At 33.0% G+C, this 144,179-nt stretch overlaps 1 protein-coding gene and 3 pseudogenes across 6 annotated transcripts; 2 read left to right on the plus strand and 2 right to left on the minus strand.

The window, feature by feature from the left end:
* The first annotated feature begins 2,876 nt into the window (after positions 1–2,876).
* LOC120614346 (uncharacterized) lies at positions 2,877–2,995 on the plus strand (annotated as a pseudogene).
* A 13,060-nt stretch (positions 2,996–16,055) lies between these two features.
* Positions 16,056–118,365, minus strand: TRIQK (triple QxxK/R motif containing). Of its 6 annotated transcripts, none has more exons than XM_039877106.1 (6): positions 118,235–118,365; positions 91,503–91,661; positions 89,821–90,039; positions 52,044–52,125; positions 22,150–22,235; positions 16,056–17,158 (listed from the first exon to the last, which is right to left on the minus strand). In XM_039877106.1, the coding sequence occupies exons 4-6, from the start codon at positions 52,102–52,104 to the stop codon at positions 17,045–17,047; spliced, it is 261 nt and encodes an 86-aa protein (XP_039733040.1). In that variant the 5' UTR covers positions 52,105–52,125; positions 89,821–90,039; positions 91,503–91,661; positions 118,235–118,365; the 3' UTR covers positions 16,056–17,044. The 6 variants fall into 6 exon arrangements, with proteins under 6 accessions (XP_039733040.1, XP_039733039.1, XP_039733038.1 ...); XM_039877105.1 differs by lacking the exon at positions 89,821–90,039 and adding an exon at positions 93,913–93,973; XM_039877104.1 differs by lacking the exon at positions 89,821–90,039.
* On the plus strand, positions 36,470–36,588 carry LOC120614350 (uncharacterized; annotated as a pseudogene).
* Positions 42,453–42,571, minus strand: LOC120614330 (uncharacterized; annotated as a pseudogene).
* Positions 118,366–144,179: the final 25,814 nt, after the last annotated feature.

A 144,179-nucleotide genomic window follows, 5' to 3' on the forward strand; every position in this document is an offset into this window, starting at 1 on the left:
CTGGCAGAATGTGAGAGAGAACACAAAGATGAAGTAGGCAGGATGTGAAGCCAATACAGCTAGTCCCTTGGCTAAAAGGGGAAAAAGAGAAATTATGTAAGGCATCTAGGCTTCTACAGAAAGATGTGCCATTGATGGGAGTAGAAAACACTGAAGGACAAAGATATTTGAGAAAGCAGGAGATGATTTCTTCTTTGGACAGTCTCAATCTGAGGTCCCTTTAAGTCTCATTTTGTAGACCAATGATCTCCAAATTGGAATTTATGCATCTTAATTTTCAAGATATTTGTTTTTCATTTACTGAGATGTGCTGCAGTTTATGTGCATGTATTGCATATGGCTAATTTTATAAAAATTAGAATCTTTATGACTTTATAATGAGATTGAAATAAAAATAAAAATTGTTTTTATTACTCAGAAATACAGAGGTTATCTTGCAGTATAGTACTAAAAAAATGATAGACATAAAAAGACAAATGTTCCAAATTTGTTAACTTTTTTTTTATTGAAACACTTTCTTCACTTGGATCATAAGAGGCCATACTCAGTTGATTTTCCTCCTGTTTTTACTATTAACTTTTTTCAGCCTTCTTCCCTGAATCTTCCTCATCTTGCTGATTTCATAACATTGACATGCCTAAGGATTGTTTTGAAGACCTCTACCCCTTTTTTACTCATTCCCTAGATCTCTTCCAATTTTATGACTAAAAATGTCACCCTATCTGACTCTCAAATTTGTTTTTCTAGCCTGGATTTCTTCCCTAAAATTCAAGTCTTAGGTATTCAATGGCCTATTCAACATCTTTGCTTTAATTACGCAACAAATATTATATTTTCAACGCTTACGTCAGGCACTAGGTTTAGCACTTGGAATACATTAGTAACTAGGCAAAAATCTCTGCTCTTTTAAACTTTAAGTTCTAGTGGAGAGAGACTGAAAATATACTTTACATAATAATAAATATGCATAATAATACATATGTAGAATGTTCAAAAGTAATAAGCATTAAGTAGTGAACAAGGAATGGCAAGCAGCTTGGGAGTGCTAGGGCAGGACAGGTAGTTAGGATAGGCCTCATTGAGATGATGACATTTGAGCAAAAATTAGAAAGGTGAAAGAGTGAGTCAAACAGAAGGAACAATCATGACAAATGCCCTCAATTTGAGCATGTCTGGCGAAATCAAGACTAGTCTGAATTGTGGCTATGATGCAGGAAGTAGAGTGAATAGAGGCACTCGTTCTCTGCCTTCCTTCCTCCTTTTTCTCCCTAACTCTTCTCATTACCTGGCATATTATGTTTATATATTTGTATTTCTTTTTTCATTTGTTTATTTCATCTCTGCTATTTACTCGTCCAGAACCTTGAGCTCTGTGTGGATAGAGATTCTATTAGTTTTAGTTCACTGCTGTATTTTCAGCTGCTAAAAAGTACCTCACATGTAGTAGAAATGCAATAAATATTTGTTGAGTAAATGAATAAATAAGAAAGAATATGGTATTATAGTAGGCCTATATCTGCCTACATTTAGCATCTTTTGATTAAAGACAGAAGAAATTTAATTATTATTGTAGTCACAGGCTTTTGAGGCCTGAAAATAAACTAAATATTTTTATAAGAATATGAATGTATCATAAAGCTTACAAGGCTAAAAGCAAAATAACAAACAAATTAAAAAAATTAAGAAATATTTCTAATATAATTTGGGTTAAATTTATTATTAGTTTTTGTATTTTTTCTATAATGAACATATAATTTTATATTAAAGAATGATAAACCTATATATACATTCTAAACCTGTGATATTCTCTGGATTTAAACTTTTAAAATAGAGAGAGGAGGTCACTAAATATTAAAGCCTTGTCTTGGGATCTCATTACAATTTTTGGTTCAATAGACTATAATTGTAGTATACCTCCACAAGCCACAATTTAATGAACCTGGAGCGTCATGTAAAGGACCAAAGAGAATCGGGAAACCTGAAGCTCGATAATGCTGTTTTGTTTCATTAAATGTTCTCACTGTCTTGTGGAAACAAATGTGACTTGTCTGTGACAGATGATAAAAGGCAGCAGACATCATTAGTGTCCATCACATGACTCCTGACACCTGCTGGAGAGAGGGCCTCTGTTTGTTCATGATCAGAGGTAAAATCTTTCTACAGATTGATTTGAAATTACTTCTTAACTTCAGTGTTCAGAGCTAGCCATGAAACCAAGAATGGCTTCCTATTCAACCTTAACACTTTCTTGCAAGGTTTTAAATCATTTCAGCTCTGCATTAGAATGTTTCAAGTGGTAACCATTCTCATAAAAGAAGAGGGCTCCATGGAATGCTTTATTAGAATTTCAAAGAAGTGCCATCACTTGAACTGCTCATTACTAGGAACAACCTGATGCCAAGCAATTTATGATTATTAAAACATATGATTTGCATTTAAATTAAATGAATTAATAAATAGCAGAGATAACAATAATGTGTTATATTTTCTTTTTGTTTGTTGCTTTAATTTTTACACATGCTAAAATCAAGAACAAAATTTATGGGTTTCCTTTTTTTTTTTTTTTTTTTTTTTAGAAGATATTGAGAAAAATATGCACTGAAGAAATTAGTCTTTATTATTTTCAGTTTTTTCATAAGTGTGTTTCCCTTAAGTTGGGTGTTCCCCTTAAAATGTGGCTTCTTTTTAAGAAATTTAAAAAATAGAATAAAATTATAATTTAATTGTTTTACAAGATATTTCTCAAAACTAATATATGTAAGAAATTTTTTTAAAAAATATATAAATAGGATGTGGTTCCATAGTGTAGTGGTTAGCACGTCTGCTTTACATGCAGAAGGCCCTGGGTTCACGCCCCAGTGAAGCCATGGTCCATGGTCTATGGTCATGCCACCCTGAGCAAGCCCGATCTCATCTGATCTTGGAAGCTAAGCAGGGTCAGGCCTTGTTAGTGCTTGGATTGGAGACCCACTAAGAAGACCAGGTGCTGTAGGCATAAATAATAATAATAAATAATAAAAAAATAAAATAAAAATATATAAATAACCCAAATGTTTTGCTTACAATTTCTTATATAAAAAGATTTTCTTATATCAATAAATGATAGTTTTAACAACTAAGTAGTGAATATGTATTGAGAAACTATTATGTGTATATTATACCAAGTACCACAGTGAAAATCAAAACTATAAGATCCCTCCCTCAAAAAATAGAGTCCAATTAGGGATATGCAACTTAAAAAAACATGTTTTTGTGTCTTTAAGTTCAAAATATAATAAAATCTACAGACAACAAATCTATACATTTAATGTAGAAAATGGTCAATTTCAAAACTCTATTTCCAAGGAAACTGTGAGACTAGAGATAATAGCATCCTTCTGAACCTGAATGTCTACTCAAGTCCTCCTCAAAATAATAATACCAAAAAAAGAGTGCAAATGAAATCACAAATGACTCAAGCCTTTAGCTTTACTAGGCAGCAGGAAATACCATGATCCAGTTATTTATAAACAGAGAGATAAACAACAGACCTCCTGAGACTAATATAAGCCTTTGGGTGTTGAAATTAGGAAAAGGGAAGCTTAAGAGACACCATTAAAAAGCAGAGCACACAGATAAGGCATAGACTAAGAAAAAGAAAGTACAACACTAAGTGGTAAAATTGGGGGTCTGGTATTTAGTAGTTCACAGTACCAGCTATAGGAAAAAGGTTTGAAAATGAATAGTATTGAAAAAGTCAACAGCTTCAAAAAGTATTGCTTCTTGGAGAGAATCACAAAAGTAGAGAAAAAGTTATGCTCTGGAAGTTGTAACCGAAATGAGAAAGAAAGCACGAGGGGAAAATTGACAATCTTTCAGAAATAAAACAGAAACAGGCATGTCAATCTTTTGTTTGTCCCCTACCACTAAGAGCATTCATTAACAGAAACTGGCCTCACTAGGCTGACACAAGTGGGCACTCCTGGACTAGAGACTCTACCCCAAAAACGACTAAGAGAAAAAAAAAAATCAAGCCAAAGCCTTAGAAAGCTAATGAAAGAAGAAAATAGAAAATGCAAATCAAAATACTTTAGCTGATGAAAAGCTCTTTACCAGAAAAGAAAATAAATAAATCTAAATCACAAACAGAAGAATATTCTAACATGATGTTTAACTGAATTAAAATCCTCTAACAAGTATTTGAAGATTAGAGGTAGATATGCAGATATACATAAAAATGTAGATATAGATATAAACTAGAATTAGAAACCTTAAAACTCAAGACCGAAGTGGGTAAAAAAGGAAGTGATGCAGTATGAATTAATTAATCTCAGTAAAGAAACTACAAAGAAAAAAGTTCATCTCAGAAAGAAAGTATAAATTAAAAGATACTCATAATAGATTATAGTAAAATTTACTAAGACACTTTGAAGAAAAGCAGGATAACAACCAAGAGGATAAAATGAGAACAAGTAAAAGGGTCAAAGAGAAAATAGTTGAAATGGCAGATATGCAAAGAGAGTTCAACATACATATAATTGAAGTCTGAAGAAAGTAAACATGTGTTATAACTAATTTGTAAAACTATAATCCAAGAAAACCTTACAAAACTAAAAAAAAATCTATTTTTACATATTCAAAGGGCCCATTGTGTGTTTCAATAACTCAAAAATAGTAAACTATGAAACATGTCCTAGAAAAACAATTAGAATTTAAAGGAAAACAAATTCGGGGTATTCAGGCAATAAAATTAAATTACTTACCAGGGTTAAAAAAAAAATAGTCTGGTATAAAACATCACAAGGTGTCAGTGTCAGCAGCGAGCTGATCCTGTTGGCTACACTGTCAGCGGTAAACTCATTCCGCATACTACTCCAAGTGTCAGCGGTAAACTCATTTTGCAGGCTACTCCAAGTGTCAGCGCTGAGCTGATCAAGAAGGGAAGGTTCGATGGTGATACGTCCAGTTGGAAGAATGCACAAGAGGCAGACATGAGAATGAAACGGCCGGCACCAACTTTATTGTGCAGAGTGCAGCTCTATTGGGGTAAGTGCAATCTATTGCACGGGGTGCACGGTATTGTGCTCCCCTTTCTGTGCTCCCCTTCTGCTCCCCAGGGGACCGCATGGCTTCACATATAATACAGTACAATTGTGGCATTCAGCCACACATGCGTAATACAATAAACTGAAGTATGTTTACATATTTTAGGTGCAGGCGTCCTACTATACTAAGGTAACATTCTAATCTGGAGTCCTATTCCTAGTCCCAAGCCTGGATTGCAGCCAGACCTTGCACCAGCCAGACCTTGGATTCAGCCGGGCCTGGCGCCCACAGAAGGGCAACATACAAAACAAAGCAACAGTAGAGAAGCATTTTAAAGAAATTCAAGGAAAGGAATTGTGAACCGAGTGTTTTATATCCACCCAACTGTTCTTCAAGTGTCAAGACAATAGAAAAACACTTTTAAAGGTTCACAAATCCAGAGAATGCTTAACAGATGTGCCCTTCCTTGGTTGGATGAGCTTCATTCAACTAGGAAATAACCTAGAATTTTTGGGCAAAAAAGTGATGATAACCATTTTACATATTTAATTTTACAGTTAAATTTGAGTTAAATACCTAAAAAGAGGGTAGTGGCATGGGTGGAAAAATTGCATGTACATGTTATGTGTTACATATGGTATGTTATTCAAAGTAGAAAGAAAACAACTAGAAATGAAAGGAGAGAAAGAAAAAAGAGAGTAGAATAAGATTATTGACTGTTTTATAGATGATGGATCAGAGTCAAGGATATCATGTAAGACTGACAATTCACAGAATAAAACATTTATTAAAAGTATATTAAGTGTGCTAAAAAGGTGTAAATATAAGGGAAACTGCTAAATAAAAATACTAATGTTCAAAAATACCAAAATATTTTTTAAAGCAAAGACACACCAAATAGAGAAACATAGCATATATAACAAAATACATATGGTAACTGTAAAATAAAATTATATACAGAATTGATACCAATAATATCAGCCATATCAAAAAATGTGAATTGGCTTAACTCATCTATTACAAAAAAAAAAATTCAAATTGGCTCAAGGGATTCACTTAACATACCAGTAATTCAAAAGGTTGAAATTGTAGGTATAGGAAAAGACTGATATATCAAAAACATGAAAATATAAGACAGTAGGAATTTTGATATTGACATAAGAAAAGTAGAAGTCAGGCCACAAAGCGGCAAAGATATTCTATAATGTTAAAAGCCAAAACTCACAACAAAGATATAAAAGCTATGAATATCAATACACCAAATAGCAGAGCAATCATGTTCAAAAAGCAAAACTACAGAAAATGCATGGAGAAATAAAAACCTAATAATAAAAGACTTTACCAATCTCAGCACAAGGCAGGTCAAATGGATGGAAAGTAAGAAAGAATATAATGTTAAAGATCTATACAGCATAATAAGGTAGATCTTGTGTAACAATACTGAACATTACACCTTATAAATAGAACACACCGCCTTTTTAAGTGTACGTGAATCAGTCACAAAAGCATAATAAATTAGGTCAAATAGAGAACATCAACAATTTCCATAAAATAGAAATACTGCAAACAACACTGATTACAGTGCAGGAAAACTTAAACTTAATAATTTAAATTTAAATAACAGGGCCTCCTACCTGTAAGCATTATATACATACGTGTATGTATTTCTATTAAATAATACTTGGATTAAAGGGAAAATCCAAATAATAAGGACTGGAAAAGAACAATTTAAATTATCTCTAATTTACAGATGACAGTATACTTGGAAACTTTTAGAGAATCAATGGTAAAATTAAGTAAAATGATAAAGATAATTAGGAATGTGAAAAATTTTAAATGAAATATCTTAATATAATCTTCAAAATGGTAAAAATTAAAATAGCCAGACAATACCAAATGTCAGTATGCTGGGCACTATTACATGGATATTAATTTTATTCTTTCAATGACATGCATGTGTATATATATATATATATATATATATATGCTTTTTTAAAAATTATGAGTCATTTCAGACTAAGAAATACAAAGAGAAATGGAAATCAGATGTAATCACTGAATTCATGAAAAAGAATTTATACATTAAAATTTCAGAAAGTTCTCTAAGAATTAAGTACCTGGTTCTAAGTCTGATGATTTAGTATGTATAAAATTTCTTTGACTTCACTGAATATGTTTTGTTAGTTAAAAAATTAAGTGCAAGAGGGCCATACTATTTAAAGAAAATCCTTCTGCTTTTGTTTTAGTGTCCAAATTTCTTGAAAAAATGCTAGCTTATATGAAAACATCAACATCTTAAAGTCTTACTGTCTTTTGAGAAAAGAACCAAAACAAGATTGCAGTAACAAAACTAGGCTTTGAGCAGCAGATGGGTCAAGTTTGGACATCTCTCTTCTTCACCTGTGGCCTCCCCCATCCCCAGTCACCCCTCCCATCATGCACTATATTTAGTGTAGGCTTTGCATCAACAATTAATATGGGATTAAGAATGCTTGGTCTTAAAAAAAAATAAATGTGTCTAATCAAAGGATTGAAATAACCTGAAAGTCCCATCCCACTCTTCCTAATTTCTACATCATGCTCATTGAAATTGTGATTTTCATGGTATAGGATGGTAGTTCACAAAAATAAAAGTGAAGGTAACTCTGACTTCAGGGGACATCTGGTGATATTTTTGGTTGTAATAACTGTTGGTTCAAAACTTTGAGAGCTTCCCAGGTGAAACCTGAAACTTACATGGAGGGCAATGAGAGACCAAAGAAAAAGGCAGGTCACTCTAGTTTGGTAGGTGGTGGCAGGTTTAATAAGCAAGGGTACTTACCTAGGAGGCTTATCTTGGGCAGTCACATGATTAGATCTCTGCATCTGACTATCAGAATTTTAGACATTTATGTAGAGGCCTTAACTGGGATTAGTCGCATACACCATCTGTATGGTGTCAGCAATACCTAACTCTCTCAAGGTAACATCCTTGAAAACATTTCCCACTGTGGGAATGGTGGGGAGAACATACATTCTAAGGACAGGGGAGGGAGGTCAGGAGCCTCCTGTTGCTTGGGTCCAGCTCTCAGGTCAATCTGAGGTTACATCTTCTCAATGACTTCTTTCAACAATAACTGAGGCAGAAGGAAGTGCTACTGGCATCTAGTTGCACACTAGTAAATAGGAATGATGCTAAACATCCTACAATGCACAGGATAGCTCCCCACAACAAAGAATTATCTGTCCCAAAATGTCAATAATGCCAATGTTGAAAAACTCTGTTTGGGGGAATAAAGTATAGTACTTATTCATTCAAAAATATTTACTACAGTATATACCATGGGTCTAGAGCAGTGCTTGGCATTTGAGATACAACAATGAAACTCAGAGTTCTTTCCCTAAGGACCTCAGATTCCAGGCATCAGAGTCCTTAGAAACCTGTCCAGTCCAGTCCAGAGTCCTGAATCAGACATATAAATGAATACTTATCATGAAATAAATTGTATGAAAGACAGAGAAAAATCACCTAACTTAGCCTTGGGTGAGAGCGGTTGGGAACTTGAGGAGTGGAAGTCTAGGAAAATCTGGGAAAAGACAAATCTTGAAGGATAGATGTGTATGCCTTTTTCAAATTAAATATAAGAAAATGGTTTTAGACAGAGGAAGGAAAGATAGTGACGATGAGCACAAAGAAAAACCAACAGAAAACCTTCCACTCCATTATACCACATATACTCTGTATTCCAGATACCAACTGGACAGGCTAAACACTAATATGTCTTTGTACTCTTTTACTGGACTTTTCTCACTTGGAATATATTTTTATCTTTTCTTGTTGTTGTTGTTTGTTTGATGAAACCATCACTATCTCTCAAGATCACATTATGAGAGCAAAAGTATTATTTTTCTTTTAGTTTATGTTCATGGCATGTAGCAAATTCTCAATAAATATATTTTTTGAATGAGCATGAATAAACTCAACATCAGTTCCTTTCTGAATCATTCTTCAACTTCTCACTGTGAAAAGAGCAGAACCACCTTTTGCATACTACTTACATTATACATAGAGAATTGTGAAAAATGACTTATTAGTACCTGATAGGTGCTAAATGGCTATTAAATGAATGAAAAATAAGAGATAATGAAAAATCAACAAACAAACAAACAGACCTACCAGGAATCTGCACTCATGATGTTGTACTTCTAGTCTCCCGTGAATAGTTGAGACTGAATGTTTCACTCAATATAAAGAAGTAAAAATCACTTACAACCCAATACCTCAAGATGAATACTCTTTACTTGCTAATATTCTTTCAATACATTCATATAGATATACACATATATACAGATGTGTATAGTCAAATAAAATCATATCACATGTAATCTTTTACGACTGCTTTTTTACCTGTCAGTAAGTATATATTATTTTAATATATCCAACAAATTTTATTTTATAGATGTAACACTGTTTGTAAAGACTCATGTTGGACATTTACATTGCTTTTTTTGATGAACAATGTACAATGATGTAGATAACATAGTTTGTGTATTGTTTGCACATTACAGGCATTGCTATTGTGAAATAAATTTCTAAAATATATGAAATTTAAGATATTTTAACGTACATTGCAAAAGTGCTTTCCAGAAAGTGTGTGAAATTACTATTCCCCTAAGCAATATATGAAAGAGACTGTTTCTTCATATTCTTAATTAAAACTGGGTACTAGGCCACATATTCGATTTTGATTTAATGTATTATAATCCAACAGTATTTCATTATGATTTCTGACTCATGAATCAATGCCTGGAAATAATTAACCTACTAAAAGATTCCAACAATGTCTGTCATTTCTTCTAATAGTTTTTATGGTTTCTTTTTTTTTTTTTCATATAGAGACCACAAATACCATCAGAAATTAATCTTGTTTTAAGTCATAGTTTAGGCATCTTTTAATTTCCAAATGGATACTAAGTTGTTTCAATACATTTAATAAATTATCTTTCCATTTTCATGACTTACATGATATATTAAATGAATATATTTGGATCTATTCCTGGACACTGCACTTTTTCTATTGGTTTGTCTATTTTTTCTTGACTATGGTATTAATTATGTAACTTTATAATACACTTTAATTTCTTAAAAATTAAGGCTCTCTTTTCAGATTAGAAGAAAATTTATATTTGTACAATATTGAATTATCTCATCCTGGGAGACATTGGTCTCTTCTTCATTAAAGTTCTGTTATGTTATTCTGTAAAGTTCCTTTTTCCAATGGAGACTTTTCATATTTCTTGATTTTTTTAGACAACTTATAATTTTCAATCTGATTGTAAAGCATTTTTATATTATGATATTTAGCTAATTATTGTAATTATTGTAAAGATAAATAAATAGACAAAGCTATTGATTTTTACATAGTTTTTTCTAATGAAGTACGTTATATAAATCTTAGTGTTTTCTTAGTTCCTCAGTCAATTATATAATCTGTAAATATTAGATGTTTTCCATATTTACCACTTACGTTGTTTTAGGAAAATCTGATTGCACTGGGTATCACTTTGGAAAAATGTAAAATAATGTAAAAGCATAAAAAATTCACAATTTTAATGAGAATACTTCTAATATTAAGCATGATAATAAAATTCTCACTTCATTACTGAAAAGAGTGACAATTGCAATGGGTCGAAACACACATCACATATGTAAAACCTATGACGTATTATGATAGTAAGAGCAACAACAGGAACACCCATGGCAAATCTTCACTGGTCACCATTAGAGAAGGCTAACCCACTACTCTGAAATTTGATAAAGACAAAGATTCAAGTATTTATCCTTCCTTTCCTGCATGAGATGTATTAAGATAACGAAACAGTTTTTTAGTTTCTGATAATTCCATTTGATAAGTGCTGAAAGAATAATAAAAATTGACGTTTTTCAATGCAAATAAAATAATGGACCTAGGAAACAATTATAAATGGTAAAATGTTGACATAAAACCATATTTTTGAGGGAATCAGGTTACTACCACATGAACCCACTGATAAATTTCAGCATCACTATAAGTGAGACAATCAGATATTATGTGTCTCATTAACTATTATGAAATATTCCAGCATTAAAAACAAACAAATAACAACAACACAACTGTCTGGATCTAATCTAACTCCTAGTTTACAGAAAATAGGGAAAGTAGAGGACTAACATGAACAAAATGATGAAAAAGTCCAGATCTAAAATGTTGAACATTCAAAAGAACAAATAACTTAGTTTCTTCAATAAATCGATGGAATGAAAAAAAAGTTTCTTATAAAATAATAGAAATGTGAGAGACATATAACCAAACGTAGTACAGATCTCATACTATAAATAGACATCTTGGAAACAATTAGGGACATTTGAAAATAGCCTTGGTATTAAATTATATCAAGGAATAACTATTTAGTTCTATTAGCTATAATAACAGGTTCTTAGTAATGCAAGGGAAAAAAAACATAACAAACGAACAAACAAAACACCAAAGTTCTTGTCAGAGATGTATACTGTGATATTTATACGTAAAATGTCACCATTTCTTAGGTTCGCTTTAAAATACTTCAGGTTGCAAAAAAAAATGGGGGAAATATACATGAGTGGCAATATATTGGTAATTGTTGAAACTAGATGATGGGTAGACTGAGATTCATTATACTAGTTTCTCTAGTTTTGTGTAATGCAGGTGGTTAGTGATAGGTAAAAATGAAAGCAGGTAAAAAGTAAGAGATAGCGGAAAAATAGGTGAGGATCAATGATAATTCTAACTAAAAAAGTAGAGGCAGTTGATATAGTAAGTACATAATTAAGTATGATAAAATAGAAGTGAAGTTCATAAACACTGAGAAAGGGAATGTTAGAGATTGCCTAGAATTTAGGATTGAGCAGGACAGAAGAGGAGGTGAGGAGTAAGAGAAGAGAGCAAGAGCACTCAAATCAGATGTCTAGAAGGGCACTTGCTATCTGGATTACAAATGTTTGGAAACTAGAGTAATAAATAATTTTTATGTCTAGATTATATCTCTTTGGTTTACCAACTTCTCCCATGCTGTTATTTTATGTAAAGCATAAAATAACATGACCTTCTCATGACCATCACTGCAAGAGTTACATTTCACTATTGTCTAACTATAAAGCCTACTGTTAAAAACCAAATTGCTGGCATTTAAGAGGCTTTTAAATGTTTTAATCTCACTTTATAAATATGAAAACAGAAAAAAAATCTCTGAATTTTGTGTTATTCTAGGATGTACAGAGTACGCGATCCAATGAAGACTTGCCGTGTCGCATTCAAAAGAGCAACTGCAGAAGTAATTTGTTATAAGCAGGTAGATAGCTGAACACTAAAAAGGATGATAAACTAGAATGAAATTAGATATTGAAATCAATTTCTTTTAGTCTTACCATGAAACTTCAGATTTACACAAACAATGATATTTGAAGAAGTCAAGAAAAAAATGCCATACTAATATGGGTGCCCATGAAAACAGAACTTTACACATGCTATAGCCTTTATAGTCACCATTTACTTGGTTGGTCCAAATATTTATAGTTCATTGTTATGACTGCCAAAACTGGCAACCACAGGATTGTTGTCTCAATTAGGACAGTAAACAGATTGTCTCTTTTTTTTAATGAAAAAATCTAAAATGTAATGCTTCACAGTTTAACATGTTTATTCATCCAAACGAGCTAAAAAATAATGGTGTGACATCTGTTCGAGAAGCATTGGTACCTCAAATTTTGGCTGCCTCCCACCAACTTGGTTGTTGTTTTAAAAAATGAAGAATAGGGGGAGGTACTGTCATCAAAAAATCTTCTGGCATTTAAAGTATCTTATTTTTCTAGAAATAGGATCTCATGTCTGGTGCTGTTGATAAAAAAAAAAAATGTTTAACAGGCACAATGCTGAATACTGCAGCAGTTCAATTGTTTTAAACGAATTTACTGACTCATTATAAATATTTCCACACTGGCACAGTTCTTTAAGTGACTCTCTTGGTTCCCCCCATAATTACCTGTATAGCCAAAACCTGTACAAAATCATTAGAATGTTTACATAGATACTGAATTCACCTGCTACAATTTTTTACTGTGGGTTGCACTGATTCTAGATATGGTGTCAATGAAATAAAATCTAGCAAACATCATTCTATCCAGGCTGCACTGGAGCGATTCTAATAAAAGAAGGCAGTGCTGCTAAAGGAGAGGTGGTAGGAATCTCCACAGAGAAGCCTCAGGTAAGTGTAAAGAAACCTAATTTGTTGGTAAGGAGGAAAAAAAAAACTTAATTTCGATAAACAGTCTTGACTCAACAACCTTGTAATGAATGGAATATATAAAATTAAAAATTTAATTTATAGAAGCTGACTTCTGATGTTTATCTAAAGCAAATTTGCTTTACTGAATTATCACTGACTGTAAATTTTAGAATATGGAAAATACAGTGCTTTAGTATTCACATAAACATTATAATAAAAATTTGGTTTTATTTTCATTGGGAATGAAGATGTATACTGTTATATTAAAAATATGGTATTTTTTTAACAATACTAAGATAAAAATAGCATATTTGATTTCCTAAAAAAGAACAATGCATCTGTTCTGCTGTAAATGTAATGCTAGTTGTCTTTATCTTAAAGAGGACCATGATAAAACATATATATGTCTCAATATAACCAAAGACCATGAATGCTAAATGTTGAGTTGATGAATATAGTGATTTTAAGTTTTATTTATTAAGTGCTAATAATTTTTATTTTCTACTATAAGCAAAAATCTGTGCCAGACTCTGAGGATTAAAAAATATTAATTTAAATTTTAACATGCATTTATTAAATATGTGCAGATCACTACATACTTGGAGTTACAGAAATGAATAAGAACATATTCTCAGTATCTTACAGTCATTGGTTGGGTGGGAATATTTCTTCCATATTTATGAAAAATTGAAAAGATAGAAAACCTTCAAGTATTTTGCCACCTTAAAAACGATAAACCTATGCTGGTACTAAGATAGGCTTTTTGTTCATTTGTTCTAAAAGAAATTCTAGATGAGGTTACATTTTTACAACATCTCTCAAATGAATTTTACATTCTTTATTTTGCATGCAAACCCTTCAAACTTCATTCACATAAGCGACTTTAAGTCGGCTGAATTAGTTGAAATTTATTCTGCAGAATATGTTAACAAATAGATTATAATATTCTGAAAAGTCATTATAATTTTTTGGTTTTTGCCTTCTGAATTACTCTGAGTAGTCAATTATTGGAGGGGAAAAACCTTTGCTTAAAATTTGTGTCTGGTGCCAGTCTCAGATTTAGGGCAAACATCACTCACTATTCAAAAGCAGGCTGGATATCACCTCTCTTGTCTTCAAAGTTTGAAACCAGACTTCAGTTTGGGATTTCTCTACAGAGGATTGATTGGCTATTTCCCAGTTAATGTGAGCATGAAAAATTTATGCTTCAAGAAAACAATGTTATATAAACATATATTGTCTCACGTTACCTGCTATTTATTAAAATCAGAGTTTAGGCCTTGGGACTTACAGTTGTCTGGAGCTATCATAAGTTAGTCATAGAAATGGAATAGTCATAAACTCAGGGTATTCATAAAATTAGGTAATGAAACTTGCTTATAATTATACTAAATTTAGAGTAACGTATTACTATCAAAAATAATTTTTAGTTGAATAGCTATGTTGCATACCTGGAACTAATAGTGCATATTAACTATATTTTAAATTTTAAGTAAAAGAAACATTTTTTCCCCCAAAAGAATACCTCAAGAGTAGAACAGAATAGTAGTCTTTTCCAGAGTAATGGACGTTTAAACGTTTCCAAGAGTGTAATCATCTATTTTAAAAACTGTAAATTCATCTTTCACTCAGTATAATTATTTTGAGAATCATCTGTGTAGAAGTGTGTGTGAATTGTTTGTTCCTTTTTACTGCTGAGTGGTATTCAGTTCTGTGGAAATGCCACGAAGTTTATCCATTTATTTGTTGGAGGACATTTGGGCTCTTTCCAGCTTTCGCTTATTACAAATAAAGCTGCTATTGATATTTGTGAACAAAAAAACAAACAAACAAAAAATCTGTAAATTCAGTTATATCTCACTTGAATTGGTAGCTAATAAACAATTATTACATATCATCTTATTTAAATTACCACTGAAATTAGAAATAACTCTATTTAATATGACTGTTTTTAACATCGTATGGGAGGGGAAATAACTAAATGAAAATTGTTCACGTAAATGTGATAAGAGTGGGGAAAGCAGTATTTCTTGACATGTGGCATGTCACTCAGGAAAGTAAAAGACCCATCATATCCAAAACGCCAGCTTGGATATTCCCTCACCACCCACTTCACGAACAGACATAACACATGGCATTAAATGCTGTAACCTTTCCTAAAAATGCCACTTGGATTGGTCCACTGTGGTGAGTGTATAAGAACTCTTGGTCTATCTTTTGAGTTTGTGATTTCAAGGGGAAGCATCCAGTAAACAACGCTGTCTAAATTTTGCCCTCAGCTGGTTGGCATAAATGATTTGTGAGAGTATTGGAACTTTTGGCTGTTTTCATACTGATGAAATAAATTATGCTATTTGAAAAAATTCTGCAGAACGTAATACTACACAATCACATTCAACTATTTTCAAAAGTCTCAAAGAATATGCTGGGTATTTATCAAAGCTTTCTTTTCTTGACATGTATGGAAATAACCTTAACGTTTTATTTACTCTTCATAAATACAATGTATATATTATAAAACACTTGTGCACGTGTTTCAATCTATTCATTTTCTATAAATGTATAAGGTAGTAGCTAATAACTCTGCTGTGAACATATTTTCCCATTTGCTAACCTTTATGTATTCATATATTCTAAAAATATTTTTTAAATTCCATTACTAGTAAAAATATTGAATATATTTGTCATTATGTTACAATAAATGCAAAATACCTTGAAAAATTATATAAACAGAAAACTACATATGCAAGTAATATGAGGCATATATTTTCTTCTATTTATTTTTAATGAAAGAATTCTAATACATTATCTCTCAAGAAACAAAATGTAATTTTGCAAAACAACTTTGTATCGTTTGTCTTTAAGAAACAACCCACAAAAATTACTTGGTAGGTAGGACTTCTGCTATTACTCTTGTGTGAAAAAGACTGCACAATTAAACAACAATTTGTTACATATCTCCCTAACAAGAGGAGCAAACTGATACTATAAGCAGCCAGAACAACATAATTAAAATGGATTTCCAAGTTTATATTAATAGAGCAATAAGTTAATTAAAATCAAGATCAACTAAACTTTCTATTCAGTTTAGACAGCCCAAGAGAAAAGGAACTCTAGTTTAGAGACATATGTGACTCTTTGAGCTTCTGTCATCCAGGTGCCATTTCTGATGGTGCACATGTGCACTGAACAGTTGGCAAAGGAAAAAGATTACTGTAGATATATGTGAAGATAGTTTCTCTAATGATATAAAATACGTCTGGAAAGAGAGCAGGACTTCCCTGTAAAATGAAAAATTTCCTATGACTTTTTGTTCTTCCTTAGGCTCTGAATGTGATTTGAGTATGATTCTGTAAATAAAGGCATATACTTTTACTACTGATACATATGGAACAAAAATTGATTTAGTAATCTGTAAGCAATGGAGTTCACACATAAATTAGCTAAAACATCCAAAGAATTCAGGATCTGATTTCCATTTAATGTAAATGCACCAGGAATAGGTTGCCTGTCAAAGCAGGAAGATTTATAAAAGTATTCAGTAGATACATTATATTACATTGCTAGGTAAGGTTCTTTTCTTGATATTCTATAGAACTATTTAAAAAGATATTTCTGTAAACTGAAAATACCAGCAGAAAGAATTCAAGATGTTGTACTTTCAGTACTTCAGAAAGTATTGGTCCCGAGAGGTGCTTTTATAAAATCATTTCCGTATCATGCATTGACTGCTGCTCAGCTAATCTTCATCTGGCTCCAGATCTGGGTCAACATCTGAGGAGAGTCTGAGATAAAAGAAAGCATAGAAAGCCAGTAGGAGGGCCAATATAGCTGCAAGTACAAGGCCAACTTCCTGAGAGAAAAAAACAAAAGTAGACTTGAAATTAAGGAAATGATATTGGTTAACATTATCAGTTTCATCAGATAAAATGAGCATGTAATTCCACAGCCTAGAATGAATAATTTGAATCTAATATTCACATTCTTTTTAACACGTTTGCCATTAAGAAACTCATTTTGTACTTGATAATATCCAATGCACTGTCAAGTACACCAGTGGGTGAGCATTTCTATTATTATTTTTATTTAATTTGTTTGTGTTTTTCTAATAGTAAAATTAACATTTATACTTTTAATATATTTTCATAGTTTGGATATCAAAATATTGGGGTAAGCAATGTCATTTATGACTACAAAGTTTATCTGCTCTCTATTTGGTTATATTTAACTTTATTTCTTGCTTTAATAAATGTATTATTAGTTATAGCATTTAGACACAGATTTTTAAAAATTATTCCTTTTCTAATGGGAAGAAACTATTATAACCAGTTTCTAGATTATGCCTCTGTAAACATCTTTATTAAATATTATTTTGTTAAATCCTAAATTCCATGAATTTTAATGTGGTGGAACAAAACTGAGTACTTTAGCTCATGAAGCATGTTACAGTGTAATTTATCACAATGGTGAAGGATGGTCTTGGATATTTCTATTGGTAATTTAATATGAATATGTTAATCAATTATGTTGAAATAATAGCCAAGAATTTACTACTTAAGGAATGACATAATTCATATTATACCTCAAAAAGTCTATAAACTTTTAAAATATATACATATCATCAAGGAACTTCCTCAATATTAACATATCATTTGGTTAAAGAGCAAAAAGAACAAATAGTGCCAGTTAAGTATCCTAAAGGACTTAATATTCCCTTCTAACTTTCACTCATGTATCAACCCCTTTGTGGTATTATTTTATGAAGGAGCAATTTATTTGCATTTTCTGAATGCATTTTACATTCCATAAGAATGTAAAATCAAGAATTCAACACATGCCAATAAATTTTAAAAACATAAAATGAATATAGTTTATAATCAATGTGCAATTTTTACCTGAATGTTGAAATTACAAATGGACATGTTATACAGATTTTTAGCTTCATAATTACATTTAGACTTCCAAACTATGTAAATAAATATTAATAAAAACCATTTGGTTGAATGACTCAGTGTCAACTATTTTTGTAAGGTATGATTTATTCAATCTAATATATTAATATAATGTCAAATAAAAATGAATTTTTCTTTGTTGCAGTTGGAACACTTTGGCATCTCAAAGGGCATGGTAGCATCAGACAGGTTTCATTTATTTTCTTATTTCCACAGCTGTGCTCCCAGACCCATCTGGTTACATAGCTACCAATTTTAAAAGAATGTAATAAACAAGTAACACACGACAGCAAAATCCATCTGCTCTATATAGTGGACAACAAAACTGTTCTACAGCAGTCATCATTCACACTAGCTTAACACAAGAATAAAGATTTTGTTCCATGATGCTCATCTCATTGATAATCACCTCTAATTGGTACTTTTCAACTCCCTATCCTTTCAAACAATACTGTATCATCTTCACTGTACATTTTCAGAATATCCAGAGGCATGAAAAAAGTTTTTAAGGGAAGGAAGCAGAGAATATTCATAGAATACGACTTCAGAGGATCCATTAATTTAATTAAGTCTAGTCAATATATGGTATGGTGGTGGGGCTTAAGTATTGGTTGGGGAGGTATAGCAAATCACTTTTTTCAAAATGTTTCTATTCTGTTGAGATGAGCATTGTATGGACTGCATTTTTGGACAGTTAAAACAATGGTAAAATTTGAAAATACTGCTTTCAGAATATTGGTGACACTAATCATACCTTAGAGACCTGTGGGCATATATGGCACCCCTTGCCTCCTGGCCATTTTTAGTTTTAGATCAGAAATAACAAAAAAGAGCAAAAATAATGTCCCCAGTTGGCTCATTCCAAGGGGTTATTAGCAGGATCTGGATGACATTTGAATATTTTATTTATTAACAGATAAATTAAGTTTTTGATCCTAAATTTTTGATCTTTATTATTTTAATATGATTCTACCTTTCATCTAAACTTTTAAAATAAACTAACTCATTGTTTAACAAATGCGGATTATCTTTTTCCTTCTAAATACTAAGAAACATGGGACTCTGTAATTTAAAAATACTTTTAGTGATTTTGTAATTCTTGAAAAAATCTAATTGAACAAAAACCAAATAGCAAATATTAGTTGGACAGATATTTTTTTAGGTAGCACTCATTTAATTACTGGGGCATAAATTATGACATTTTGTTTACATTAGTAGAACAAAGCTCCTCAATAGAAATTAATCTGATATTTTGACAGTCATATTTATATCTTATTCTAAATCATTACTCTTCTCTCAAACTGTTTCCTATTTCTAAATATACATTAAAAAAAAAATGCTAGAAGCTCGTTAGGTAAGAGACCCTATTGTATAATTCTTTATATCTCCAGTGCATGATTTTCTCAATCAATACTGTTGAGTGTACATGGTAATGAAATATAGAAATGATTTCTCCTATAAGTTCCCCTGAGATGATCATGTCTTATTCATCTTTCTTTCCATATATTTTATAATGCTGTAGTACTTAATTTCTAAATTAATAACATAAATAATTTCTAAATTAATAATGAAAGATTAAGATTTATATAATTTACATACAAATTAGGATCTTCAGGCCAATGACAAACATCCAAGGAAAGTCTTATTTATATACATCAGTAATAACTACTTCAAAGAAATATTTTCTCAATTGGCTAACAATTCATAAATGACTTCTGTGTGCTAGGTTCAATGTTCAGTGTTTTCACTATACTTTTTAACTATCCTGACAACACTCTAAGGTAAATGGTATAATCTCTATTATACAAATGTGCCAGCTTGAACTCATGTAAGAATAAGAGGCAAGAGGCATTTGATCCTAGGCCTCTTTACTTTATGCTTAGTGTTGTCATTGCTGTAATTTTTCCATTCTATGCAGCTGTTCATATTTTTGTAGATTTAATTTATTTTAAGAGCATAACTATGATTCATTCTAAAGAATAAGTAATAAAATGATAACATATTCTAATATGGTCATCTTGTATCAACTAGATAGGAGTGAAACATGTTTGATGCTCATTACTCCCTAGCTGCTTCTCTGACATTATCAATATGGATAAAATTACTCACTGGGGAAATTAAATAGCATTAAATGGCAATTGCTAAAAGAAACTTCGTTATTTAAAACCTTATGCTAAAATGACAATGTAATCAAAGTTTGATGGCAAAATAATTAGTATGCCAGATTTAAAATGTAAAGCACCTTCATAGTTCTGATTCTAAAAAGTTCCACATCATTTTCATGGACTCTTCACATAAATTTTAAAGCAAACAATGTTTAAAGTTAAGGTTTTTTTCCCCCAAGATGATATGCTAGCTTATTAAAAAGGAATTATGTTCTAATGTCAATAGAAACTCTTCTATACAAACTTTAAATCGTAAATGAAATCTATGAAAAAATTCTTCTCATAAAAAGATAAACAAATTCTACATTGTTTTTAAAAAGACATAATTGCACTATAAGGTAGCCTGATCTCATTTTGAGAACATAGTTATTGCCTCAAATTAAAATAATGACAAAAATTATAAGAGCAAATAAAAAAGAGAATATGTATAAGAAAGTGGTATATATTTGTAGATGGATGGTCACACTATTTCTCAAACTCTAATTTATAGTTGCTCATTATATTGTGCCAAAAATGGAGTTTGCTATCCCAATATTTTTCTTAAAACAAACAAACAAAAAACCCCACATTGTGAAAGATGAATGTATGTGTCATACTGCCTTGATGGAAAATGACAAATAATGCTCTCATTACAAGAGACAACAATCAGGTAACCGAAAAATAACAAAAAACTAAGCACTGCTCTTAGAAAGGTCATGTCATGGAAATAATTTTAAAGATGATGAAATTTCAGATGAAATTAGAATACTTCAAAATATTAATCATCTTAAAAAGGCAATTTACTTTTTTTTTTTTAAATTAAAAACTGACACACAGCACAAACAGGATATTGTGTTGTGAAAACACAACATCACATGGCAATACTTGATCAAAATCAGCAATCAGGAGCAAAAAGAAGGCAGTGTTTCATGATCATAATAGCAAATTCTGGAAGACAACCAAATATATCATCTGGCAGTTCAACAGCTGTTACAGCTTGGTAGTAATACCTTGGCATTTGCAATAAGCTATAACTTAGAAAAACTGACTTTTCATCTGCCAGATAAAAATCAAAATCTCCTTTTAACATTTTAATATTTAAATAACATATAAGTGCTAGTCACTTTAACACATTTGACAGTAGAGCCACCAAGTTAATTTTTCTATTTATAGTTTAATTTGACTCTAAATTCTTGGCAAAAAATTGACATTGGTAGTAATATAAATGTAATTTTGTTGAATTTAATTGTAACTTCATTCTCAGTTGCATTTATCCCTCTGAAGCAGTTTTTGAAAAGAACAAGTTTAGTAACATCATTAAAATTTCATCTTGGAGAGTACAGACAACAATAATACAAAGTAAATTTATATATATTAATAACCTAAGTATATATAATTACAACTAAAATTTAAACCACTATGAAATAAAATTTATTGAAAATAAAAGTTTTCAGGCACATAAATAATTTAAATGGATATACAGTAGCTAGAAAAAAAATAAATTACAACTTTTAAGTATAATTGGCTCTTACGAGTGACCTTGTTTTATTTTAAGACCTAGCAAAATCTCAGGATATGAAAAGGATGTTTCCCAATAAGTAAATTTTTTATTAAAACCTTCGATTCTGGCATTAAACTTAGATTTTGAAATGTCATAAAACATTGAGAATGAAACATTTATGCAATCCAGGCTTAGAAAGTAAAATGACATGCATATATGAAAATTTAAAGTTATCAAATACAGGTACCTTTATGCCTATTGCTGTTTTCTTTGCTTCTGCTTTTAATTTGGTTGCTCGTAAAATAGGTTTGGTTTTTTTATAATCCTGTTTACCTAGAATGAAATAATTTCAGACAATGAGCTATACTTACATGTAATTCAAATTTAACAGCCATATGAAATGTCAAAGAATATTTAAATAGAGTAAAATTGGGACACAAAGTTGCAAAGCAGTTCCTAGTTATGGAAACCATAAATTTATCACCCTCAGGTCAACTTTTCCTCCTCTCTTACTTTTTCAGAAAGAAGATTTGACAGACATTTTTTATTTGCTGTGCAGTGAATATTTAAAAAATACATTTTAGAGGATAAGATGTTTAAAGTACAGAGAGTAAACCTTTTGGAAGCATTTGGAAACAAATATGTAAAAAAATGAGTATATGTAAGATTCAAGTAGCAGGTAAAGTTAACTTTGTTTTTATAATTGAAGAATAACAGCTTATTAAAAATTTACTTTTATTATGGATATATTAAGAATTTAAATAATCAATTTGAGAAATATCCTCAAGTTTTCCCCAAATAAGAAACTAAAGATAGATCTGTAAATAATTAACTTGTGGTCACTGAATTCATTAGAGAAAATATGTATTTAACTTTTATTTGCTCTTAACAGAGCAGAGTAAATATGGCTAGATAAAAGATATAGGATAGCTACATTTGGATATTAGTTTCAATCTCTATCACATTTCAAAGCCAAAAATGAACAAAACTGAATTAGTGTAACCAAATTTCCTTTTTGTATACCATTTTGTGACTCCACTAAGAGCTATTACACTGCCTACGAAGAAAATAGGTTTTAAGACGATAACGACAAAAGCATTGACTAGAATAAAACACATTTTTGTTAAACACATTCTTAACTAGAACTGAGTCAAATGAGTCTCAAATATAATAGTATAATATCTCATTCTGATTACAAGTTAACATTTAACATATAATCTCTTCAGCTATTTTATATTGTCATACAGCCTTGTAGTTTTCATCTCAGTCCCTTTCCTTTCAATGATCAGTTCTTTTCCAAAACTTACTCCTTTATTTCCCTTATGTAATTAATATAACTTCTAACTTAAATTTCCACATCTTCCTCACACTGAAATAAATCCAAAGCAGTGGATTTAAACTAAAATATATCATTAAAATTCAATGTGCAATACATTTCTTAATGTGTCTGTTAATGATTCAAAAGTATGTTTGAAATTTCATATAGATTTTTAAAATTAGAAATGGCAGAGAGAAGTGAGTCAAATGGATGAGAGTAATGAAGAAATGTTATAGTTGTGTTCATTAGACACATAAAAGTGTTTGTTTGGCTGAGGAGGTATTTTTTTAAAAGTGTATACTGAGAGAGTACTTTTGACGTCCTCAGGAGGCTCCATCTTCCTGGCTTGCAAACTGTTTACCTGAGTAAAATTTACCCTTTTACTGCATCAAGACTGGGGACTCCTGTTGGCTTTAGGTTGATGCCAGTGACATTTTACTGAGTTTCAGTGTTGCAGTCATCGCTAATGTGGAGAGTGAGTTGATGGGGAGTTTGAGACTTTGCTTTCCACATAAGAAGTCCTGCAGAGGAAACATTTGCTCCTTCAGGACCAGAGAACAAGTATCCAATCCAGGATATCATCACAATGCATTACTGACTATGCTTCCTTAGTCCTTTCCAATATGTGACAGTTTCTCAATCTTTCCATGATTTTGATACTTTTGAAGAATACTATTCAGGGAAACATGGCAGAGTGAGAGACGTTCCCAGATCTCTACCTTGAAATAACAATAAGCTGAACATCTAAAACTCAACGAAAAACACCCAAACTGCACACCAGCACGTCTGAGCGTGGGATCTGCACGTAAGAGTTACCACAGGTCAGAACTCCGGATGTCAGGCAGCGGACTGGGAGTAATAAAGAAGCTGCCTCTCGCAGCTGCTGGAGCTCCTTGATGTAGGAGGAGGAAGGGAGAAGGATCGGTGAGTTCCAGCAGTGGGTTCCCGAACATGCCTACATGGGATAGCTGTGAGCTCTCCGTGGCCAGCTGGTTGCAAGGCAGGCATCAGGGCAGAAAGCAGAGAAGCGGGATGGGACCACAGAAGAACAACGGCTGACTTTTGCTGCTGTGGTTGCAAAACCGAGGATAAGCCGTAGCCCCCAACCCCCAACCCAGAGGCCCCTCCCCGCATACCCTCTGAGACCAATAGCCACAGAGCCCCAGGAGAATCTGAGCAAACACTGCTGAGACTGTCGCTAACAATGACAGGGACTGAAATTGAAGGTAGCGAGCATGATTAAATATCTATTAGAAAATTTAAAAAGCGTTATTAAGACTTTATATAAAGCAGAGATCCAAGAGGCTTAGATGCCACCTACTGGAAACCCCAAAAAGAAAAAAAAGAAAAAAAAAGCACCTTTTTTGCAACAAGCTAAAGAGAGACCTTTATATAATATATCTTTCTGGAAAAACAGCAGAATGCACTTCTATTAATGTTCAGATGGAGAAATAGTCCATTAAACACCATGAACAACCAAGGTGACAAGGCATCTCAGAAAGAAAGAGAAAAATCTCCAGAAAAAAAAGCTAAGAGACATAGGAATATGTGACTTGAGTGACAGAGAATTCAGGATGGTACTTCTGAAAAAACTCAATGAGATCTAAAACAACTCAAATCAACAATTTCAGGAAGTGAAAAAACAACTAGATAACAAGAGCAAGGAGATTGAAACCCTCAAAAAGAACCAAATAGAACTTCTAGAGATAAAGAACACACTGCAAAAGTTGAAAAATGAAATAGCAAGCTTGGGAAATAGAGTCAACCAAATGCAGGAAAGGATCAGTGATATCAAAGACAGAAATCTAGAAATAAATAAGAAGGAAGAAGAGAGAAACTGAAGAATGAAAAATGATAAAAAAGAAATTCAAGAACTAGCTGATACCATCAGGAGAGGAAACATAAGAATGATGGGTATTATTGAAGGTAAGGAAAAGAAACAGGGATTAGAAAGCATTTTCAGACAAATAGTTGATAAGAATTTCCCAAATCTAAGGAATGAGCTGGAGCTTAGAATTCAAGAAGTCAACAGAACACCCAATTATCTCAACCCAAAAAAACCTTCACCAAGACACATTGTATTAAAATTATCAAAAATCAACAACAAAGACAGAATTCTCAAGGCAGTCAGGGAGAAAAAAAATGGTAACTTATAAAGGTAAACCCATTAGATTATCCTCGGACTTCTCGGCACAAACCTTACAAGCCAGAAAGGAATGGAATCAAATATTTAAACTATTAAATGAAAGGAAATACTAGTCTAGAATAATGTATCCAGCTAAGCTCTCCTTTAGATATGAAGGAGAAATTAAGACTTTTCAAGACATGCAAAAATTAAGGAATTTTTCACTACAAGGCCTGCACTACAGGAAATACTGAATGCGGTCAGTTCATCTAAAACAAAATGACCAAAAAAAAAAAAAAAGTACAAAATTAGGAGTAAAGTGACTATTGGGCAAATAGAAGCAGAGGAGTGCAACCCTTACTAAGAAGAGGGCATTATAAGCTTAAATAATAAGAGAATTGTTATAACAAGATAGTAATGAATGTTCAGCATATATAGGAACAAATTGAGATAACAATGGCTGAAAAGGAGGGCATTCAAAGATCCAAATTTGCAAAGAGGAATGAAGATAAGGCACGTGCAGAAGAAAATGGAGGTCTGTATATATATAACCATCCTTTACATATTCATAATGATAACCACATCCCCAAAATTCAGAACCATTGTATATAACATAAAACATGAAGGACCAGAGGGAAAACCCACAAAAGCCAACCAAAATAAAGAAAACAGAAGCACAAGGACAAGGAGGCAATGGAAATACTGAGCTACCAGAAGGCAAAAGATAAAATGGCTATAAGAAGACCTCATATTTCAATAATCATCCTAAATGTAAATGGACTAAACTCACCAATAAAAAGGCACAGAGTTGCAGAATGGATCAGAAAACAAAACCTAACCATATGCTGACTTCAGGATATCTCAACCCCAAAGACAAATATAGACTCAAATTGAAAGGGTGGAAAATGATATTTAAAGCAAAGGGCATTCAGAGAAAATTGGGAGTAGTGATATTAATATCAGACAAAATATACTTCAAAATAAAAAAGGTAAAGAAAGATACTGAGGGACACTTCATAATGACAAAGGAAATCATGCACCAAGAAGACATAACATTTATTAATATCTATGCTCCCAATCAGGGAGCCCCAAAATATGTAAAGCAATTACTAACAGAACTAAAGGGAGAAACAGACCAAAACACTATTATAGTAGGGGACCTAAATGCCCCACTGTCGGATATGCACAGATCATCCAAAAAGAAAAATCAATGAGGAAATATCCTTAAATGACACATCAGACCAACTGGACATAACTGTCATATACAGAACCTTACATCCCAAAACAGCTGCTTATACATTCTTCTCTAGTACACATGGAACATTCTCAAGAATCGACCACATACTGAGACACAGAAATAGCCTCAACCAATATAAGAGGGTCGAAATCATACCAACCATATTCTCTGATTATAATGCTTTGAAACTACAGATCAACTGCACAAAGAAATCAGGAAGAACCACAAATACATGGAGATTAAGCAACATGCTACTGAAGAAGAACTGGGTCAGAGAATAAATAAAAAGAGAGATCAAGAGATACATAGAAACGAAAGCTAATGATAGTACAACATATCAAAACTTTTGGGACATGGCAAAAGCAGTCATAAGAGGAAAGTTCGTATCATTACAGGCCTATCTCCAAAAACAAGAACAAGCCCAAATAAACAACCTAACACTTCATCTTAAAAAACTAGTAAAGGATAAACAAATGCAGCCTAAAGTCTGCAGAAGGAAAGAAATAATCAAAATTGGAGCAGAAATAAATGAAGTTGAAAACAAAAACAAAAAGATAGAAAAAATAAATGCGACAAAGAGCTGGTTCTTTGAAAAGGTTAATAAAATTGACAAACCCTTGGCTAGATTCACTAAAGAAAAAAGAGAAAGGACACAAATAAACAAAATCAGGGATGAAAGAGGGGAAATTATGACTGACATCACAGAAATACAAAGGATCATATAAGAATACTATGAAAAAATATATAACATCAAATTTAATAATCAGAAAGAAATGGACTGGTACTTAGAAAAATACAATCTTCCTAGACTGAATCAAGATGATCTGGAACATCTAAATAGACCGATCAGCAGTATGGAAATTGAAACAATCATCAAAAAACACCAAAAAGTAAAAATCCAGAACCAGATGGCTTCACCAGTGAATTCTACCAAACATTCGAAGAAGATTTAGTACCTATTCTCTTCAAACTTCCAAAAAATAGAAGAGAAGGCAATATTTCCCAACTCATTTTATGAGGCCAATATTACCCTGATACCAAAACCTGGTAAAGATAACACAAAATAAGAAACTACAAATCAATATCTCTCATGAACACCAATGCAAAAATCCTAAATAAGATACTAGCAAAATGAATACAGCAACATATTAAAAAGATTACACACCATGATCAAGTGGGCTTTATCCCAGGTGCAAATCAATTAATGTGATATACCACATTAACAAATTAAATAATAAGAATCATATGATTATATCAATAGATGCAGAAAAAGCCTTTGACAAGATACGGCATCCATTTATGATCAAAACACTTAACTAAATCGTTAGACAAGAAAGTACCTTAACATAATAAAGGCCATATATGACAAATCCTCAGCCAACATTATACTTAACGCTGAAAAACTAAAAACCTTTCCTTTAAGATCAGGAACAAGGCAAGGCTGTCCACTATTGCCATTATTATTCAGTATAACACTGGAGGTCCTAGAGAGTGCAATCAGACAAGAGAAAGATATTAAAGGCATCCAAAGAGGAAACAAAGAAGTCAAACTGTCACTTATTGCAGATGACATGATTCTCTATATAGAAAACCTTAAAGACTCCACAAGAACACTATTAGAAACAATAAGCAAATACAATAAAGTCTCTGGATACAAAAGCAATGTTCAAAAATCCATAGCATTCTTAGATTCTAATAACAAAGTGTCAAAAAAAGAAGTGAAAAAAATAATTCCTTTTGCAATTGCAACAAAAAGAATAAAATACCTAGGAATAAATCTAATGAAACAAGTGAAGGACCTATATAATGAAAACTGTAAGACCCTATTAAAAGAAATCGAATAAGATACAAAGAAATGGAAACATATTCCGTGTTCTTGGATTGGAAGAATCAACATAGTTAAAATGGCCATGTTACTTAGAGCATTATACAGATTTAATGCAATCTCAATCAAAATCCCATCGGCATTTTTTAAAGAAATAGAACAAAAATCATCAGATTCATATGGAAGCACAAAAGACCCCTAAGTGCCAGAGCCATCCTGAGAAAAAAGAACGAGGCTGGAGGCATTTGCCCAACTTCAAATTATACTACAAAGTGACAGTAATCAAAACAGTATGGTATTGGAAGCAAAACAGACACATGGACCAATGGAATTGAATGGAGAGTCCAGAAGTAAACCTATATTTATATGGGCAAATAATTTTCAACAAAAAAAGCCAAAAATACACAATGGAGAAAGGGAAACCTCTTCAATAAATGGTGCTGGGAAAATTGGAAGGCCACCTGCAAAAGAATGAAATTAGAATGTGTCTATCACCACACACCAAAATTAACTCAAAATGGATTAAGGACCTCAATATAAGACCTGAAACAATAAAATGCATAGAAGAAAACATAGGAACTAAACTCAAGGACCTTGGACTTAAAGAGGATTGTATGAATTTGATCTCAAAAGCAAAGGAAGTAAAGTTAAAATAAATGAATGAGACTACATCAAACTAAAAAGCTCCTGCTCAGCAAAAGAAATTGTCAACAAGGTAAAGAGACAACCATCCAAATGGGAAAATATATTTGCAAGCAACACCTCCGATAAGGGCCTAATATACAAAATATACAAAGAAGTCATACAAGTCATAACAACAAACAAACAAATGATCCAATCAAAAAATGGGCAGAGGATCTGAACATACATTTCTCCCTAGAAGACATACAAATGACTAACAAATATTTGAAAAGATGCTCAACTTCATTAGCTATTAGAGAAATGCAAATCACAACCACAATGAGATATCATCTCATACCTGTTAGAATAGCTATAATCAACAGGACAAATAATAACAAATGTTGGAGAGGATGGATGCAGAGAAAAAGGAACCTGTTGGTGGGACGGCAAATTGGTACAGCCACAGTATGGAAAACAGTATGGGGGTTCCTCAAAAAACTAAGAATTGATCTACCATATGATCCAACAATCCCTCTACTGGGTATTTACCCTAAAGACTTGAAAACTCATATCCAAAAAGATATTTGCACACCCATGTTCGTAGCAGCATTATTCACTGTGGCCAGGACATGGAAGCAAGCAAAGTGTTCTATGATAGAATATTGGCTAAAGAAGCTGTGGTACATATATACAATATTACTCAGCCATAAGTAGAGATGAAATACTGCCATTTGCGACAACATGGATGGACCTCGAGATAATCATGCTTAGCGAAATAAGCCAGACAGAAAAAGTTGAAAATCACATGATATCACTTATATGTGGGATATAAACCTAAAAGCAAGAAATGAGCAAGACAAACAAACAGAGACTCGTGGACATGGACTATGGGCTAGTGGTTACCAGAGCGCTATAGACTAGTAGTTACTAGTGGGGTGGGGGAGAAGGGGAGAGGTAGACAGGGTTAATGGGGTCAAATATAGGGTTTAGGGGGAGGGGGAGGTGGGTAAAGGGGATCAAATACATGGTAGCTGAAGGAAACTGGACTTCGGGTGGTAAACACACAATAGAATATACAGATGTAAAATACTAATATACACCTGAAAATTATATAATTATATTAACCAATGTTACCCCAATAAACTTAATTAAAAATTAAAAAAGAACAAGAATGTATGCTATTTCCTTAACCTCTCTTGTATAGTAGTCATTCTGGATCTATGAGCATGCAGAAGCTTTATAAATGTTATTTGATGATTTAAGTCTAATGATCCAGAAATGAGCCAACTATAAAAAAAGTTTATCAAATGATGTAAATTTAAATTGTGGAATGAATAAACTACAGAAAAACATTACTCTGACCCATTTTAAATTAGTAACATTTAATTTTGCTGAAAAAATTTTGATGAGTATTCACTCTGATTTCATATCTCAATAGTCAGACTATACATGTTATTACTCCTGATGAGATATGAACTGTTCAGAACATTGAAAATGGTGACATATCAAATGCTTCCACTCTGGATTACAAAGCAAGTTCCTAATGGGAATCTGCAAAAGAAATTTAAAGATTACAAATTCGAGGTCAAGAAGTCATTTTTGATTTTTATCTTTTATATGCCCTATAATAATCTCTGTGCACAATGAGGAAAATAAATAAGTGAAAAAAGATTATCTTAACCAAAATGTTTTTCATACACTTGTGCAATATTCTGGTTGATGTGTCTCATAAAACAAATTCAAATATACCTCAAAGAGTCAATGTCGAAGGGAGAATTTATCACTTACCATTATTTTACTTGCCATATAACCATTAGTTAGATAATGTGTTCTATTTCAATTCAACTCCTATAATCTCTTAGAAAATACTATTCTAGATTTGTATTAAAATTATTAAGAACATTTGAAACTGTATTTACAATAAGTAGATGATTTTTAAAATTATTGTACATCTGGTACTTCTCCAAATAGTGAATCCTTCATTAATTTAGCATTCTCCTTGCTGATGATGATATCCAAAAGTATATATTGAATAACATGGTTTCAGTCTACCCAGTGAAAACGTTTACAGGGGCATCTATTTAGCTCTTTATAACTGAAAACAGATCTTTTTATTATACCCAAAGGGGTTTTCGACATTTATTTTATTTATTTTATGGCTTCAAGAAAGATATCTATGTTCACATGACTGTAAAAATATATAAATCACAGAAGCCCCTGTTTTCTTAGTACTTAAACTTAGAAAACTTATATTTATATAATCTAGATTTCATATGTAGATGGTTTCTTGAATACAATTGACCTAATTTGGGTTATACCAATAATGCAATAACCTAAGAAGCTATTTAGCAATTGCTCATTACATTTTATATGCGAGAAAACCTCAATAATCAAGTCTATGAAGCCAAGCTGGGCCTCACTCATCTATTATATCTATCTTCAATGACATTATTCATGTCATTTCCCATGACTTAATTTAGGTAACTAGCTTCCCCTAGCCCCCATCTCCACACTTCCTGACTGGTTTGTGCTTCTTTCCTCCAACATAATCTTATAATACCTAATTTATTATATTAACTTTTTTCAATTATAGTTGACATACAATATTATATTAGTTTCAAGTGTACAACATTAGACATTTATATACATTATGAAATGACCATCATGATAAGTCTAGTACCCATCTGACACAACACTGTGCATAGAGTTAATTAATTTTATTTTTAAATTATCATACAGTAAAATTGATTTTTTCCTTTTGGAATAGATTATATGAATTTTAACATTCATGTATAGATGCATGTAACACTATCATAATCAGGATACAGACTAGTTCAATCATTCCAAAACCTCCCTTGTGCTATCTTCCTATACCCACCCCTCTTCCCACCCATAATTCCTGACAAACCCTAACTATTATTCATTTCTATAGCTTTGCCTTTTTCAATAATGTACCAAAATGTTACAATGGCTTCTTTTATTCAGCATAAGGCCTCTAAGTTTCACCCAAATTGTATGCATAAACAGTTCATTGTTTTCTATTACTGATTAGTATTCCATTATATGAAGGCAGCAGAGTTTATCTATTCGCTCATTGAAGTGCATTTGGGTTATGTCCAGTGCTTGGCAAATATGACAAGAGCTAAAAACCTGTATACAGGTTTTTATGGGAACACGAGTTTTCATTTATCTAGGGTAAGATTGCAGATTCATGAAGTAAGTACATATTTAACTTTGTAAGAAATCAAAACATTTTCTACATGTTTTCAATGATACAGTGACTGTATCATTTTTCATTCCTGCCAGCAATTAATGGGAGTTCTGGTAGATTTGTACCATTGCTAGCACTTGATGTTGTTTCATCCAGGTTATCTAATTTTTAGATTACAATTGCTCATAGTATTCCCTTATAATCCATTTTCTACATGTAAGGTCAATAGTGATATATCCTGTTTCATTACTGATGTTAGTAATTTGAATGCTCTTTTTCTCAGATAATCTAATTAAAAGTTTTTAAATTTTGTTGATCTTTCTAAATAACAAACTTTTGGGTTTATTGGTTTTCTCTATAGTTTTTCTCTTCTCTATTTTGTTTATTTCTACTTTAACTATATTATGTCCTTTCATCAGCTTGGTTTGAGTTTAGTTTGTTCTTCTTTTTCTAATTTGTTTAGGTTGAAAATTAGTTATTGATTTCTTATTAACAGGTATAAATTTTCATTTAAATAGTGCTTTACCAGAATCTCATAAGTCAGCAAAAAGAAGAAAAAAGTTATACACCAAAATACATGCATACTTCTATATTTACCTATGCAATTACTTTTACTAAAGTTAATTTATTTTTTCTGTTTGTGGATTCTAATTATTGCATTGTGTACTTTTGTTTCAGCCTGCAAGACTTCCTTTAGTGTTGCTTGTAGGGTAGGTATGCTACTAATAAGATATCTTGTTTTTATCAAAGAATGTCTTAATCTCTACTTCTTTTTGAAAAATAGTTGTGCTGGATATAGAATTCTTGGTTGACAGTCTTTTGCTTTCAGCACATCATATGTAATGAGTTACTACTCTCTTGTTGCTTTTAAGATTTACTTTTTATGTTTGACTATAATGTGGCCAGGTGTGGATCTCTTTGAATTTATCCCACCTGAAATTCATTGAGGTTTTTAGATATATAAATTAAAGTTTTTCATCCAATAAGACAGTTTTTAAAGATTATTTTTTCAAATATTCTTTCCGACTCTTTCTTTCCTTCCTTTCATTCTGGAACTATTATTTTGCATAGAATGTTATGCTGGATGATGTCCTACAGGTCTTTGTGTTACTGTTCATTTTTGTCATTCTTCATTTATTTTCTTCATGTTCTTCAGACCGGATAATCTCAATTAACCTTGCTTCATGTTCCCTGTTTCTTCTGCTAATTCAAATCTGCTGTGGGGTTCCTCTAGCAAAATTTTCATATTGATTATTGTAGTTTTCAACTTCAGAATTTCTATTTGCTTTTATATATACATAATTTACATTGCTATAATAATATTCTATATTTGGTGAGGCATCATTCTCATACTCCAATTCTTTAGATATGGTTTTCTTTAGTTTCTGAACTTATTTAAAATGGATGATTTAAAGTCTTTGTCCAGTAAGTCCAATCTGAGCTTCCTTAGAGACATATTCTATTCTTTTTTCTATATATGGACCATACTTTACTGATTCATTGGGTGTTTAATAATTTTTATATAAAACTGGACATATTAAATAATGTAATGTAGAAACAAAGCAAATCAGATCTCCCCTAGGATTTGTTCTTTATTCTTTTGTTGATGTTCGTGTTTATCTGTTTGTTTAATAACTTTTATGGTCTAATTCTGTAAAGTCTGTATATTCTTTGTCATATACAGGCACTTAGCTTAATTTTCATCTAATGACTGGATAGAAATTTTCATAAATGTCTTGAACCAGTATGTCTTCTGGCTTCACTGAGTGACTGTGTGTGTGTGTGTGTATGTGTATGTGTGGTTGCACGTGTTGGTATACATTTTCCCTGCTTTAACAGGAGTTTACAGTTCTGCCTTAGCCTTCACTTCCTGCTAGCTTCCTCTAGGTCAGCAAGAGGTGAGAGATTATAGCTTTTCAGGTCTTTATTGGACATGGCATAATTCTGCACGGGCTCACGACTTTCTATGATTCCCAGGAATCTATGTAAGAGATTTTTAAAGACCCTATGGACATCTCATTGCCCAGTTTTTTTAAAGTTTTTAGGTAGCCTTAGGTTAGCACCAGCTAGTAATGCTGACGTGGATAGTTGTAAGATTAAATACTTGCCACTGATTGTTTTTGTCAAATGCAGTGGGGAAAGGGCTTTACACACAAAGTGAACTCTAAATAAGGTCAAATAAAGACAAGTTCTGAGAATGAGGCTTTTCAGTGAGCTGCAAGATAGGTTAAATAGTAAGAGTTCTCTGAGGATGAGATTTAGGGTAGGTCCAAACGCATTCTGCTTTCTCCAGTGGCTGCAAGATGTTGTTTTTCACAACTACTACAGCTGCAAGGCTGAGAAGAGGAAGATGGGATTAAGGCCAGTTAAACAAAACAAAGCCTGGTGTTCTTATTCAGATTCAGTTGTTTTTCTCAAATGAACATTCTCTGGACTGTTGTAAGACTTTTGTTAATTTCCAGATACCTGAAAAAGTTGATTTTGACAATTTTTTTTGCTTTTATAGAAAAACAGAATTTTGAGGTCCTTACTTTCCATTCATGAAGCACTTCTCCTTTTAATTTTAATATCATTATATTTGAAATGAATTTCTTATGTACAACCTATATTTAGGTCATGTTATAAAAATTCGACCTTTATAAAATTTCAAATCCTTGGCCCTTTATTTGGTAGGTTTAGGCCATTCACATTTATAAAATTATTAATGTATTTTTATTTGGGCCTACCATTTTACTTTTGTTTTATATTTGTTCCCTTAGGTTTGTTCCTATTTTACTTTCCTTGCCTTTTTGAATTATTGAACAATTTTTAATATTTCATTTAAATTACATATTGTGATTTTGATATATCTCTTAGAATAATGTTTTAATAGTTGCCCTAGTGATTACAAAGTATACACTTAACTTTTCAGTCTCATTCAAGTCAATATTTATTCAATTTCCTAATTTTAAACATACTATACTTTACTTAAAAATGTTAACAAGCATAATCCAATGCATTACATATTCTAATATAATGAAAAAAAGCAGAACATTGACTTGTAATGACAGTTTTACTAGTTGTTTATATCTTTTGACTTTGTTGTGCTTATATTTGAACTTCCTAGACATGTACCATAGGTTAGGAAAATGGTATCCATACAGTGGACTTTTAATAATTCAGTCATTTAAATATCTGCATATAAAGAAGTATACAAATGGACATACTATTGTAGCACAGGTGTGTTTTCCTTAAAAATGTCAGGCAAGACACTGGTGTCCTTGTTTGATGCATGTTCTTATTGTAGCTTAATAGTTTTGCATTAAAAAGTGAAAGGTACATGCATAGTCTGAAGGATTATACTTTGGTTACTGAAATTTTATACTCATGATAAAAACTACAAGTTGTTCTTAGATAATACCTATGTTCATGTCTGGAATAAAATTTACTACTCCTCTTCTCTTGAGATTTATGATCAGTTTAGTTGAAGATTATCCTGAAATTGCTATTAAAAAGGTACATTATTATTTTTATGTATTTGTATTAATAGAATTTTCTTGATACCGTGAAACCAAAACAAAGTACAGAAACAAATGATAAATGATGGCAAATGTCATTCGTAATCCTCAATCTCAATTACCTCCATCAAAACAGTAATAACGTTTTCTTTGATTTTTCTCTAAAATAACTACAAATTATAATTTAAACTTATTAGATAAATTTATACTAATAAAATGTCATCTTTGTATATTTAAAATGAAGTTGCAAAATTAATATTCTAGTCGAATATTTCATAATATAGAAAAATGCTTTCAAAACCTAGTAAGAATACAGATTCCATTATTTAATGTGTATAGTTCTTAATAATGAAAACATAGATGACTGCATTATTAAGATTGCCAATCTCAATAGAAAATTTCTCTGAAAACCATGACGTTAGAGTTAAAATTCCTTGAAATCAATCTGAGATTCTTAATAAGCAGTGTGTTTCTGTCGATGTGAGTTACTCATTACAAAATTTCTCCTTTTGCAATTAAAATTCAAGATCATTCTGGGTAACAATTAGAACAGTAAAACATATTTTATGTGTATTCTGGATTTACAAAAACTTATATGTGGGAAAATATACTTAGGATGTGTGAACTTTGCCATTTATTCCATAACAGATTTTAGCAATTTTTTTTTTTTCAAATGAGTAGATCTAATGATGAAAACTGGGCATTTCAAAATTTTAAAAATATTAGAACTTGAGTCTACGGCCATGCTACCCTGAAGATACCTGATCGCATCTGATCTCGGAAGCTAAGCAGTGTTGGGCCTGGTTAGTACTTGGATGGGAGACCACCTAGGAAGACCAAGTGCTGTAGGCGTTAAAATATATATATATGTATTTTAGAAATATATATATATCTAAAATATATATATATATTTTATAAATATATATATATTATATATATATATTATATATATTATATATATATATTATATATATATATATTATATATATATATATATATACCTGCTATGAGTATATGCACATAGCTGTTAGGTAGAATGTGAGCTCTCTGAACTAAGGTTATTTTGGCTAGCAGGTAACAAATTATTAATTATTCTCCAACAGGAAACAAGAAATCTATATCTTTCTCTATCTATATCATCTATATGTACATATCTATATCTATTTCATCTATATCTATCTAATTTACTATTTCTGCCAACAAGCAAAAACCATATGAGAGAACTGAACAGAGATCCAGGAATAATAGAGTCAAGCAATCTAACAGATGTAGAGTTCAAAACACTGGTTATAAAGATGCTCAATGAACTTAGGGAAGTGTAGATGAACTCAGTGAGAACTTTAACAAAGAGATAGAAAACATAAAAATGGAAATGAAGAACATATTAATTGAGATGAAGAGTATATTAGAAGGAATCAACAGAGTAGATAAAGAAGAGGATCAAATCACTGATATAGAGGATGAGGAAGCCAAGGATACTCAATCAGAATGGCAAGAAAAAGAAGCCAAGACTATAATAATAATTTAAAGAGCCTACGGGACACTATTAAAGGTAAAAATATCCTTTACATAGGGATACCTGAAGGAAAACAAGAAGTTGAAGAGCAATCTGAAGAAATAATGATGGAAAACTTTCCTAACCTTTGAATGAAATAGACATACAACCCCAGGAAGCTCAAAGAGTCCCAAAAAAGATGAACCCAAAGATGCCCACATCAAGACACCTCATAATTAAAATGCCAAAGGTTAAATACAAAGAGAGACTCTTAAAAGCAACAATAGAAAAGCAGTTAGTTACCTACAAGGGAGCACCCATAAGACTGGGAACTGATTTCTCAAAAGAAACTATGCAGGACAGAAGGGCTTGACACAAAATATTCAATGTGATGAAAACCCAGGATCTACAACCAAGAATACCTTGTCCAGCAAAACTATCTTTTAGAGTCTAAGGACAGATAAAGAGCTTCTCAGACAAAAATAAGCTAAAATAATTTATAAACACCAAGTCAGTATTACAGGAATATTGGAGGAACTTCTTTAGGAAGAAAAAAACTTGTATCAAAAACATGAATAAAGAATGGTAATCACTACATATTTATCAACTAGTACCTCAAATGGAAAAGAATTAAGTGCTCCAACCAAAAGATAGAGTGGCTGAATGAATAAGAAAACAAAACCTCTACATATACTGCCTATGAGAGACTCACTTCAGATTAAAAGATACACGCAGACTAAAAGGAAGGGAATGGAAAAAGATATTGCCTTGATAGACCTTTGGGGTATTGCACTGAATGAAATTTCAGATAAAGACAAATATCACATGATTTCACATACGTGTGAAATCGAAAGAAAAAAATAAACAACAACAACAACAAAAATGGAAATAAACTCATAGATACAGAGAATATTTGGAGGGGGTTTGGGAGGATGGCAAAAAAGGGCAAAGGGATTAAGAAGTACAAATGGATAGTTATAAAATAGACAGAGAGATATAAAGTGCAGCAAAAGAAAAATAGTTAATAATGTTGTAACGAACATGTATGGGGGAAAAGGGACACTAGATTTAGTGGGGTGATCACTTTGTGAGTTATATAGCTCTCTAATCACTATGCTGTATGACTGAAATGAATATATTATTGTATGCCAACTATAATTGAAAAAAAAAACTCATTGAATTTTACAATGTAAATACAAGCAGCTAATTGTCTATTATATTTCAACAAAGCCAGGAAAAAATTATTTACTGAGTACTTACTATGTAACAGTGTTCAAGGTACTGAAAACAGTTCTGTGAGCAAAAGAGAACTGCCTGTTATCTTAAAACTTGCAAAAAGGTAGTTAATAAACAAAATTTAATCTGCTAGGTGATGTAAAGCACTAAAAAATACAGTTGGTAAGGGGTAGAAATAAAAGGGAGAGATGTATTGTTTCAAATCCAGTGGTCAGAAAAGGCCTTCTTGATAATGTCTCTTAACATTATCATGATGTTGTTTAGCCTGATGCTTGAATAAATTAGGAGAAATTTTATGTGGATATCTGATGGAAGCAATTTCAAATACTGTGAATATCAAAGAGCAAAAACTCAGGAAACACTAACTCCTGGAGGGCCAAAATGTCACTGAAGTCTTTCAACTCAGAAAAAGAGCTTAATAGATAATAGAATAAAAAAAGTTCAATTCCTGATAGCAGGTTAAGTGGCCCAGAACAGACCCAACATTCACTCCTCAATTTCTGAGTGTATGGGCTCAAATGATAACCTTGGAAATAGGCAAGATCTTCAGCCTGGCTCTCTGATGTGTGGTGTAAGAGCTATTCTGAAAGTAAGAATGAAGTAGAAATGTTCCTCCCAGGAATGCACATTTCCTGGAAGTTTCAGAGATTGATTATATCATTAAAAAATGATTATTTTCACAGATGTATTTTATTCCTCCACTATGGCTAGTTGATCTTGGAGACCAACTGAGTACTAATAAATTGAAACGTCTGTTGAACTTTCTTACTGAAGTTATCGTCGCATAATACACATGGATACAACTAGCTAACTAATCTAGCCAATGCATTTTTCTAAGTTCTGAACAGATACCACAAGAGACTATATGCTTTTACTGGAAGAAGCAGCAGTTTTCTTAAAGCCTTGCTTGAGAACTAGATCAACTCTCCATTTTAGTCCACAAACTGATTCCGAGACACTTTAATTGCCTCTCCACTCTACAATATACTACAATAACCATGACATGATATAAGCCTTGGAGAAGACACAAAAACTGCCTGAGATGTCTCATTCAGATATATGCATAGGAGGTAGATCAAAGAACATTCTGTTAAAATATAGAGATTCGCCACTCAAATCTGATTCATGGGGGGTCCACTGATCTAGAGCATGTCAGGATTGTCTCCAAGAAGAAAAGATCAACTTGCTGCACTTTATACTCTACATACCATTCAGGGGCATAGGTTTAACTTCTTTAAAAATTGGTATTACTTGATAATTACACACACCTACACCTATGATCCAACATTCTTCTACTAGGTATATATGGTAGAGAAACTCTTATACATGTCAACCAAAGAATAGACATGTCTAAAAATGTTCATAAAATGCTCATAATAACATCCAGAGAAAACAAGAAACTGAAAATGAGCCAATTGTCAAAACCAGGAGAATAGAAAACTATTGGTATAAACATACAATGAAATACTATAAAGCACAAAAAATGAATGAACTATATCAACATTCATCAGTAAGAATAAAATTCTAAAACATGATGCTCGATAGGAGCAAGTTACATAATAATATATACAGCATGGTTTAATTTATATAAAGTTCAAAAATTAAATAATGTATTGCTTGACACATTACTAGGTAGAAAATTCATAAACAGAATTAATACAAAATCAAGATAGTGACTATTTCTCAGAGGAACAGAGAGGGTCATAAAGAGGTTTCTAAGGTACTAGTAGATATCCAGTATTTAACCTGGATAGTTACATGGTTGCTCATTATTATTGTTTTAATCTACATACATATTTCATATATGTAAAGAACCTGAAAAGCAGTTAGTGTTAAGTAGGGCACGGGACAATAAAGGTCTCTCCAGTAGATTTCTGTACAAGCTACTCTGTCTCTTACAGCTGATGACATGTCAGAGTCAATGAAACCTAAAAAAGACACATTGTTATTTTTCCTGAGTTAGAAACTGAGCCTACCACCTAGTCAGATAGGATTCTTCATGCCTATCAGTCAACAGGCAAAATGAGGAATCACAGTGTTGGCTGAGATAATTGATAATGGTTATCAAAGATAAAATGGTTTGTTAATATATAGTGAAGGCCAAAAGGAACATGGAAAGATGTGAAGGAACTCCAGGGGTAATCCCAGTTATTACAATGACCAATGGTAAAATTTGATAAAATTTCTATATAATTCTATAACTAGAAGAATCCCCAGGAATAAAGATCTGGGTCATGCCCGCAAAGGAAAAAGGCTCATCAAACCAAGATGTTCAATAGAGAAAAGAAGATCTAGAATGCATGTTGGAGGAGACAAGTCATATATTCCAACTACTATAACCAGCTAGAGAACTGAGAATGATAATCTTAACCTGCATTTCTTTGCTTGCTCCTAGAGTGTCATGCCCGATTTTTTCTACATAACCAATTTCTCTGTAAAAGCAGCATTATCAAAAATTTAAAAATATATCTTCCTCTTCTTTTAGGCTAGATCACAATAGAAAGAAGGGAGAAAGAAAGAAAAGAGAAAGAGAGAGGGAGAGAGAAGAAAGGAAAGGGAGGAGAAAAGAAAGAAAGACAAAATATCATTCAAGAACCTGGACTCAGAGAAAGGCAGACCCAGGCTTCATCGGGAAACACCTAGGTGGTTGTTGATGATCTTCTTAGATCCCTTTCAGGTTTATTTTCATAATAAAGGATAGACATTCAAATTGAAATAGCATGAATATGACAATGAGTGGGAAGGGGAGGAGAAAAAGGAGGAGAAAAGAGAAAATTAATTGATTACTGATTGATTCCAGAAGAGAAGAATAAGAGTTTAGTTGTGAGTAATGTAAACTCAAGTCTTGACTATGTAGAACTTTCTGTTTCTACCACTAGTTTCTATTTCTTGTTTCACTCTGGAATCACGGTTATTTCCAGCTCTGGCTCGCATTCTTAAAACTAAGAGCAAAATGTAATGGATACTTTTCCTTGGGTTCGTTTTCATTATTCTTATGCCTAAAAAGATTAAGTTTATTCAAATTACAGAAGACTACTAAGATTCACCTAATAATATTGAAGAAAGGCCTGGTTGGGACCCCTGTAGTAGAGGCCTCACAGCATCCCCGACTTCACTTTTTCTTGCCCTATAACTGAACAATAGATTGTCCCCAGTGGCTTGACCCTGAACTTAGAATGTTCCCTGCCATAGAAAGTTGCCCTGAAACTCATGATTAATGACCTTAGGCTTACTGATCACAATACTTCTGGTTTAGCATTCTTTCCAAACTACTCCCATCTTTGTTCCTGTGTTGCTAACGCTACTGGAGGACCACATTGCCAGAGAAACCACTCCAAGAAGCACGACAGATCCCCTAGAACCATCATGCAGCCCCAGGAATGATGCCCAGATTTTCCCTTAAATACATTAAGCCGGACTGTGAAGGGAAGCACTTTTGAAGGTGTTAATCTGCAGCCTTCTCAGATCACAGGTGCTCTGACAATAAATGCTTATTCAAAATAACCCAACTCCTGTGTCAGTCTATTGGCTGAGAGGCACAGGAAGCACGAGCTCTGGACTCAGTAGCCCTCTGGTTTCCCAATTCAAGCAACTTTAACAAATCAAACGAGTCTGTCTCTGAGTTTTCCTGTTAAACACAGACTGAAAATATATGCATGAAAATTCATAGTACATAATCAATAGGATTTTCTTCTCCAAGTCTTAAACAGAGATTATCAGTATCAACTAAAAGCAAAATCATAAGTAAAAAAAAAAACTGATGCAAAAGAATTTTCAAAGTTTTCTTGGATTTTTGATAGCAAAGATGATGTCATACATATTCATACTTTTTATTTATACATACTTTACAGACAATCTGTATAGTATCTGCTATTTATTTATTTGTTTGTTTGTTTTTATTTTTAGGTGAGGCAATCCTTGGTTGACCTCACAGATTGCAAGAACCTTGTCATCTTACGATCCCTTATTTTTTTTTTATGTTTTACACCTATAGCACCTGGCCTTTCTGGGTGGTCTCCCATTCAAGTACTAACCAGGCCCAACCCTGCTTAGCTTCCAAGATCAGATGGGATCGGGCTTGGTCAGGGTAGCATGACTATAGATCAGTATGGCTTTTTAAACAGAATACTCTAAAAAGCTATTTTCAGTTATTATTTCTAATATGTAGATATTACCTGTGTTAAAAGTTCCTTTCTTAATTCAGTATAATTAATATATTTAACTTTAGCATGGGTATTGTCTCTATAAAGAACCACAAGTAGCTATAAAAACATATTTAATAAAGATAATAAATATTTTAGTATCAACATTATCACTTACCATTCCTCATATTACATTAATTTATATAATTTATATGCTCTATTTAATATACCATAAAAACCTATGTTTATGTCATGAATTATTTCATATTTAATGGCAATAGCCAGTTTTAATGGTTCTACTGATAGTTTCCTTAATAAAAAAAATAGATTACTTAGCTGCTGTTAGCTCTTGCTTTTCAATTCTTTAGATTTGCCTAGAAACAAGATCTCATCTTTGCCCTTTGTTGATATTACTACGTAAGCTTGTTATCATGTGAATATCTGGTTATTGTTTTATAAATGTTCATCTTTCAGAAGTCCATTATTTTTTCTTTCTCAACAGTTGACTTTATACTAGCCACACTCATTATCATCATGTGGCAGTACTGCTCTTCCTATGCCTTTGCTGCTTTAAAAATTAATGCACTGTTATTTTCTGAATACTGCATAAGCTTCTTATGAGTACATTATGCTATCAAGCAAGCACATGCAGAAAAGCTTCCTAAATTGTTATTCTTTCAATAAAAATACAACTGGTTCTGCTTCAAAGGCACATCTTTTCACCTGCAAATGGACTTGCTTCTACACTTATTCCTCAATTCACTGTCTTTTATTTGTGTCTGGAAATCTTTAATTGCTTTTAATTAGAAAAAAGTAAATTCAGTTCTTTAATCTCACAAATACATTCAATCATAATTCCGTCTGGGATGTCTACCAAATTCTATTCACTGTCTGATCTCTATAACAAAGATATATAATTTATTGTCCATTTATATAGACCACAAAATTAAGATAGAATAGAAAAGCAAAGAGATAAGAGTCAAGATATTTGAAAAATTTGCAATCTAAATGTAATTGTGAAAAGGAATTATTGGAAGAGTTATTTACAGCATGCCAAAATACTGACATAATGAAAACTTTTTAATAAACAGTAAAGATTTTTATATTTCCTTCAACACTTTTAGAATAATTTCTCATTAACTGCTCCAAATCCCTCCTTGCTTCCTCAGAAAGCAAAACACTATTTGGAATCTTACTTTTCTAATATTACCAATATTACATATAAAAGGGCAATACAACTTGGCATATAAAGCCATTTTCCAAATACCATATGAACACAATTTTTAGTTATTACATTAAAAACTACAGATATTGTAGAAAACTCATTACAAAAGCAAGGGTCAAGTCTTTCTTATGGAACCCTATAGCAAACTCAGCAGTTATGTCAATAAACAAATGCTCTGCTTTTTGATAGCTGTAAGATGGCATAGTCACAGGCAAAATGAAAATGTTAAGTTGATAAAAAATAAAACAAAATTATTACAAAACCAAAAACACTATAAAAAATATAGATCTAGTGGATTATCACCAGCATAGTACACCTTTCTATTTAGCCAGACATACAAAATGATGCCACATATTTCCTTAAAAAAAAAAGGATGGTATCTATAGAAGTAAAGTTTGCAAAAAGTATTTTTCTCAAAATTATTTAGAAATATCTGGGCAGATGAGAAGAAGGTGGTACATCAATCCTTAGAATGAAATCTCGTGCAAACTTTTTAAAATTATGTTATAGAAGTAACTCGAACCAATGATAATTTTTCAATGCTTGGACCTTAATCATATGTTGCAAAGAATACACCATCATTTAACACCACACAAAGTACTAAGAAACAAGTATTGTGATTTGGGTTACTACAAAGAGAAACCAACAAGTTGTCATGAGATATAAATTAATTTCCCAGGAAATCATATTAAATATGCTAACAAGCAACAATGTATGTATGAAGGGAAATGCTAAATAGAAAATATTATAAAGTATGTCAATTGTTAGTTTGCACTTAGCCAAAAAAGAAAAAAATTCAACAAACATTTTTTTTCTTTAAGTAATTGCTACATGCAACGTGCCCGTGAGGTTTCAGAGATAAAACCAAAGGTAAACAACAAAAAGTATCATAGAGTTGATGAAATACAAACTTCATCAACGTTAAACAACAGCATATTTCAATAAGTTTTCAAGTTGGTTAGAGATACTGTTTATTATTTTAAGAGAAATGATAGAACATTTAAGACTAATATAAAGAGTAGTTTAAGCAAAGGGTATATGTAATTTAAATAAGAATTAGGGAGATTGTTTTATTAATTATTTTAACTAATATTTATTAAATACCTTCTATCATTAAGGATAATCATTAGGTATGCAAAACTAAAATTAGAGCTTTTGCCTGAAAGAATGCTTAAATCCCAGTAGGTGTACACACACACACACACACACACACACACACACACACACACACTTATATGTGTATATATTTATATTATACATATTAAGTACATGTATATATATTTTAATACATGTCTATATATGTGTATACATTCTTTAAATGTATATATTTACATATTTATACATTTATATATTTTATTCATATGTATTTATTTATATACATATATTTAAAACAAGGTAAAAAGAAAGTGGTACATGCAATCGGTTTAATAAAATGTTCAAAAGACTTCCAGTTCTGAAATCATGGTAGATTGAGCTGAGGTGCACCCTTCCCTTATATAAGTATATAGAAACAGTAGGGAAAAAAAACCCATTCTGTAAAGCTATAAAAATTAATTGTGTACATATTTATAGACACACACATACATACATGCATTTATGATAGAAGGAAATGTTCAAATCCCAGAAACAAACAAACGAACAAAAACTTCAAATCAAGACAGCTACTTGCAGCTGATATTCTGATAGCCCTAGGTGTGGAGGTCATGAGTGGTGTATTTGTGCCTGGTTTTAGATGTCAAGAGGGCTGCACATTGACTTTTAAGGTCCATACATGTACAGTGCCACTGTGAGAAAGGAGCCGAAACTAAGATATATGGATAAAGTTAAGGTAATCAGAGGACTGACCAAGCCATACAAAAAAGACAGAAAAATAATCTGTGCTTGTTTGGAAAAATAGCAATGAATCTTCCTGCTTCGTCTAAGCTTTGGGTATGGAGAAACGAGTTGTCTCCTATGAGAAATACAAATCTTAAGCTTTTTAGACCCAAGCCAACATGAGATCCAAATTGCAAGAATATTAGGCCAAGAAATAAATGCAGAATAATGGTCTAAAATCTACAATATCCCTATTGTCAGTAAGTAAACAGGACATTGTTCTGTAAGAATAATTCACAACTCGGACTGCTGGAACTCTCATAAAGGGAAAAAACAGTAACAAAAACAGGTTGAATACAGAATTATAAAACATAAAGGGATTGAAAAAAGGAAAAGAAGAAGACAATAGCATGAGGTAGAATAAGCCAATACAACAAATAGGAAAGTTGTTACCACAAGAAGTAATAGTGGAAAAATCTGAAGGAATATATAAAATTGATATTTAAAATAATAATAGAAGAAAAAAACAAAGAAATAGAATAAAAAATAATTCTAAATGATCAAATAGACCTTTTACGCCTGACAAAAAAGGTCAATGAAATTATATATCCATTGGTGCAAATTAGAAATAGCAATAAGTAAATGAGAGAGAGATACAGATAGAGAGAGAAAGAGAGAGAGAATCAGTGAACTCTAATCAAAGAGAAGATAGGTCTGAGAGATAACAAACCCAGAATAGGACAGAGATATAAAAATAGAAAAAATAGAAAAATGATCTTCAGAGATATGGATATTGCAATATGAAGACTTAATTTATACATAAAATAATTCCAAAAGGAGAGAAAAGAGACAGTCATTACTAAAGAAAAATAAATTAGATCCTGAAGTCCTCCCAGAACTTAAGACAAGAATCCTTAGGATGAAGAAGCATATCATATCACAAGCCTTTGTTTTTCTTTTTATTAAACAAACATATGCATTAAATTTGAGATGAAAAGCATTAAAGAAGACATCTTAAAAACAGGAGAGCAAAATATAACTAAAAGAAATGACAACATTTCTCATCAAAAATGTTAGAACTGGTAATGAATAGAACACTATTTTCAAAATTCTGAGTAGATGTAAATGTCAACTAGAATTATATACCCAGCTAAACTATAAATCAAGTATGAGTACAATCTAACAATACTGTCTTGTAAGCAAACACTGAGAATTTTGCTGCTAATAGATACTTGCATGAAGGCAAAGGATCAGAAACTTCAAGAGAAGGAAGATGTGAAATACAAAATATATTGGTTAGTAAAGACAGCAAACATAAAGTTAGATTTAAGTAATTATTGGTAATTAATAACAAAAATAAAATTGTAGTTATTGTTCTGTTAAAAACAGGAGAAAAATGAAGTAATGAAAACATGAACAGCAGGAATGACTAATCAGATATAAAGATTTAAAAATCTTTATAATGTTTATGATAAAGATATTAATACACTCAGAATTCATTAAGTCAAATATGACAGATAAAATATGAGAAAATTAAAAGAGAGAGAGAAATTGAATATAAAACTTTAAAAATTTTCAGAAAAGAAGTTTAGTGTAAACATTAGCAAGGAAAAACTACCACAAAAAAAAGAAACACAAAAGAAAATGTGGAAAGCTATCTATTTTGTTCATTCACAATAAATAATATAAAATTATATTTTCTTTCTTAAAAACAAAGAATTGTAGACTAAGTCTATAACCTAAAATGGTGTTAAGGTCTAGATAATAGTAAGGAGCTAGATAGAAAAAAATACTAGAATACTAAACAAAAGAAAGATATTTGCCTATATTACTATAAGGCCAAAAGGACTGTAAGAAAAAACTTAATAACATTTTATAAATAAGGAGGTTATTATTTAATATGAAAAGGGGAATTATCACAAATATATACCAATTTAGAAATGATACGCAACAAAAATATAGCCTCTAAATATATAAAGCAAAAACTGAAAAGAATACTTTGACAGCTCCATAGTCTTCATAGTCTTAGAATATTTTAATTCTCTTTTCTCATAGAATGACAATTCAAACATTCATGTAAAATACAAAACAAATTTGAATATCACAATTAACATAAGCAGTATTGCATCCCAATGTTAAAGAATAGCTATTTCTTTCAAAGATAGAGAGATATTAACAAAATTGACCACCTACCTACTAAGCAATAGAGGAAGCTTTAATATCAAAAACTGACATACTGAAAGTATTCTCTGAACAAAAACAGATTAAAAATCAATTTAAAATACATATATATCTATATTATATATCTACTTATATATATGTATTTAATTATATATAACATATATAATTCAGTAATTCAAGAAAGCTCTAAATACGATGCCAATGATATAATGAAGAAAATAAATCCATTAAATAAATACATTAGTAAAAAAGTTTTGAAAAATAAATAGCAAAACATTAAACTTAAATTATTACCGAAAAAGATAAAGAATCACAAAAGATAGAGTAGAATTTATAGAAAAAAGAAAACAATAGAATCTAGAGTAACAAAAGCTAATGCTTATTACATCTAAATTAGACATGTCACTTAATATTAGTAAAGAAAAGAGATATACTACAATTAATATCAATTAAAAATGGAAATTACAGTAGATATTTTTTAAATATTTACATTATTTTAATAGAAGTAAAATTTAGATTGACTTCTCAGCAGCAAAAATAAAAGTCAAAATGCAGTGGAATGATATTTTCATGTGTCAAAAGAACACAAAAAGAAATAAAAATAAAGCCAGAGAAAATGTATTTCAAAAATGGTATGCCAATATTATAAAAGAAACTGAGAATTTGTCACAAGCAGGCACACATTCTAGGAAATTCTGAAAAAATGTCCACCAAGCACCAAGAAAATGATTTCAAGGATCATAGGTCTGGGACATAAAAGAGACTTAAAAAAAGAAAGTGGTAAATATGTGTACAACCGTATATTAATTTTGACTGAATAAGCTATAATAATGTCTAAGAAATGTAATAAATATATAGAGAATTAAGAAATGTAAAAATTATATTTTTGTCTTTGTATTTCTAAATTGAGAGTGGAGCTATCTGAGACTCTCATGATAGATATAGTGCTATTACACTGTCAATTTCATGAACTCAGATCTTGTGACTTAATTATCTTTGCATCTGCCATCACCTAAAATAGTCTTTGGCCCAGGGACGTAGGGCTTCTGTGGTCAATTTCTTGGACTCATGTCCTGGCTCTAACTCTTACCAATTATAGAACCTTGGGGAAATTCTTTAACCAATTGTGCTGAGTTTTCCTGATCTGTAATGATAAAGATAATAATAGTTCCTATATCACAGTACTGCTGTGAGGATAAAACAAGATGTGCCCAGCACAAGATGCCTAATAATCGTTAGTTAATTCTTTTACATAAGAAAATACAGCTTTACCAGGTAATTAATTGTATTTTTACATAACTCACCTGCACATATAAATATTATTTGACCTGATATATTTAATAACATCTATTTATAAACTCTCTTAACTATGTTAAAAGTTTTTAAAATTCTCTTATTTTCCAACTTTGAAATCATTTACTTCTAGAAGAATGCATGTAATATTAGCTGATCTTGTAAAACCTATTTTAAAAAAATTATTTCTGAAGAAATGAGAAGGCCCAAGTCAATTTATTTTCCTTTGTAGTCAGCAATATTTCCAAATGTTGTTTTTCTTACTTTTATGCCTTGAAAATGAGGTTTTCATCTCAGTTCACTAAACATTTCAAGATCATGCTGCAATAATTAAAACTATGAAGATCTATAACTTAAAGGTGCTTCCAGTCAGTGTCAACTCATCTGATGAGCAAAGAATATTGTAAAAAAGGCTTTTATGAAAGCCATTAATCACTATCGTTTAGTGCAAAATTGAAAATGCAAAACTTTTAGCAAAGATAAATATCAAACAATGACATTAAAATCATCATTCAAAAAATGGCACTGGTTTTGCCAAATACAATTACTGACTGACCATGTGATATTTACATAATGAGATTTAGTAAAAAGGAAACATTATATATATATATATATATAATGCCACTATTCTTTGTGAAATTGTTTTAGCAATCTAAATTAGCTATTAATAACTTTAATATTCACAAAAACACTAGATACTCAGTCCATTGCTATTTGTACTCAGATTTTATCTGGTATATTCCTTCTTTTATTCCTTTGTCACATTTTAGACCATATCTGGAAAACACCTGCATAGGATTCCATTTAAAAGAAATGGTATCAGTGATAGAAGTGTAAGTTCAGGTTTACGGTACCTTCTAATTCTTAAAAAGAGTAAACAAAAGTATACACTCACTATTTCACTTTTAGTATATTTGCTTTGATCATGAGTATTGTATTTGCAAAGTACACACAGTATAACTTATATCCATGCAACACTTATAAATTGCTCTAATACTTCTTGTGAATTTCATAAGAACCCCGTGAGACAGGTAGATCATGTGCCTCCTTACATTTTCAAGAGGAAGTAAAACAGGAAAGAGAACTCTGTATAGGAACATAATGCATATCACGGCACCCTCAGAACAATTTAATATAAGAATAAATCTGAGCCTTCACAATTATACTGCTTTCTCTGTCTAATTCTTCCTTAGCTCTAATTAATATGAATAGAACTAAATAAAAGAAAAGATCTGTCATGTTTACAGAACAAAGACTTTAGAGTTTTAATATGCCTAGTCTCAAAATTGGTTATTAGATAAAATTTAATTTCAGTAAAAATCTTAGCAGTCTTTTTATAGGAAAAAAAAAAAAAAACTAACTCATATATAGTGATAGAAATCAGAACAGTGGTTACATGCCCGGGGTTGGGTAGAAACTAATTTGAAGCAGATACAAAGAAGTATCTGAGAAGATGGAAATGTTCTATATTTTGAGTGGCATAAGTGGTTACATGGTTAGTATACTTGTCAAAATTCTAAGGATTGTATATTTAAGAGTTAGATTGTGGATTGATCCACAATATGGTTATTCTTCATTTATGTGGTTAGCACATCCCATTTGATCAGAGACTTCAGTCTGGTAACTCAGTCCTTCTGTTTAAATATATAAATAACAAAATAACTCACACTATTTATTCATAAGCCATCCCATAAGTGAAAAAATAAAGGATATACAAAAGAAACCAAACATCGTAAACCCTCCCTCAAGGAATGAATCCAGTAAGAAATACTGCTTTTTAATTTGCATTTATTGGACTACCAGTTAGATAAATAACAAGTGAATTAGATCTTTACATAAGACTCTTTAATTTCATTTTTATTGTAATAATTGTTTTTGTTTTATTTTCCTCTTTGTATCTTTTTTCCCATTTTACTATTGGGTTTCCAGACTACTTTATTTATTTCTAGGGATTTATTTTTTTACATATAAATTACAATTGGTTATATGCATTTTCAATATTTTTTAACTTTGCATCTTTTTGTTTTGCAGAAATATATTTTCCTTTATGGAGTGTGCCTTATGTATCATATTTATGAAATAGGTATATATTCTTTTGATATCAATCATTTCTACTTATTTTCTGACTTTTATTGTAACATCTTTGTTTATCATTCTTTTTATAAGGAGTTTTTTTTTTTTTTTTTTTTTTTAATTTCCAAAGGAGTGGAAACAGGTAGGAATGGTGAGAAGGAACATGTAAAAAACAAGAGTGGAAGTGAGAAAGGAGAAGTTACCTTTTTCGCTTCTGATTTCTATTTTATTACACTTTGTACAAAGTTGTGGTTGTAGGATATTGATTCTTTAAAATTGGGGGACTTGGTGTGTGACTTGGTGTGGATAAGTTTTTGTAAATACTACATACATTCTTGAAAAGAATGGGTAGACAATCCTGCATCTAGAGCATAGTCTAAAACAGACAAGCTTCCTGTTATCTTTCTGTGCTGATGAGCGGACTTTCCTCCAGTCCACCATTTTATTAAGGTAAAATTTTAATGAAGAATTTTAGGGTTATCAAATTTTCATTAATAGACAATAGAATTAAAAGTTTTTTACATGGATAAAATATGTAATGGATTATAATATTAAAATACTGACTAAAAACATCTAGCCTTAAGAATAAAAATATTTTTTGCTTCTATTAAATTAATAAAAATTATAAGAGCTTTGAAAATCACAAGTACACATAATGTATTTCTCCACTGGTAGGCAAGTCTGCACTTATTTTTTACTCCTTAAAAACTCTATATACAGTCTTTCATTATTTATATTCTGTTTATGACATGTATTAAGGAAAAGTTACTTTCTTAATACCACACTTAATTGCTTTTTCTCTTTATCTTAATTTGCAGGAAAGTATCAAAGGGAATTCACTGCTTACCAATTTGCTTTCTGTACTGATCAACAGGAAGTTTTATAGTAGAGGCATCTTTTCTACCCATCTTTGATCTCCAAAATGCCCTCTGCAAAGAAAGAAAATTATGATGAAGTCCTAAATAATCAAAAGGAGTATCTACAAACATCAGGAATAATTATTTCATAGAATTCATTTTTAAAGCAATGGATAAAAATGCCTTTGACATTCCCATTAGATACCAGTAAAGAATACAAAATTCTTTCAAATAAATTATCAAGGGTACAATTGCTGGTAATTAAATTTCCCAATCATTTGATCTTGGTAATATTTTATTAAGTACTATCAATACTCTGTCAAACCACACTGTTAGAGAGCATTATCTGAAAATGTGAAAATCATGTACTATTTATTCAGATGTTTGGGGCTGTATGCATACTTTTAATAGTATGTTTCTTCCAATTACCTACTATGCCATACAATAAGGCTAAAGTTTGAATCTCAGGTATTTTTAATTTTGTTTTAAAAAACATGACACAGGTAATAAAAGTGCAGGAATCTGAGTTCTAGTTCTGCCTCTTTTTGTACACAGTATAAACTACTACAATTTACTAATATTCTCATACTTACTACATACATTATATGTACTTTTTTATTTAATAGACATCTTTCAAATCCTGTAATTCTTATTGAGTTTAAATATTGTGGCAGAGACAACCTACTCATCAAAATCCATATTCTCCTTTTCTTCCTGCATAGTGTTATACTGTATTTCTTAGCTTCAGTTCAAATATGTAATTGAATTTTTGTCAAGAAAGTGCGGATGGAAGAGATGTGTATCACTTGCAGACCTGAGCATTAAAAATCTCTCTTGTTAAATCCTGCTTTCTCTTTACCTTTCTAATTGGCTAGAATGGAAATGATCCCTAGAGAAACCCTAGGGGTACCTTTGTAGGAACACAGAACCTTGGTCAGCCTGGGCTGGAGGAGGGTACTCTCTCTAACTTGTATACCATCTACGTATTCTATTTAAAAAGGAATGAACTTTTTTATGATTGAGTCATTATACATTTGTGGGGTGTATTTATTACAAACCTACGTGTTCCCCAGATTGGTGCCTAGAAGTTGTTTCTCATTGCTTCTAGAACAAGATAATGATGAGGTCAGACAAGAAATGAGAGCAGTGTTTAAGCAAAAATATAAGGGAATACAGAACTCAATAATTTGGAGACAACGAGATTGGAAAAATCAAATTCTAAAAGCCAAATAGTAGGAAATAAAAGTGAAAAAGGTGTTGAAGAACAAAGGTCCATTAAGACTTTTTAGTTTAAAAAAAAGAGAGAGAGAGAGAAAGAGAGACAAAGAACACATTAAGAGATGTTCCTCTCTCTTCTGATCCTATTGTTTCAGATCACCTGAGGAAATACATTAAAAAGAAACATGTTTTATATTTTTGTTCCTATTTTTTTCTTCTTTTTAGTGATGGGTAATCCCTAATTGCAATGTTGAAAATTTAAATTTTATTTTTGTCTTTGAAATTGTCATATTCTATTCTTTAAGCAAAATTACATTCTACCAAATGTTGAAACAAAAGTGCCTAGAGAACACACATGTACAAGTGATTCACATTTTATTAGCTGCAACAAACACAAGAAGGTAAAAAACTTTTACTTTCCTAATAAAAACATTAAGGCTATTTTAAATGAACTAAAGAGATATCCATTCATGTGTAAGGTGCAAACTGTCAATGCCTCAGACATCTAGAACCTCTAAAATGTTCTGACTTTTCTTTGTTCTTCAAAGCCTTGCAAGTAATCACCACTTATTTTTATTGTTTTGATAGTTAGCAAACTCCCAAGAAATCCAGGGAGACATTAGCACATACAGCTTCAATTTCTAATAAGACAGCTATTTGCATACAAGATTAGCCACAATTTAAAATGTATTGTGATAGACGTGGAAAGGGAATAACAGATTTATATTAGCATGTACAATATCAAGACTGTTTTCACAATTTAATTCCTTGGAGAGTACATCTCATCACCTTCTTTTATAAAGAACACTACATTCTCTGAGGAGCTAACTTGCTCTGAGATCTAGCTAAACTAAAATATGGATTAATAAGATAATATTTATTATTTATGAATTTTGCTGTAAGAATTTCAAATTAAATCATCAGAGAAGTTTTTAACATTCTTGAAACTTGATAACACATACTTAAGTAAGAAAATGCTAATTTTATTTAATATCTAAATAGAATATTAAAATATTTCATAATTAATTTTTTATTTAATTAAAACTTTATACTCAAGACAATATCAGAGCATTTTGTTTTTAATATCCTTTCTTAAACTATACAGCAATTTACCACATGTATTTTTAGGCATAATATATCACCTTTAAAAACAAAGAATTATAGAATTATAGTCAATCACATTTTGACCAAGTTATTTTGTTGCTCATTTATACATTTTCTATGAAATCTAGAAAGAACGAGTAAAGAAATAAAAGAAAAACCTGAAGCACATATTCCTGCTTCCAGAAAAAGCATTCAATCCAGACTGTGACATTAAAATACAAACATTAAAAAACAGGTAATTAAAAGAAAAAAAACCCACAACCCACAACTCCAGAAAAAGTAATAATCTCAGTTTTTAAGGCTAAAACATAGACCATGACTTAAGAAAATTCTTACTTAAGTATGAAGTTATAAATAGGCAGAAAAAATATTTGGTTATGGCTGGATCATGATTGAAAACCAATCATGAAAATACAACCACATGCTAGATGTTGGGAAGAATAAAGTAGTGAATAAAGAAGACACTAATCCCTGATCTTATTATGCATTCATTGTTTCCAAAGTAATGTTTTAAAAATTCATAACTGATCATGTAATTAACATACTTCATTCAAATGATGGCCTATTTCCTAGATAAAGCAAAAATCCTTAGTATAAAGAACCATTAATGACCCAGGTTTCTTATTCATTCCCTACTAATGTTCTAATGCACCAAAAATCCAGCTTTTAGTTCCATGATTTTGACAGGCTCATTCACATTTTCATGAACTTACTCATGTTCTTCAATTTACTTTAAATGTCTCTTCCATATTTTCCCACTTGTAGAATCTACATTTTAATATTTCAAGCAAGGGTACATAATTCAGATCTCTAGAGATAATTCTCCATATTTAAAATGTGAAGAAAATAGCTAATTTGAAAGACTATCAAAGTGTGGTACAGCATCCAAGTGAACTATGTTTACATAGTATATGTCATTACATATTGAGATGATTGAGATAAATCATTAAAAAGATGAATAAATTGATATTATATAAAACTGGAAAAATAAATAGTAGTCTTCCTAATGTTTTCAGGAAGCAAAGTGACCATTTCATCTTTACCTCACCAAATCTATTTCTTTGATAGCTGCAGAAAGAATATGTAAAAACTTGAATATGTGAAAAGGGGATTTCTAAATTCTGATCACTAGCAACACCGACACAAAAATTCATAAGAAAAGTAACTACAGAAGATTTATTGTGTAACCCCAAAAACTTGTGTTCCAGGAAAGTAATCATAGTCATTGCAATTCACCCTTCAGCCATATTATGAAATAAAATGAATACGGTATCAACAAATAGTGCTGGAACAACTGTATATCCTTATGGGAAAAAAACTAACAAAAAACCTGAACCCTTATTTCAGACCACACATAAAAATAAATTGAGGATAGATCATAGATCTGAAAAAAGAACTAAAACAATAAAGCTACCAGGGGGAAAAAATTGTCTTCACAAACTTGGGGTAGGCAAATATTTTTTATAGAGAGCACAGATATTATAGATCATAAAAGCAAAAAAAAAAAAAAGGATATATTGGGCTTTATTAAAATTAGTTTCTGTTCATCAAAAGATACCAGTAAGTAAATAAATAGATGAGTTGTAGACAGGAAGTAAACATTCATAATACCTGTATCTGACAAAAGAACTTGCATTCAGAATGTATGAAGAACTCAATAAGACACAAAACCCAATAAAAATGAGTCAAAGACTTGAAGAGAAACTTCACCAAAGGAGATATACAAATGGCAAAGAAGCACATGAAAAGTTCTCAATACCATTAGTAATCAGCAAAATGCAAATTAAAATTAGAATTGAGATATCACTACCTACTAGAATGATTCAAATGAAGATTTACTATATGAAATATCAGGTGGATGGGGAGCAACTGAAACTCTCAAACATTGTTGAAGGGAATGTGAAATCATACGACCACTTTGGAAAATTGTTTGGCAATTTCTTACAAAGTTAACTACCAGCAATTCCACGCCTAGGTATTTATCTAAGAGAGATAAATATGAATGCCCATTTGTGGGGGGGGGGGAAGCTTTGTACAGGATATTCATAACATCTTTATTAATAACAGCCAAAAATTGGAAATAGCTCCAATACTGATCAACAGAAGAATTGATAAACTGTGATTTATTCACACAGCATAATATACTACCCAGCAAAGAAACCAATAATATTTAACAATGGAGATAAATCTCAAAAATACTACTCTGAGTGAAAGAAGCAATGACTCATTCAGACCTAAGCCGAATGGACGTTCTTCAGTTTTATGGGTCCTTATAATGTTATTTAACAATGATAATCCCCACTCTTTCTCTAACATGCACATTGAAACACTTATTCCCTATGGGCTAAGGAATAAATAAGAGGTGAGAAAGCAAAGGTGAAAAGTAAAGACAAATGAATTACAAAATAAATAAAAAGAAAAGAAAGGAGGGGGACAGGATAATATGTAAAGAACTGAGGTTGACAGAATTATTTTTTTAATGCTTTGTTTTGTTTTACTTTTGAGGGCTTGTTTTTGAATATAGATGGAAATTTGAGTCAGCCAAAATAAGTGGAAGGAGCCAGTGGAAAGTGAGGGGGTGAAGATACCAGAAAAAAAGTAGAACATGATTGAGGTTTCCAAATAGGTAGGAAGAAAGAGAATTCAGTATAGATCTAAGAGAATAATCATAGCAGACTACCTCTTGCACTTTGACAGGAAAGAGAAAAATTGGATGGGTGAAAATAAAAGTAAGATTTGAGGTTTGGTAGCCCAAAGTAGATGGAGCTCTATCTGGTACTTCTACTTTCACTATGAAGTAGAAAGCAAGATTATTTCCTAAAAGTGAAATGGAAGGTGGAAAGTTTGGAGATTTGAGTACAGAGGCTGGAATTTATACTGTGGAGTAATGGTAAGAGTTGTCTAGGGAAAACAGGATTAATGGGAAACACTAAGAGACCAAATTAATCTGGTAACCATGATAGCAGAAAACTTCATGACTGCAAATAGCATATTTCTTTTTGACTGCTCAGCACTTATTGCTGGCACAGGGAAGGGGTAGACAGCTGAATTAAACAAATTTTACGTTTTCCCAGACAGGCATGACAGGGCAGTAGGGCAAAGACATTTAGGATACTATAAAAAGTGGGTGAAGTGATGTACCAGAGTCTAAAGCTAGAGAAGGAAGTGAAGAGAGCAAAGGGTTTAGAGTTAAGTCAAAAGTAGATCAATTTTTCAATTTAAAGATTGGGATGAGGTCAAATAACCAAAGTATTGAGAGTACTAGAGAAAAACATAGAAAATGTGAGGAATTGATGTTATTATAGAGATGAAACAGATTATGATTCAAGGTGACCAGTGATAAAATCTATGGCAGATAAGTTAAGGAAATAAGAGACCAGGATAATAAGTGTATCATACATGTGAATAGTAAAGGCATGCAGGATGGTGGTGGGATTTGGCCTAGGGAAAAAAGAAAGACTATAAGTTAGAAAAACTAAGGAGTGACCTGAATGTCCACAGATAACTGTAAAAAGAGGTAGAATGCAGTAGAATGCACTATAGCCAAATAGAATAAACCACAAAGGAACGGGAATATTTTTTGTTTATTTGTTTGTTCATTTCATTTGTCTTTTTTATTTTTATATGTATGGGAAAGTAAATTATCTGAAGGTGGCAATATAGAAATAAAAATAAAAAATAACAGCCTCTTGATTCACAGGTGTGTGGAGAGTGAACAGTTTCCACTTAAGATGGCTTTAGGGAAATGGTATGTCTGAGAGAATCAGATTTCAATGTCAAGAGGTAAAAGTAATAATCACTGAAGTGCTTGAGGATGGATGGGGTTCAAGAGGGGTACACACACACACACACACACACACACACACACACACACACACACACACACACATGGAGGAAGGAAAAATCAAGAGATTGCTCCATGAAAAAAGTAATAAATAAATTTAAAAAACACAGAATAATATGGGCACAAGGGTTGAGGGGAAGACAAATGGCCAAATGGGTCATCTTGGACAGTGAATAAAGGTAACAGGAATGTGTAATATCTTGAACTAGCTTATCTCAAAAGTACAAAGTACTAAGTCCTGCATTGAGTATTCAGACCTCTCAGGATTCAGCTGTGGCCTGGGTAAAATGGGGAAATCCTAGTCCCTCTGGAAAGGGCGAGCTGGCTGGAAACCAGAATCTCAGAGGGAAAACTCAGGCCTCAAGAGTATAGTTAGGCACACCGATTCACCAGGAGTGACTAGAAGCTCTAGATCAGCATTTGTCAAAATGTGATCCATCTATCGCCAGCATCAGAATTGTATGGGATGCTTTTTAAAATGTACATTCCTGGGCCCCATCACAGTCCTACTGAATCAGAATTTCAAGGGCTATGATTCATGAATTTCCAGTTTTTTATGTTTTTTTTTGGGGGGGGGCATTAATGTTTGAGAACCACTACTTTTTAAAAAACACTCATAGGTAATTCTGTGTGCTAGCATTTGAGAAATACTGCTGGAAGTAGATGCGAGGCCTGAGCAGGGACTATGAGATCTTTTGGTGGAAGCTGAATGGGTCAGTATGACTAAATTGTGGAAGTTTTCATTGATCATCTGAAACTTTATACTTTTTCTGAAATCAATAGGAAACTATAAAAAGGCATTGTGTAGTGAGGTAACCAAATCAGATACCTTTTAATAAGATTAGAAAGACTGAGAGATTTGAAGATAATCAATAAGCATGAAAAAAAAAAATCTAGTTACGTTCCAAAGGCAAACTATTGAGGGAGCAATGCAGCGAGTGGAAAGGAAATGATATCTGGTATTTAACTTTTTAGAATTTAGGAACAGCCAGATAGGGGATATGAGGCACAGGAAAAGCTGAAAATAACTATGCTTTTAAAAGTGTGTAATAATTAAAATACCAATTCCCAGGCCTCACTCTTCAGAGATACCCAGTCAGTAAGATTGGGCAGGAGCCAATGAAGCTGCATTTTAAACAAGCACCAACTCCCTGCCAGGGTTTTCAAACTCAGTTGTTTCATGGACCACATTTCGCAAAATACTGGGTTAGACAGACACTAATGTCATTAACAGAAATAGGTAATATAGAGAAAGAAGTAGGTATGCGGTAGGTGCTGAGGGTAGAAGAATATCATAATCTCTATTATAAAATGTTTATAATTGCTATAAGAAAAGAATGCACTCATTTTTCCTGAAACCTAATAGAATTTGTTGATTCAAACATAATTCCCTGCTCCCACAAAAAATACCCACAAATATTTTACTTACTTTTATTTAATGCCTTTCCCTTCAGCTTTAATAAAGTATAATAGACAATTAGTTGTTCATATTTACATTGTACAGTTCAATTTTTTTCAAATATAGTTGACATACAATAATATATTAGTTTTCAGTTGCACAGCATAGTGATTAGATCTATATAATTCATGAAGTGGTCACCCCACTAAATCAGGTACCCCTCTTCTACCTTACATGTTTTTTACAGCATTGTCGACTGTTTTCCTTATGCTACACTTTACATTTCTATGATTATTTTGTATCTATCCATTTGTACTTCTTGATACCTTTGCCCTTTTTCATCACCCCCATCAACCCAACCTCTCATCTAGTAGCCATCAAAATATTCTCCGTATGAGTTTGTTTCCCCTTTTGTTGTTGTTATTTTGTTCTTTACATTCCACGTGTAAGTGAAATCATGTGATATTCATCTTACTCTATCCAACCTATTTCATTCAGTGCAATATCCCCTAGATCCATCAAGGCAATATCTTTTTCCATCCCTTTCCTTTTAGTCTGCGTGTGTCTTTTAATCTGAAGTGAGTCTCTTGTAGGCAGAATATGTAAGGGTCTTGTTTTCTTATCCATTAAGCCACTCTATCTTTTGGTTGGAGCACTTAATTCTTTTCCATTTGAGGTACTTGTTGATAGGAATGTAGTTATTAGCATTCTTTATTCTTGTTTTTGATACTTTTTTTTTCCCCCCCTTAAAGAAGTCCCTCCAACATTTCCTGTAATCTGGCATGGTATTGATGAATTCCTTTAACTTATTTTTATCTGAGAAGCTCTTTATTTGTCCTTCGACTCTAAATGATAGCATTGCTGGATAAAGTATTCTTGTTTGTAGATCCCTGGTTTTCAAAACTTTGAATATTTTGTGCCAAATCCTTCCATCCTATAAAAGGTTCTTTAGAGAAATCAGCTGCCAGTCTTATGATAGCTCCCTGGTAGGTAACTAACTGCTTTTCTCTTGCTGTTGTTAAGATTCTCTCTTTGTATTTAACCTTTGGCATTTTAATTATGATGTGTCTTGGTGTGGGCATTTTAGGGTTCCTCTTTTTGGGGACTCTGTGAGCTTCCTGGAATTGTGTGTCTATTTCCTTTACCAGGTTATGGAAGTTTTCCATCATTATTTCTTCAAATAGCTTTTCGACTTCTTGTTCTTTCTCTTCTCCTTGGGGTACCCCTATGGCACGGATGTTTTTACATTTAATTTTGTCCTATAGGCTCCTGAACTTATTATTATAGTCTTTGCTTTTTTTTCTTGTCATTCTGATTGGGTCTCCTTGGCTTCCCCATCCTTTTCTTCACCTACAGTGTTGATTCTCTCTAATATATTCTTCATCTCAGATAATGCAGTCTTCATTTCTGACTGGTTCTCTTTTATAATTTCCATTTCCATTTTTTTTGTTTTTTATCTCTTTGTTAAAGTTCTCACTGAGTTTGTCTACACTTCTCCTAAGTTCACTGAGCATCTTTATAACCAGTGTTTAGAACTCTGTATCTGTGAGATTGCTTGAATACATTTTTCCTTGATGTCTGTTCTGTTCTTTCATATGGTTTTGGCTTCATCTTCCCATTTTGGTTGCCTTTCTGTGTCTGCTTCTATGTACTAAGCAAAGCTCCTAAATCCCCTGGTCTTATTAGTGTGGCTTAGTGTAGTAGGTGTCCAGTAGCATAGTTTTGAGAGGGGCTCAGCAGCAGGCCAAGTTTAGCTTCAGCTTGTGTCCCTCTGGGGCCACCTGTTAAGAATCAGCAAGCAATTCACAGATGCTATGCTTATTGTTGCCTCAAGAGGCAATGCCAGAAACCAAGATCAGCTGCCACCAACGTGAGTCTTGGCAAGTGGCACAGGACTCACTGAGGACACTACTGAATGTTGCTTGGGTGGGGTCGTGAGTTGAGGGAAGCAGAGTTTCAAGGAATCCTCTGGGCGGAGTGACCTCTAATATCCAGTATGATGATGTCTCAGCTATATCAGTGCTGAGTCTGCACACTGGGAAGGGAGAGGGTTCAACAGAGGTGCAATGGGTACTACCGGCACTTCTGTCTTGTAGAAAGGATTGCCTTGGGCCCTCACTCTGACAACTTAGTGTCCCCATGTAAGTCCCTGGTGTTCCCCGATCCTATGCTGGTGCTCAGAGCGAGCAGGTCTGTAACCATGAAAGTCTGCTTGCAGACACTGCCCCTTGAAGAGGTGTCTGCAGCTACTGGCTGCCACTGCTGTAGCTTCTGTCCCACTTGGCAGTTAGGGACCAGGCAGCCTTATCTTAGCTCCCTTTTATTTCCTACCATTTAGGGCAATTTCTTATTTCTTTCTCTAGTTGCAGAGCTTCTGTTCAGCTAGAGCCCCAGGTGACTCTCTTGCTGTTTGCTCCATGTTTCCATCTCAACTTCGATATAGTCTCAGAGGAGATTAGCAAAGCTTCTATCCTCTATGCCATTTTGCCCAGTCTGTTCCTATTTAATGCCTTTTTAATGCACAGATTGTTGTGGCATCTGGACACAAGGCATACTTGAAAACAACACATTAAATTTATACTGCCCAGAATAGACAAAAGGCTGTCTTGCATGTACCATCAATAATGCTCATCCTTCGGGGCAAGGGTTTTTGCTTTAGCTCAGCCCTGTGGAATTACATTTTAAAATTCTGAACTTTGCACGATTGTCAGAGGAATAGGCATTTCAAATCTGGAAAAGAGAATTTTTTTTTAAGTTTTCTCTTTTCATTTTCCTAAGCAAAAAAAAAAAAAAAAATGATCATTACTATTTACCAGGGTTCAAATTAGGCAAAATGGGAAATGTACTTGTTAATTTCTTGTATTATATTTGCAAAAGGAGATAGGTCAGTTAAGTAAGGATTGGCCAATAATATAACTTTTAGTAGTTAATTTAAAAAGTCATTAATGACATAAATTACATTATCTTTCAAATAAAGGTTATTTTTTATGTAAACCGTACTTCCAAAAGTTTCTAAAGGTTACAATAATATGGTACCAAATATATAAAACTGCAGACTCTGTTTTTACTATTACAAAGCTTTTTGGAGTTTCTACATGTAGCTTACCAATCTGTAAAGGAGGAACTTACTTGAATATGGCAGGTTTACAATATTACTTGTCTAATGTTTCAAATTTTGCATATTGATATCCCATGAAGTCTTAGTTTCATATAAAGTTTGTTGAAACAAAGGGATTATTAGAAAGCTGACTCAGAAGGATTATAAGGGAAGGGGAAAAGCATCTGGTTGATGAATAAAAGATATCAAGAACTGGCTAAGAGACATGCTTACCAATAAGTTCCCTAGCTTTAGATATGAAAGTAATATTCTGTCAACAGAGACCTAGGATACAGTCCAACAGGGCACTTTTGAGAATGAAAGGGGATCCTAGGACAATAAGTATAAACCAGGACTATCTTGGGCCAACTGAGATATACTCTTGTCCTACTATAAAGCACACAAGGACTTTCACTACACACTGTAGCTCAATTAGTTTTGTCATTCATAAAGTGTTGCAATACAAGGAAAGAATGGCAATTCTAGAATACTGACAGTTAAGAAAACATGATTATTTTAGACAATACTTGCTGCAGATATTAGAATATCACAAGATCACATTGTGCTATGGGACAAACTATCCTTATTTATGAATCCTCTCTGTGACACATGCCACTACTGATCACCTGATCTTGAAATTCTAGCCATTGGTTTCCAAACCAGCACTCTCATGATTCTCCTCCTCCACCACCTTGATCTCTTCTTGACTCCATTCATAAGCACTCTTCCTCAATCTGCCTGTTATACTTTGGTGCTCCCAATCTCTCATAGTATATCCATTTCACATATGTTCTCCCAAGGTTCCTCATTCCCTTGAATGAATGTGTGTGTGTGTGTGTGTATGAGTGTGTGTGTAATCTCCATCCTTAGCCTTGACTTTCATCACACATTTAGCTTCATTCTAACTGAGCATGACCAACTTGAATTTCTCATTTTTCCCTATGACTGGCTTGTTTTATACTGATTTCTACCTCATTTATTTTCTAACTAAACTCACAGGGGCAATATCACAAAAGCAATATTGTTTTCTTCCCATTGCATGTTTTTCTCAACTGGTGGTATTAACTTTGATCATTTGATTAAGGTGATATCTGCCAGATTTCTACACTGTGAATTTAGTCTTTTCCCCTTGTAATTAATAAGTATTTGGTGCAGAGGTACTTTAAAACTATGTAAATATCCTGTTCATCACATTTAAAACTACTAGTTTAGCATTTATTCATGTTTGTACTGAATTATACTCACATGGTTGCTAAATAATGATTTTCTATTTTCATCATTCCTTCCACATTTATTAGTTGGTATTCCACTGTATAAAAAAGTGCATTATTTTCCTCAATTATTTATTCATTTTTGTATTTATAGAATGTAATCATAAATTACTGTTTTAGTCAAAGCGTTACAATTCATTTATATCATTTGTTTATTTTGATGCTCCAATTGTCCTGGAATTAGCCAATGGAAGAACCTTTCAGTGATTTGTGTCCTTTTGACATATTAACATCATTTTTTAAGCATCTCCTTATTTTCTGGCACAATAAAATATTTGAGGTTCATTTTATACTTTCCCTGGTCATTCCCTGGAATCAGCCACTTCTCCCAGAAGGCCAGTTCCCCTTCAGTGAGGAATACTAATTATAAATCAAGATCTGAGGACAAGATATGCTCATTGCTAATGGAGTAATATTGTTTCTCTGTGGACAGAGGTAGGTAGATAATATACATATTGATGTGAATTCATTTCCAATTCAGCACCACTCAATTCATTGTAGTTTTGCCCTTTCTACATTTATATTTGTAACTACCTTATGACACAGTAAGACACCTAACATTGTTATCAATGTAAATTTGTCATATTTAACTTTTTGTTTAATATTTAGCAATAAAAAGTTAATACTCAAATTTTTTTAACTTGTAGATTACCTCTGAAACAATGGACAAAAGCCTATTTGAACTAACTAACTTGTACTGATGTAAACCAACTTGAGAATAATAGTAACATCAAATATTAAATACCTCACAGATGCTAATCACATAATTTTACACCTTACACTGTATTATAAGGAAAATGAGACTGTTCTTAAGCCAACTAGTTCTATTCCTAATGCTAGCCATGAAGCCTGTTTCCCCTAAGCATATGGATGGCTGTTTGTGGGAGAAGTAGATAACAATAAAATTAAGGTTCTTTGACTATAAGAGGTAAAAGGGGGATTCTAAACAATCGACTAAAAGTGTTATTTAAACATGTAGTCATACTATATATACATATTCACACATAAAAAAATAAATTGCATATAAAAATTGCCAGAATTCAAGATCTATATTATGAAATTATATACATGTATATCTATTCATCACTTAATCTAAGATTTAAAAACAATGATTCTTACACTCTTTCCAGCTGTAAAATATACAGATAACTCACTAAAATTCCTTGATCTAGTTTAATGGTAAGCATTACTTACGCTAATTATTAGTCATTTCAACGTGCATTATCTATTTCAAGAATTAGGTTTCCAAATTCAACAAAAACATCCTTGGAAAAGTCACTTAAGTCCATTTACAGAGAGCAAAAAATAATCTAGATTTGTTTTTTGGTTTTTTGGTTTTTTTGTTTTCTTTCATTCTCTCTTTCTTTGGCTAACTACTTCAGGAATAGTGAATTGAAAAAGAAAAGTTCTAGTTTGGCACATAGATGGTTTCCAAGAAATGTTCAATATTTGCCCTTTGACAAAATCCAAGCATAGTAGGAAAACAAATAAACCAGAAGACATAAAACCTGAGTTTAGCCATGTCTCTTCAATAAAAGACTGGATGTCCTTGACAAAGTCAAGCTGTTTCTCTTCTTAAATGATTCCTAAATTTCCCTCAAATTTAAAAATGTAGTATACATGAGCATATGTTTCAGGTTAAGGGTAATTATTTTTATGCCTATAAATACATCCTTGTATATTAGGATAGGACCAATACTATTACTACATACTTTTCAAATATATCTTTTAAAACCATTGAAAGATATGTTCACTAAGGTGAGTTTAATTTAAATATATAAGGTAAAATAAATAGTTCAAGGTAACCATGAGACTGCCCCTTTATTGTTATTTTGTTTCTAGTAGTTTCATAATACTATATAACATATTTAAAAATAACTTTATTAGTAAATTGATACAAAAATACAAAAACTAGTATACATCCAATTTTATAGACTTGCATAAAGTGCATTCATTATATTGAAGTACCATGTAATTATTCCATTACCACTTTACTAATATAAGAATTTTTCAGACTGGTAGTTTTCAAACAGATTGTTATTAAAACTTATATTTACAAACAATAATTCAAATTGCAAATTTATAAAACCACCAAATTATACTACCAGAGAAATACAATAAAGAATATTGAGTTTAAAATTATAAGAACATGAGAAATGCAATGAGGAGAAATGCTAGCTTATTAACTTACATAACTCTACAATATAGAAACAAATAAAAATAGAAAAGAAAGTACAATTCTAAAAAATATATTTAAATGTTTCTAAAATAAAGAATTGATAGAGAAAAGGATATCCCAGAAATGAACCAAAACATAAGCAAGAAAACCATAAATTCTACATTGTAGTAAGTTCTATCTCCCATTTCCTATTCCCTAATTCCTATTATATCAAATGCTTAATGCCTTTTATAAGGCATTTCATTTATAAAGATGTCAAAATACTGCTTGAAAACTGGCCTTTTTAAGAGCATTCGGGTTTGCAAAATAATAATAATAATAATAATAATAATAATAATAAACTAAAGCTATCAAATAAAAACATAGAAAATGTAAATTTGAAATAGTCAAAAAAGCAATTAAAAATTTCAAATTCCACTAATATTATAGGCTACAGAGATTGAAATACTTCAATTAAAATATCTAGAAATTATCAGGGTTCTGGTTATATGAGTGTTCATTTTGTGAAAATTCACCATATATACTCTTGTGTTATATGCATGCTGCTGTATTATACTTCAGTGAAATATAGGATCCAGCTAACACAATACTTAGAAGAAAGAAAATAGAATTGACAAAATATTGAAAATAAAAACTAAAAAGAAAACTCTAGGGAAAAAAATTCTCCAAATTACAAGGAGAGATAAAATAAACTAAGAGCGATAAAAAATAAAATATAAAACAAAGATGAAAAAGTGATGAGATAATCACGAAATAGACAAAAGCTGATCCTTTGAAAAATAATAACATGAACTGCTGTCATGATAAAATATGAAAAAGATGCAAGAAAATCTCAGCATTATAAATAAAAAAGAGAGGATGGCTAAATATTCCACCAATATTAATAGTATATAACAAGAGGATACCATGAAAAACTCCTTGTCAGTAAATATGAAAATTAAGATAAAATATATATTTCTTAGAAAACAGACTTATTGATAGCAGCTTAAGAAGGTAGAGTAAAATTAAATAGAAAAATAATCATTAATGAAAGTCAATCAGTGTTCAAAAATCTACCCTTAAAAATAAAAGATACAAACATACATACTACATAAAACAGACAAGACTATATAGTTTTAGAGGTAAGTTCTTTAACCTTTCAAGGAAGAGATAATTCTTATAATAAGCTACATCGTGTGTGTGTGTGTGTGTGTGTATGCGCAACAGTTCTCAACTCATTTCATGAGGCTAACAAAACTTTAAAATAAAAAGTCTAGGACATTATGAGAATGAGAAATCATAGGCCAATCTCATTTATAAAGAAAGATAAAAATCTTAAGAATAACATTAGAATCCAAATCCAGTATGTACAATCACAGTAACAAAATTAATGATGATGAACCTGGGCTAATAACAAAAATGCAAGGATTGTATAACATTAGATAGACAACACATTAACAATATTTTCCATGTTCACTGATTAAAGGACAAGAAAAAACCGGAAGTCCTCAGTAGATGCACAAAAAAGAAAAGTTAAATCCAATACCTGATTTTTAAAAACAGAGAAAAAAGAAAAGAGAATGAAGAAGAAAGGAAAGGTGGGAGGGAGGGAGGAAAGAAACAAGAATAGAAAAAGCTTTCTTACTCTGTTAATAGAGAAGCAAACAGATAAAGAAAAGATTATCCTTAATAGTGATAACAACAAACAAGACAAAAATATTCATTGTACTAAGAAATCTAGATAATATAATAAAACAAGGGGAAAAAAGACATAGGGATTGGAAAGAAACAGAAAACAGAAGTTATTATCTCAAATAATATGACAGGGATAGGAGGCTCACAAGGGCAGATAAAAGAAACTGTAGTCAAATTATTAGAATCTGTACAATTTTCTTTATAAGAGCCCAGCAATGTTACTATATATGAAGTCTACATATAAAAATCATAATTTTCTATAGCAATAAAATATTTATAAATACTATGAATACCTCTAAAATATATGTAAGGCCACTTATGAAATTTTTAAGAGAATATATTATTGCAATAAAAATAAGAACAGTAATTAATGAGTATTTTGAGAAATGATGCAGCAATATCTAGTAAAATTTAAGATACATAAACACCAGAAACATCGATTCCACTGCAAGTTATATGAATTACAGAAACAATCCAAATACACTTAAAACACTAGCAAGAATGTTTACTACAACATTTCTAATAACAGCAAAAAATTTGAAAAAAAGAAAAGCCATGTATGTACATCACAATTTATTCATCAATGAAATATTAAGTGGTTAAAATGTATGGACAAAGATACATGCTAATATGTCTATATAACATTCTAAAACATCCAAATCAATAGATGATAATATTTATGGAAAATATATATATTATTGCTTTCTAAAAATAAACATCAAAACACCAATTTTTTTGGTTATCTGGTCGAAACAAGGAAGGAAGACAAAATTGAGATAGTTTGCACAGAGGTATTTAATTGGATCTGTTGACAGTATAGTTGGGTCTCGCTTATTTACCTAGTCTAAAAATATCTGTTTTAAATGGGGTGGTAGGATCCTTTTAATAGAATTATAATATATTTATGTTTATATCCATTATTATAAAATTTATTTTCTATTTGTCAAATCTGTTCTTTACCTTGTTGTTCTTTACCTGCTTCTTTGAGATCATTTGAATACTTTAAGCATTCTATCTTAACTTTTAATTTATTAGTAATTCCTCTCTGTTTTGCATATTTAGTGACCACTCTAGTATTTATAATATACATATATAACTTAGCCCAGTCTATCTTCAAATAATATTCTACCATTTTTCATATTAAACAGGCCTTGCAACAGTAAACTTCCATCTCCCTTCTCTATCCTTTGAGCTATTGTCATACACTTACATCTACATATATAAGTCATAGCTAATATGCTTGCTTTAACCAACCAGATATCTTTCTAAAATTTTTAAATGAGAAAAATGTCTTTTATATTTACTATAATATTTACTATTTTTAGTACTCTATTTTTTATATAGATTAATGTTTCATTTTCCTTTTTCCTAAAGAACTTTAACATTCCTTGTAGTGCCAATCTTTAGGCAACAAATTCTCTCTTCTTATTATTAGATAGAAAAGTATTTAGTCTTTCATTTTTGAAGAACATTTTTCCTGAGTATAGAATTCTAGGGTCACAATGATTTTCTTTTGGTACTTGATAGATGGCACTCTTTGTTTTCTGGCTGGCATAGTTTTGATGAACACTCTTCAAATTATCTATTTTTCTTTTTTCATTTCACATTCCTCCCCTGCTCTGGCTACTTTAGATTTTTAAAATCACTATTTTCACCTATTTAATTTTAATGCGCTTTGGTCTCTGTTTATTTTTATCCTGGTTAGATTTCCTTGAATTCTTAGATCTGTGAGTTTAAAGTTTTCATCAAATTTAGAAATTTTCTGCCATGATTTCTTTTGGTGACAAACCACTGGTGCTGACTCAAGCTGCAGTATGTCTTGAGCAGATTGCAGAGGTCTGAGGGCATGAGGAGGACAGAAGCTGGCCTTGCTGTGATCTCAGATTTTTACAGGAAGCTGCAGATTCAGCACTAGCATGGAATCTGACTCTGTGTTGGCTGGGTGAAATTCATTCACTTTACCCTAGTGAGTCCCTGAGTCTCAGCCCTATCCAATTTGCATACCACTCAAAGGCTCTTCCAGCTGTGAAATCATAAGGGCAGCTGGCAGGCAGCCCTTGGTCTTGAGGTAAACTGGTCCTTTTGCTAAGCTGCCCCAAGCCCAGTACTGAGAGTAACCAACCTCAAATCACAGAGTGTTCTCCACAACTTGCCTCCAGATCCAGCTAATCTGCGGATTATTGTACCTTCTACTAGGTAGCCTCGAGCAAATAAACTGGCTGAACTGGGTCTACATGGGAGCCCCTCCCAAGGGGCCACAGAACCAACACACCCAAAGGCTGGTGCCAGACCACAACAGAACAACACTTGCCTAGCCCAATAAGCGATACAACCAAAGAGTGGTCTCAACAGGTACACAAGACTGCTAGGGCAAATCTCACTCCATGAGGTCAGCCCCCACACAGCAGCTCATACCCTGTGAGAATGGCCAGTCTCCACAGCCAGTCAACATCAGAGTCAACGCCATCCATTGACAAACTAACAGCAATCAAGGCTTAGCTACAACAGGAGAACATACACAAACACACACGGAACACGTCCAGAACCCCTAGCACAGGTGATCAGGGAGACTGCACAACCGGGTCACATAGGACACCTACTACATAAGACCAACTAGCCAACGATGGGAAATGTAACAAATATTCCTAATACATAGAAATGAACACAGAGAGGCAACTAAAATGAGAAAACAAGGAAACATGCCACAAGGAAACAACAGGAGATAACTCCAGGGGGAAAAAAAAAACTAAATGAAATGGAGGTAACTAACCTGAGACACAGAGTATAAAGATGTTCAATAATCTTAGGGGAGAATAGATGACCTCAGTGAGGACTTCAATGGAGAGGTAGTATGTATAAAAACGGACATAGAAACCATAAAGAAAAACCAGTCAGAAATAAAGAATACAATAACTGAAATAAAGAATACACTAGAAGGAATCAAAAGTAGATTAGAAGAAGTAGAGGACTGATCAGCAATTTGGAAGACAAAGTGGCAGAAAACACCCAACAGGAAGAAGCAAAAAGAAAAAAGAATCCACAAAAATAAGGATAGTTTAACAGACCTCTGGGAAAACATCAAATGTACCAACAACCACATCAAAGGGGTACCTGAAGGAGAATACAGAGAGCAGCAATTGAGAAGCTATTTGAAGAAATAATGGCAACAAACCTCCCTAACCTGGTGAAGGAAATAGACATATAAATCCGGGAAGCAAAGAGTCCCAAACAAGAGGAACCCAAACAGACCCACATCAAGATACATCATCTCTAAAGGTTGGAGACAAAGAGAGAATCCTAAAAGCAGCAAGGAAAAGGCAGATAGTTACTTACAAGAGTACTCCCATAAGAATGTCAGCTATTTTTTTTTTTTCAAAAGAAACTAGGCAGGCCAGAAGGGACTGGCACGAAATATTCAAAGTGATGAAAAATAAGGACCTAAACCTACACTACTCTACGCAGCAAGGCTACCAACTAAAATTAAAGGTGAGGTAAAGAGCTTCCCAGGTAGGTAAAAGTTAAAGGAATTAATCACCAAGACAATATTACAAGAAATATTAAGGGAAAATGCGAAAAACACATAAATATGAATATTAAAATGGCAATATCTATGTAACTATCAATAATCATCTTAAATATACATAGATTAAATATTTCAATCAAAAGACATAGGATAGTTGAATGGATAAGAAAACAAAACCCATACATATGCTGTCTACAAGAGACCCACTTCAGATCAAATGACACACACAAATTGAAAGTAAAGGGATGAAAAAAATATTTCATGCAAATGAAAATTTAAAAAAGGCTGGGGTAGCAATACTTATATCAGCCAAAATACACTATAATGAGAGACAAAGAAGGACATTACATAATGATAAAGGGATCAATATAATAAGAGGATATAACCCTAATAAATATATATGTACCTAACATAGGAGCATCTACATATATAAAGCAATTAATGACCAACATATAGGGAGAGATTGACAGTAATACACTCATAGTAGGAGACATGATCATGCCATGACACCAAAGGACAGATCTGCCAGACTGAAAATCAACAAGGATTCAGTAGCCTTAAATGACACACTAGACCAGATAAAATTTAATTGCTATTTTCAGAGTATTTCACCCCAAAATAGCAGAATATAAACATTCTTCTCATGTCCACATGGGACATTTTGCAGGACAGACTACATGTTAGGCTATAAAACATGTCTCAACAAATTTAAGAAGATTGAAGTCATATCAAGCATCTTTCTGACCACAAAGTATGAAACTAAAAATCAACTACAAGAAAAAAAATTAGAAAATAAAAAAACACACAGAGGCTAAATAACATGTTACTCAACAATGAATGGGTCAACGATGAGATCAAGGAAGAAATCGGAAGATACCTAGAGACAAATGAAAACAAAAACACAATGACTCAGAATCTATGGGACACAGTGAAAGCAGTCCTACAAAGGGATATTCATAGAGGTCTACTTCAAGAAACAAGAAAAATCTCAAATAAACAATCTAACCTTACACTTAAAAGAACTAGAAAATGAACAGCAAACAAATCTGTAAGTGAGTAGAAAGAAGAAAATAATAAAGATCAGAGCAGAAATAAACAAAATAGAGTCTCAAAAAAACAATACAAAGATCATTGAAACCAAGAGCTGGTTCTTTAAAAGATAAACTAATTGAAAAACCTTTATCCAGACTCATCAAGAAAAAAAGAGAGGACCTATATAAATAAAATCAGAAATGAAAGAGAAGTAACTACATACCCTACAGAAATACAAATGATTATAAGGAAATATGACAAACAATTATATGCCAACAAATTTGATAATCTGGAAGAAATGGATACTTTCCTAGAAACATACGATCTCTCAAGACTGAGTCAAGAAGAAATGGAAAATGTGAACTGACCAATTACCACCAACGAAATCGAATCAGTAATCAAAGTGCTTAATAACCAAAATATACAAAGATATCATACAACTCTATAACAAACAAACAAAACAAAAAAACTATCCAATCAAAAAGGGGCAGAGGACCTGAACAGCACTTCTCCCAAGAAGACATACAAATGGCCAACAAACATATGAAAAGATGCTCAACATTCCTAGTTATTAGGGAAATTCAAATCAAAACTGCAATGAGATACCATCTCACACTTGTCAGAATAGTTGTAAACAACAGGACAAGTAATAACAAATGTTAGAGAGGATGCGGAGAAAAAGGAACCCTCATACGCTGATGGTGGGACTGCAAATTGGTACAACTACTATGGAAAACAGTATGGAGGTTCCTCAGAAAACTAAGAATTGATCTACCATATGATCCAACAATCCTTCTACTGGGTATTTACCCCAAAAACTTGAAAATTCATATCTGAAAAGATATTTACACACTCATGTTCATAGTAGCATTATTCACTGTGGCCAGGACATGGAAGCAAGTGAAGTGACCTATGATAGATGATTGGCTAAAGAAGCTATGGTACATATATACAGTGGACTATTACTCAGCCATAAGAAGAGATGCAACAACATGGATAGACCTTGAAATAATCATACTAAGCAAAAAAAGCCAGACAGAAAAAGTTGAAAGTCACATGATATCATTTACATGTGGAATTTAAACCTAAAAGCAACAAATGAACAGGACAAACAAACAGAGACTCATGGACATAGACTATAGACTAGTGATTACCAGAGGGTAAGATGTGGGGGAGGAGCTGGGAGGTAGATGGGGTAAAAGAGGTCAAATATAGGGAGTTAGGGGGAGGATAAAGTGGGTAAATGGGATCAAATATATGGTAGCTGAAGGAAACTGGACTTTGGGTGGTAAACACACAATAGAATATAAAGATCTCAAATTATATTGTACACCTGAAAATTATATAATTGTATTAATCAATGTTACCCCAATAAACTTAATTAAAAAATGAAATAAAAAATAAAATGTAATGTGAGAAATCGCTATGTAGAGTTATTTAGAACCCTCTCCTCGGGTCTGTTTCTTTACCTACGAAAATGGAGACAACTCTGTCTACTTTGCAGTGTTCTTATGAAGATTTAAAAAGTAAAGTGTATAGATGTGTTTATCTCAAAAAAAAAATTAAAGATAGAAATACCATATCATCCAGATTTTCCATTTCTGGTTATTTATCCAAAGAAAACAAAAATATTAATTCAAAAAGATATATGCATCCCTTTGTTCACTGAGGTATTGTTCCCAATAGACAAGATAGGGTTACAACCTAGGTGCCTATTCATGGATGAATAAAGAAACTGATACACATACACACACACACACACACACACACACACACACACAGCCACACACATACAGGAATACTACTCAGCCATAAAAAAAGAAAGAAAGAAATCTTGCCATTTGCAACAATATTAATGGATCTTGGGGGTATTATGCTAAGTGAAATAAGTCAGAGAAAGACAAATACCATATAATTTCACTTATATATAGAACCAAAAAAACAAAACAAACAAACTAAAATAAAACCAAACAAAACTCCACAAACAATACACCCAAAGGGCAAACTGGACAGGCACTAGAGCCCTATTAAAGAAAATCCTGCTCCATAAGGTCAGCAGCTGCACAATGCCTCTCCCACTATAGTCATAGCCAGTCTTTACAACCAATCAGCTTGAGGATCAATCCCTCTCATTGACATGCAAACAGCCACCAAGGCTCAACTACAACAGGAGGTCACACACAACCCATACAAGGTACATACCTGGAATATCCTGCTCAGGTGACTAGGGAGACAATGCCACAGGGCAGCACAGGACACCTACTACATAAGGCTGCTCTACCAAGACTGGGAGATGTAGCAGTTCTACCTAATATATAGAAACAAACACAGGGAGGAGGCCAAATGGAGAAACAAAGAAATGTGTCTCAAATGAAGAACAAAACACAGTTCCAGAAAAAGTGCTAAACCAAATGGAGATGAGCAATCTTCTAGATGCTTGTTCAAAACATTGGTTCTAAGTATGCTCAATGATCTGAATGAGAACTTCAACAAAAGAGATAGAAAACATAAAAATGGTGATAGAAAACATGAAAAAGAACTAATCAGAAATAAAGAATACAATAACTGAAATGAATAATACATAGAGGAAAAAAGCAGTAGATCATTTGAAGCAGAGGATCAAATCAGCAATTGGGAAGACAAGGTGGAAGAAAACAACCATCAGATCAGCAAAAAGAAGAATCCAAAAAATGAGGATATTTAAGGGGCCTTGGGGAAAACATCAAGCATACCAACATTCGCATCATAGGGATACCATAAGGAGAAGAGCGAGAGCAAGGAATTGGAAAACCTATTTGAAGAAATAATGATGGAAACTTCTCTAACCTTGTGACGAAAATTGACATATAAGCCCAGGAAGCACAGAGTCTCAAACAAGATAAACCCAAACAGGCCCACACCAAGACACATCATAATTAAAATGACAAAAGAAGAATCTTAAAAGCAGCAAAAGAAAAGCAGTTAGTTGACTATAAGGGAGCTCCCATAAGACTGTTAGCTGATTTCTCAACAGAAACTTTGCAAGCCAAAAGGGCTTAGCATGAAATATTCAAAGTGATGAAAAGCAAGGACCTACAACCAAGATTACTATACCCAGGAAAACTATCACATAGAATCAAAGGACAGATACAGAACTTCCCAGACAAGATAAAACTAAAGGAGTTCATCACCACTAAACCAGTATAACAAGAAAAAAAAAGGACTTATTTAAGAAGGAAAAAAAGATCAAAAACATAAATAAAAAAATGGCAAAAACTACATATCTAGCAATAATCACTTTAAATGCAATAATCACTTTAAATGTAAATGAATTAGATGCTCCAATCAAAAGACATAGGATGTCTGAATGGATAAGAAAACAAGACCCTTATATATGTTGCTTATAGGAGACCCACTTCAGATTAAAAGACATAAACAGACTGAAAGGAAAGGAAAGGGTTGGAAAAAGATATTTCATGAAAATAAAACCTAAAAAAGAAAACAAAAGCTGGAGTAACAATATGACAAAAAAGACATTAAAACAAAGGCTATGATAAGAGACAAGGAAGGACCCAGCAATTCCACTTCTGTGTATTTATCTGAAGAGACCGAAAACACTACTTTGAAGGGACATGTGTATCCATATGTTCCTTACAGTATTATTTACAATAGCCAAGTTAGAGAAACAACCTAAGTATCCATCAACAAGTGAATGGATAAAGAAGTCAATATGTATATATATGTATATATGAAAGACTATCTCAGCCAAAACAGAATGAACTCTTGCCATCTCCAACAACATGGATGGACCAAGAGGGCATTATGCTGAGTGAAATAAGTCAGACAGGAAAAGATAGATAGCATATGATTTTACCTATATGTGGAAACTAAAAAGCAGAATAAACAAACAAAATAGAAACAGAGAACAGTTTGATGGTTGCCAGATGGGAGGGGGTCAGGGGAATAGGTGAAAAAGGGGAAGAAATTAAGAAGTACAAATTGATAGTTACAAAATAGTCATGGGTATATGAAGTATAGCATAGAGACTATAGTCAATAATACTGTAATAATGATGTATGGTGTCAGATAAGTACTAGATTTACCACTTCATACGTTATAGAAATGTCAACTATAATTGAAAAATAAGAAATGATTCAAAAGAAAAAAATACTGGCACATTTATTCTTATCAAAGAGAAGAATGATAAGATCTGAGGAATATTTATTTCTGGCTGGCTTTTTTTCCACCCAGCACTACCCGAGAGGGAGCAAGGGAAGAAGGAGCTGAGGTGAGGAGCTCTCTCAAAGTCACACAGGATGCCCCATCCCTGAATGGAAGCATCGAAAAGACTAGGTCAAAGAGAAGAGAACCACCCTTATGGGGAAAACAGATGGCTATTCTGCCATGGTGCTTCCTTGATGTCTTAAGCAGTTTGACAGTACCCGTAGGAGGTAGGCAAAGAACTTTCTTTCCTCCAGATCTAGCAGACCATCACAAGGCCTTCACTGGCCTAAAGAGGAGGGTAGGAATCACTATTTCTAACAAAAGATGGCTTAATTATTTTTGACCAAGTTTTTTTTCATGTAGCATACATTTCTACATGTATTATAAAGTGTACAGATGAGTATTTTATCAAGATAATAAAGTCACACATTCTGAACTTTGAAATTCATTATGAGGTAAGTACCATCTCACGGGGTTTAGACATTGAGAACTAGTATTAATAAGTAAATACTAGTTCCTTTATAGGGTGACTCTGAGGCAAGATTCTTCTGACAAAAATGTGCAGCTGTGCTCAAGTATGGCAGGTTAACTTTCTAATTTCAGTAATTAAATCATAAATGGCAACTGGATACATAATTCTAGTTTATTCATGGACACCACACCACTAAAAAAATCCTACTCATGAGTTAGCTTTTTATAATTAAAACAAAAAATATGTAGTTAGCTTTTATTTTATTTAAATATCACAATGAAACTATAAAGTAGATCCTGTTGTCATCCTACAGAGCAGGAAAGTAAGCTCAGAGAGGTGAGGAAGGCAGTCATCTGACTGTCAAGTCCAAGCATAGAACCCTCTATATGAGGAAGATGTGTTTGCCTTTGGTTTAAATATTGTTTAAGAGCACAAATTTATCATCATGATTTCTCTTTGTTTCTTAATCAAGAAGTACACGTCCTAATGTTTTAAAATAATTAAAATATGGAAAGAAATTATTGATTCAGATTATCATGGATGAGAGAATTCAATATGTCAGTTTTACAGAGTATTTTAAGAGAAATTAAGTTTTCTTTGTGCCACACACATAACAATCAAGTATGGCTTGATCTATAACATATGCATAAGTGAAAAATCTACTTTAATATAATTAACACCTCAACCACTGGGTGACTAATTGCTTTTATTAATATTTTTTTGTACCTAAGTAAACATTTCTGTCTGTTCTCACAAGTGACAAATAGGTAGATAGATATTCCTCTAACAAACTTTAGTACCTCTTTCATTGTTTAATCAATAAATAGGCTACAGAAAAACTAGCACCATTCTAAATTTGACACCAGGGATTTCTGAATAATGCAAATTAATGCCAATGAATAAATCTATATATTCCTACTCATGTAAACTACCACCCATTAAAGCACTTATTTGTGAGCCTTTGGAGAAAGTAGCATGATGATGCCCAGCTTTCCTTCTCAAGGTCATCTCTCTTTCCATGGAAGAAAAGTATGTGCACACTCTCCAGAGAGTTCCTTTGACAATGGAACAGGAAGTTGAGTTACTCCAAGATATATTTTGCCTTCTATAAAAGAAGGGAAGAGGTATGGGAAATGCATCCTTCACCCTGAACAAAGATGACTTTTCCCAGGGGTCATCTTAGCAAGTTTCAAAGGATGCCACACTCACACCTCATCAGAAGACTTACATATGAAACATCGGAGAGACTTTTAAATGCCTCTGATTAAAAAGAAGTAAAACCCTATTGTTTCATCATTCTCTTATATTGTTGGACCAAATTTTCTTAACATAGAATTAGTTGCTCTCTTGTACAAAAGAAGATATAATTATTGCAGCATTATTGGTTTTTCTTTTCCTAGAGAATGAAACAGCAACTTCTCAATTTGGCCTGAATCACTTAGTTGAACTTTCTCGTGAAAAGGAGAGCTAACATTCATTGAACATCTATCAAGTGCCAAACAACATACTGAGTTCTTTACACAATTATCTAATTTACTCTCACAATTACATGGTTAAGCAAGTATCTCCATTTTATAGATGAGAAAATTAAGGTTCAGAGAGTTCAAGCAATTTGCTCAGTGCCTGACAACTGGTAAATGATGAACCCGGCCTAACCCACTGTCCAACCCTTGTAATCCATGATAAACCTTCACTCAGTGAAAGACTCATTTTGTTTCTTAATGGGAGATGAATGTCGTCCATTTTCTTTGTTATCTAAACATTTACTTTCTTCTTCTTTTAAACTATTCCTCACTTGCTAAGTTTTTGAAGAAAAATAAAGGCAAGAAAATAGAGGTTGCATTGCCCTGCCAATCTTCGGCTCTACATCTTCCATCACAGAGGTCATCTGTCCCCAGAAAGTCATAATAAAGAAAAAAAAAATGAAACAGAGGCAAGGACTAGAACTTTGAAGATGCTGATATTCTGTACATAATTTGACAACTCAAAATAATAACTCATTAGCAAATGGTACATCCAAGAGTGAGGCTGAAAAAAGAATCAGAAGCCAACAAACACACACATCAAGCCTTGAATTGCCAATTGTGAAGGCAGGTCTGTCTGTTTTCAATACTCATTCTAGTACTTTTAAGAAAGGCTTCTTTTCTCTCATGCATTTTCCCTCCCCTGCTGTGTCCCAGAAAGTCTTAAAAATACTAAATTGAATCTTATTCTCTGCAAAGTAGTTAGAATGCTCAGTTTTCGAAGACTATATCTGAGAGGACACTTTGTGAGAATGAGATTCCAACCTTGATTTCTAGGATACAAGAGCTAGAGCATCTTAAGGCTAGGCACTTTAAATTTTAATCACAAAGAATGGGTATAATACTCATTTAAACATACCAAAACTCAATCTTTCCTTTCTTTCACTATCAAGTTTAATTCAACCAAAACCACTTCATCAAATAAATTTATGAAAGATAGATGAATGCAAAGAAACCACCTAAGAAATTTTGCTCCATAAGCAAAATTTGTCATACCAGGAATAAACTTCCCATCTTAGCAATGCTACATAGCACTCCTCAAGGAGTAAATTTGACCACTGACTTCTCAAGTATCTTACCTCCACCACCTATTTTGTCATTCTTGAAGAAATACATTATGACATATTTAGGACATGTCAGCGCTTACCTCTCTGTAAGTGAATAGCAAAATAGTTGTTAAAAGTTATTTTCTTCCATTCAGCTCTTGAGACTCTTGCTGGAACTTGAGTATCTCCCCAGAAGCCTCTCCCTTCACTTTCAGTCAAACATTAATCATCGACTAGTTTTATTGATTTTCTGGAACCATCAGATGTCAAAATATATTATTACATTTAATCCAGGAAAGAAATGGGTTTGTACCAAAAGAAATTAATTCATATCTAATACATCTCAAAATGAAGTTTCTGAATTTTAGAGTGTAGATAAGTAAATGAGAAGACAAGGAAAATTAAAGAGGAAAAACTTTCTGTGTATTCAACTATCTCTAGAGTGTGAGATCCATCGAAGACAGAATTTCATCTGCATTCTGCATCACCCTCAACACTTAGCATAGTGTTGTTACAGAAAACTCAATTGACAAATATTTGAGTAGATTAGGTTTCAAACATAGAGTGCAGGGTGCCATGTCTGAGCAATGATGCAGTTAACTTATAACCAGCTACAAGAAACATAGGAAATGACTCAGAAGGCACAACCAAACACACAATCTGGCTGCACCTGTTTCTGAGATCGTACTGTTCCCTTCAACGTCTTCATGAAGCAGCCAACAGTAGCCTTCACTCAAAACACAAACCAAGTTCTTTGGGGAGGATAGACTGTTCTATGATGTGACTATTGTCTGTCCTGTAAGCTGGATCCAGGCTAGAACAGAGGTTGCTTTCAGCAAACCCCCCTTAGAGACTGTCTGATCATAATTGATGTTCATTCTGACATAAATCAGCTCCCCTCCCTTACCTCCTTTTATGTGCTGGTTCCTGAAACAGGTTATTGTCCTGACCTGGTCAAGCATGTAATTTCCCATTCCTGGTAGTATTCACTTACTATTACCTGTGACTGTCCCCTGTTCCCCACCTTTTTATCCTATATAATTCATTGGCACCTGCCAAGCTGTACAGGGATCCATTTCATCTTGCAGCCACCTAAGATGTGACTCATATGTAAGTTTCCCTTTATAAACTCTATTAATTACCAGCCTCTTTCTTTAGTCATTCCCAGCCCTCAACTTCTAGAAGGAGACTCAGTCTTGGGGCTTTTTCCTGGCTCTGTGTATGAACGTGCTTTTTCTCACAACTCTGTGAATGAATTTACCTAAGAGCAAGTTACTTTTTCCACTCAAAGTGAGATTTCCGATTAAAAAATAAAAGCCAATAGCTCTAGATTTCTTAAGTCAAGGCCTCTTTTAGACTGATTTCTGATTCCCACCCCTCAGTCACTCTGAGAATCCACACTAAAGATGAGAAACAATGTTATTTTTGTGTCAAATGTGTTAGACTTTACCGTGTTTTTTCTGATATTCATTTCTGGGCTTCTCCTGAGCTGTGCTGTGTTTTCCATTTGCCTCAAGTGTGCACCTAGTGCAAAGCTCGAGAGCACTGTCCAAATGGGCTTCCTCCTTCTCAGCTTCCCTGAGATGACTTCATAATTGCTCTATGGCTCATTTATCTTGGGGACCCTGAGAGTGAAACCACCTAGTTGCATATCAAGTGGTTAGCACACTCGGTGGACCAGGAGGTCCAGGAAAGACCCTTCTTCCTTTGTCTTACTGCCAACGTAATTATGTTTGGGGAAATGAGGTCAGTGAGGCTAAGTAATTTTCAAATTCTTAATACCTCTGCCTTCTCATTAGCTGAATAAAATGACCTTGTTCTATAAAATTAAACACACAAAATCACTTGTGTGTTTTACTTCCTGGAATCATTGAAAAGCATCTCATGGTATTGCTCTGAAAAGAGTTTGTTTCTTCTTTGGAAACTTTTTAATAATGCATGTAAAAAGTGCTTTTAAATCTATAAATTTTTAAATGCATATATATATATGTGTGTGTGTGTATGTGTGTGTGTGTGTGTGTGTGTGTGTGTGTATATATGTATATATATATATATATAATTTTTACTCATTGTTTTTCAGCAATATTATAGAATTATGTTCATGACATATTGGAATATTTGTTAAAAAATATTTTCTCTTTTAACCTTTATAACATGTCCATGAAGTAGAGAATATATCATAGACAGATAACAGAGGCACAGAGTGACATAGCCTATGATTACAGAATCAGGATTCCAACCCCAGTCTATCTGATGCAAAGCTCAACCCACTATTCACAGCTGTAGAATCTACCAGATTATTTTCCTTCCAGCTCTACATGAGTAATAAAAAAATCCATAGGAAGAAATCCCTCTGAGTGAGCCCATTCCTGTCGGGAGATGGGCAAGTTCCTAAATTGGGCTTCCCTGTACATTTTATGCTACTTCCAGCCTCTAGCTTCCAAGTCAGAGAATCAGGTTGATTAAATTCTAAAAGGGCCAAAATCATGCATCAAAGAAATTAACAGGTGATTATATCTCTAAATTATAAAGGTTAGCATGGTTCTGAGAGCTGTGTGTTTCATTGTTCACACAATCTCTCATATTAAAACCAAAGATTAAGAATATGCATGTTCTGCCCTGTGTTTCAGGGTGAACAATACTGCATTTTCGGAATCCATTTTCATGGTAGTTCAATAGTTTAATACTAACTCAGTAATAATAGGAATAAGAAAAATTTAATTGATAAAAATTACCGGTTCTCCTCACACACTGCAGGTGGGACTGCAAATTTGTACAGCCACAGAATGGAAAACAGAGACTCATAGACATGGACAATAGGCTAGTGGTTACCAGAGGGTAGGGGGTGGGGGTAAAAGGGGTCAAATATGTGGTGACAGAAAGAAATCTAACTTACCGGATTTCATTAGCCAATATCACCATAAAAAATAATAATATTAATTAAAATTAAATAAATAAAAATTAAGATTATAAATCATACATACACACACACACACACACACACACACACACACACACACACACACACAGAAACTTTCAAAAATCCTGGACCAGATGGCTTCGTAGATGAATTTACCAAATATTCAAAGAAGAATTAACACCTATTCTTCTCAAGCTATTCCAAAAAATTCAACAGGAAGGACGACTTCCTAACTCTTTAAATGAAGTCACCATTACCCTGATTCCAAAACCAAAGACAATATCAAAAAAGAAAACTATAGAACAATATCCCTGATGAACACTGATGCAAAAATCCTCAACAAAATGTTAGCAAACCTGATTCAGCAATACATTAAAAAGATCATACAACATGACCAAGTGGGATTTTTATTCCTGGGATACAAGGTTGATTTAATAACCACAAGTCAGTTAATGTAATATACCGCATAAAAAAATTGATGGATAAAAATCATATGATCATATCAATAGATACAGAAAAAGCATTCAAAAAAATCCAGCATCATTAATAGTTAAAATTCTCAGCAAAGTGGGAATAGGGGGAACATACCTCAATATAATAAAGGCCAGATACGATAAGCCTAAAGCTAACATTATATTCAATGAGGAAAAGCTAAAAGCATTTTCTGTAGGGTCAGGAATGAGACAAGGATGTCCACTTTCCCCACTTCTATTCAACAAAGTAGAGAAAGTCCTAGCTACAGTAATCAGAGAAAAAGAGAAATAAAAGGCATCCAAATTGGAAAGAAGTAAAACTGTCATATTTGCAGATGACATGATATTCTATAGACAGAACCCTAATGATCCCACCAAAAAACTGTTAGAACTGATAAATGAATTCAGTAAAGGAGCAGAATTCAAAATTAGTATTCAGAAGCTAGTTGCATTTTTATACCCCAATAATGAACCATCAGAAAGAGAAATTAAGAAAACAATCTCATTTATAATTGCATCAAAAACAATAAAATACCTAGGAATCAAATTAACCAAGGAGGTAAAAGACCTGTTCTCAGAAAATTATGTCATTGAAAAAGGAAATTGAAGAAGATATAAATAAATGAAAACATATACAGTGCTCACGAGTAGAAAGAATCAACATTATTAAAATGGCTATACTACCCAAAGCAATCTATAGAGTCAATACAATCCCTAACAAAATACCAATGACATTTTTACAAAATGGGAACAAGTAATCTTAAAATTTATATGGAATATAAAAGACTCCAAACAGACATGGCAATCTTGAGAAAGAAGAACAAAGTTGGAGGTATCACACTACCTGATAGTAAACAAAGCTATAGTAATCAAAACAGCATGATATTGGCATAAAAACATACATCAATCAATGGAACAAAATAGAGAGCCCAGAAATAAATCCACATCTACATGGTCATTTAATCTATGACAAAAGAGGCAAGAATGTACAATGGGTAAAGACAGTCTCTTCAATAAATGGTGTTGGGAAAACTGGATAGTTACATGCAAAAAATGAAACTGGTCCACCTTCTTACACCAGATACAAGAATAAACTCAAAATGGATTGCAGATTTGAATAAATATAAGACCTAAAACCATAAAATTCCTATGTTTCCTTGAAGAAAACATAGGCAGCAAACTCTCTGGCATTGCTCTTAGCTATATATACTTTTTTTTTCCCCTGATATATCTCCTCAGGTAAGGGAAACAAAAGAAAAATGTAAACAAATGGGACTACATCAAATAAAGAGTTTTTGCACAACAAAGGAAACCATCAACAAATGAAAAACCTACTGAATGGAAGATATTTGCCTGCCATACATCTGAGAAGGGGTTATTATCCAAAATTTATCAAGAATTCATACAAGTCAACACCAAAAAACAAACAATCCAATTTAAAAAAATGGGCAGAAGACCTGAATAAACATTTCTCCAAAGAAGACATACAGAAGGCCAAAAGACATATGAAAAGATGCTCGAGGTCACTAATGATTAGAGAAATGCAAATTAAAACCACAGTAAGATATCACCTCACACCTGTCAGAATGGCTATCATCAATATATCAAAAACAACAAGTCTTGACAAAGATGTGGAGAAAAGGGAACCCTTGTACAGTGTTGGTGGGATTGCAAATTGGTACAGCCACTATGAAAAACAGTTTGGAAGTTTCTCCAAAATTTTAAAAAAGAACTACCTTTTGACTCAGCAATTGCACTTCTGGGTATTTATCCAAAGAAAATAAAAACACTAATTCATAAAGATCCATGCGCCCCTATGTTCACCTCAGCCTTATTCACAATGGCCAAGATACAGAAGTAATCTATGTGCCCATCAATACATGACTGTAGAAGAAGTTATAGTACTTATATACAATGGAATATTACTCAGCCATTAAAAAATAAAATCTTACCATTTGCTGTGGCATGAAGACCTAGAGGGTATTATGCTAAGTGAAATAAGTCAGATAGAGCAAGATAAATATCATATGATTATGGAAAGATAAATACCATATTATGTTCCTGCAAAATCTAAGAAAGAAAAGAAACAAACTAATTGAAAACAGAGTCACAGAGAACAAACTGGTGATTGCCAGAGGAGCAGGGGGTTTGGAAGCTAGGTGAAAAAGGTGAAGTGATGAAGTACAAATTGGTAGTGAGAAAACAGTCACAGGGATTTAGAGTATAGCATAGGGTATATAGTAAATATTATTCTAATGTTTGTGTGTAGAGTCAAATGGGTGTTAGAGTAACCAGGGGAATTACTTCATAAATTATATAAAATTCTAACCATTGTACTGTATACCTGAAACTAATATATAATACTTTTTAAAATAAACTAAAAAATATTTTCATTTATTATTTTCAAATAATTTAAGAAACATATGTTTCAGATCTCCTAGCTAAAGAAGTAGAAAATGAATATAAATAAGCCCTGGCCACATGTTCCTTAAATGCTAATTCATATAAGTATCCAATGAAAATATGCAGCGATAACAACAAAAACAGGAATAGTGAGGTACAAGATTTTTTTTAGCACAATTTCATAATTTCATATCTTTTATAAAATCAGTACCTTTGTTACCTGGTGAGAGTACAGAGTAATATAATGCTAGCAGCTTTCACTAAGTGTTTCATATTAATTCATTTCTTAATTTTGAGAATTCCATTTAAATTTCTACTAAACTCACATCCAAGAAAAGAATGACATTTGTACAAATGTATAATTTGTGAAATTGTACTAGAGTGGAAAGTATTCCTTATAAAAAGATAGAGGTCATACACCAACAAAGAGTCCCCATGTTCTTCACTCAACACTTTTAACTGTAAGTATCATTATAAAGAATAAAGGAAGAATAAAGCAAGATGGGGAATAAACCAAACTGATAAAATCTACAAAGTTACTCACATTCTATGTGATTAAAGAGAGTAATTATTTTGTGAAGTGAAGGTTGAAGTTTAAAGAATTTAATCAAAAAAGTCAGAAACTCTCTGGAGACAAATTGTTTGCTACTAGTAATGGTTAGTTTTATAGATTTAAGCAATATTTTGGTCTTTATGATGTTAAAGTAAATCATTTAACTGTGAGTGCTGATAGAGACAATAAAAACTTTTAAATAAAAGTTTGGTTTCAATTATTAAAAAAGAAAAATATACAAGTCTGACATAATCATAATTTGCATATTCTCATATTAAGGAAGCTAATCTCTACATAGTAAAGCTTGCTTTAATTTGACAAGCAAGCTGTTTAAGTTATCTCTACATAAATCAATAATCACATTCATTCACAATAAATCAATATATTTATTATAATAATCCTCTGTGGAAAATTGTTCATGTGTGAGGATATATACAAAACACATATGTATGAAGACTACATGTGTGTACAAGCACAGACATTCATTCTAGCGTTATCATGTGCCCAAAGAGATAGCTTGGTTTATTAAGTTAGAACATAAAATACAATTAATTTTCAATTAAATAATAAAAGAATGTTTCTCAAATACATATAGAGAAAAACAGCATCATTTGTAATTGAAAATAAAAGCAAAGAATAGAAAATAAAAAAATATATATATGTATGTGTGTGTATATATATATATATATATCATAGTATATAACAGCTATAAGAACAAAGAAAGTTAATTTCCAGGTGAAAAAGATGCTCTGGGTAGAATGAAAATAACTAAAATATCAAAATGGAAAATTAAAAAGTGGTTTATTTAATAACATAGTCTCTTACTGAAAATCTACTAGAACACATAGAATACATTGATGATATGAAAATTATGAGTAAATTATTTCTCAAGTGTGATATATCTAGGAAATAGATCATTGAAACAAAAAGTAATATCATCACAGCATACAAACAGAAAATTCACATATAGAAGCAAAAGAAAATCACAGTTTACACTGCATTCGTTTTTAAAATCAACATCGTTTTTGCACATTCTAAAGATTTTACCCCCTAAATATAGAAAGAAAAACAAGCCAGGGCTTTAATATAATATTTTTTCCCAACCTGGAACAGCTGCAAAAAACAAATCTTGCTGGAGATAAGTTTGGTTATAAATACCAACATTCCCTTTAAATAAAGGAGTCCAGTTTTCATACCATCTGCCTCTTTCTAAAAGGGAAAAAATATGAAAAACATAAACCAGAATATTCTCTTTCAAATAAGGCATTTAAAAATGAATGTGGTAAGAAGGCTACGAACAACTCTAAGCCCCTACCTTTGAATTTGTCCTGTTTAGCTTTGATAAGACGCTCATACATATTTTTGAGTACATAATTCTCCAGAACAGTTACATTAACTTAAAATATCTATGTGTTATGTTTAATTATTATACTTAATTAAATACATATTATTGTTAATTAAAAATACTTTGAATTTTAAAATATTACTATAAACTATCTTCTATAAGAATATGAAATTGATAAAGGGTAGGTTAACTCTTCCCTACTTTAACTTGTTTCCTTTATGGTTCTGTCACTTTTTAGTTGACCAAGCTAAGCTCTTAACCATTTTTTAAATGGGTACAGTAATAATTTAAAGGTTAAATTAAATAGCTAATTCAGATGAACTACTTAACATGGTGTTTCCCACATAGTAAGTAGTCAATAAATGTTATTAGTATCATTACATCATGCTGGTTTTAATAAATAAGTTACTCACTGTTGAAGCAACACACAATCTAAATAATTTTTTTAGACAAAAATAACAACCTAAACCTGATGACCTCAACTCATTAAAGTAGTTAATGAATTCCCTTATATTTAAGGTTCTTAGAGTATAAGAATGGTCTCATAATATACTAAGCTTATACTAATTTAATTACCTATAAATTGTACAGTTTCTGTCATTTGGTCTCCGAACCAAATTCTATCATCAGCTAAGTAGCTTCAATAAAAGTATATTTGGATAATTTTTAAGAGGCCAAATTACATATGCTGTCATTTTGTCAACAAGCATTGGAATATATATATATAAATTAGTACTCAAAAATATTTACTTTCTGAAATGAAAGGCTTCTGAATAACAACAAAATAAATTTAAACACTAGTTCCTATTTTTCAAATTGACAACTGAGTTTCTAATCTATATCAGACGTCCCAAGTTATCTTCCAGTCTAAGTAAAGAATCTTGTTAAATCAACCTTTCCATTTTTTTTTGTTATTCTCTCTTCCAGAGTTATATGCTTTTAATATTATTTCTATTGAGTCTATTATATCATAATTTTTCATATATCCACCACATGCGTTGAGCAGGTCAGTACAGTTCTTTCTACTAAAGCAGTACTCTGACATTAGATAAAACTGGTACTGTCAGCAAGGTCTCAAAAGTTTAATTTGCAATAACAAATTTAGCATACTAAATGTTTAAAATAACCTTGGGCCTAACACTCAATGGTAAAAAAGAAACACGATTTTAGAATATACTTTAAATTATAGTACTTTCCCAACAATGCCTTCAAAAATCCTTTTTAAGAAAAATATCATTAAGTATTCCAATCACTTTTCTATTTTTTTTTGAAAATTAAACTTGACAGTAACATTATACTACTTTATTTAAAATTCTATCATAAAAAAATATTTTATAAAAGCACTGGACAACTATTTCACTAGTTTTAAGAATTTTCCCTCTGTTATTGAAATCATCACATTAGCCAAACTTTTGGGGCAGGGGCTAGATTATATCTAATGAATCCCTTTAATGGAAACAGCATACACAAAATTCTTTTAAAGCATATATCTTAAAATTATTGCTGAACTCTAGAAAAGGTAAAGAAAAAAGCAAATGAGTTTCCCAATTCAATTTTTGAAGTAAAATTTGTAATCTGATTTTTACAAGGGCATAATACTGTCCAGAAACTTCTCTGCCCCAAGTCTGCAGAATTTCCCATTTGACTCAGTCATCATTCCAGCTTATAGAGCTCTCTTGGAATCTTCCACACATCATCATTGTAGTCTGAGTACATGAGCTTGTCTCCCATCACAACGAGAATAGAGATCATTATATACAAATCATTCATCTAAAAGCTTCTTCTAATTCACTCTCTTACACACACCAACACAAACATTTAGATACATATCAAACACACACAAATACACACACACACACATATGCTCAGACACAAACATTGTCCATACCAGTACCTCCACTTTGATCTCAGTGTAAGAAGTGTCCTGTTTCCTGCCAAGACTTCCTCTTTACCCAGGAACCCACCCCATACATACTTTCCCTACCTTTTTATCTTTTGTTTCCCTTCTTTTCTATCTCTTCTGTCATTGCCATCTTTTGGAGGAGGGGATGGGGGTCTCATTGGCCTTACTGCATTAGCATTATTATAGGTCTTTCTGTCTCCAATCTTCTTCCGCTCAAAACCATCCCCCACCTTGCCTGCAGAATAATCTCTCACAAATAAAATTTAATCAAGAAATTCTCCTGAAGTATATTGTATCATTCAATGCTTCCCAATGTACTTTAGGATGGAGTTTTATTTCCATAGTCTGATTTAATCTAACTCATGTCTTCCCTCCAATTTCTTCACTTGTCTTTATCCCTCACACATGCTATGTTTCAATTACTTTGAATTACATGCAGTTCCCTAAAATTAAACTACATAACAGCTTACTGCCTTTGCCCATGCTCTTTCTTTCTCTGAAAATGCTTTCAAATAGTTCTTTACCTGGATATCTTAAACTCCTTTAAAACAATAGAAAGGTATGTCAGTCATTAATTCTACTCACATATCTTCCAATTTTCCTTCTCCTTGGTTAAAAGGCAGCATTGCACTTCACAGTGCCCTATTTGAAATCAAGCAATTCGCTTTGACCAATGAAACTCTAAATGCAAGTGCTTAATTAGCCACTCTTTCTTCCCATTGCTGCAGTGATCATGGATCCAGATGAAGTCTTTGATGTCTTGAGTCACAGAGCTTTTCTACAAACTCATTTTGAATATGTAGTCTATGTAAGAAATAAACATTTGTGTTAAGACACTGAGAATTGGTCTTGTTTGTTCCTACAGCATAGCCTAGGTTATTCTAACTAATACAAAGTGTGACCTTTTTCAGGAAGACTTTCATGAGCCCAACACAGTCTGATTCAAATGTTTCTTCTCAAAGTGATGATAGTATTTATTCATACTCTTATCATAACACAACAGTGTAGTAAGATGGCTGCTGTAATTATCCATCTCCCTTTAAATTGTACTTCTGAGGGAAGGAACTGGGTATTTCATCACTGTATCCTTGTCACCTATAACAGTGCCTAGACATGGTAAATGCTAAATTAATTGTTCATTCATTCATCCATTTACTCATTCACTCATCAAGGGCCAGATGTAGAGTAAAACCAGAGCAAACAAAAAATACTGTCCTCACAGGAAGTAACATTCTTGTGAAGAATTATGACAATAAGCAAGAAGAATGTGTATAACATATATAGTTTATCAGATAGTGGTAAATGGCTAAGTAGAAAATACAGAGCCAGGATATTTAGATGATGAGCATGTAAGACCTCTTTTAGAAGGTTACCTTTTAATGAAATCTCAAAGTACATCAACTGTCCATGCAGATATCTGGGAATATCAATTCAGCAGAGAGAATACTGCAAAAACCCTGAAATGGGAACATGCCTGCCATGTTCAAAAAACAACAGAGGAACCAGTATAGCTGAGCACGTGAGTGCTTAGAGATGAGATTGGAGAGGTACCAAGGAGAGGCCAAATCTCTTAGACACATGTAGGCCAGTTTAAGAGCTTTTATCTTTTATCCTGAGTGAAATGGAGAGACACTGATAAATTCTGAGTGAGGGGTAGAAGATGACAGTAGAAGATAAGGTCAGAGATATAATGGAGGCCCATAGTCTTTCATGTTATGATATATTTCCTCTCCTCACAATACATGTGAAACAAAAATGTACCAATTAATCAAGAAAGATCCACATAAAATATCAATTATTCAACATTATGTCTAATGTTAAATAATGTTGAATAACTGATATTTTATGAGTATCTTAATCTGTTTATTACTTACTATGCTGGGATATTGATTACAACCAATATATAATCACCAAAATATAGTAATTTACCAAAGTACATGGTGTATCAAACATCAAGAGAGATCAAGTAATTAATGTAGCAACAAATCCTAGTAGATGATTAATAATACTAAACAATCTAAACAATCTGACAAATAAGTCAGATAAAGACTTATAGCTCTGTGGATATTGCTTAAGTTACTTGGATTTGCCCAAATACCACAAAATAATAAAAGAAAAATCATCTCCCCATTGCTATACTGCCTTCCTTAAAAACAGCATTCTGAACCCAATTTCATTGCCAAAAACAAACCAAAACAAGAAAACAAAGTGAAAGAAAATAAACCAGTCAAAAAACCTTTGCCAAATGTTAAATAAAATAAACACACCTTGTGTTGTGTCCTTGATGCTGCCAAGTTTGAACTGTGGAAAACTGCCAAGGGGTAAGACGCTTCCAAAGGCAAGATCTTTACTGAGGAAACTGTGCTTGCATTCCTGGCAAATTCAATTCCAGATACCAAAACAGTATTCTTGGTTTCTTTTTCTTACTGGAATTGAAAATTTAATATGAAATACTAAGTGAATGATCTGCAGTTCCCTAATTGTCCACAAAATGAAATCTCTGGTAGCATTTTCCAAAAGATTTCTTGGTTTGCTAATTCTGTTTTATGTTCAATTAAGCTTCTATGGCCAAATAAACGTGAAAAATGTTGCATACTATGCCACTCTTTTCACAAGACACACTTTCATCAAAAGGCTCTGAGAAGTTCTGTAATAGAAAATCTCAAGTTTATTTAAGTGAAGATGCCTTTTCCACTATAATAAATAGTAACATTATTTTTGCATATTACACTTTCAGAATTGTTCCCTGTATAGCAAATATCAGAAAAATAGAGATGTTTCTACTGTATGTTAGAGTCCAATATGAATGTAAAGAGACTGATATGAATTTATTTCCTGTTATTACAACTTAAAGAGTTGACCTATAAAAATAATTACATTTATTCAACCATATACTTTTCAGAATATATTAATTTCTAAACAAAATGCTCATTTAAAAGCAACAAGGAAAACAATCAAATAATGTATGATTTATTAATTTTTGTTTGGTAAATATTTACTAAATAACTATTATGTGCCAGCCACTGAACTTATTTCTAGTTTTATGCTACAATTGTTCTCACTTAGATAACAGTATCAAATTTAAATAGTTCCAAACACTGTCCAATAATAATAATAATAATAATACCAACTCAAAATTTAACTCCAAATATTTGAAAACAAAAGTTTCACTAATTCAAATCATATCATTAAAAATCAGCTTACAATTTGTAGGCTATTTGTAAATAGTGATAATAATCCAGGTCAAGTATCAAAATATGAAAATATAGTCTTCTTTTCAAAATGGCGCTGCAAAAGAATAAAATCGAACTCCTTCTTCACACCATATACAAAAATTAACTAAAAAAATCAACTCAAAGAATCATAGACCTAAATGCAAAGGTTGAGACTATAAAATGCTTAGAAGAAAATACAGGAGTAAAACTTCATAACCTTAGGTTAGGCAATAGTTTCTTACATACAACACCAAAGCATAAGGAATAAAATTTAAAAATAGATAAACTGAATTTCATCAGTGAAGAAGAAAATAAACATATATAACAAAGTGAAAAGACAAACCACAGAATGGGAGAAAGTATTTGCAAATCATATATCTGATAAGGATCTTATACCCAGAATATATGAAGAACACTTAAAACTCAATAGTAAAATACAAATAACACAATGAAAAATATGGGGAAAGAATCTGAACAGAAATACGAATTGCCAATAAGTACATAAAAAGATATTCAACATCATCAGTCATTAGGCAAATTCAAATCAAAACCGCCATGAGTGGTTGGCAAGGATGTGGAGAAACTAGAACTTTCATACATAGCTGGTGGGAAAGTAAAATGGTGCAACCATTTTGGAAAACAGTTTGGCAAGTCCTTAAAAAATACAAACATAGAATGACAATATGACCCAGCAATCCCACTCCTAGGTATATACCCAAGATAAACGGAAACATGTCCACATAAAAACTTATACACAAATGTTCATAACAGCATTATGTTTATAGCCAAAAAGTGACAAAAATCCATGATGAATAGATAAAAATTTATGGTATATTTACATAATGAAATATTATTCAGCTATAAAAAAGAATGAAATATTGATACACATTACGACATGGATTAACCTTGAAAACATTATGCTAAGTGAAAGAAGCCAGTCACAAAAGTCAAATTAATGCATCATTCTTATAGTCTCTTTATATGAAATGTTCAGAATCGGAATATCTATAGAGATATAAAATAGATTAACGGTTGCTTAAGGCTAAGTAAGGGTTGGGGCAGAAGAGATGGGGAGTGACTGATAATGGGTGTGGGGTTTCTTTCTGAGGTGATTAACATATTCTAAAATTAGATTGTGGTGATGACTGCACAAGTCGGTGAATATACTAAAAACCATTGAATTGTACACTTTAAAGTGATAAATTTTATGGTTGCAAATTACGTTTCAATAAGCCTATTATTAAGAGGGTCATAATAATATAGGTCTACAGTCCTTATCTAAAATATTTGGCCCAGTGTGTCTTGGAAGTTTAAAATTATAAAAGTAATATGTTCTGTCTACAATGAAACCTAACTGGAAAAACTAAATTGGCTAATATTTAAGTGTTTTTCCAAGTATGTACAGATAACAAGAAAAAAGAATAGCAATTTGAACTCAAATCTATCTAATCACAGAGCTTACACAATTTTCTCTACAAGGAAGAATGTGTTCAGATCATCCAGCTGGGACATAGGCTTTCTCTCTGTAAAATGGAAAAAAAAAGGAAAAAAATATATATATATAAGCCATATATATGTATATATGTGTGTGTGTGTGTGTGTATATATATATATATATATATATATATATATATATATATACACATATATATAATACATATATATGTATATATACAATCCATATATTTGTATATATACATACATATATATATATTGCAGAGATTACTATAAGGATGAAATGAGATCATTTTTAAGAAAATAATGTGTCAAATATAAAGGTTTACATAAATTTGAGATAAAATCTATATAGGAAACTACTTTCACTATGTACCTAAACCAAGATTTAAAATAGAATATGATTTTAGTCAATATGGGCATTCAAAACAAGTATGTTAATTTTTTTTAAAAGAAATGATAAACATTAATTTAAACATTGTTTTTTTAACACCTAAGGAAAGAAAATTCAAGTATGCTCAAGTAGTCTATAACAACTAAACTTCCATCATCTTGAGTTTTCATAAAGTTTTAATAAGCCACATGTAAAAGTGGTACAGTGTGTAAACCTACACATTATGTTTGGTTCTAAAACAATTCTCTCTACACAAAACCCAGATAGATTATTCTTTTACATTGTGGATAACTCCTTAAACCTTTGAAAATTTAAAATTACTTCAGGGTCTAGTCAAGATGTAAACGGTGTGCATGCCTCCTCTCAGGACTGCATTAAAATTACAACTAAATTATGAAACAGTCAACCTGGAGAATGATCTGAAGACTAGCTGAGCAGAACTCCTATAACTGGAGATATAAATAGGAGACTACATTGAGACTTGTAAGATGGGCGGAAACACAAACAGGGCTGGTCCCACACTCACATGTGGTAGTTGAGCATCCAGAGATATATCTTTGCTGTGGAGGTCCCCCTGGAGGAGCGAGGGGCCCTAGCTTCATTCCAGGACTTCCCAGCTCAAAGTTCCAGTGCCAGGAATAAGAGTACCCAAAAAATCTGGCTGTGAAAATCAGTGGGGATTCCAGCTGTCCAGGTAAAACAGAAAGTAGCTGGAAACCAATATGCCCTCTTTTAAAAGCCTTCATACTGACTCAATTGCTTGCAGCTCCTAACACTGGACTCTAGCAAAAGTACAGCAGCTTAGGAGATACCATAGAAATGCAGGAAAAGACTAAGATGTGTAGCTTCAGAGCAAGGACTGGAGGGACAGCCACCATTGCCCACCTGTTAAGCCCTCTTCTGATGTAGCCTGCAGGTGAGCACCATCTTGCCTCTGTTGAGCCCCTCCACCCACACAAACACAAGGTCAAAACTGAATGTGTATTGGCCTAGTGAAATCCAGTCTCTCTACCCTGAAGATCCCACACAACTTGCAAAATGCTTAAGGCAATTCCCTTACTAAGCAACCAGTCCCACACTGTGCTCTCAGCAGGAGGCATGTTCAACAGCAATCAATAGGTCTCAGCTCATGTACCTCAGTGATGGGCAAGCCTAGGCAGTGCTGTTGTATTTCTTCAATAAATCTCAGGCGGTCTACAGGCCAGAGGCAGGCAGAGGTTTGCCTCACTGTGAGGGAGATGTTTGCGAGTAGCCACAGGCTTGGCGCTGGCAACAATCTGCACTAATCTGGGAAAAAGGACTTGATCTACCATGGTAACTCTCTAAGACTCCGCTTCATCCAAATCTGGTACACCCTGGGGCTCATTCAGCTGCTGAGCCTTACTGACAGTGGACAAGCAGCTTCAGGTCTGGGGAGTACTCTGAGCCTTTTGTTAGCTGACCCATGTCAGGTACTGGTGGCAAATGACCTCAGTTAACTGCATGGCCTCTCCCACATGCCTCCAGGTCCAGCTCAGGCAGCAAATAAACATGAATAGCTTTGTAACACCTACCAGGTAGCTCCAAGCCAGTCACTGGCAGCGGCACACCTTGGCCTACACAGAAGCCCATCCTAAAGTGCTCTAAAACCAACACACAGGGAGGCTGTCCTTATACCTCAACAGATTATCAATCACCTGATTAGCCCCATAAGCAGCACACACAAAAGGTGGTCTCAACAGGCACACAAGCCCACTGGAGTAAAGCCCACTCTGTGGGGTCATCACACAGCAGTTCCAATGCTGTGGGCATGGACAAGCCTCACGGCCAGTCAGTAAGAGTGTCAAACTTACTTACTGAGGTGTCAACAGCAACCAAGGCTCAACTACAACAGTAAGGCATACACAACCACACAAGGGTCACTCCTGGAACACCTGACACAGGTGATAAGAGAGACTATGCCACTGGGCCACTAGGACACCTACTACATAAGGCTACCCAGCTAAGACTAGGAGACACAGCAGATCTACCTAATACATAAAAACACAGAGAGAAAGCCAAAATGAAAAAAACAGAGAGACATGTCTCAAATGAAAGAATAGGAGAAAAAAATGAAATGGAAGCAATCAACCTACAGATACAGAGTTCAAACACTGGTTATAAGGATGCCCGATGAACTTAGAGGAAGAACAGATCATCTTAGCAAGAATTTCAACAAAGAGGTAGTAAGCATTAAAAAAAAAAAATAAAAATAAAAATAGAGAACATAAAAAAAGAACCAGTCAGAAATGAAGACTACAGTAACTAAAATGAAGAATGCTCTAAAAGGAATCAACAGTAAATTAAGTGAGAGAGGACTAAATCAGAGATATGGAAGACAAAGTAGCAGAACACATCAAATCGGAAGAGAAAAAAAAAAGAAAAAAATTTAGGATGGTTTAAGGGTCCCCTGGGACATCAAGCATAACAACATTTACATCATAGGGGTATCAGAAGGAGAAGAAAGAGAACAAGACTGAGAATCTATTTGAAAAAACTTATGACAGCAAACTTTCCTAACCTGTCAAAGAAAACAGACATACAAGCCCAGGAAGCACAGAGTCCCAAACAAGATGAGCCTCTTTAGAGGCCCACACCAAGACACATCATAATTAAAATGCCAAAGATTAAAGAAAAAGAGAGAATTCTAAAAACAGCAAGAGAAAGGCAGCTAGTTACTTACAATGGGACTCCATAAGACTGTCAGCTGATTTCTCAACAGAAACTTTGGAGGCCAGAATGGATGGGCATGAAATATTCCAAATGATGAAAAGCAAGGACCTACAATCAAGACTATTCTACTCAGAAAGGCTATCAATTAAAACTGAAGGTGAGATAAAGAGCTTCCCATATAGGACAAAGCTAAAAGAATGCACCACTACCAAGCTAGTATTGCAAGAAATTTTGAAGAAACTCCTTTAAGAAGAAGGGGAAGAAAAAATAACATAAATATGAAAAACAAAGTAGCAATAACTATGTACCTATCAATAATCACTTTAAATGTAGTGATTAAATTGGATCAAATGTTCCAATCAAACAACATACAGTAGACGAATGGATAAAAAAACAAGACCCAGACACATATTGTCTACAAAAGACCCATTTCTAATGGAAGACACACACAGGCTGAAAGTAAAGGGATGGGAAAAGATATTTCATGAAAATGGAAATGAAAATAAAAAGCTGGGGTAGCGATACATATATCAGACAAAATAGACTTTAACCCATTTCCCATTTGCCCCAAGAATACACACCAGTGGCGCTTATGGCTGCAATGTTTACCCCAAGATAACTCACAGATTACAGTCCTAACCTTACCCCAAAATTTGCCAGGAAATATCTCACTTTTATTATTATTTTCACATCACTGTAGTATATCAATAGTCATCGGAAACAAATGATATTATTCTATTTACAATATTCTGTTTTTAGTAGTGGTATTTCCATTTACAAAATATAGTAATTCTCGATTGCCGAAAATGTCAAATTCTAGAAAATGTAGCATTCCTACGTGTAATGTTAAATTAACATTGGCAGAGAGCTGCATTTTTTTTTTTCTTAAATGGGAAAAAGGTTTAAAAAAAGCTATAATATAAAGACTATAAGGGACAAAGAAGGGCATTATAGTGATAAAGGAATCAATCCAACAAGAAGATATAACTCTAATAAACATTTATGCACCCAACATATGAATACACACACACATACACACACACACACACACATATATATATAAAAGCAAAAGCAAATACTGACCAATATAAAGGAGATCGCCAGTAATACAGTCATTGCAGAGTACGTTAACACCCCATTGACATCAATGGACAGATCTTCCAGACAGGAAATCAACAAGGAAACAGTAGCCATAAATTACACACTAGATCAGATAGATTTAATTGATATTTTAAGAGTGTTTTACTCCAAAGCAGCAGAATATACATTCTTTTCAAGTGCCCATAGAACAATTCCCAAGATAGAACACATGTTTCGCCATGAAACAACACTCAGTAAATTTAAGAAGTTTGAAATCATATTAAGTGTCTTCTCAGACTACAATGGTATAATGCTAATAATCAATTACAAAGAAAAAAATGAAAAAATACACTACACATGGAGGCTAAATAACATGCTACTAAACTATGAATGAGTTAACAATGAGATCATGAAGAAATCAAAAGATATCTTGAGAAAAATGAAAACACAACTACTCAAAATATATGGGACACAGGAAAACAGTCCTAAGAAAGAAATTTAGAGCAATAGAGGCCTATCTCAAGAAACAAAAAAATCTCAAATAAACAATCTAACCCTAATCTAGCTAAATGAACTAGAAAAGTACAACAAAAAGGCCCAAAGTGAGAAGAAAAGATAATAAAGATCAGAATGAAAATAAACACAAAATAATTGCATCATTTCAAAAAATAATACAAAAGATCAATAAAATCAAGAGCTTGATCTTTGAAATGATAAAATTATTTAAACAGATAGATCAAGAAAGATGGAGGACATAAATAAATAAAATCAGAAATGAAAGAGAAGTGACAACTGAATTCACAGAAATACAAAGGATTATTAAAAAAAAAATACTATGAGCCATTGTATGCCAACAAATTGGACAATCTGGAAGAAATGGATACATTCCTAAAAACATACAATCTCCCGAAACTGAGTCAAGAAGTAACAGAAAATCTGAACCAACCAATTACTACTAATGAAATAGAATCAGTAATCAAAACACTCCCAACAAATAAAGGGCCGGACAGCTTCATAGGTGAATTTCACTAAACCTTCAAAAAAGAATTAACACCTGTTCTTCTCAAACTTTTCTAAAAAATTTAGGAGGAAAGCCTCCCAAGCTCATTTTATGAGGCCACCATTACTCTGATTCTAAAACCAGACAAAGACAATTCAAAAAATAAAATTATATGCCAATATCCCTGATGAACCCTGATACAAAAATCCACAACAAAATACTAGCAAATCGAATTCAGCAATAAATTGAAAAGATCATATACCATGATTAAGTAGGATTTATTCCTGATAGGCATAGTTGGTAAATATCTACAAGTCAATTAATGTGATATACTTACTACATTAACAAACTGACAGATAAACATTATATGATCATATCAATAGATGCAGAAAAGGCCTTTGACAAAATCCAGCATCTATATGTGATAAAAAAAAAATAATAAAACCTCTCAGCAAAGTGGGAAGAGAAAATATACTTCAATGTAATAAAGGCCAGATATGATAAATCCACAGATAAGATCACACTCAATGGGAAAAGCTAAAAGTGTTTTCCCTAAGATCAGGAACAAGACAAAGAAGTCCACTTTAACCACTTTTATTCAACATAGTATTGGAAGTTCTAGTCACAGTGATCAGACAAGGAAAAGAAATAAAAGGCATCTAAATTGGAAAGAAAAAAGAAGAACTGTCATTATTGCAGAAGACATAATGCTATGTATAGAGAACCCTAAAGATTCCACCAAAAAATTGTTACAAATGATAAATGAATTCTGTAAAATAGCAGGTTACAAAATTATATTAAGAAATCAGTTGCATTTTTATACACCAGTGATGAACTATCAGAGATATTAAGAAAACAATCCCATTTATAATTGCATCAAAAAATAAATGAATGAATAAAAAGTATAGGAATATATTTAACAAAGGAGGTAAAAGATTTGTTCTCAGAAAATTGTAAGTCATTGAAAAGCAAAATTAAAGAAGATATAAATAAATGGAAGCATATACAGTGCTCATCAGTAGGAAAAATCAATGTCATTAAAATGGCCATACTATCCAAAGCAATCTATATAGATCGATACAATCCCTAACAAAATACCAATGACATTTTTTACAAAATAGGAAAAAAATATCTTAAAATTTATATGGAACCATAAGAGACCCAGAATAGACATGATGATCTTGAGAAAGAAGAACGAATTTGGAAGTATCACACTACCTGATAGCAAACAAAGCTATAGTAATGAAAACAGCATGGTATTGGCATAAAAATAGACATATCGATCGATGAAACAAAATAGAGAGCCCAGAAATAAATCCATACCTATATGGTCATTTAATCTATGACAAAGCAGGCAAGAATATACAATGGGGTAAAGACAGTCTAGTCAATAAATGGTGTTGGGAAAACAGCACTGTTACATGCAAAAAATGAAACTGGACCACCTTCTTACACTATATACAAGAATAAACTCAGACATCAGAAACATGGCGGAGTGAGAGATGTCCCCAGATTTCTCCCCTTGAAACAACAATAAAAAGAACATCTAAAACTCAACAAAAAACAACCAACCTGCATACCAGCATGTCTGAGCAAGGGAAAAGCGCATAAAAGCTACCACAGGAATTGAAAAGACAACTAGATCGGCAGAATGAGTTTTAGCAAGAAGAATGAAAACCTCAAAAAGAACCAAATAGAATTTCTGGATATGAAGAACACACTGAAAGAGATGAAAAATTAAATAGTAAGCTTGAGAAGTAGAGTCAACCAAATGGAAGAAAGGATCAGTGACATCGAAGACAGAAATCTAGAAATATATCAGAAAGAAGAAGAATGAAACTGAAGAATGAAAACTAATGAAACAGAAATACAAGAACTAGCCGATACCATAAGGAAAGGAAACATAATAATGGGCTTTCTCGAAGGAGAGGAAAAGGAGCAAGGACTGAAAAGCATTTTCAGAAAAATAGTGGACGAGAATTTCCCAAACCTAAGGAATGAACTAGAACTTGGAATTCAAGAAGTCAACAGACATCCAATTATCTCAACCCAAAAAGGCCTTCTCCAAGACACATTTTATTAAAATTATCAAAAATCAAAGACAAAGAATTCTCAGAGTAGCCAGGGAAAAGAAGACGGTAATCTATAAAGGAAAACCCATTAGATTATCATTGAACTTCTCAGCATAAACCTTACAAGCCAGAAAGGAGTGGAATCAAATATTCAAAATATTAAGTGAAAGGAACTACCAGCCAAGAATAATATATCCTTTAGATATGGAGAAATAAAGACCTTTCCAGACATTCAAAAATTGAGGGAACTCTCCACTATGAGGCCTGGATTTCAGAAAATACTGAAAGGGGTCAGCACACCTAAAACAAAATGACAAAAAAAAAAAAAACTAGGAGTAAGACAACTAGCAGACAGAGAAGCAGAGAAGTGCAACTCTTACTAAGAGCAGGGCATTATAAGCTTAAACAATAAGAAGAGATTTGCTATAGCAAGATAGTAATGAACATTCAGCATACATAGGAACAAACTGAGACAACAATAACAAAAAAGGGAAGGATTCAAAGATCCATATCCACAAAGGGGAATGGAGATAAGGCACGAACAGAAAAAAATGGACTACTATATACATATCTATATATATAAAACTATCCTCTATATACTACTCGTAATGGTAACCACATGTCAAAGATTCAGAACTGAAGTATATAACATAAAACAAAAAAGACCAGAAGAAAAATCCACAAAAGCCAAAATTAAAAAAAAAAAAACAGACATACAAGAGAAGGAAACAATGGAAACACCAAGTTACCAGAAAGCAAAATATAAAATGATTATAGGAAAACCTCATATTTCAATAATCACCCTAAACATAAACTGAAGTCACCAATAAAAAGGCACAGAGTAGCAGATTGGATCAGATAACAAAACCCAACCATACGCTGCCTCCAGGAGACACATCTCGGTTCCAAAGAAGAATATAGACTCAGAGTGAATGGGTTGAAAATATTTCAAGCAAATGACATTCAGAGAAAAGTGGAAGTAGCAGTACTAATATCAGATGAAATAGACTTCAAAATAAAAAAGGTAAAGAAATACTGAAGGACACTTCATAATGATAAAGGGAATCATACATCAAGAAGACATAACACTTATTAATATCTATGCTCCCAATCAGGAAGCCTCAATATATATAAAGCAATTGCTAACAGAACTAAAGGGAGAAACAGACCAAAACACTATCGTAGTAGGGGACCTAAATACCTCACTGTCGGATATGCACAGATAATTCAAATAGAAAATCAATAAGGAAATAACATCCTTTAATGACACATTAGACCAATTGGACATAATTGATATTTACAGAGCCCTTCATCCCAAAACAGCTGCTTATACATTCTTCTCTAGTGCACATGGAACAGTCTCAAGGATTGACAACATACTGGGACACAGAGATAGCCTCAACAAATATGAGGGTTGAAATCATACAAACCATATTCTCTGATCGTAATGCTTTGAAGCTGGGGATCAATGTAAAAAGAAAGTGAGAAAAAACACGAATACATGGAGATTAAACAACATGCTACTGAAGAAATAAAAAGAGAGATCAAGAGATACATAGAAACAAATGATAATGATGATACACCATATCAAAACTTTAGAAACACAGCAAAAGCGGTCATAAGAGGAAAGTTCATATCATTACAGGTGAATCTCCAAAAACAAGAACAAGTCCAAATAAACAACCTAATGCTTCATCTTAAAAAACTAAAAAAAGAACAAATGAAGTCTAAAGTCAGTAGAAAGAAAGAAATAATCAAAATTAGAGCAGAAATAAATGAAATTGAAAACAAAACAAAACAAAAACAGAAAAAAATAAATGAAACAAAGAGCTGTTTCTTTGAGAAGATTAATAAAATTGAAAAAACCCTGGCTAGACTCACTAAAGAAAAAAGAGAAAGGACACAAATAAACAAAATCAGGGATGAAAGAGGAGAAATAATGACAAACTGCAAAAATACAAAGGATCAAGCAAGAATACTAGGAAAAATTATATAACACCAAATTTAGTAACCTAGAAGAAATGAACTAGTACTTAGAAAAATACAATCTTCCTAGACTGAATCAAGAACTGGAAAATCTAAATAGACTGATCAGCAGTACGGAAATTGAAACAATCATCAAAAACTATCAAAAAGTAAAAGTCTAGCACCAGATGGCTTCACCAGTGAATTCTACCAAATATTCAAAGAAGATTTAATATCTATTCTCCTCAAACTCTTCCAAAAAATAGAAGAGGAGGCAATACTTCCCAACTCATTTTATGAGGCTTATATTACTCTGATACCAAAACTTGGTAACGATAACAGAAAAAGAAAACTACAGACCAATGTCTCTCATGAACATAGATGCAAAAATCCTAAATAAGATAAGAGCGAACCAAATACAGCGACATATTTAAAAGATTATACATAATGATCAAGAGGGCTTCTTCCCAGGAGCACAAGGATGGTCGCCTTATGCAAATCTATTAATGTGATATACCACATAAACAAATTAAAAAATAAGAATCATATGATCATATCAACAGATGCAGAAAAAGATTTGACAAGATATAGCATCCCTTTATGATCAAAATTCTTAACAAAATTGGTATAGAGAGAAACATTATGAAGACCATTTTTGACAAACCCTCAGCCAACATTATACTTAATGGTGAAAAACTAAAAACCTTTCCTCTAAGATCAGGAACAAGGCAAGGCTGTCCACTATCGCCACTATTATTCAATATAACATTGGAAGTCCTAGCAAGTGCAATCAGACAAAAGAAAGATATAAAAGGCATGCAAATATGCATCCAATTTCCATACTGCTGATTGGTCTATTTAGATTTTCCATTTCTTCTTTATTCAGTCTGGGAAGGTTGTATCTTTCTAAGTTCTTATCCATTTCTTCTAGTTAGTAAATTTGGTGTTATATCCTTTTTCATAATATTCTTGGATTATCCTTTGTATTTCTGTGGTGTCTGTCATAATTTTTCCTCTTGCATCCCTAATTTTGTCACTATTTGCGTATGACATCTCTATATAACCCTAAGGACTCCACAAGACTACTAGAAACAATAAGCTAATACAGTAAAGTTTCTGCATACAAAATCAATGTTCAAAAATCCATAGCATTGCTATACACTAATAATGAAGTTTCAGAAAAAGAAGAGGAAAAATAATTCCTTTTGCAATTGCAACAAAAAGAATACTTAGGAATAAAACTAATGAAACATGTGAAGGACCTATATAATGAAAACTATAAGACCCTATTAAAAGAAATTGAAGAAGATACAAAGAAATGGAAAGATATTCCGTGTTCTTGGATTAGAAGAATAAACATAGTTAAAATAACCTTATTACCTAAAGCATTATACAAATTTAAGGCACTCCTCATCAAAATCCCATTGGCCTTTTTTGAAGGAATAGAACAAAAAATCATCAGATTTGTATGAAAGCACAAAAGACCCTGAATCGCCAAAGCCATCCTGAGAAAAAAAAAACGAGGCTGGAGGCATCACTCTGCTTGACTTCAAATTATACTACAAAACAGCAATAATCAAAATGGCATGGTATTAGCAGAAAAAACAGACACACAGACCAGTGGAACAGAATCAAGAGTCCAGAAATAAACCCATGTTTATATGGGCAAATTATTTGGAAAAAAAACAAAAAAAGCATAAAACATACAGTGGAGAAAGAAAAGCCTCTTCAATAAATGGTGCTGGGAAAACTGGAAAGCTACCTGCAAAAGAATGAAACTAGACTGCTGTCTATCACCATACACCAAAAGTAACTCAAAATGGATTAAAGACCTGAATATAAGACCCAAAACAATAAAGCACATAGAAGAAAACATAGGAACTAAACTCAAGGACCTGGGACTTGTAGAGGATTTTATGAATTTGACCTCAAAGCCAAGGGAAGTAAAAGCAAAAATAAATGAATGGGACTACACCAAACTAAAAAGATTCTGCACAGCAAAAGAAACTGTCAACAAGGGAAAGAAACAACCATCTGAATAGGAAAATATATTTGCAAGCAAAGCCTCTGATAAGGGCTTAATATCCAAAATATTCAAAGAACTCATACAAATCTACAACAACAACAAAAAATAATCCAATCAAAAAATAGGCAAAGGATCTTAATATACACTTCTCCTAAAAAGACATACAAATAGCCAACAAACATATGAAAAGATGCTCAACATTCCTAACTATTAGGGAAATGCAAATCAAAACCAAAATAAGATAGCATCTCACACCTATTAGAATAGCTATAATCAACAGGACAAATAATAACAAATGTTGGAGAGGATGCAGAGAAAAAGAAACCCTCATACATGGCTGCTGGGGCTGCAAATTGGTACAGCCACTATGGAAAACAGTATGGAGGTTCCTCAAAAACTAAGAATTGGTCTACCATATGATCCAGCAATCCCTCTACTGGATATTTACCCCAAAGACTTGAAAACTAATATCTGAAAAGATATTTGCACATCCATGTTCATATGAGCATTATTCATGGTGGCTAGGACTTGGAAGCAACCAAAGTGTCTCACAATAGATGATTGGATAAAAAAGCCGTGGTACATATATATGAAGGAATATTACTCAGCCATAAGAAGAAATGAAATAGTGCCATTTGCGACAACGTGGATAGACCTTGAGAAATCATACTAAGCAAAATAAACCAGACAGAAGTTGAAAACCACATGATATCACTTATCTGTGGGTTATAAACCTAAAAACAACAAACAAATAGGACAAACAAATAGAGAATCATGAACATGAACAATAGACTAGTGGTTACCTGAGGGTAGGGGGGAAGCGGGGTGGTAGATAGGGGTAAAAGCGGTCAAATATGTGGTGACAGAAATATATAGATGCATGACTTACTGCTAAATTATACACCTGAAATTTACTGGTTTTCATTAATCAATGTCACCATAATAAATAAATAAATAATAATAAAATAGAATAAAATAAAATAAAGAGAATAAAGTCAAAATAAATTACAGACTAAAATAAATATAAGACCTGAAATCATAAAATTCCTTGAAAATACATAGGCAGCAAACTATCTGGCATTGCTCTTAGTAATATTTTTTCTGATATATCTCCTCAGGTGAGGGAAACAAAAGAAAAAGTAAAAAATGGAACTACATCAAATAAAAAGTTTTTGCATAGTAAGGGAAACTATCAAAAAACAAAAAGACGACCTACTGAATGAAAGATGGTATTTTCCTGCCATATATCTGAGAAGAGGTTATTATCCAAAATTTATAAAAAAATTCATACAAATCAACACCAAAAAACAAACAATCCAATTTAAAAAAATGGGCAGAAGACCTGAATAAACATTTCTTCAAAGAGGACATAGGGATGGCTAATAGACATATGAAAAGATGCTCAAGGTCACTAATCATTAGAGAAATGCAAATTAAAACCACAATAAGATATCACCTCACACCTGTTGGAATGGCTGTCATCAACAAATCAAAAACAAGTGTTAGCAAAGATAGGGAGAAAAAAGAACCCTTGTACAGTTTTAGTGGGATTGCAAATTGGTACAGCCACTATGGAAAAGTTTGGAGGGTCCTCCAAAAATTAAAAATAGAATTACCTTATGAACCAGTAATTATACTTCTGGGTATTTAATAAAAAAACAAACAAACAAACAAAAAAATCCCACTAGTTTGAAAAGATATATGCACTCCCATGTTCATTTCAGTGCTATTTACAATAGCCTATATATAGAAGTAGTCTAAGCAACTATCAATAGATGATTGGATAAAGAAGTTGTGGTAAATGGAACATACAATGGAATATTAATCAGTCATTAAAAAAATGAAATCATACCATTTGTGACAACCTAGATGGACCTAGAATGTATACACTAAGTGAAATAAGTCAAAGACAAACACCAGATGATCTCATTCATATGTGGAATTAAAGAACAAAATAAACAAACAAAATAGAAGCAGACTCATAGAGAACAAACTGATGATTGTCAGACGAAAAGAGGGTTGGGAGCCTTGGTAAAAGAGGTGTAGGGATTAAGTACAAACTGGTTGTTATGAAATAGTCACCAGGGTGTAAAGTACAGCATAGGTGATATTATCAATAATATTTTAGTAAGTATGTACAGTGCCAGATGGATACTAGAGTAATTGGGGGGAGGAGGGGATCGCTTTGTAAATTATATAAATGTCTAACCACTACGCTGTACACCTGAAACTAATATAAAGTAATATTGAATGTCAACTCTAATTGAAAATAAATTTTTTAAATAAAAAAATAAATGAAAATTATTTGTTATTTAACAGCCTGATCATCTAAGTTTCTAGGGTAAGTAGAGAATTGTATACAGATTCTCCTTCAAAGAAAAATTTGTTATAAATAAGACATAAGTGGATATAACCCAAGGCAACTTTTGTTCTGAAAAAGTATAGTCATAGCATTAAAGAATTTTAGGACATGCTATATTCAAAAACAGTTAAGAATCATTATTCTAAAATATAAATCTGATCATGATATTCTACAGTTAGAAACCTAAAATGAATTCTCATTGCTACAAGATGAAAATTGTTTTGCATGATATATCAGTCTGTCAGCAGGACTTTATTGTCTCAACCCCAGCCACTTCTCTCTAAATTATGTTCCAGCCACTGAACTTCTTTCATTTCCCAACCACATGGTCTTATGGGTAGCTTTGTGGCTTTCAAATCTTGTTCTTGTTTTGATGTTATCTTAATCCCAGCTCTATCTACCTTGAAATCAGGAGCATCCTTCAAGATCTCATTTCAATGCTATTTCCCTTTTTTTAAAATTCATCGATACATACCAAACCAACCTTTGCTGCTTATGTGATTGACATATAACTCACATATTACACAGTGTACATGCTTAATTCTATAAGCACACAGAATTTTGGCATATGATGGTAAGGTATTCATTATTTCTTATAATAATGCAATATTAACTGATTTTTGCCTTTGAAAATAAAATTCTATAAACTTTACATACATTTTCTTTCATTTAAGGCAAAGATGGAAAAAAATGGGTTACTAAATGTAAAGAATAATAGAGTCTTATTTTTATCCCCAGTCCACATGAGACCAAAGAGACACTGGGGTAAGCAGAACACTGAAGGGCAATAATTGAGTATATTTGGGTCCCTTGAACTGAAAAAGAAGAGTTCAGTGTTATACACTAAATTTTAGTCTGAGTCAGGAGTTGCAAACTTTTCTGTAAGGGCCAAATCATAAATACTGTAGGCTTTTTGGGTCAAAAAGTAAAATCAAATTATAACAGTGTTACTGTGGATTTGTAGTGCTATCAAAAGCAATTAGAGCATCGAATTTGCATCTCTATTGCCACTACTCAACACAGTTGTTTCAGTGCAAAAGCAGCCAAAGAGAAATATGCAAAAAAATGAGTGTAACTGTGTTCCAATAAAACTTTATTGTTAAACAATAAAATTTGAATTTCATATAATTTTCACATCATAAAATATTGTTTTAGTTTTTTCAACTATTTTTTAAAAGTGGAAAAACTATTCTTAGTTCCTGGGTTATACAGAAACAGTAAGTGAGCCAGATTTCAACAGGCAATGGGTGACAGTTTGCCAACCAATGGTTTAGGTTTATTTTTAAATCATTCTTATTCTTGAATTACCAGATTTCATCTTTGGCATAAATAAATCAGAAGATTGCAAAAGTTTACTTAAATCTAGATTATTGTTATTGAATTTTTATATTACATATCTTCTCTTGAAAACAGTTTATTACATTTGTAGTCCATTTTTAACTGTATTTAACATAATTATTTAAAGCCATCTCTGTATTATAGGACTCTAGGATACACCATCGGTTTAAATATATATACCATGGCTTTTATGTTTATATTGTATCATCTTTTAATCACTGTTGTATATCTTAATTTCTTGTTTGTTTGGTTGGTTGTTCCTCCAAAAGCAAACAGGATATAGTTTAGAGTACCTTATATACTTAGGAGTCATTTACTATTGCTGTCACACAAGAAACATGAACTGCATAAAAAAAAGTTAAACTATAAAAACATTGCTCTGTTGTCGTCTGGTATTTAATGCTACAGAAAAGAATTCTGAGACCAGCCTAATTTTTGTTTCCTCATAGTAATATGGTATTTTTCTCTCTAGATATATAAAAAAAAATTTTCTTTATCATCATAATTTAATTTTTTTTTGGTATTGTCTCTTTGAGTTGTCACATCTTACATAAAAAAAGCCCTTTCTGCATTCACAGGTCTTTTTCAGCTCAGAAAAGTTTTATTTCACATTAACTCTTCGTTTATTACTTTTTCTTCAAATGCACTGTTTTCTTCTTTAGAAACAATTATCTATATTATAGTCTCTTTTTTAGAAACTCCAAATATTCTTATAGTGGATTTCATTCTTTTTTCTCCATATGCCATCTTCTTTTCATAAATCCAGTACTTTAGCTAGAAGAATTTTTCAAGTCTATTCTCCAAATCAATTAAATTTTCTACAGTAATATCAATTTTCTTTACTGCATCAAATATGGATTTTAATATGACATTGTGGTAGGCAGAATAACACCCCCACCAAAGATGTCCAAGTCCTAATTCCCAGAACTTGTGAACATGTTACTTTATATGGCAAAAGGGACTTTGCAGATGTGATTAAATGAAGAACCTTGAAATGGAGAGATCATCCTGGATTATCCAGGTGGCTCTTTAAAAATGGATGACTTTTCCTAGCTGTAATCTGAAGGAGATTTGACTACAAAAGAATAGTCACAGAGATGCAGTGTTGCTGGCTTTGAAGATGGAGAGTGGAAGCCATAAACCAAGGAATGTGAGCAGCCTCCAGATGCTGAAAAAGGCAAGGAACCAGATTGTCTCTCAGAGCTTCCAGAAAGGAAGGCAGCCCTGCCAATATCATGATTCCATCTCAGTAAGACCCATGTCAAACTTCTGAACTATGGAACTATAAGATAATGAATTTGTGTTGTTTTAGTCATTAAATTTAAGGTAGCTTTTTACAGCAGAAATATAAAACTAACATGGTTCTCATATTATTAATTACTTTGTCATCTATTTGTTTTACCTTACTGTCACTTAATCATTGTTTGTTCTTTTTACATAGAGTTCTCCCATACAAAGAAGCCATGTATTAGATGTCAAAGAATTTTTTCAAATGATCTTTTTAGCTTAAAATTCTTCTTGGATTTTCACAGGTATGCCTCTGAGTCTTCTGCTGATTTCCTTTCCCTTGGTTTTGTGGGATATTTTGTTCCACTTTATTCATTTCAAATATTAAATTTATCCAGAATATTTTGGCACTGAAGGAGACTGTATATATCATTTATACATAGTCCAGTGTTTACTGAATGTGTGTATGTATGGGGAGGGGGATGTTGAGAAGAGACAGAGAATGGACCTGTAGGAAACAGACAAAACAGAATCAGAAATTGGGAGGTTCTTTTTAAAATTATAATTTCCCATCCTGAAAAAATCTAAAATGCCCTTGCCCAGATTCAGTGCTTTATTGAATCAATGTGAATAACAAGAATATGCAAGCATATGCCTCAGAAAAAAATGATAGCAAATCATAAATCTTCAACTTTTTCTATCCATGGATAAGTAAAGAATTTGATGGCTAGAAACATTATAAAACCCCCAAACAACATACCTATTGCTAGAACCAAGTCTAAAACTTTTAGTCTAGTGTATCTTCTCTATGATATAGCTATAAACTATAATCCACAATTAGAATTTTGCCACAATTATCCACATAATTTATTATTCTATGTACTGTGATGTTTGAATATTTTTAATAATCAAAGTATGTAAAAAACAATCTTTCTTTTGTCTTTGCCAAAATTTTAAGTTGTTCAATTTAATTGGTCTGCTATTTTTGCAACTATGTCACTACATAATACTACTACAGAAGAACTAAACTATTTTATTAATGCTGTCACTCTTCATGTTCAGTGGCTTAAAATCCTAAGATTGATTAGATCCTCTCATTTACAGAACTGTCTCCACATTCTGATTTAACAAAACAGAGTTTGTTAAACCTCTAAATAAATGGCATTATCTTTCTATTGTTGCTGTTTAACATTTCAAAAGTAGGAGCTAAGAAATCAATTTTCTTTTTTGTGATAACATGCACTTATCTCATTTTATTGTTGAAAAGATAGTTACTATTTCTACCATATAAAAAAGGATTAAATGTATGTAATAGGTATTAAAAAATTGGTACTAAGACTCTATGATCTTTATCTGTTAAGTAAAAAATGTCCTAAATATCAAATGTAAAAAATGTGTCATTATTTTCCATTAATAACATTTTAGTCATTCTGGGAGAATACCAAAAAATGCATTCTAATAAATAATATATTTTTATTAAACTTAGAGCCAAGTCTATTGATAACAAAAACATGACTACATAGGACTTCCTGTCAAGATGGTAAAGTAGGTAAACACAGTGTTTGCCTCCTCTCATGACCACATCAAAATTACAACCAAACTACAGAACAACCATCATGAGAATCTCCTTAAGTCTAACTGAACAGAAGTCCTATAACTAAGTATATACATAAGAAGCCAACACAAGACTGGTAGGAGGGACAGAGACATGGGACGAGCTGGTCCCACACCACGTGTGGTAGTTAAAAATCAGGAGAAATATCTCAGCTTTGGAGGTCCTCCCTGAGAAGCAAGGGCTCCAAGACCCACACCAGGATCCCCAGCCCAGAGTTCCACTACCAGGAAAAGAAATCTCCACATCTTCCAGCTGTGAAAACCAGCAGAGACTTTGGCTGAGTGAGACAGAGGGCAGCTGGAGTCCCAAGAGTTCCCTTTAAAGGGCCCATACATGGTCTTACTCACTGATGAACTCACTCACTCTGAGCTCTAGCACTGGGACAGAAACATACAGGGAGGATCCGAATTATCTGGTTTCAGGGCAAGGACTGAAGGGGCAGCTTACTCCCAGACAGAAGTGCTGGTGGACAGTATTGTTCCTTCATTGAGCCCTTCCTGTCCAGGCGTCCTCCGCAACCTGGCTAACACCATTCGCCCTGCCCTGGTAATTCCCTGAGGCCATACTCCACCCAACATGTGGGCCCACTCAAGCCACTTCCAATGGCTTTTCTATAGAAACGGCTTTTCTTGGCTCCTGCTGCAGATTCTCCTAAATTATCTCAAAGGTTCACTAAACCCAAACAAGCAGCATCTAAGTTCTGCATGCCCTGTATCCCTTGCCAAGCAGCCCCAAAGCCCATCACCAGTGGCAGCAGGCCTTGGTTCTCAGCTTAGCCGCTCCCAAACACCTCCAAGCCCAGCGCTGGTTGCGGCCATCTACAGGTTGCTTGGTGGCTCATGCCAGGAGGCCCCGTGCAGAGCACAGGCTGTGATTAAACTTGGTCTGCGGTGGGGCCCCTCTCAGGAGACCCCAGGGCTTGCACAACCAGTGGCCAGCTTTAGACCCAGCCAGTGCACCACCTGGGGCTGCATCCAAGGGGCCACACACCCAGATGGCAGACTGGGCAGACATCAGAGTCCTACTAAAGCAAATCTTGCTTCATAAGGTCAGCTCCTGTATAACAGCTTCTCCATTATATTCACAGCCAGTTCTCACAACCAGTCAGCCCGAGGGTCAACCCCATCCACTGATGTGCAAACAGCAACCAAGGCTCAACTACAACAGGAAGGTACACACAATCCATACAAGGGATACTCATGGAGCACCTGGTCGGCTCAGGTGACTAGGGAGATTGTGCCACTGGGCCTCACAGGACACCTGCTACATAAGGCCACTCTACCAACACCGGGAGACACAGCGGTCCTACCTAATACATAGAAACAAACACAGAGAGGCAGCCAAAATGGAGGGACAAAAAAACATGTCCCAAATGAAAGGACAGAACAAAGCTCCAGAAAAAGAACTAAACAAAATGGAAACAAGTAATCTACCAGATGCAGAGTTCAAAACACTGGTTATAAGGATGCTCAATTTCTCAAGTGAGGAATTCAACAAAGAGATAGAAAATATAAAAATGAAGATAGAAAACATAAAAAGAACCAGTCTGAAATGAAGAATACATTAACTGAAATGAAGAGCTCCCCTAAGACTGTCAGCTAATTTCTCAATAGAAACTTTGCAGGCCAGAAGGGAGTGGCATAAAATATTCAAAGTGATGAAAAGTAAGCACCTACAACCAAAATTACTCTATCCAGCAAAGCTATCATTTAAAATTTAAGGCTAGATAATGAGCTTCTCAGACAAGAAAAAGCTAAAGTTCATCAACACCAAACCAATATTACAAGAAATTTTAGACGGACTTCTTTAAGAAGAAAAAGAAGAAAAATGATCAAAAACATGAATAATAAAATACCATTAACTACATATCAATCATGGCTGAATGAATAAGAAAACAAGACCCTTATATATGCTGTATATAAAAGACTCACTTCAGATCAAAAAATACAACAGACTGGAAGTAAAAAGTTGAAAAAAGACATTTCATGAAAATTGAAAAAAAAAGCTGGGGTAGCAATATCTATACTAAACAAGACTTTAAAACAAAGGCTATAAGAGACAAAGAAAGACTCAGTAACAGCACTTTTGGTATATTTATTGGAAGAAATCCAAAACACTACTTCAAAGGGATATGTGCATTCATATGTTCATAACAGCATTATTTACAATAGCCAAGGTATGGAGACAACCTGCCTGTCCTTCAATGGATGAGTGGATAAAGAAGAAGTTTTTACATATATACAATGAAGTATCACTCAGCCACAAAGAAGGAATAAAATCTTGCCATGTGCAGCAACATGGTTGGCAGAGGGTACTGTGCTGAGTGAAGTAAGTCAGACAGAGAAGGTCAAGTCTCATGTGATTTAACTTGAGTGTGGAATCTAGGGAACAAAATAAACAAACAAAACAAGAACAAATTCTTAGATGCAGAGGACATTCTGATGACTTCCAGATCAGAGAGAGGCTGCAGTGATGTGTGAAAAACTGGAAGGGATTATGAAGTACCAATTGGTAGTCACAAAATAGTCATGAAGATGCAAAGTATAGCATAATGTATATAGTCGGTAATATTGTAATAACTATGAATGAGGTCAGATGGGCACCAGATTTATGGGGTAATCACTTTGTAAATTATATAGATGTCTAATCACTATGTTGTACACCTGAAACTAATATAATAGTGTACACTGACATTAATTTTAAAAAATTTTAAAAAAATAAAATGACTACATATGAACAAAGACTAGGGATAAATGTGGCCTATCCTCATGTCTCTACATGAAGGAACTCCCACTGGAACAATGGTTCTCAATAGAGATGTTTTTGGAATTGAAATGGGGGAAGGAAATTCTTCATTGAGCTGGTAGATCTCTACATTATATATTTAACACCCCTATCCTTTAGAATCTCAAAGCCAGATTTTAAAGACACTGTAATAATTTAAAATCACCTCCACGTATTTCGAATGGATCAGAGGTAACATTCAGGATGGAAAACTAGATCACTAGATTCACAGCCCTGGCCCACTACTCCTTATTCACAGCTTCCCAACAGGAGAATTATCTGATCTATGGCAGAAATCCATTGATCCATATTACTGCAAGTAGAAATAACCTACTATAAACCTGTAACTCTAATGGTTTGCCTTCTTTTACCTCCTCTCTACCTTAGACCATGGAAATCACTAACTCTGGGTAAGTGTATCTGTTCTGCACATCAAAATTTTCTCTTAGCTGGACTAAAGTCCAGGTTCTAAGAAAGGGAGTAGTTGGGGCGGGAGGTACTAGTACTCATTTCTGGTCTCCCATCTAAAGTACTATAAACAATCAGCTCTTTAGTAACAAAGCGGATATTGCAAATTCCACTTGTCTATTTACAAACTCAAGAAAAGGAAAGAGCTATTATTTACTGATCCCCTAAAAACTCTAATTCTATTAGAATGCTCTCTCTGATCTATTTGTCCTTATTACAGTTCCTCCACAAGAAATGAAATGAGTAAAAAAAAAAGGATAGTTAAATATTTGTTAAAAATAAGATAACAGGCTCAAAATGCTAAGCCCCATGTCACCAAACCAAGACTTAATTATAATTTCAGCTCTCCCAGCAATGGAATCTTAAACCAGTCTATCAGAAATCACCTGATCAACACTTACTAGTTAGGTCATCTGCTTCATAGGCCCCTATCATCCACTAAAGAAAAGTAATCTTGCAATAACCAACCTGCTTTTTTGCCAGTATAAATTCCTCATTCCCACTCCCCTCTGCCTATAAAAGTCTTTCATTTTATACAGCTCTTCAGAGTTCCTTTCTATCTGCTAGATTGGATGCTGCCCAATTCAAATCAATTTTTACTCAAATAAACCCTCAAAATTTTTAATATTTCTCAGTTTATCTTTTAACATACTAAACAGATTGAATAAAATTGTGTTAAAGAAATAGCAGGTGCTCTAATATGCTCATGTTTATTACAAAAGCAATGTATTTTTCCCTCTTCGCTGTTTTCCTTATCCAATGAAAAATCCACTACTAATGCCGACTTCTAATGATAAATTTGGGTAAAGGAACTTGAGCAAAGAACTCTATATATAGCCTTCTATTTTAATATAGAAATCAGGAAAAGAGCCATATGGAGCCAACCACAATATTGTTTAGCCACAGGATATTAAAATGTTATAAAAGATCATTCACTTAAGCTGAAACAAAGAAGTAATGATATTCCAGTGGCATATACTAAATGTAGTCATCTTTTCTTTGTCCAAAATGGACTTTAATAAAAGAGAAAGTTTAAGTATTTAATGTTTTTTTCAAAAAACAATTTAATATTTTCCTAAAATATTTAATAATATCTCTCTTCACTTGCTTAAATATAGAAATATGCTTTAAGAAAATGATCAAAGGGCATTTGGAATAAAATAGAGCTTATATGGTTTTGAAATACAGCAACAATTTATCGAGCATTGGTAGTTCCTGTATGATAAATGCTTTAAAAAAAGAAAGAAGAAAGGAAGGAAGGAAGGAAGGAAGGAAGGAAGGAAAATAATGAATATGAATGAAGGAAGAAAGAAGGAAGGAAGGAGGAGAAGGAGGAGGAGGAGGAGGAGGAGGAGAGAGAGAAAATGAGAGAAAATAAGAGATATAAAATGGTTGTTGTTGTTGTTATTGGAATTGTTGTTGTTGTTGTTGTTGTTGGAATTGTTGCTTGTTGTTGGCATTGTTGTTGTTGGAATGTTGTTGTTGAAAGAGGCATGAAAATCAGGGCTCACTGGATCCTGAACTACAGATCCATGGTCAGATTTACGTCTCAATGAATGAAAAGAGCGTCCTCTGTCTCACGTAGCTTCTGGATCAAATCCAGACTGTCGTCTATTTGGTTACGGGTTCATGGGAAGGAGTAATTTCCTTATTCCTTAAGTTTATAAAAAAACACATGTTCTTAATTTAGGGTCTACTTATGCTTCAAATTGTGTCTTTTTCTAAGGAGAGAGTCCATAGCTTTCCTTGGCTTATCAATGTTACTGAAAAGGTCATTCATCATTGAATTATAAGGTAATCTTTCCCAGTCTTTTTATTATATGTGTATTCTTGAAAATACCTGGTGATGTCAAGGGGGAAAAAAGTGTCATGCAAGCCATTTCAGGTATTAATTAACCAAAATTAATAAGGATTCAGTAATGAAAAGATGAATGGTTTTCTTTACTATTTCTAAATAACCCAAAGATAAAAGAAATTACAAGAAAAGTTTGAAAATAAGATGAATGATCATAATTACTGTTTATAAATTCAGATCATAGACAAAAGTACAGATTAAAAGTGTAATCAATAAAACTTTCCATCTGTATAGAGCATTACTTTAAAAATGCTTTCAGTTATTCCTCCTTACTTTTTAGGAACAAAAGACACATAACTACCCCCACTTTACAGATAACAATTATGAGGTTTATTGTCCAAGGAAAAACATCTCCTAACCCTGCCAGTTTCCTGACTCCTAGGCCAAAGTTCTCCCCAGTATTAACAAGCAGTAAAAGCTTCGTTCTTGGGGATTTATACAGTAAATCTAACAGAATAAAGGAAAAGCAGACTTTTAGCTCCTTTGTTTTCTCTCTGGAATGTTTATTCTGCTAAATCATTTGGGACCAGCTAATATGAGCAAGTAAAAGATTTGAAATGGTTATCTGCGGTTACCATCTCATAGACCATTATTAAATATGAACCAATGAAGCAAAAAAGGACTTATACATTTGATATCACTCCTCTCTACAGTAGGGACTGGAAGGGAGATCACATACTGTCCAATAATGAATTGCCTCAATTTCCGGAGAAGCTCCTTGAGAGCCAATGGGCAGCACCAAGAAAAAGAATTACAGGTAGAAGAAACCTTTTTCCTTCAGTTCAGACAGTCATTGAGCACCAGGAAAAGACAGTACCCCCAATTCCCCAATAAAGCCACTTCATGCTGCCTAGAGCTCTTCTCTGAAAATTTTAGGTCTGTGGAGACTTATTCACTAATTAGGGCGAAGGGGAAAACTGGAATAAAATGGGAGAGGAAGGCCTGAGCGGAGAACTACAGAACCCAGAGAACTGAATAGTGAAAAAAACGCGAATTAACTGACAGTATAAAGGCGCCAATCCCTAGCCGAGTGGAAGGCCTCGGGAGGTGGGTGGGACTAGGTTGCCAGGGCCCAGCAGCCCCCACGGGACACGCTGGCAGGGCTGGAACCGTGCGTTCCTTAGCAACCGCTGCGGCCCGGTCCACTCACCGCCCGAACCCCGCTCAGGTTATCCCCACCCCCACCGCGAGCCCCCTGCTCGCGGGAAGGGGTCCTCAAGTCATAACTGTACCTAATGGGTTTCCCGGGCCTGGGTTCCTCTTCTTCCTGAGCCTCCCTCTCAGCCCAGTCCGCCCAAATGTCGCTCTCAGGAGTGGAACGACAGTCTCCAAAACGCTTCGAGGGTACGCTAAAGAGGTGCGTCCGCCTTCAGTCCTGAATTCCAACCTCCCGGGCAGGGCCTCCCCCGCCTCCCCAGAAATCGCCCACGCCGCGCACACACACACACACACCTCAACTCAGCCAAGGCAAGGGCTGACAAACTTCGTGTCCCGCAGGAAATATTTCTGTCCACAGTCCTGTCACTCAGAGGCAGGGGCGGGGCGAGCCACCCACACACCTCTAACCCCAGAGAGCGGGAGGGAAAAGAGGCGGGGCTCCGCGGAAGGGGGCGGGACCAGACCTCAGCATGCTCTTCGATTGGTTGGTCTCTCTGCCGCCTCTGCGCTGGTCCTGGACGCAAATGCGAGAGCCCTGTGGCCTCTCCTTTTTTTGGATAGGAATCCCAGGCTCTAATACCTGTCTCAAACTATGACTGTAGAAATTAAAAATAAGGGCTACGACTTGTTTTATAAACATTAAAATACAAAAATACGTTCTTTTGATTATTGAACCCTTCCCACACAGTACCCATCCAGGGTCACCGGGGAGCATCCCTCGATGGAAGTATGAACTGTCTTAGAAAATAATGTTGTTTGCCAATTCAAGCTTTTCACAGATTAATCAACATAGGAAATGTGATTCCTGAAACACGACCAACAAGGTTTGGAGGTGTATCCAGGTACCCGGTTTTCACATCTACAAAATGGGAAGAAATATTAGTTATAACTTGGAAAGCATTTGACAACATATAATCCTCACAACACCTAATGAGAGATATTATTATCCATAGCCTACAAATGATGAAATTGAGACTCAGAGATTAAATTTATTCAATCCTTCAACTAATGAAAAAGTGCCTCCAGTCATTTTTATATTTGTGGTATACTGAATTTAAAATTCTTTCAAAAAAATTGAGTATAATTTTTCTCTTGCTCAAGTATAAATTACGTATTACGTTCCTCTAGGCCAGTTCATCATAGTAAAAAAAAAAAAATGCCCTTAAGAGAGAAAATAGCATACAAAAGAACTGAGATGAGCATAAATAGAATAACTAGAAAGTACTCTGAAATCTCCTGGATATCAAGGACAGAAACTGAATTCAAGGTTAAATTTTATTTTCTCCCTTCCTAAATCATTTGCTAGTCTCAATTTCTCTTCCACAAATAAAGGTAGAGTAAATGAGATTATAGTAATACTCTTAACTAGATTGGAAGTGGGAAGAGGGGGAGGGTTTAAATAGTGAAATTTTTTTCATCTATATTAAACCAATACCCAGAATTGTTTATCTTGTCAGATACAGTATTTTTTTAACTTTTTTAATTGTTTATTTGACTTATTTTTTAAATATATAAATTCTAAAAATACATCATATCAGGACTGTTTGATAATGACGTGTTGTACATTCCAGTTCTGCCAACATTCCCATAATATTTCCCTGATAACAATGACAGGACTGGATGTGTGGGTGGGGCTATGGGGGCAAGAAAGAAAAAAAAACAAAAACAATACGTACAGACAAGTGCTTTGAGATTCAATTAAAAAGTCTACCATACTATAAAACCGTTAAAATAAAACATTCCAATTGCAAATTATTTTATACTCCGCTAAATTTTCAAATTCTTCTAAAAGCTTGCTAATTATGAATACCTCCTTACAAAAATTTTTTGATTTGTATGAATCATGATCCCCATTATTTCTTTAATCTTTTAAAAAATATTTGGGTTTAGACTAAAATGAAAGAGCTATGATTATATATTAATAAGTACATTATATAAATAAATACTGTAAGATTAAATACAAGTGGTGAAGCATTTATTTGAATTCTTTTTCAATTGCATATTCAAATAAGTACAGCAAATGCATTGGTTTGAATATTCTTACATATATGAGATTATGCATTTAAATAAATGTATTATGTGCATGCAAATGGGTAACCATTGAAATAAACACAGCTGTATATTCCCCGTATGTATAGCTCCAGATGTTTGAAGCATACATTCAAATTTCTGGAACTCTACTCCTTGGTATCTAGTTAAACATCCAGTAGAAAACACTGTTCTACCATATACATAGGAATAAATTTTAAAACTCTATTCACAGTGAGGAAATAAATTTAGAACAGTGAATAATGAGTCTGTAGCTGAATTTCTTATCTTGAACATGTCCATATGAAAGAGCTAGTCCTAGCAAGTTGTTCTGCAGACAGTTTACTGATCTATAAAATGGGCACTAGCCAACTTTATATGAATATGACTATTGCGAAGCAATCTTATAGCATCTTTCAAAATAATTAAATTCTAAAACACGATGTTTCCAATTAATTTTATTATATTTTGGGGGTGACATCGGTTAATAAAGTTATATAGGTTTCAAATGTACGATTCAATAATACATCATCTGTATATTGCATTGTGTGTTCACCACCCAAAGTCCAAACTTCCATCACCATAAATTTGACCCCTTTACCTTTATCTGCCTACCCCTCCCCTTTTCCCTCTAGGAAAAACTAAATTATTGTTATGTGTCTATGAGTTTCTGTTTGTTTGTTTTATTAGTTTTATATCCCATACATGAGTGAAATCTTATGGTCCTCAACTTTTTAGTAGGACAGTCTCATGTTATCCATGCCTCAATTATTTATTTTTCAATTTATGCTTCTACTTCAATACTTAGAAAATATATAATGTGAAATTCCCCCATAGACACAAATGTATATTAGAAGAAATTAAGAAAAACAAAATAACTAAATAAGAAATAAAATCTATCTTGCTATTGATCAAGAAGTAAATCGCTTAATTTAAAATTAAAACATCTAGGTATATGTTATGAATATGCTTATTTCTTTATCAGATAATGACGGATACATTATTTAGTTAATGTATTATTTAGTTAATACATTATTTAGTTAATTTATTTGTGGTAAGTTGAAATATAAACTAGAACCTGATAATTATGTGTGCTAACTTCTTTGGCCTAGAACAATATACAGTTAGATTGAAATTCTGGGAGACCAATTTGGATCATTTGCAGAAATTGTGATTCTATCAAAAATATATAAAATTCATCGAATATATTAAAATAAGAAATATAACATCAAATTACTTGATCTTGTTCAGCAGTTCTTTGTCTTAAATTTTAAAAGTTGAATTATTTAACTTGCTCTCTTAGTAGCTGGAATTGATTGTGTAATAGGTCAAATACACATACTGCTATTTCTGTGTGATGATCCTAGAATATCAGAAAGGTGTTTAGGGTGAATATTGTTTAAAACATTTAAAGAAATGATTTTTCATGTGAGTTCATTTATGAAATCCCTGTGATCCCCAAAGTCTTTGCTTGAAAGTCTTGTTTCTAACTTATAGTACTAATATTTAAACCATTTAATATAATCTGAAAAATGAGTATATTTTTCTTAAAGAAATACTTTTTTCAAAACTCATAAAATTAATATATCTTAAAAACTAATTTTAATTGATTTCTGTAATATTTATAATTACAGTTATATAGGAGATATATATATATAGAAAATGAACTCCATGGAACCACCTTTTTAAATACATATTTTGATGTTTGTTTGCCTTTTGAATAATTGAATGCAAAGTTGCCTCTGAAATCTTGAAAAAAAATACTTATCTCAAAATATTCTTCAGATGACTATATAGAAAATCATTTCATGAGAAAGATAGGTCACATATGACAAATATTTTGAGGATATAATTTCAAATGTAGAGCTTCCAGCTATTTCTTTAATTGGCAAATGACATGTAGGTAAAAGATATATATCTTGGAGCCAGTTAAAAATGTTTATATTTACTTTTTTTTTCAGTTAATTGAAAATTTAATCCAATACGTCAGTGACTCTAAAATGTTTCTGAAATCAGGATGCAGCCTACAAATAATTCTCTGACAGCATTTTTTCCCTTCTTAGGGGTACACATAATAATAATGGCTTTTTCAGTTGATAGCCTCCTTATATCTATGTAGTAACTCATTGATCAGAGCTGCTCTGATCTTGTGCCTCTTCCCTTTTAAAATAACGTCTCCACATTCCTCACATCAGGAGAAAAGGGCAACTGCAAGGTTTACACAGAAGTTCTCACTGCTGCAGGGCAGAATTGAGGTACAACATCTGGATGTACATTTGTCACTTAATATTATTGCTAGGATTCATCAGTTTGGAATCCATTTAGTATAACATTGCTAATAACAATCTTCCTACACTCCCCCTGTATATCACCCTTCCCAATTTTTCCAGTTCTAGTATTCCAGAACCCCCTTACCATGCTTCACTTATTCTTTTGTTCATAGTAATTCATCACTTTTTAGTGTACTTTAATACAAAATTTACTTGTTTATTGTGTGCATAGTTTATTATCTTTCACCACCTCAAGAATATAAGTTACTTGAGGGTAGAGATACTGTCAGTTTTATTAACTGATGTATCCCAAGTTCCTAGACCAGTGCCTAGCACCTACAGGACACTCAATAAATATTTTGTATTAAATTAATTGTTGTGAATAGCTGGGACTGATTTAATTCCTTGTAATATTCTACTGTATAAATATGTCATAATTCATATAGCTATTGTATTGGGAGAGATTTTGAGTTCTTTCTAGGTTCAATCTATAATAATCTACCTATCCCCACTTTCCCTCTAGGACAAAACTTTCTTAGATGAGTTTCTCTAGCATAGATTTGCAAGAGTTTCTCTTTGGTTTATAACTAGGAGCAGAATGACATATTTGTAGTGCACATGCACATTGTAAGTGAAAATGTAATACCAAAATATTTTCCCAAGGTTTTATACTATTTTGCCCTCTTTAGGAGATGCCCTCCTTAGGAGTATTTATGAGATTGGAATGTATTGAGTTTTTCAGAAAATCAAATTTTAGCTTTGTTAGCTTTATCTAAAGTTCATTTTCTATTTCATTTATTTCTGCTCTTTATTATTTTTTCTAATTACTTATTTTTTATTTTTTATGTCAAAGCAAAAACTATGATCATTCATTTAAACTTTTATTCTTTAATAATATAGGTATTTAAAGCTAGAAAATTACTTCTAAAGGCTGCATTAGTGATATTCCATAAATTTTGATATACTGGTTTTTAATTAACATTCATTTAGAAATATTTTTTAATATCCCTTTCTGTGAATTTTTTAATTATCACTGAGTTATTTATTTAGAACTGTATTGTTTAGTTTCCAGGTGTTGTGTTTCTAAATGTTTTATTGTTATTTACTTAAATAATTTCATTGTTGTTATAAAACATACTCTGTAAGATTTCAAACTTTTGAAAATTATTGAGATTTATTTTATAGCCCAGCTTATGATTTATCTCAGTGATTGTTCCCAATCACTTGAAAGAACATATATTCTACAATGTTAGATGTAGTGTTCTATAATTCTAGAATTAATAATATATACCCTTAAATTATTGCTAAGAATCATCAATATTATATTGGTAATATTGCATATTCAACAGTGATTTCTCTATGCTCCTCCTCCACACTACCCCCAGTTTTCTCCCCAACTCAAGCATTCCAGAGCTAGAGTTTCACAGTTTCACATTTCTCACACAACACTCCACACTTTCCATTCATACATCACACTTCAAAATGTAAGAACCTTATAACAACATAATTCCATTTCTCTACCCAACCCATCTTTTGTGTTGTTGTTGTCATATGTTTCTCTTAAACACGTTGTAAAACCTCAACTTAAAATGTAAATTACTTTTTGATTCTTGGCAGAAGATGGCAGACTAGGTAAAAGCAGTGAAGCCGCCTTCCAGGTGAGCAGTGAAATTACAACCAAATTATAAAATAATCAATTTGCAGAATCACCTGAAATCCAACTGATTTTAATACCTACATATGATAATATAAAGGAGCCAAATCAAAGCTGGTAGGAGGGGCAAAGTTGTGAATGGGCTGGACCTGCACCTATGGGTGGTGGAGGATAAAAGGGAGGGAGCGTGAGGCTGCAGAGACTGCCGTGAAGGAGAGAGGGGTCCTGGCCTCATTTGGGGTACTCCAGCCCAAGGTCCCAACCCAAGGAAGAGGAGATTCCAATAACTCTGACTGTAGAAACCAGAGGGGATTCTAGCTATCGGGGTGAGACAGAAGGAGACTGAATCCCTGGATGTCCTTTGAAGGACCCATATACAGGCTTTCTGACCTGTGGACACTCACCCCAATATGTCAGAGGCTCTCGTGGGATTCATACCTAGAAAGTCTGCATTACCTGGAGCCAGAACGAGGGTTGGACGGGCAGCTACCATTATGCCTTAGTCTGGCCCCGCTACCGGGCAATCTACTGACTGCACCAGCTTGACTGCGCAGACCCCTCCCACAGAGCCATTAGGAAGCACTAGCCTGAGAAGATCAGCCTGCCCCCACCCAACCTGCAGATTGCCTAGGGCTTTTATTGCTGGATGGGTGCCCCACCCTGCACAATTCAGGGCCAAGCATTCGCAGCTGGAGGTTAGCACTGTGAGCCACACTTCTGAGATAGTTTCAGGCAGATCACTGCTGCCAACATAAACTTGTATTGCATCCAGGGATTGCAGGGAGCTGTGGGACTGCCCCAGATGGCAACTGGTCTCACTGTGACCTGTGACTATAGTGGGAACACCTGGGCACAGAAGTTGCAGCAAAACTGATGTTGTATTGGCCAGACGGCCCTTGTCTCCCTGATATCCCGCTTCACCCAAGCCACAAAGTGCCTGCAACACATTGACAGGCACCTTCCCGTGCCCTGCTTGGTTCTGGGGTTGCTCAGTCTGCACAGACAACAGACCTTGGCTAGCGCAATGAGCGCATTTTTGGGAAAACAGTGTGGTTATTCCACTGCTGCCTGTATGAGCTGCAATATCTCTTGAGAGGATCACAGGGGTCTGTATTGGCCTGACAGCCCTCAACTCCCTGAGCTCCTGTCCCATCCAATAAACAAAAGGCTCGCTGCACATTGATAGGCAGCTGCACCTGCTCTGGGGTGGCACATTCAGGCCCAAGGTGACAGCAGCCGACCTTGCTACAATTGGAAACTTGTACAGGTAGCTACAGAGATAGCACTGGCGTGTAAACTGACACTGCAGTGGCAGGAGAAATTTACTCAATAGACCCAGGAGACTTCTTGGGTCCCTGCACCATACAACACGCATGTCACCCAGAGGCCTTTCCAGTTTCAGAGACTTACAGGTAACTGACAGGCAGTGTCAGACCTGGAGGAGTACTGATCCCTCTGCTAAACTGCTCTAGGTTAGGAACGGGGAGAACCAGACTGCTGCCTATAGCGTTATCTCTTCCACTTACCTATAGATCCAGCATAAGCAACAATCATCTGTGGATCGCTTTCTAGTTCCCACAGGGTAGCCTTGAACAATCAAAAGCAGAGGCTGACCTTGGCCTACTGGGGATCAGCTCCTAAGGGGCCACAAAACCAATGTATCCAGAGGCTGGCACCAGACCACAACAGAGAAACTCCTGACTAGCCCCATTAGCGGTACACACAAAGGGTGCTTGCAACAAGTACATAAGCTTGCTAGGGCAAATCCTATTCAGTGGGCTCAGCCCCGACTCAGTAACTCTTACCCTGTGGGTGCAGCCAATTCTCACAATTAGTCAGAGTGAAAGTTAATCCCACCCACTGATGTACTAACAAAAATAAAGACTGAACAACAACAGAAGATAACACACAACCCACACAAAGATCATGTGCAGAGCACCCAGCATAGGGGATCAGGGAGAGTATGCCAGTGGGCCACACAGGACACCTTCCACATTAGGCCATCTGGCTAAGGTTGAGAGATGAAACAAATATTCCTAACACACAGAAACAAACACAGAGAGGCTAATAAAATGAGAAAACAAAGAAACATGCCACAAATGAAACAACAGGAGAAAACTCCAGAAAATAAGCTAAATGAAATGGAAGCAAGCAACCTATCAGAAACAGAGTTCAAAATAATGGTTATATGGATGTTCATTGAACTTATGGGGAGAATGGATGATCACAATGAGAATCTCAACAGACAGTAAGCAAAAAAAAAAAAAAAAAAAAGGACATAGAAAGCATAAAAAAGAACCAGACAGAAATAAATACAATAACTGAAATGAAAAATACACTAGAAGGATTCTAGTGTATTTTTGGACAAAGCAGAAGATCGAATCAGCGAACTGGAAGGCAAGGTAGCAAAATACGCCCAATCAGAACAACAAAAAGAAAAAAGAATTTTAAAAAATGAAGATCGTTTAAGAGATCTCTGGGACAACATGAAGCGAAACAATATCAGATCATAGGAGTACCTGAAGGAGAAGAAAGAGAGCAAGGGATTGAAAATCTATTTGAAAAAATAATGATAGAAAACTTTATAACCTGACAAAGGAATTAGACATACAATTTCTGGAAGCACAGAGAGTCCCAAACAAGAGGAATTCAAACAGATCCACACCAAGACATATAATTAAAATGCCAAAGATCAAAAACAAAGAGAGAATCTTAAAAACAACAAGAGAAAGGCAGAAAGATACTTACAAGTGTACCCCCATAAGAATGTCTGCTGATTTTTCAATGGAAACTTCAGTCCAGAGGGACTGGCAAGAAATATTCAAAGTTATGAAAAACAAGAATCTATAACCATGCATACTCTACTCAGGAAGGCTTTCACTTAAAATGGAAGATGAGATAAAGAGCTTCCCAGACAAGAAAAAGCTTAAGGAATTCATCACCAACAAGCCAGTATTACAAGAAATTAAGGACTTCTGTAAAAAGAGAAGGGGTAAAAAAGAAAATAGAAATAACAAATACAAATAATAAAATAGCAGTAACTATGTACCTATCAATAATCACTTTAAATGTAAATGGATTAAATGCTCCAATCAAAAGATACAAGATAGCCGAATGGATAAGAAAACAAGACCCATGCATATGCTGTCTGTAAGAGACCCACTTCAGATCAAATGACACTCAAAGACTGAAAGTAAAGGGATAGAAAAAGATATTTCACGCAAACAGAAATGAAATATAAAAAAGCCAGGATAGCGATACTTATATTAGATAAAACAGACTTTTAAAAAAGGCTATAATAAGAGAAAAAAGAGTATTACGTAAAGATAAAGAGGTCGATAAATCAAAAGGACATAACCCTAGCAAACATATACACACCCAACATAGGAGTACCTACATACATAAAGCAATCATTGACTGACATAAAAGAGAGATCAACAGTCATACACTAATAGTAGGAAACTTTGACATCCCATTGATACAAATGGACAGATCTAGTCAAAGAATCAGCAAGGAAACAATGGGTCTAAAAGGCACACTAGACCAGATGGATTTAATAGATATTTTCAGAGCATCTTACCCCAAAGCAGCAAAATACACATTCTTCTCAAGTGCACATGAAACATTTTCCATGACAAACCACATGTTAGGATACGAAATAAGTCTCAATAAATTTAAGATTGAAATTATATCAACTGTCTTCTCAGATCACAATAGTATGAAATTAGAAATCAACTACAAGAAAAAAAATGGAAAATACACAAACACATGGAGGTTAAATAACATGCTACTGAACAATGAATGGGTAATTAATGAGATCAAGGAAGAAATCAGAAGATACCTAGAGACAAAAACATAACGACTCAAAATCTATGGGACACAGTGAAGGTAGCCCCAAGAGGGAAATTCATAACGGCACAGGCCTACCTCAAGAAACAAGAAAAAGCTCAAATAAACAATCTAACCTTACACTTAAAAGAACTAGAAAACAAATAGCAAACAAAGCCCAAAGTGAATAGAAGGGGGGAAATAAAAATGATCAGAGCAGAAATAAATGAAATAGAGTCTAGAAGAACAATACAAAAGATTAGTGAAACCAAGAACCAGTTCTTTGAAATGATAAACAAAACTGACAGACCCTTAACCAGATTCATCAAGGAAAAAAGAGAGAGTACTCAAATAAATAAAATCAGAAACGAAAGAAGAGATATAACCATGGACTCCACAGAAATACAAAGGATCATAAGAAAATACTACAAGTAATTATATGCCAACAACTTGGACAATCTGGAAGAAATGGATACATTCCTAGAAACATCCAATCTCTCAGGACTGAGTCAAGAAAAAAAAAAACAGAAAATCTGAACCAATTACCACCAATGAAATCGAATCAGTAATCAAAAACCTCCCAGATGAGACCAGATGGCTTCATAGGTGAATTTGACCAAACATTCAAAGAAGAATTAACATCTAACTTCTCACACTATTCTAAAAATTTCAAGAAGAGGGAAGGCTCCCTAACTCCTTTTATGAGGCCACCATTACTTTGATTCCAAAATCAGACAAAGATGTTACAAAAACAAAAAAACAAAAAAACAACTATAGGCCAATATCTCTTATGAACATTCATGCAAAAATCCTCAACAAAATATTAGCAAACCAAATTCAGCAATACATTAAAAATATCATACACCATGATCAATTTGCATTTATTCCTGGGATGCAAGGTTGGTACAATATCCACAAATAAATTAATATGATAAACCACATTAACAAATCAAAAGATAAAAACCATATGATTATATCAATAGATGCAGGAAAAGCATTCAACAAAATCCAGCATCTATTTATGATAGCATCTATTCTCAGCAAAGTGAGAATAAAGGGAACATATCTAAACATAATAAAGGCTATATATGCAAACCTACAGCTAACATCATACTTAATGGGGAAAGGTTAAAAGTGTTTTCTTAAGATTTGGAACAAGACAAGGATGCCCACTTTCACCACTCTCTTCAACGTTGTATTGGAAGTCTTAGCCACAGCAACACAAGAAAAAGAAATAAAAGTATCCGAATTGGAAAGGAAGAAGTAAAACTCTTGTTATTTGCTGATAACATGATACTATATAGAGAGAACCCTAAAGATTCCAGCAAAAAACTGTTAGAACTGATCAATAAATTGAGTAAAGTAGCAGGTTACAAAATAAATATTCAGAAGTCAGTGGCATTTTATACACCAATGATGAACTTTCGAAAAGAGAAATTAAGAAAACAATTCCATTTATAATTACATAGAAAATTATAAAATACCTGGGAATCAAATTAACCAAGGAGGTAAAAGATCTTTTCTCAGAAAATTATACGTTATTGAAAAAAGAAATTGAAGAAGATACAGATAAATTGAAGCATATACCATACTCATGGGTAGCAAGAATCAGCATCATTATAATGGCCATACTACCCAAAGCAATCTATAGATTTAATACAATCTCTATCAAAATACCAATGGCATTTTTCAGAAAGCTAGGACAAATAATCCTAAAATTTATAAGGAACCTTAAAAGACACCGAATAGCCATAGCAATCTTGAAAAAAAAAGAATAAAGTTGGAGGTATTATACTACCTGATATCAAACTATACTAAAAGAGCATGGTACTGGCATAAAAACTGATATAATGATCAATAAAACAGAATAGAGAGCCCAAAAATAAATCCATGCCTATTTGCTCACTTAATATATGACAAAGGAAGCAAGAATACACAATAGGGTAAAAACAGTCTCTTCAATAAATGGTGTTGGGAAAATTGGACAGATACATGCAAAAAAATAAAAAGAAAGAAAGAAAGAAACTGGATCACCTTCTTATACCATATACAAGAATAGACTCAAATTGATTAAAGACTTAAATGTAAGACTCAAAACCATAAAATTTCTAGAAGAAAACATAGGCAGTAAACTCTCTGATATTACTAACAGTAATTTCTTTTTGGATATATCTCTGTAGGCAAAAGAAACAAAAGAAAAAATAAACAAATGGGACTACATCAAACTAAAAAGGTTTTGTACAGCAAAGGAAACCATCAACAAAACAAAAAGACAGCTTACTAATTGGAAGAAAACATTTGCTTATGATACATCTGGTAAGAGATTAATATCCAAAATATATAAAGAACTCATACAACTCAACAACAACAAAAACAAACAATCCAATTAAAAAATGGGCAGAAGATCTGAACAGACACTTCTCCAAAGAGGAAATACGGATGGCCAATAGACATATGAAAAGATGCTCAAGGTCACTAATTATCAGAGAAACGCAAATTAAAACCACAATGAGATTACTTCACACCTGTCAGAATGGCTATCATCAGTAAATCAAAGAACAACAGGTATTGGCGAGGATGAGGAGAAAAAGGAACCATCATACATTGTTGGTGGGATTGCAGATTAGTATAGCCGCTATGGAAAACAGTGTGGAGATTTCTCAAAAAATTAAAAATGAATATACCTTTTGACCCAGCAATTGCACTTTTGGGTATTTATCCAACAAAAACTGAAATAATAATTTGTAAAGATCTATGCACCCTAATATTCATGACAGCACAATTTACAATAGCCGAGATATGGAAGTAACCTAAATGCCCATCAACAGATGATTCATATATGGCTCATATAAATTATGGTTCATATATACAATAGAATATTACTCAGCCATTATATGGTTCATATAAGTTATGGTTCATATATACAATAGAATATTATTCAGCCATTAAAAAAAGGAAATCCTACCATTTGCAATGACATGGATAGACCTAGCGTTTATTATGCTGAGTGAAATAAGGCAAACAGAGAAAGATAAATACCATATGATTTCACTTATATGCAGAATCTAAGGAACAAAAAGAACAAACCAATTGAGAACTGACTTACAAATATAGAGGACAATTTGGTGATGGGCAGAGGAGATGAGGGTTGGGGGGCTGGGAGAATGGAGTGAAGGATTAAAGAAGCACAATTAATAGTTGATAGACAGTCATGGGGATGGGGAGCATGGCATAGGGAATGCAGTTAGCATTAATATATTGGCTAGGTGGAAAACCAAAGGAGAGAAGGAGCAATTAGGGGTATCATTTTACAAACTGTCTAATCGATGTAGTATATACTTGAAACTAATAAAAAAGAAGAGAGAGAGACAGAGAGAGACAGAGAGACAGACAGACAGAGAAAAAGGAAGGAAGGAAGGCAGGCAGGAAGGAAGGAAGGAAATAAAGGGAAAAGGAAGGAAGAAGGAAGGAAGGAAGGAAGGAAGGAAGGGAAGGAAGGCAGGAAGGAAGGAAGGAAGAAAAGAACGAAAGAAAGAACCAAGCTTGGACCAAGGACTACAGTTAATAATAAGAGGAAGAATCCTAGTTTTTCCATCTCTAATTTCTATGATTGTGCAAATCTAAATTAAAAACATTGAGAATATTTAAAAATAATAATAAATAAATAAATAAATAAATAAATAAATAGAATGTAATTCATCTAAATGTTCACCTTTTCCAGGAAATCGAGAATTAACTTTTATCTTTACTTATATATTTATCATTTCTGCCTTTTGTTATCAATCTTATTAATATTGCAGAGTTTTTTTTTTATAGTTTGCTTTTTTCATCTGAAAATGTCTTTTTCCCCTTTTGAAGGTTACTTTGATTTCTGGGTTGAAAGTCATTTTTCTTTGAGCACTTTATGTAATTTAATTATCTTCTCGTCTCCGTGTTTCTGATGTGACATTAGCCATTGTTTATTTACTGTTTCTGTTTGCAAGCTATCATTTTTTTTTTTTTACCTCATTACTTTTAAGATGTTATCTCTGGTTTTCAGCAATGTGACTAGCATGTGTCTAGGTTATAGGTATGCTTCTCTTTCTATTTGTCCTACTCTGGTTTCACTGAATTTCTCAGTTTATAAGCCAATGCTTTGTATAATTTTGGAATTTTTTTGGCCATACTTTTTAAAAATAACTTTTCTGGCCCATTACAATTCTTTTGTTTTGGGATTTCAGTTACATGAAGTGTGTCACCCAGATCACTGAGTTTCTATTAATTTTCAAGCCTTTACTCTCTGTTCAGATCGGATGCCCACTTCAGCTGTCTTTGAGCTTATTGAGTAAATTTTTCAATTTAGTTACTATAAAAACTTGAGATTTTCCATTTAAATGTTTGTTATATTTCTATTTCCCTACCATAATTCCTTAATACCTCTCATTAAGGCCACATTTCCCTTGTAATCCTTGAACATGTTTGTAGTAGTTGTTTTACATACTTCATCTGATAATTAATTACCTAGGCCTTTTCGAGATCAGTTTCTATTGACTGCTATTTTTCTTTGCTGTTAGTCATATTTTCCTGTTTCTTTGCATATCCAGTAATCTTTTATTGTAAACAAGACATAGAGGATGATATGCCGTAGGGACTCTAAATTGGATCATATCCCTTTGAAAAGGTCTGCTTTGTTGTTTTTTTTTGGGGGGGGGGTGAGATGTTTTCTTAGCAGTAAGTTCATTTACATACAATTACATTGCATTTGCATAGGTTTGTTTTTATACTCTGCTAAGATGGATCGTTAGGAACTCCAAGGTGTTTCTTAAGACCCTCTACATTGGATATATGCAAATTCCAAACTCTGTTTTCCCTTCTTTTCTTGTTCAGACTAGTTTTTAAACTTTGTTAATGTAGGTCTAGAGTAGGAGTTACATTGGGATGTGATTCTTGCACCTAAGTTATGGCCTTTCTGGTGTCTCAATTTTATCCCTGAAGTTTTTCTGAAGTTTCTTCATTCTACTTGGGCTGGAATTTTATCCCCTACCTTTGGTTGACCTCTAATATGTTTACTTGACTCTCAATCTCATATCGACTAGACTTTGGTAATCCTTGCAAAATCTTTCATTGTATATGCCCAGCTCAATTCTTGGTCAAAGATTTGTAGGGATCTTGCAAACAGACTTGTAGTTCCCTCCTTATTTGCATCTTTTTTCTTTCTAATATCCTTCCCTGCAGATTGTAGCTGTTTTGACAGCCCCAAACTCTGAAATATGCCTCTATAGATCAGTGTTGGCCAGACCAACATACATTTACCATTTGTGATCTTCTAGTTTAGGGAGAGGTATCTTGACTATAAATATTGGGAGAAGAAGTTCATAACTGTCTAGGCGGTATGCGAAGTCTCCAGTTTGATTGTTGTGGGAGATATTCTCAGTAAAAGTTCTTAGTTGGCTAAAAGTATCCAGATATAAATCCATCTTAAAAATTGCATTATATGGTAGAAAATTTCAAGTTACTTCATCAATATGGCATTCTCAACAGTTTTCAGGCTGTTCCCTAGTCAATCCTGAGCTCTCCTTCAGTGCCGGCCACAAGCTCTAACTCATTCATCCGCTTGGCACATAATAATGAAGTTGAAGATAGCAACTAGCTCAGTAGTCCCTAGAAGGCTGTGTAAACAAATGTAGTATGATGGTACCCATGGGTACCTTACCAGTCTTCTTCAGGGCCTTGTCTCTACAGCCAGGAATTGGAATTTGACTGAGAAGAGAGGAAAATGAGACAGAAGGCACTGCTTCTTCTTAACATATGCTGAGATGGAAACTGAAAGACAGCTTTGATTTTTAGGTTCTATCTTCCTTTGGATCTACCTCCACTGTGCTATTTCTGGCAAGCATGGCTCTTAAAGACACTCATCCTCCATGAATGTCCCTCTTCCCCAGTCCTAGCAACAGTGAGCATGAAAGAAACCCCCACAACCAAGAATATCTAGTCGTATAGGAGGTATTACTCCAAGTAGCCTGTTTTTATGGCCTTCTCAATTTCTGCCCATAGGAAATAAGTTATACATACATAAATAAGTTATACATCGTTACACATAAAGTAAAAGAACCTTAAAATAGTATACTTCCATTTCTTCAGACTTTGTGCAACTGTTGTTATGCATTTTATTTCTACCTATGTTATGTTATGAAGCAACAATGCATGTTGTTTTTTTCTTAAAAATTCAATTTTTCTTTAGAAAAAAATTTAAAAAATAAAAATGTCTTTTATGTTCACTCACATATTTATCATTTGCGATGTTTTTTATTTCATTATGTAGATGCATGTTTTTATCTGGTATTATTTTCTTTCCACTTGAGAGACTTTCCTGAACATTTCTTATGGTATTTGCCTATTAGTGAAGAATTCTTCACCTTTTGTGGGCCTGAATAAGTCTTTATTTTGCCTTCATTTTTGAAAGATATTGTTTCTGGGTGTTAATTTGAAATTGACAGTTTTCAGTATTTTAAAGATGTTACCCCACTTTCTTCTGCCTTGCATTTTTCCAACAAGAAGTCTGCTATCTGCTATCATCTTATATTTGTTCTCCTGTAAATAATGATCCTTTTTTTCTCTGTCTGCTTTTAAGATTTTCCCTTTATCAGTTACTTTAAGCAATTTAATTATATATTATGATGTAGATTTCTTCAAGTTTCTTGTGTTTGGAGTTTGTTTAGTTTCTTGGAACTATGGGTGTATAATTTTCATCAAATTTATATAACTTTCACTCATTATTGCTTCAAATACTTTTTATTTGCTGCTCCTCCTTTCACATCCTTCAAGACTCCAAAAAATACATTCGGCAACTTGATCTAGTCATATTTTTTCTATATTTTTACTCTGTATAATTTTCAATAAGTTTTATTGCTCTACTGTTTTATATTTCATTTTTATTTTCTGCTGTTAATCCCATCTAGTATATTTTTCATATCAGATATTTTTCTGTGTCTAGAAGTTTAATTTGAGACTTTTTCTATATTATCCATGCCTTTTCTTAATGTATTTATCCTTTCCTCTACCTTCTTGAACATTTGAAAGATAATTATAATAACTGTTTTATTATCCTTGTCTACTAATTTTAGCATCCGTGCCACTTTCTGGGTCTGAAACTATTGATTGAACTTTTTTACATTATATGGGTTATATTTTCCTATATCTTTGCGTGCCTGTTAATTTTTTTATTGCATGCCAGACATTTTGAATTTTACCTATAAGATGGTAGATATTTTTGTGTTCTTAAAATATTGAGCTTTGTTATGAAATACAGTTGTTACTCGGGTTTGTTTTAAACTTTGTTAGGCAGGAGAAGAGTAGCCGTTAGCCTATTAATCTCTCCCCACTATTGACTGAATACATTTCTGTTTCTTCTAACCAATGCCCTTTGAATTATGATATATTTCCACTTCGGCTTGTGAGAAAACAAACTATTCCTGACGTGACCCTCTGTTAGCCCTGTGAATTGTTCTCTGTGTTTCTTCCAGGTAGTTTTTTTCTCAAACTCAGGTTGCTTCCTCACACTTATTCACTGATGAGTGTTCAGTTGAAATTCAAGATGTAACTTCTGTATCTATGCAGAGATCTCTGTCTGCAGTAATTTTCTATCTGCTATTTGTCCTTGTAAACTGTAGCCTTGGCCTTGCCAATTCCCAGCTTCATCGTCTTAACTGAAGATTGGGCCATTCATAGCCCTCACCTCATTTTTCCTCTCTCAGGAATCACAGTCCTTGCTACTTAATGTCGAATGTTTAAAAACCACTGTTTTTTCAGTTGTTTCAGGTGAAAGTTAGCTCTGATCTCTATTATTTAATCATAGCTGGAAACAGAAGTTTTGAGCTGCTCAATTTTATTTGAAAATTAATTATCAGATTTTCAGTGGTATAGGAGGAAGTTGCACTCTTCAAGAACAGATTTGTATTGCCACTGTAAGCACATTATGACAGTAAGAATGCAGAATCATTTAAAACTTAATTGAAGTGCAAATACCTCATATTTTGACTGCAAATATATACAAAGTCTAGTTTATGGGCACAACTTCTCAGATTTTTCTTTTTTCTTTTTCTTTTGTCAGTGTCAGGGCAACCACAGTCATTTGAAGATAAACGCATGAATATATTTATTTTTGCTTTCTCCTTACACTGAGGTTTCCAATACAACATTTGAAAGTTTCTTACTAGATTTCCCACCTTGGGTGAGCCCAGACTCCTAAAGTCTGTGAAAACCACTGAAATTTCTAGCTTCGACATAAACTTTAAGCAGTTACAGTGTTCCTACTACTTGTGGAAATAAAGTTGTTCTGATTAACTTGTTTCATAACATACTACCACAAATCTAGTGGTATAAAACAACAATAATTTTATTATAGCAAAAAATCATATAGATCAGGAATTTGGACACGACTCAACAGTAAGTACTTGTCTGTTCCACCAGATCTGAGGTCTCAGCTGGAAAGCCTGAAATGCTGGGGAATGACTCAAGTGACTGGCAGTTGGAATAAACTCTAAGCTCCTCCACACAAGTGTCTGGTACCTGGGTTAGGATGTTTTGGAAGCTAGATTGTACTTTAGCTGGTACTATTGACAGGAGGACTTATATATAGCTTCTCAGTGTGTCTTGGAATTCTCACAGCATGTTAAGGTCACATTGCCAAAGGTCTGTGGGACGGAAAAAATTATTGTAGCTATCTTTGGAAAAGATGATTTGCTACACCTTTTCTTATATTTGTGGTTGAAAAAAATACTTTCATCTTACTAGCTCTTTGGATATCTAGATATCTCCAGGCTTTTTAGTTTTTTCAGAATGAAGAATTCAGCATGAAGAATTTCAGAGGTCAATTAAGATATTTAAACTCAATAATATCACTAAGTATGAAACTTTCAACTTTCATATGTATTTTAGAATCAATTTGTCAAATTTTATGAAAATCTTATTGGCATTTTAGTGGGTACATCACTGATATTCATAATCGATTTTTTAGATGCTTTGTAATGTTGAGTGTTCTTATTCTTGAACATACATATTACTAGGTTTTTTTTTTACATCTCATTAACTAAAATTTAATAATTTATTTCTATTCAAGTCATGGGCATTTCTTTTTAGGTTTTTTGGGGGGTAATATTACAGTTTTTGCAGTTTTATAAATGTCATTTACTACATACTGTTATATATTTTCTAATTGCTTACTACTGGTTTGTGAGAAAGCTATTGATTTTTGTAAATTGATCTTGTATCCAGCCATTCACCTTACTTTAATTTCTTAGCTATTGCAAAAGTTTGTTTGCTTATTAGCTTGAAATTCAGAATCATGTACAAATAATGATGAACTACCTTGGAATTTGGAATCATGTATGAATGATAGAGTTGTTTCTTCCTTTTCAAAGTAAATGCCTTTTTATTTTTATTATTTCATTAGCTAAGACCATCCACATAATGTTGAAGAACAAAAACAATAGAAAAAATCTTCATCTTGGTATCGACTGTAATTTGAAATATTTTTAATGTTCCACCATTGTGTTATGGTGCTTTATTAAGTAGAGGATGTTGAATTCTAGACCTGTTTTGTTAAATGTTTTTATTGTGCATGAATACTTATTTCTCTTAAATGTTTATTATTACTCATTTAAATAAACAAATAACATTTTACTGTTATTACATTAATAGATACTCTAATATGGGAAAATACTTTATCCTGAAAAAACACTATCTAGTCATGCCTTTTTTTAAATGCTGCTTAATTTGACTTGTTAATATTTTACATGTTTTTGTACTTATTTTATAAGTGTAATTGGCATGATGTGTGTGAGTGTGTGTGTGTGTGTGTGTGTGTGTGTGTTTGCTATCATGGCTTAGTTTTGGTAACTTGAGTTTGCCAGTATATGAATTAAGTAGCTTTACCTTCTTTTCTCTGCTCTGAGAATCTTTGCGGAAGATGTGAAATTGTTTATTTTGTAAAGTCTTACCAGAACTCACTATCTGGTTAAAAATTATCTGGGCTTGCTTCTGCTTCAATTTCTTTTAGGGTTAATGAGTTAATTTAATTATTCCACTTTCTCTTGAACACACTTGGAAATTCACATTTTCCTAGAAACATATACATTTTATATAGGTTTTAAAAAGTATGGAATAAAATTGTATATTCTCTTACAATATTTTAAAATTTACTTGGTAACCTTGTCAATTTGAGTTCTCAATGTATTTCTCTCTTTTTTTTCCATGACTATACTTTCCAGATTTTTTGTTTTTTTGTTTTTTTTTATCACTCCAAAAATCTTGTTTTTGATTTCTGTTGATCAACTTTAGAATTTGTTTTATTTTTTATTTCATTAATATGTTTTAATTTTATTGACTTCTTTCTGTTTTTTCTAGGTTTATGTTATTTCTTGTTCTGTATTTTAATTTAGTTTTAGTCTTTATAGTTTTCTAAAAATGCTTTTGGATCCATAAATCTTTCCCTAAGTTTTCTCATGGACACAGAGTACGTATTTTCATAAATAGCACTTTTTGTTCTTTAAAAATAGTTTGTAATTAAGATTTATTTTTCTCTTAACAAAAAATTATTTAGAACATTTTCTTTAATTTATGGGTTTGTAGAGTTGAAGGGGGACAAAAGAAAAGCTATTTTTTGTGGTTCTTTTTTTTTTTTTTTTTGCAACACCATCAGTGATTATGGCCTCTATGATATCAATTTTGGGGGTAGCTTTTTTGACATTTATTTTATGGTATAGTACATAGTCAATGTTTTTCTTTTCTTTTACTATCTCATTTGTGTTTAAATCCACCATTGAATACAAACTTCTATAAAATTCTATGTGTATCTACTAGATCAAATTTGTTGTATTATAGAAATATTTTATATTCTTATTTGTTTTTATATCTCCATTTTAACAAATCAAAAGTTTCTAAAGGTAGGAATTAAAGATTATGCTTATTTTTGTGGATTTATTAACTTTCTAAACATACTCATAAGTTTCACTTTGTATATTATGTAGCTATGTTGATTGGTACACAAAGAACCTTTACTGATCTATACTGCTAAAATTCTTATATTATATTTAATCAGTATGCAGTATCCCACCCTGCCCACTTAACGATGCTTTTCTTAAATTCTATTTGGTCTAATATTACTATTGCTATTCATTTTTTTCATTAACATGATTGACTGCTTTCCAGGCAATTTTATCATGCTAGAATATCCGCCAGAAATGATACAAATATCAGAAAAATAATTTTTCTATTTCTAAATAGATGCCCAAAATATCAATGGGAACTATTACATTCTCTTTTTGACACATCTTCTATCTTCTGTTATGCTTCTGGAGGAGAGTGACATTATGAGCCCAGAAGCAGTATGAAGTTCTGATATGATGGGGTGAGTGGTATGGTAGAACTTAAAAGAAATATTAAGAAAAAGGTAGACCTCATTACAATCCATTCTGAAGAGCTTTGGGGACTTTCAGAATTGAATTTAAATGCTAGGTCTATCCATTCCATATGTGACAGATTGGGCAAGTTATTTAATGTCTCTGTTCTCATCCATAAAATTAAGGTAATTATATTCAGTTCATAGTGCTGCTATAAAAATTATATATGATAATGTTTGAAAAGTTATAAATAAATAAGGCCCACCTAATGTGTATGCATGATATGATTTTTAAATTTAAATTAATCTAAATTACTTTTGTTTATAAGTTTTGGACTAAAGAGAGGAGCAGGATTACTATCTATACGCTGAGACATTATTAATATCTTCAGACTGCTCTACTGGAAGCAATGCCAACAGCTGACACAAAGTAAAGGCACACAGAAATTGAGAGAATTTAATTTCACCTCAAGTCAAAACAAAACATTTTGCAACTGTTCATATACACAGAGTACATTAACTGCTATGAGAAACAACTGCCAAATTTTAGTGGTTTAACATAGTAAAGGTTTATTTCTTGTTGACTCTGCTTTAATATAAGAAGTCAGTGTGGTCTCTGCTTCATGAAGTTATTCAGGAAATCAGACTTTAATCTAGAGGTTCCACTCTTCCTAGGATTGTGAAGATCTCTTGTGAATTTATTGCATCTGACAAGTAGAAATAAAAGAGAATAAGAATAGAGAATCACATGTATTTTTAGGGTCCATGCATAGAAGCAGTGTATGTAATTTCCAAAGTTTTCATATTGCATTGTCCAAAAATTAATCACCTGGTCACACTACCGAGAGAAGTAAGGCTTGGAGGTATAATCTGTGTGCCAGGGTGAAAAGAAAATAGAGTTTGATAAACATATAGTATTGTTTCTGCCACAGATATCATTTGGTCAGATGCCAGAATAAGGGCAGAGAGTCCACTAACTTTTTGGTAATTTTCTCACCTCACTTTCATGCTCTTTTTCATGACTTCAAATAAACATACATTTGTTGCTTAAAAGAATAAACACAAGAATAGTTTATGATTTGCTAATAAGTTCAGCTCAGCATATTTTAATTCAGTGTTGGATTCTTATGCCCTACTCTTTAAGATCAAGTCACTTAACCTCTCCAAGTTTTAGTTACCTGAGAAAATGACTATCTAAATCACAGAAATGGAAAGTTAAATTGAGATAATTCATGAAAATGTATTTATAAATTAGGAAGTATGAGGAATAATTTTTACTAATGAAAAGCTGGCTGAAAATTACTATAACAATGATTTGGCAGTCCATTACCACTCTGTCTTTTCTTCCAGTCCATTAGCATCCTAGTGCAAATTATGTTGTTTAAATGTCAGGTGTATATTTGAATTTTACATGTATTATACAGCTGAATTTTATGTCCACTTAACACTTTCTTATATTGACAGGGTTAAAATAAACTACCATATGAAAAATAATGAATTAATCACAGGGTACAGGATATTACCTGTGAGCCAAAGATTTGGAAGACAAAGATTCAGAAGATGAAGGAGGAAATGTGACAAGCTTTCTAACTCATTTTCTGTGAGTCTTACAACTCCTTAAGTAATTCTGGAATGACAGAGCATGTAAAGACTGGAAGTTTTTCCATTTACTCTTAGTTGGAATCACTTATCAAGGCTTTATTTTCCACCTAGTTCTACTTTCCTATTTTATACATGGCATAAAGAAAGAGAAAGAATACAAATTTTTATTGTATTTTTCCAAACTATTAATAAATTACTTTCAGGAAATGAGCGTACTCTACTATTTCCTTTTTCCTTCTTTACCATTTTCTCCTGGTAGATGGCTATTCTTTCCACACTGAATTGCAGTGGATACTTTGTCAAAAATCATCAGGTAACGATGTTTGTATGAGTTCTCATGCTATAGAAGCCAAAACGTTTGTTCTATAGTAGTTTTTTGCCAAATGTAGAAATTGGAGGTTGGATGTGGACATACAGAGACTCATATATCCATAAAGGGAATAACTGGGTGGAATTATAGGATTATTATTAAGAAAATTGTCTTCTAATAATTTGAAAATAAGGAAAATGAAATTACACCTTGAAAGTCAAATTAATTACAAATCAGGGATGAGATATTCCAAGCTACTCAAGTAGTAGACCTATTTCCCCAGATGCATGCTTATCAGAAGAGAATAGTAAGATCAGCTAAAAAGTTATATTTCTCATCATAATTTTGAAATGTGAATTGTCTTTTAGAACTTTTCATTTGTTGCAATTTAAAATAATATGGCTCAACCTTTCTGAGTTTAATCAAATCTGGAACACTAAAAAGAAGTTGTGTTTTTTTTTAATTGTAAAAATATAAACTATCACAAATTCAAGAAGATAATATCATCCTGTAAGCTTCTTGCAGGATCAGCAACTGACATCCTACCAAAAAAGTCACTCCTACTTCTACTTTGTAGTACAATGACTGATGTTTCAAGAGATGGTTCTGTAAATATAAAATTCCAAACACATGTAATGAGCTTTCTAGTCTCCAAAGAATTTATTCAGTTCCTTAAAAACTAGCAAAAAGAAAAATTAATTATCCTCCAGAGAATGGGAACTCTATAAAGAATTATTTAATGTACAGGCCTTTATGCGTATGTGTATATCTCTTGGCTTTACATAAGTATTTGGACTTCTACATAATTAGCACAAGCATAGAATGAGTGGGTATTATTTTTTAAATAGTTTATTTTTTAATTATACTTAGCATATGATATTACATTAGTTTCAGGTGTACAACATAGTAATTAGACATTTATAATACTTACAAAGTGATTACCCTGATAAATCTAGTAACCATCTGACATTATAAATAGTTATTACAATATTATTGACTATATTTCTTATGCTATACTTTATTACAATATTATTACAATATTATTGACTATATTCCTTATGCTATACTTTAAATCCCCATGACTGTTTTGTAACTGCCAATTTGTACTTCTTAATCTCTTCTCCTTTTGCTCCCAACCTCCAACCCCTCTCCCATCTGGCAACCATCAAAATGTTCTCTGTATCAACAAATTTGTTTCTGCTTTGTTTGTTTGTTTATTTTGTTCTTTAGATTCTACGTGTAAGTGCAATCATATGGCATTTGTCTTTTCTGTCTCACTTATTCCACTCACCACAATGCCCTGGTCCATCTATGTTGTTGCAGATGGCAAGGTTTCATTTTTTATGGCTGAGTAATATTCCATTTTATATATGTACCACCTCTTCTTTACCATTTATCTATTGATGGACCCCCAGGTAGCCTTCATATCTTGACTACTGTAAGTAATGCCATAATAAACATATGAATATACATGTCTCTTTGAAGTAATATTTTATGTTTCTTCAGGTAAATACCCAGAAGCGACATAACTTGGTTCCTCTTTGTCTCTTGTTATAGCCTTTGTTTTAAAGTTTACTTTGCCTGATATAAGTATCGTTACCCCAGCTTTTTCTGTTTTTCATTTCTATTTTCATGAAACATCCTGTTCCATCTCTTTACTTTCAATCAATGTGTCTTTTGATCTGCAGTGAGTCTCTTAAGGCAGCAATGTAAGGGTCTTTTTTTTTTTTTTTTTTTTATCCATTCGGCTACCTTTCTTTTGATTGGCATCTTAAATCCATTTATATTTAAAGTAATTGTTGATAGCTATTTAGTTATTACTATTTTATTTATATTTTTTACTTTTTTTTCTTTTCTTCTTAAAGAAGTCTCTCTAACATTTCTTGTAATACTGGCTTGGTGGTAATGAACTCCTTTAGCTTTTTCTTGTCTGGGAAGCTCTTTATCTGTCCTTCAATTCTAAATGATAGCTTTGGTGGGTAGAGTAGGGTTGTAGGCCCTTGCTTTTTATCAACTTGAATATTTCCTACCAATTCTTTTTGGCCTGCAAAGTTCGTGTTGAGAGATCATCTGACAGTCTTATGGAAGCTCCCTTGTAGGTAACTAATTGCTTTTCTCTTGGCATTTTAATGGTGACGTGTCTTGGTGTGGGCCTCTCTGGATTCATCTTTTTTGGGACTCTCTGTACTTCCTGAGGTTGTATGTCTGTTTCTTTAGCCAGATTATGGTAGTTTTCTGTCATTATTGCTTCAAATAGGTTTTCAATTCTTTACTCTTTCTCTTCTCCCTCTGGTATCCCTATAATGTAAATGTTGGTACATTTGATGTTGTCCCGGAGGCACCTGAAACATTCCTCATTTTTTAAATTCCTTTTGTCGTTGTTGTTGTTGCTCTTTGGCTTTGATGTTCTCTGCTACCTTATCTTCTAAATCTCTGATTTGGTACACTGTTTCATCTAATATACTGTTGATTTCACCTGAGGTATTTTTCATTTTAGTTATTGCATCCTTCATTTCTGTCTTGTTCTTTTATATGCTTTCTATCTCCATTTTTACGTTATCTCTTTGGTAAAGTTTTCAATGAGTACATTTTCTCTTCCTCTAAGTTCATTGAGCATTCTTATAAACAATGTTTTGAACTCTACATGTGGTAGAGCTCATTTTATTTATTCTTTTTTCTGGAGCTTTGTTCTGTTCTTTCATTTGCGACATGTTTCTTTGTCTTTCTATTTTGGCTGACTCCTTGTGCTTGTTTTGATGTATTAAGTGGAACTGATATGTCTTCCAGTCCTATTAGAGTGGCTTTATGTAGTAGGTGTTCTGTGGGGCCCAGAGGCTCAGTCTTCTCTGGTCACCTGAGCCAGGTGCTCCAGTTGTGTCCTTCGTATAAGTTATGTGTACCCTCCTGTTGTGTTTGAGCCTTGGCTGCTACTGCTATTTGTGCATCAGTGGGAGGGACTGATCCTTGGGTTGATTGGTTGTGAAGACTGGCAAGTGACTCTAGTGGAGGATTTGTTGTGCAAGGACTGACCTTATAGAAAAGATTCACTTTAGCAAAGCTCTGGTGCCTGCCCTGTCTGTTCTTTGAGTGTGTCATCTTCACGTGTGGCTCTGGGTGATGCACCAGCTCAGACCAAAGCCAGACACTGGTTATTTAGGTTGAGGTCCTGG

Source organism: Pteropus medius, unplaced genomic scaffold (assembly GCF_902729225.1).
Source record: "Pteropus medius unplaced genomic scaffold, Ma_sr-lr_union100, whole genome shotgun sequence".
NCBI lineage: Eukaryota > Metazoa > Chordata > Mammalia > Chiroptera > Pteropodidae > Pteropus > Pteropus medius.

Bases quoted from the DNA above. Each gene is read 5' to 3' on its own strand.
- TRIQK (XM_039877108.1), bottom strand. From the start codon at position 52,104: ATGGGTAGAAAAGATGCCTCTACTATAAAACTTCCTGTTGATCAGTAC. The intron at 22,236-52,043 runs GTAAGCAGTGAA...ATTTCATTCTAG, and splicing joins TCAGTACAGAAAGCAAATTG to GTAAACAGGATTATAAAAAA. The intron at 17,159-22,149 runs GTACCTGTATTT...TTTTTCTCTCAG, and splicing joins AAACAGCAATAGGCATAAAG to GAAGTTGGCCTTGTACTTGC.